The sequence below is a fragment of the Podarcis melisellensis genome (assembly GCF_964234715.1).
Source record: "Podarcis melisellensis genome assembly, chromosome: Z".
NCBI lineage: Eukaryota > Metazoa > Chordata > Lepidosauria > Squamata > Lacertidae > Podarcis > Podarcis melisellensis.
In genome coordinates, this window is record NC_138547.1 from 37,168,914 (window position 1) to 37,313,092 (window position 144,179).

Below are 144,179 nucleotides of genomic sequence, written 5' to 3' on the forward strand. Positions count from 1 at the left end.
GTGTGGGGAGAGAAGAAAGGATGAACAGTAAATGAACTTGTGTTGAGAGGGAACTGAGATGGGATGTCTGAAGGGGCTGAAAATAAAACTGTCAATATCCTCCCGCCTTTACATAAATCTATCATGCCACTGTACATAGGAGATCTGTTGGAATGTTGAGTACAGTTCTTCCCATCCCAACTCAAAATGGATAATGTAAAGCTTAGAAGGACAGGAGAGCACATTGAGACATTTTTTTTTTAGTTTAGAAAAAGGACAATCAAGAATGAGAATACCTTTTTCTTTTTAAGGCATGAATAGTTCTTTGTCCTGTAGTTTTTAAGGGTGCTGAGAGTTATTAGGAGACTATTGTTCCCCTCGCAGAGTTGTGATTCTCAGTGTGGTTTAGCAATCAATTCCTCTTCTGGAAATTGTAGCTGTGTGAGAGATATAGCAGTTTCCTAACAACTATTAACACCCATAAAGGACAACAGTTTCCAGAATTGTTTGGGAGAAGCCATGACTGTTCAGCAGAGACTGTGAGTGATAAAAACTCCACAGCTCTGTAGGGTCAGAGCGGGGGACAAAAAGAGAGAAAGTAAACTTTGGGAGTGCATAAGAATTAATTAAATAAGCTGCCCACGCAATATATTCTGCAACCTAGGTTGCTGACAATTCCTGCAGAGATAACACCCTTGCCAGCTCTCCTGTACAACCCTGAAGCAGGCTTGGGGTTCTGAAGGAACCTACATTGCTGAATGTTGGTGGACCTCCCTAAAAGAGAAAGGAAACTGCAACATTCTGTGTTGATGATAGCACAGGGCATAATGAAGAGAAGAATGGTGGCTGCAGGAAGCCCTTTCATTGACACCTGGAGAAGCAGCTTGTGGCTTGTGTGAATTGGATTGTAATGATCAGTTACAGTTTCTGGAGTTCAAAGGCTTTGTTCATGCAGAAGCAGGAACAATTCACAGGAGCAAAAGGACTGAAAGAGAGAAAAAACTGACATTTTGTCTGGAGAGAACAACAACAACAATAATAATAAATTTTATTTATATCCCGCCCTCCCCAGCCGAAGCCGGGCTCAGGGCGGCTAACAACAATCAAATAATCAAACAGTCAAATAATCACACATTCTAAAAATATTTCATTATAAAAATTAATTAAAATCAAATTGATGGCAACCGATTAAGCAAAATTCTGTGCAGGTTGCCAGAGGAGGGAGTCAGGCTGTGCCCTGACCAAAGGCCTGGTGGAACAACTCTGTCTTGCAGGCCCTGCGGAAAGATGTCAGGTCCCTCAGGGCCCTAGTCTCTTGTGACAGAGCCTTCCACCAGATTGGAGCCGCAGCCGAGAAGGCCCTGGCTCTAGTTGAGGCCAGCCTAACCTCTCTGAGGCCTGGGACCTTAAGGATGTTATTATTTGCAGACCGTAGGTTTCTCTGTGGGGCATACCAGGAGAGGCGGTCCCATAGGTATGAGGGTCCTAGGCCATATAGGGCTTTAAAGGTTAAAACCAGCACCTTAAACCTGTTCCTGTACTCCACCGGGAGCCAGTGCAGCTGGTATAGTACCAGATGAATGTGATCTCACAGCGAAGACCCCATAAGGAGTCTCGCCGCGGCATTCTGCACCCGCTGGAGTTTCTGGGTCAGTCTCAAGGGCAGCCCCACGTAGAGCGAGTTACAATAATCCAGTCTGGAGGTGACCGTCGCATGGATCACAGTGGCTAGGTCAGGGCGAGAGAGATAAGGGGCCAACTGCTTAGCTTGGCGGAGATGAAAAAATGCCGCCTTTGTTATAGCTGTAATCTGCGCCTTCATAGAGAGGGAGGTATCAAAGATTACACCCAAACTCTTAACGGACGGTGCTGGCACTAATTGCACCCCCACAAGAGATGGGAGTTGCCCCCTCAATCCCATATCGTCCCGCCCCAGCCAGAGGACCTCTGTCTTCGAAGGATTTAACTTCAACCGGCTCCCACGTAACCATCCAGCCACAGCTTCCAGACATCTGGTCAGTGTGTCTGGGGCCGAGTCAGGATGGCCATCCATCAACAGAGAGAGTTGGGTGTCATCAGCATACTGATGGCAACCCAGCCCAAAACTCCAGACAAGCTGGGTGAGGGGGCGCATAAACAAAATGGCTCAGCTTTTAGGGGTGGAGTAAACTTAGAGAAGCTACCAGTGAGTGCTGGCTAGATTGCTAGACACACAGTATCCCCTTGTGGCTTAAAGGAATACAAGCATTAAATAAAAGCATAAGAAAAGGAGTTGCAATTGCTTTTCTCCAACACAGGCAACTGCAAGGGGCATTTTCAGTGCAGCAGCAGAAACAGAAATAAGGTTTCAGGATGCCTCATGCAGATCTCTCTCTCTCTCTCTCTCTCTCTCTCTCTCTCTCTCTCTCTCTCTCTCTCTCTCTCTCTTTCTTAACATACCACTAGGAGGACTTTAGGGATGCAGGTGGCGCTGTGGATTAAACCACAGAGCCTAGGACTTGCCAATCAGAAGGTTGCGGTTCAAATCCCCACGACAGGGTGAGTTCCCATTGCTTGGCTCCTGCTCCTGCCAACCTAGCAGTTCGAAAGCACGTCAAAATGCAAGTAGATAAATAGGTAGCTCTCCGGCGGGAAGGTAAATGGTGTTTCCGTGCGCTGCTCTGGTTCTCCAGAAGCTGGCCACATGCTGGCCACATGACCCGGAAGCTGTACACCCTCAGCCAATAAAGTGAGATGAGCGCCACAACCCCAGAGTCGGTCACAACTGGACCTAATGGTCAGGGGTCCCTTTACCTTTACCTTTAGGAGAACTTTGTTACTGTGGCTTTAAAACAACCCTAGAGGTCTATAATTTGCTAGAAGCATTTTGCCATGCAGGGACAAGAAAAGTGTTCTATTGCACAAAAGGTGTGCACAAAAAGCCTCTCAGAATTCTGTATTCTACATTATTATCATCATTGTTATTGTTATTATTTATTGAATTTATATACCACCCTATACCCCGGGGTTTCAGGACAGTTATGTGTGAGCAGAGAAACTCGTGCAGGGGGAGGCAGCATACACATCAGCTGACTTGTGTCATGTGTTTCTAAATTATGCTTTGTATCGATTGTGTTTAAAACCTAAATGTTTGTATCTTTGAAGGCTATCTGTTTGAAGGGTGGAGCTACATGGGGGGTCACTCTTTTGTATTTTCTTAGCATACCAGGCTAAAATCTGTCCCCTCCCAACTCAACACAGTATGAATAATGCCCACCTTGTTGTCAGTTTCGGTCTCGAATTTGACATACTTTCCACTACAACAATTACCTTTTCTGTCTCTGGCTAATAGTTTTCATTCAGAATTGCTGCAATCTGGATAAAATTAGACTGGACAAGTGATTACCTTGAACAAATGGCTGAGACATTTGTCTCAGAGAGCCTAATATTCTCCATGACAGATGCCCCAGCCAACAAATAGGAGGATGATTTGAAGGTACGGCGAGAACAGGCTAAGATCTTTTCTTATTCTTACTCTACCAGACAGCCACTCCACTAACACAAATTAGCCCTTCCCTAGAGACAATGGTTTAGCAAGACAATAGTAGGAGAAGATAATTTATTTTGAACAGGAAGATGGATCATTTGTAAATGAGAGTTCTGTGTGGGAGAATACCATCTGAGGAATATTTCACCACTTAACTACATATAAAAGTTTTGTGCAGCGGGTATTGAAAGACTGATTCACAAACGATTTGGTTTAATTGGGTTATATTTTTAGCCCATCTGATGTCAGAGGTCCTGAGCCAGTAATAAGAGGCAAAAATATAGGTTAAAGGGAAAACAAAACAAATGTTAAGGTTCTCCACAGTCAACTTTGCCCCAATTAGAAAGATAACCCTACAATAAACTAAATTATAACATTTCAGGTTTTCTATGGGTTCACCAGCGTGCCCATTTTTGTCTCCTGAACAACTCTGGTGGCATTGGCAGGAGAAGTAGTAGCAGAAAGGCAAAGTAGGGAAGAAAATACATGTAACACAAAATACATATTTAAATATGGAATTTATCTCGATGCACATGTTTATAAATGTATTTTACCCTATGAATTTGGGCATGTATTTGAGCTGAAAACTTTATCACAAAAGAACTGGGAAATCTAAAAGGTAATTAAGTTTCAATCTTCACATTAGGCCAGAAGATGCAAATCAGGTCAGTTCACTGTGGGATTTATAGTTGAACTTCTCAGGCATTAAATCTAGAACATCCAGAGCCAAGTCATCCCCCATGGATGAGTGCCCAGCCACTCCACAAAGACCTCCAGTGACAGAAAGCCCACACTCCTCTGAATTATTTGTTCCATTGTTAATCTGTGCATTACCTACCCTGTCTACATCTAATATATGCAGATTGGTGCATATGTCCAAATTGCATATATTTAAATTGGCAAGGCACAGTCAATGAGAAAAATACCCGGTGTCCTCCTGGACATCAGTAAAAATTATGATTAAAACTAAAGGGGGCTGTCAGCACTGTGCTAGCAATTCCCTCCTTTGGTTGTCCCTCCAATGGGTTTGTGTAGTGCAGCCACATGCATTTTTTGATATGCAACAGCAGTACAACTCACCACCATCTCCACTGTGTCCCCAGATGCCCATTTGTGTGTGTGTGTGTGTGTGTGTGTGTGTGTGAGAGAGAGAGAGAGAGAGAGAGAGAGAGAGAGAGAGAGAGAGAGAGAGAGAAATTAGCTCCCATCTGTGGCGGCTGCCCACTAACTTTGTTTACCCAAAATGCAATGTCTCAGTCTATAGTTCTATGAAACTAGGTCGGGACATTGCATTTGGGGCTAGTTGGACCAGTGAGGGACCTTCTGAGTCCCTGCAATTCTCAGCCAGTGCATAGCTGAGCTGACTATGTTCTGTTCTCAGTGTTCTCAGTGTTCTGTTGCAGGAGGGACTAGATAATTGGAGCAGTGGAACATTTGGTTCCATTTGAATATAAAACCACATAATTTGGAGAAAGAGAAATCCTAATCCAGTCAAAAAATTCAGATGTGGAGACTTAGAAATATTCTTACAAAATTCATTGGAAATGGGGGGGGGGGTAACACTTTCCTAATCATGAATACACATTCTTGCACAATGAATTATGGAAGGATTTAACTTCTACTGGACCAACCTTGTCACTGATGCTGTGCTGTTGAGCAACTTACTGAATGCCATTTTGCGGCTTGGACGTCCAGGAATTCCTCAAATCTCTCCAGAACAAGGAGCAGCTTCAAATAAATGTGTTTCTCTCAGCAAGGAACCAAATGGGAGTCAGAGGTGAGAAAAGTGACTGGCAGTTTGAATTAGCTTTTTGGTCTTCCGGTTTTCCCAGTTCACAGAATCGTACTGCTATTAAGGGGGCTCAAAAGGGCCACTTGGGTTTAAGCTTCATACCAAGTGCAGGTTAATCACACCAATTTCAGCACTGACAAACCATCACCTATTCTCCCTTAGCCAACCTTGTTGTATGTGATTAAACCTCCACCTAAAATAAAATACCCAACCAACAGCAGCATCAGTGGAGAGAACCCATGTGAGTTTCATAACCGTATGTGTGGCAAAGATTTGTTTATAGCATTTAATGAACCAATTTGATTTGCATGTGCTCCAAAATGAATGCATCCCAACCAATAGGCAGTGGTGGCTGATGCCCATTTGGGGTGGAAAGCAGGGAGCACAACAGTAGGTGGTACCAGAACCAATGGCAGGCAGATATAACTAATTCTAATTTTGCCCCTCATCTTCCCTGCTGGGTTCCACATGGGGCGACACTGAGACTAAGGAGGAAGAACCTGCAAAACATGTCACCCCTTGGACTGGAAGTAAGAAAGCAGGCAGGCAGGTGGGGGCTGGCTGAGATTGGTGGGACAGTACCGCATTCTCTCTAAGAGACCAGACTCCAGTGTTGATGGGTGCAAATGAGTATTTGTTGTACTACTATCATGGCATTTGTAGTACAGTCATACCTCGTGTAACGTTTGCTTCATGTTGTGGCTTTTCAGGTTACAAACACAGCAAACCTGGAAGTGTTTACTTCCGGGTTCGCCGCATGCACGCAGAAGCAATCTGCGCACTTCATGCATGTGCAGAAGCACTCTTTCGCGCTTCGTGCACACGCAGTAGCGGCACTCTACTTACAAACTTTTCGGGGTGTGAACGGCACCCCGAAACGTATCGTGTTCATAAGTAGAGGTACCACTGCACTCATTCTGATTGCTCTCTTGCTCCAGAGTGGCCCAGACATCTTTTGATGCCCACTGTTTTGAGGGAGGTGGATCCTAAAAGGTTAATACATGGTGCAGTAGCAACTCTCAGGTCCCAGGTATAGAGACATAGGGACCAGTATTTGTATGTGATGGAACAGAGGAGAGGAGATATAAATTGCATTTTTCTGCAAATTAAAATACTAAGAATGGAAAGTTATAAATGGAAAGAAAGGATGAATGCAGAATAAGAGCTTTAGAAGATGTTGGAGAGAAATGTTTTGTTTTGTTTTTTGCCTTATGAATTCTGATCCTTCCCCAAGCCAGTGCTTAACAGGGAGAATGGGGTATTGAGGAATGTTGAACATGTGTGTGCCTCAACCCCCGCAAAGCATAAGGGAGATCTAAGCCGCATATACAACTGGTATGTAGAGTTAGGTCATCTCATATGCCAGGAATATATAACCTTAATGAATTTGGATGTGCATGCTTTGGTTTGTGTTATGTTGTGACCCCTGCAAAACAGCTGCCAGGCAGATTTTATCCATAAGGAGAAGGAAGGAAAACAATGGAATTTATTTCATACGCCAACAAAGATTTTAAAAATATAGGTTTCTCTTTGTCACACACTAATGTGACTATGAGACAAGACCTTTGATATCAGACCTGGTTCTCAGCACTTTCTACAGAACCTGACCATCTGCACTGTGGCCTCAAGGGTTATTCCCTGATGTGGGCAGATGAAAGGAGCAAAGCAGAATTCTGTCCCCCCACAGTAGCAGGGCAGGAAAATAGATTGAAAGCACAGCAACTGCAGAGCACTCTGAGGGACCAGTATAGTGAAAGGAGATTCCTTTGACCAGGGGTAGCTAATGTGGTACCCTCCAGATGTTGCCAGACTTCAACTTCCAGCATCACTGACCACTGGACATGAAGGCTGGGGCTGATGGGAATGATGTCTGGATGGCACCACATTGGCCATCCTTGCCCCAAAGTTGCCACTCAGGGCTGTGGAGCCTAGGAGTGAGGAAGACAGCCCCAGGGCAGCCCAGCTATTAGACTTGGTGAGGCAGGCACCTCCGATAGATGGCTAGGGACAGCTGGGGGAGCCACAAATCCAGGCCCTGTCAGGAGCTCGTCCTACATTCAAGTAGGACCCTTGCAGAGACACATGCCCAACTGGCATGTTCTCTCCCTCCTGGCCGATCGTTCAGGAGCTTCATTAGCTTTCTTCTGCCCGAACATCACAGCGACCAATACCAACAGACATCGGCACACTTAGGGATCTGCAGAGTCTTCGCAGTTCGTGCAACAGACCTCAGCAACTCAGCATTTTGGCTAATCTACTTTATTTACATATAAACACACATGGAGCACTGCAACATGGCTCCCTCTCTCTCTAGCATCAAACAGCAAAGAGAAAAAGAATAAAGGACAATAGTCCCACTTCATGGAACACAGTAATACAAACATCCTGTCTCCGTCACTTCCCACTCTGTGGAGTCAAAACATACACTGTCATGTGATAGACAAAAATCCCATGACTGCAATCACAGAGCAGGAATTCTAAGAGGTTCCACGAGGAACATACCACTTTCAACCTGGGAACAGTAGAGCCACTACTGCCACAGCTTGCTATTCACTGGCCTCCTTTTTTCTCCCCCACTACCTTCAGCGTATACTGAAGTTTCCCCAGGCTGTTTCTAGTGACCTCAGGCAGTTGGTGTAGGTGGGGTATTATTAATATATTGTCCACCCACTCAGAATATTGGGAATTTGGCAAGGATCGTGTGTCAAGAGAATTTCCATCCCCATAGGTGTGGCCAGCTGTGGCAGAAGCAGGTGAAAAACTGCTTCCAACTAAGGGAAGATTCATCTATAGCCATACTAGATCAGGCTGGAACTACTGTTAATGAGACTGAGGTGGCTGCCTCAGGCAGGTGGTTTGGGGTATGTCAATAGGGCAGCCAATTGTTAGTTACTTTTACTGCCAGGGAGGAAGAGGTGTGCTTTGGGGATTTTCTGCCTTGTGCCAAAATAAATTGATTGGCTTTCAATACTCTGCACCATGGCTCTGAGGGAGGGAGGGGCATCAAATGCTGTTCCTCCCTATCTTCAAAATACATTGCAGCAGAGGTCGCAGGGTCGCTCCTGTCTGCATTTCTGCATAGCCAACATACTGTCCTGCAGATCTCCTGCATTAATGTTAAAAGATGTGGCCTTAGATTGCTGAAGACATGCGTCTTGCCTCTTTATTCCAGGTGTGGGTGCAAACGGCAGGTTTGATTTACACCATTCAGAAACTGCATAATGAAAAGAAAAGAGAAATGTACAGCAGCATCAACTTCTCCCCCACCCTGCCAACTTTTCTAGTTTGCATATTACAAGCAAAATGTGTGCTTATTCAGGTACTAAAATTCATGCTGTATCCAGGGGGAAGAGTGATTTATAACCTTGCTAAGATCAGACAGGAAACAGAACTGCTTGACACTGAACATATTTTAATTTTTCAAAGACTTGCACTGAACTAACATCAAAACATTATGGGATTTTTTTTGGGGGGGGGAGTGAAGGAAACAGTAGATTCCAGACATAATAAAAATGGTGACTGTGGGGAGAAGCAATATGTTTGCTTCTCTTTTTCATGGAGAGAGAAAGAGAGGACAGGCTGCTTCAAATGCTGTTTTTCCTTAGAACCCAAGAAGACCCTTGGTGGATCAGGTCAGTGGCTTATCTAGTCCAGAATCCCATTCCCACAGTGGTCAACTGGATGCCTATGAGAAGCCAGTAAAGCAAGACCCAAGTGCAAGAGCAATCTCCACTGCTATGTTCTCCAACATCTAGTATTCCAAATCATACTGCATGCCACCGTGGAGGTAGAAAATAGCTATCAGCACTGGTGGCCATCACTATATTATCCTTACTATTCTCAAGAAACATGCAAGTTTACCCTTGCCCTATTCCTGCCTTCCAGAATCTATATGGTGGTGGGGAAATGACAGGAGAGAGACTGGGAGAATCCAGGTAGAAGATGGACTACCATCCATGTACTGATAAACTCTGTACTGGATTACATTACCATTTTGTGTGCATTTGATTGGCACGTGACCACCACCGAGTACACAATTTTTGGTCATGGAATGGGATGGAACAGTGGTGGAGCAGGGGCAGAATGAGGCGAGGTGGGCTTATGCATGCTCCACTGACATGCATGGTGCCGTGCATGATGATGCAACCCTCTCACAGACAGGGTCTATAGAATCTACCATACCTAGATGTGTAATGAAACAAGCTTATATATATATTCCTAGCTGGATAAGGAAATACATATACAAACATATTTTATGCATGGTTCATTCCATGATCAAGCTGCTTGAAAAGGTCCTAGCTCAATCGTAGAGCATCTGCCTTTCATGGAATCCTCATCATCTCCAGGTAGGACAGAGAAAGACCCCTGCTTCAAAGCCTGAAGAGTCACTGGCAGTCAGTGTAGATAATACCAAACTAGCTAGACTAATAATCTGACTCAGTATAAGGCAACTTCCATTGCACAGCCTCTGTGTAGAAAATCAACTGTATGGAAAGGTAAGTGGAGACTGTAATTAAGTTACCCATGTCCTCCTTTCCTTACCAAACAACCGATCAACATGATTGCTGTTCATTTGACATGCACATGTGCAGTTCAATCACCCAACATGTACGAAGTTCTGTTTTAGTTATTTGATTCTGTTCTCATCTCTCCTAAAGGTTTAAGTTACACCTCCCTTTCTGTAGTCAGAAACTCATAAGTTCTCAGTCTGTCCCTGGTGTCTAAGGACGAATAATTGATTCCCCTATTGGTTTTGTCATCTTTTTCAGATATTAGAAACTTGCCAACATATTTCCCCTTAATCATTTCCCCCGCAGTGAAATATTGCAGGGCCAACTTTCAGCACCCTTTTGTGGGTGAGATTGAACTCCTAGCTGTTTAATTCTTAACTGCTTCTCCTCTTGAGATTTTGCATTCATCTTCATAAGTACAATATTGAGAGGAAAGCGTTGTTTTAACTAAACATGAAACAAAACAGTATTCTGATTCTTATAACCACTCATTACATTTTCTCATTGATCTATTATTAACATTATTATTGTTATTGTTATTGTTGAGACATGTGGGCTTGAGAAAGCCAGATCTTCCCTTTTCAGTTTTACTCTTATTTGCCATTTCAGGGGCAAGAGTCCTGGATTTGGACGTATCTTTTCTTCTAAATCTTTCAGCTATCAATTTTTACATGGGTGGAGCATATGACAGAGTTGCTGCCAATCAGTACAGACAACACTGATCTATGTTGATCAATAAGGCAGCTTCGAATAAGGCAGTTTCCTATGTGAGTTTTGATTTCTTGTATTTCTTGCTTCTGATTTTATGCCTTTATGCTTTATTTTGTCCTTCCGTAAAATAAAATAAAGCACCGAAATAAAGGTAAAAATACACACAGCCCAGTGTTTTATTTACAGAAATATATAACGATGTGGAATCAATTATTTAAGAAACGATTTCACACACAGGGGTGGGGGAATACTCTCACAGCTTCTTGCAACATGGGTGTGCAGTGAGAAGAATAATGTGGTGGAATGAATTATTTACTAAGTATTATATGACCAGTTCAAAAAAGGAGTTCAACTAGCAAAGTACGGTGGCAACTTTATGCTTCTGTTCAGGTTGCTGTTCTATTTCTAACACTTGCTTTCAGGAGGATAGCACAAAAGGATCAATTGCCATTAGAAAGGTGTATTTTGCAATGTTTTGTACTCAGTTCTCCCAAGATGTTTGTGGCAATGACTCTTAGGAAGAGCCCTATTGGGTCCGACTTTGGATCCATTGAGTCCAGTGATTCTGTTCTTCAAAGTGGCCAACAACTTATCTCTGGGAAGCTTGAAGGCAACCAAGGCATGTTCCATGGTTTGAGGATCCTCTTGGCATACTGGCCTGCCTTTGACTACCACATGGGGCACGGGTGGCACTGTATCTAAACCACTGGGCTTGCTGATCAGAATGTTGGTGGTTCGAATCCATGTGATGGGGTGAGCTCCCATTGCTCTGTCCCAGCTCCTGCCAAACTAGTAGTTCAAAAGCACCTTAGTAGAAGTGCATAAATAGGTACCTCTGTGGTGGGAAGGTTAATGGCATTTCTGTGCACTCTGGCTTCCATCACGGTGTTCTGTTGTGCCAGAAGTGGTTTAGTCATGTTGGCCACATTTGTCTGTGGACAAATGCCAGCTCCCTCAGCCTGAAAAGTAAGATGAGCGCCACACTCCATAGTTGCCTTTGACTGGACTTAACCGTCCAGAGGTCCTTTATCTTACCTTTTACCTTTACTACAGTAATTTCCCACAATGACTGAATTATGCTGGTATGTTGGGGACATTGTGCAAAATTGAAATGGCCATTTACAGCAGCTGCCACTAGGTAGATCCTCAGCTGACAGAAACCCAGATTGTCAGAATAATAAAGTAATTCAATTCCTCACCCAACAAAATTATGAGATTTTAAAGAAAGGTTTAATTGCCCTGAAAAAGAGGGAGAAAAGCCTGAGAAACTTGTTTGTGGAGGGGGGGATCTATGAGGAATTAGGGGACAGGCTTCAGCACAGCAGTGCTATAGGCAGATGGCAGCTTCTTTTTGATAAGGTCATTTCTCTCCAGAAAACTTATTACAAGCGTTGAGCAATGAACAGAGATATTCAAACATCCCGAGCGATACAGCTCAACTTCCGAATTATAGCTGCGTCTGAAAGGCAATGACTCCACTAGATGTTTGCAAGTTATGGCTCTTAGTTAAAATGGTGGTAGAGGAGCCCAAGAAAATGACCCATCTTAATCACCATCAGGTAATTGGATGAACTACTGCCAAGGATCAGGGGGCTATAAAGCAGTCACCATTACTCTCATGCTTCCAAGACAAAGATAAGATTTTATCCATGACACATAATCAAAAGGGTATTACTTTTTAAAGATAAATACATCATGGTATGATGAGATGTACATCTAATGAACTGAGATGAAAACCTGACCCTTGACATCATGAGATGTTACTATTAGAAAAGAAGACATTGATTTTCTTCTTTTACTACATTTTCTGAAAATAATTGCCTTATGTATACCTTCAGCTGTTTATACTTTGAAGTTTCAGATACTAAAGTTATCATCCCCACCCTGCAATGTTTAGAAGGAACAGTAAGGTAGAAAAATGCTAGGCTTTGGCCTTTAATGAATTTCATAATAAATGCAAGGGGTCCATATTCTGTGGAAGATGGCATAGTGTGCTGGTTTTGTACATGAGGTCCCTGGTTTAAATCTAATCTCAAAACAGAACTCATTCAGTAGCCTTAGGGTACATTACTATGGGCATCTCAAGGGTCATAGAAAAGACTGAATCTGTGCCTCTGACACTAGGGACAGAACTTCAATGTCAGAGCATGTGGAGAGCAGGGAATTTCAGTGTCCTAACCTCCCTTTCACTGCTTGCTCCTCTAACACTCTGGCCCAAGTCACGCTGGACTTCAGATGCCAGTAGGGACAAAATCGGGTATCTGGAGAAGGAATGAGAGGGAAATTCAATTCATATTTACAGGCAAACTTTCTAAATTTACATATTCTAAAACAATACATAAACTGAAACAAAGTCATCCTTCAAAATTCACCCTTTTCCAAATTGTGCAATGCAGTCCTCCAGCCAAGTAATATGTACAAACATGCATATACCAGGGGAAAGTGTATAAATGTATATATTAGAAATCAATCAATCAATCATTTTATATTGGGGTAAATTGCTTTCCAAAAATGAAACCTGACTCTTCCTAGGGCTGAAGTTTGGGCAAGCTGTGAAGGGTGGTCTCTGTTGGGGGTGATCTCTATGGGGAGAGGGACATGGTTTGGGAAAGCTGAAAGGGGATGCAGTTTGGACAAGTTGTAAGGGGGCTTGGCCTGGGCAATGGGGTTCACAAAGTGTAAAGTGAGGAGGGTTTGGCAAAGTATAAAGAAATGTGTTATGTACTGAAGTTCTCACCCTGGGCCAGCAGGGGGATACTGTAGATAGTTCAGGTCCACATATGCAAATAAGGGATCGAAAGTGACGTTCAGTGATTGGATAGTTACAGAAAATGGTTACTGTTGCGTTCTAGTGGAGCCCTATATAAGCAGGCTGGCTGAACCCTTCAGTTCAGTTCTGTTCTGGCCTGTGAATAAACAAGAGCTGTTTGAAGTATCGCTGGGTTGTCTGATATGTTCACCCACAACTTAACAAAATGGGTTTGATGGAGAGTTGTAGGGCTGGAAAGACAGGGTAAGCAAGACTGGCAAGCAAAACAAGCAGGGGTACAGCTCCTAGTGCACATCACACAAACAAAAGTAGTGTTTCTCTCTCCCTCTTTCATGATGTTAGATTCCATTTAAAGTGAATGCTAGGAGATTTGGGTAAAAGGCAGTCCTTCCTCACACAGAACATGGTTAAACTATGGAATTTGCTTCTGTAAGGCATCCTTGTTAAACAAATTTATGGAAGATAAAGCTGTCAGTGACGCCTAGTAATCATGGCTAAATGCTACCTCCATTGAAAAGGGCAACATGTCTTTGAATATCTATTTCTGAGCAGCGGCAGGAGGTTGGGAAAGAGCATTTTTTTCTTCATGTCCTGCTTGTGGGCTCCCCATAGGTATCTGATTGGCTACTGCAGAAAACAGGATGCTAAACTGGAATGACTTTTGGTCTAATTCAGGTGGGATTTGCTTATGTTCTTATGAGTGCCTAACTAGATCTTGCCCATTGCACCATTTTTTCAATCTCAGTACCCCCACATCATCATTGTCATTACCACAATCATTGCTATATGACACAGAAGAGACAAAAAGGGCAATTTTATTAAGCTTGCTGAGTAACAATTAAAGCTTTCCAGTGTTTTTGATCTGGTTTAGTGTGTACTGCAACACACCACAGACCACTATATATTAATCCCAGATTAGAGCTGTGCTACTCAAATCAGGAGAATCGTGTAGTTCAGGGTTGTAGAACCTGTTATTTGGCTACAATTCCTGGCATCTCTAACCACTAACCAACAACATTTGGAGAAACACAGGTACCCCATGCCTTATCTGTATACAGTCATACCTCCCAGAAGAGAGTGTTCTGGTTTGCTTTTTACTCTTCTGGTTTACTCTTTGAAAGCTGAATGTCCTACAGGGCTTCCACGGCTTCTGATTGAGTGTAGGAAGCTCCTGGAGCCAACTGGAAGCCGTGTCTTGGTTGTCGAACGTTTTCGGAAGTTGAACAGGCTTCTGGAACAAATGTCATTCAACAACCAAGGTATGACTATAGTGCAACTCTGCCTGAATTGTACCACTGCCTATATTGTACCACAGGTTGGAAGCCTTCCTCAATCATTTACAGTGGTACCTTGTGTTACATACGCTTCAGGTTACATACACTTCAGGTTACAGTGTATGTAACCTGCTAACCCAGAAATAGTGCTTCAGGTTAAGAAGTTTGCTTCAGGATGAGAACAGAAATTGTGCTCCGGTGGCATGGCAGCAGCAGGAGGCCCCATTAGCTAAAGTGGTGCTTCAGGTTAAGAACAGTTTCAGGTTAAGTACGGACCTCTGGAACGAATGAAGTACTTAACCCAAGGTACCACTGTACTCTGAAAAATACAACTTTCTACAGATTGGGGGAGGAACCAAGGCAGGGTGTAGCATATACTGTATTAATTTTCCCTTTCCCAGGTTTGAATTGTTTGCCACATGCAGGAAAGTGTTCTGTTTGGATGGTGGGGCTGGGGGTGGTAGGGAAAGCCAGCATACCTGCTCCCTTTTCCAATCTGAAATGGAGCAATATAAGCAAGAAGTAAACCACAACATTCTGCTGTTGATAGATCCTAATTCTTCAGCTGTGCCTTGCACACTCCACGTTCCAAAATGGTGTTTCATTTATAGTACCAACCATCCTTGACATTTTAAACCCACTGCAGATGTATTTGGATTTACTTGCCTTCCACGAACCTTTGTTCCTCTACAAATCCCTGCCATTCTATTTTTCTTCTCTTTTCTTCTCTCTCTCTCTCTCTCTCTCTCTCTCTCTCTCTCTCTTTAAAAAAAACCAGTATAATTGTCCCAGAATAAATTCATGTTCATTAATGGTCAGAGTGAAAACATTTCAAACAAATTGTCATGGTAATGGAGTGAAGGACACTCAGTTTCTCAGCTATGATATACTTCACGTAGCCTTTGTTATCACTTTTATGTGTGCCTTATAGCAAGATTTATTGGACAAACACAACTGCTGTTTAACTTCTAAGTTTAAAGGGCAGACTCGTGGATACAATTGGATGATTGTTGATTACAAAAACGGAGTTTTATCACATTGTTATGGCAACCACAGCTCTCCTTGCTAACAACAATCAAAGCAAGGTTAAGATTCTAATAAATATGATCTCCATCTCCAATTCCCAGATTCCATCGCCAGAACTGTTATTTTATTTTTAATAAATGCTTGTTGATATTAAAATACTTTCTCCATTGGTTCTTTATTATTTAAAGATGCTCATCAAACTACAATTAATTTTACAGTCATTGTCTTGCTTTGCTGGTGTTGTTTTATTTGTAGAGTTAATATTGGCCTTTGGTTCAGCTTCTGAGTTTTGCCTTTAAATCCAGACCACATAGATGTTTGTCCTTAGCCCTTCTTCTGAATTAGGTCCTCTTCGCACAATGATCCATAGGGAAGTTGCTTCCTTGGGCTTCTGCCCCAGGTATCCTCAGGCTCCATATGAATATTCTGGTTACATTTGTGAGACTATTCACATGGGTGTTTCCCATAGGATTAGTACCAGTACAGGCTGATTTGTTAGTGTGAATTGAGCACCTCTCCTGCAATGCTAGCAGGGCCCACCTGCCTGCCTTCTTACTTGCATCCTATCCTCCTTGCCCTCCTTAGTCTTTAGTGGGCTGTGCCCTGATCCAAGGTGGTCACATCAGGAGCACTACTACCATGCAAATACAGTATGGTAAAATATTAACAAATGCATCCTAAAATGTCTCTTTGGGTTAAAATGGGGTATGGGGTCTAAAAAAGTTGAAGATACCTGGCCTTTGTAGAACTCAATGAAGTGGAAGATGGGGTCAAAGCTAGAATTAGTTGACTCAACCTGTTGGCTGCACCTGTTGGCTTCTATACCATCCATCTCATCAGTCACAATGGGCACCAGCTAGCACTGGTGTGCATTCTTGCTTCCCCGAGAATACAGATTGGATGGGAAAGTCCCAGTCAGGTCTTTCACATGGTTGTGGCTGCACTGTCGTTTAAGCACCCTGCACACATTCATGTGCATATACATACCCCTAGTACCTAGAAGCAATTTCCCCATGGTTTAACTGTTTTAAATGGGCACTTAGCCCATAGTACAGCAAGATTTGACTCTCCCAGAGAAGTACATCTGTATTTTGCAAAGATAAAGTATGCCAAAACAGTGTTTCTACTCCTCATGGTTCACATGCGAGGCTTGAGCATCAGGTGAGATAGACTGTTGGTCACGCAGGGGCGGGGGGAGCCTGAACCAGAGCAGGCAGCATTTGTACCTAGAATGGTCACCAGTGCATCAGGGGAGAGTAACATCAGTCAAACAGGTTTTCACAGAATCACAGAATCATTTAATTGTAGAATTAGTAGGGACTCAAAGGGTCATCTAGTCCAACTCCCTGCAATGCAGGAATCCACAGCCATTCCTGGGTGGGCTTGAACCAGCAACCTTCTGGTTAACAACCAGAAGCCCTGACCCATTATGTTTTAATCTTCACAGATGTGCCTGGCCAGGTCCACCCATGGCGCCATCAAACACATCAAGATGTTGAATCAATTGTTCCAGACAGTTGCTGGAACAACACGCCAGTTCCTCTGTTTCTTGGTATGCCTTGAATCTTGGTTAGGTCTTGATTTGAAACAATCACACAAGGAGCTAGCCATAGTCCTCAGCTGATGTAATGGAGCTTCGGCCCTTACCTCGCTTGGGCAATACATCCCTTCAGATTCCACATTGGATCGGAAGAATCTTGAAAGATGGCTTACCATTAGGGCTGTGCACAGCCTTCTGCTCTGCCCTATGGCCACCATATGGGGTACCTCAATCAGCCTGACCTACCCTGGGCCAACCCAGGGACAATTCATCCCACTCCATAAATGGTCCCACATCAGTTTGGGGCAGGGCTATATTTTATTACAGTTTTAATTAGGGCAAGGAGATGCTGCACCTTCTCCACACCCAATCAAGAACAGGGGGGGGGGGCGGTTAAAATTCTATGTGGTGCTCCTTCTCAAGCTGTTTCTCTGCAGGGAATCCTGAATCAGGTGACAGTGAGCTCCTACCATCTCCCCAAAAGACACAGTCAGTGGTTAGGTAGATCTCAGCCTTTTTTGTGGGTTTTCCCATCCAATGCCTGCCTCTCCTTGCTGCCTGATGCCCTGACAGTCCTGGATCACTCTGGACCATCTAACCTGACCTGCAACAATCCATGGCTGGCTCAACCAATGCCGTAATCCTTCCGAATTGGCTTGGGGCTCAGCCAGATCCAGTGCACAGCCATACCCCAGAATCAGGCCTAAAACTTGTACTCGTATTCATTTGATCTATTAGCATTGGCACTGTTTGGCCCAAGCCCTGAATATCAAGAGGGACTCCTCAAATGTGCAGTATCTTATTTCCTGATTCTCCCCACAGATACAACATTGAGAATAAATATCTTGCTATATGAAGTTTGCATAAAATACAGTTTCATTCTTAGTTGGGCATCTGCTTACTTCAACCTTGAAATCTCATTCTATATTGTCTACCTCAGGGGTTGTCAACCTGGTCCCTACCGCTCATTAGCAGACATTTCAGGATTCTAGGTGGGCGGTAGGGGGTTGTATGGCACAAGCTGAATCCTCCTTCCATTGAGCACTGGTGGGCGGTAAGGAAATTTTACCATCAAGAAAGATGCATTAGTGGGCGGTAGGTGTAAGAAGGTTGACTACCCCTGGTCTACTCCAACAAGAAGCGCTCTTCATTATCTTAAGATGAGGTCCATTGCAGCCCTGCAGACTGAGATTCTGTTACTGTCCATAACATTTCATCCTTTTCTGGTACATGCCAGAGGTTTTTAACATGAATCAGGTACTGTTTTTTCCTCTCCCAGGAAACATGCTTTTTGGAAACTTGATTTAGCTACATTTAAAAATCTCTCTCGAACAGTCTCTGTCTCTGTCTCTCTCTGTGCCTTTCACCCTTTGTAGCTTTTTTTTTCTATTTCTTTCTTCTCTCCATTCCTGTCATTGCATGGTATTGTTCTCTCTGGAATTGTAAAGCCCAGGTTAAATATTGTCTGGTTTTCTTTCTCCTCACTGCAGGGGTGTTAAAAAAAAAAAGTCCCATCAAGTCATAATTAAAAAAGCAATACATATGTAAAAGCTTCCCTGATTTCCACTGGGTTCCAATCACTCTTGAGATCTCAAGCATTTTATTTAAGATGGGGAGGGAAGCAGGGTGGGGTGGGGGTGGAGAGAAGCAAAGGCTCCACAGGATCTTTTGTGCAGGAAGAGGGCAGTAATATTTTCACAGCAGGGGGGAAAGGCCTGATAGATTTTGATAGTGCTGTATGAGAAGCAGTTACACATTATTTTTATATAATTGTATGGTATATTCCTTTGTGTGTAAAGTAAAATGTTGGCAGCATGCTGTGGCAGAAAAAAAATGACGACTCTCTCTTTTCCTATTTAATGCTTCATTAAAATAAAAAGAAAAGAACTTAAGGGCATTTATTGTAGACTCAAGTTGGGTGTCTGTCTTTGACTGGATATAATTTATGCTTCTTTCAAAATGCATTCTTTGCAAACAGCCTCCACAAATGGTAAACTAATTATTGAACAAACAGATCTACAGTGGATGGTCTGCTGCAGAAACATTAATCACTCTGTTCCGCATCTCAGAAAAGCTATCCTGCCAGCAAGAAGACAATTGGGAGCTTTCTTCAATTCACTCTGAAATCTACCAATGAAATGAAATGATGAAATAAAATAAAATAAAATAAAATAAAACATACACTAATGCAATATCGTGCATTGTCCGCACATCCTAGACAGAAGGCATGAGACTAGTATGGTGGGCCACAGCCTAAAGGAATAAATAGGTGGCTGTTCTGCAGCCCAAATAATGGTTTTAAAAGATTAGACAAACTTTTGTGTGTGTGTGTGTGTGAGAGAGAGAGAGAGAGAGGGAGGGAGGGAGGGAGGGAGAGAGAGAGAGAGAGAGGTTGCATAGTTATTTGGGTACTGGCTTTTTAACAAAGACTGTAAAGTGAAAGCCAAGTATATCAATTTAAGACAACATAAGACATTTCACAAACTTATTTGATAAACTTTCAGAATGTCTCCAATTATATGTATGGTTCAGCAATTTCTTGTGTTACATGACACCAATACATCTTAAAGGGACTCCATTTCTCAATGAGCTGGGTGCCAGGACTTTATCTTACTCTATGTTAGCTCTATCAGATTCATAGAAGAAAAGGCCATCAATAGCTGCTAGCCATGATAACTATGTTCTACCTACTTGAAACCCTGAAGTGCCACTGCTGGTCAACACTGCGCTAGATAGACCAATGGCCTTACGCAAAGTGAAAGAGCTTCCGTCACTGCTATGTTCTAGCATATTTCTCAGCTCCCAGTTTCATAACTGCAAAAAGTCTCTCTCTCTTTAAAGTGGTACAGTTGTGCTGGGGTGACAATTTTAAGCCACTTTAATTGCATGAGCCCAGCATGCCCTTGAATTCCTTCTGCAAAAATAGTAACAGTTTGGAGGCACCCGGAGTTTTTAGACAGCTTACAAAATCAAAACAAGAATAGTGTCTAAGCACTGGTTTGTTAAAACCCTTTATGGATTTAAAGGAGGGGGGAAATGCAAGTCAGTAGGGGCCAGTTTGGGATAATGCAGGATTTTGTTTCTGTTGTTGGTCAATAAGCACAGCCCTCCATCTTGCAGGGTTATTCACTTTTTCTAGGATAACAATGCCTCTCTTCCTTTGTGTTGCTAATATCTGACTTGCCCAGTAGTTGGAATCACTCTGTGCACCCCCACTACCTCCTGCTATTTATAATCCACTCTACCAAGTTACTTGTCAATTATTATTTTTAATTTTTTTTGCCACTCCATGCTATGCCATTGATAGGCAGTTTATCTTTATGCTGCATTCTCGCAGCCCGCGGACCGTTGCTTTGAAGAGCATCTTAAAAGCGTCACTACTTAAAGATACTAGCCAGGGCTTCATCTCTAATCCTTCACATTTCTCCCCACCAGCTCGCTCACTTTCTCTTCTTAACTGTGCTCTCTCCTGGGCTGCATATATAAAACATGGGATAAACCTTGCAGAGGTTTGAGATCTCATTTTTACCATTCTACTCAGAGCTATTGAAACATCGTTATACATATGGGAACACAGAAAGCTCCCTTGTACTGAGTTACAACATTGGTCCATCTGCCCCAGTATTGTCTGTTCTGATTGGCAGGAGCTCTCCGGGATTTCAGACAGGGTTCTCTCCCAGGCTTTCCTAGATATGCTGGAGATTAAACCTGGAACCTTCTGCATGCAAAGCAGATGCTCTATCACTGATCTGCAGTTCATTTACAGGATGCCTTTACCAAACACCTTTTCTGGATGCTTTTGCTGTATCAGAATAGGTGCCAGCTTAAGGTTGTTTTGTTTGCACAGGCTGAGTGACTCATGAGGTTGATTTTACAGTTGTTTTAGATTTTATCAGTAGGTAGTTTTATTGTTTTATCATTTGAAACTGAATTCTGTTTTTATTGGTTTGACTGAATTTGTAATGCCATGTCATTCTAATGTTTTACTCTGTTTTCTTTGGAAGCCATTTTGCAAAGGCTTTTCTTTTAAATGTACAAATGGTGTTTATTGGGTTAGTGGAAGTTAATGAACATGAATAACTTTGTGAAGCTCATGAATTTCAATGGTTCTACTCTGAGTAAAAAAATGCTGGCTGCAATCTATTTCTATTAGCAATTCTCTCTGCTTTTCACCTTCCTAAGGTGGCTACCAAAACTCCAGCAATTAAACATGTCTTTCAAATAATAAAATAAGGATCACAACAATAATACAAACAGCATTAAAAAACACAGACCTTGAAAAGTCATTCAGTCAGTAGTGCATGACAACTTAAACAGAAACAGAGTGAAAAGCTATCTGATTGGTTACAGAAAGTTTGGGAAACTTAGGAAAGAAAAGTTTCAACTCATCAACAAGCAGGTTGTTTTTTGTGTTTATCTACTACTGGAATTAAGAGAAAAAAATGGAAGAAAATACTATCCCCAAGCAATTTATTTTCTTTAGTCGAATTTATTTTATTCCCATATTCTTGTAAGCATTCATTTTACTCCAGGAACAATGAAGAGAAGCTGTGGATTGAACATGGGCGAAGAAGGAGAGGAAGGAGGAAAGGGGAAAATAAACAAAAAAAAAAAACCAATTACCATGGTACCTCGGTTTTCAAACACTTAGTTCTCAAACTACTTGGAACCCGAACACTTCAAACCCAGAAATGAGTGTTCTGGTTTTCAAACTTTTTTTTGGAAGCCGAACGTGCTCCGATTAGAGTGCACACTTCCATTTTGAGCAAGTGCCTTGTCCCCAGCCGTGACTGCTGCCGCTTCCTTCCCTTCCCTTTCCTCTGCTGAGAAGTGCCTCTTTCCTCAATACAAAGTGGAGTTGGGCAGATCCTCAGAATGTAAGTGACTCTGGAGTAGGGAGACTTTGAAGTTGGTGACTCTCCCCCAGCATGCAGAGAGGTGGTATTGGGGGGGCATGTGGTGGGGGAACTATGCTGGGCAGGTTGACCTTCCCTCCTTCCCCGCATCCCAATCCCGACCACAAGGAACCCCAAGCGAGGTCCAGGCAAGGCAGTGTGGGCGCTGCATTCCCAAGCTGGGGATCGGGGCACTTGCACTGTGCACAGGCTCCAGCCCTCCTCTCCACGTTCTGGTGCTGCTGCCTGTCCTGGTGCTGCCATGCCAGTTATGCTCAGGCAGGGGAAAGGGGGGGGGAGACAGGGAGAGGGAGAAAGGGTTGGCTTGGGCAGGGGCAGAGAACTTTTGCCTCCCTTTCCTTACCCCCCATTTAAACTCCCCCCTCCCGCATCCACTTAGCAACCTAGTTCCCCACACGCACTCCTCGTCCCTCCAGTCTGAGTGTTTTTCCTCCCCCCTTAAACTCCCCCGTCCCACCTCACCCTTCCAATGGCAATGGGTAAATCACAGCCAGTTTTTTTTTTTTATACTGGGTAGTAGTTTACACCCCGGTTTATTGCTTCCATTTTATGGATCAATGGTCTCATTAGATAGTAAAATTCATGTTCTTTTTAATTGGAATGGATTAATCCATTTTGCATTATTTTCTATGGGAAAGCGCACCTTGGTTTTGGAACGCTTTGGTTTTGGAACAGACTTCCGGAACAGATTAAGTTTGAGAACCAAGGTACCACTGTAATTAACTGCTAAATAAAATACATGGATGTGCATATATACTGTTTCAGATATTAATACTGCGCAGTTTGAAGCAACTGGCTCTTCTTGGAATGAAGCATTGTACAGGCCCATTAGATTGTTCAAAACTTTACTTGCAGAACTTTCTTCAAAACAGAACAAAAACATCAAAGATACATCCAAATAATTCCATACAATATCTTGTTCACGTCCATCACAGGTTCATCTTCTTAGAAATAAAAGATAATTCAACCTATTTATGCAAGCTCCATTTTGCTGTTTTCTTGGAGAGCTTTATTTATATGCTCACTCTCATAGAGCTTGGGAACAAAGACTGAAGGCAACTCCCTTTCAAAATGGAGATTTGCAACTCAATACCTTTGTCATCTGATGTAAGGTTAAACATTCATGTGCTAGCTAGCAGAAAACAACAATATTTAATTATCAATCCATCAAGGAGTTCAGAGATCAGATAGTATACTCCAGTGGAATATTCCAATGTTAAATCTTTCAGCAATACACACAGGCATTTTCCATTCCAGTGTCAATTAAACAATCCTACTTAACATAAACATATATACTCAAAGGCCAGTTTTGATATTGCAATAATAATCAACCTTAAGATAAGAACTTGAAATAAAAAAGAATCATTACTGAAATGATAGGAAATAGTAAATGAAAATGTAATACTGATTTAGGGAGAGTCCATTCAGAGGAATCTATTCAAGAAACAGAAGCTCTAAGACTATTTACCTCTTCGTCTATGGCCCTCTTCAGGTGCTCAAGCCTGATGCAATTATTGGGACTGTGGAACTGAGGCTCCTGCCTTCTGTGGGAGAGACATTCAGTTTGCGTTTAAGGCCAAACTTACCAAATTCACACTTTCTAAATCAATCTGACAATCAAAACCAAGCCAATTGCCACTTCTCTTATTCTTTTCCGTACATTTCTCCAGCCATTGCAACATGTACAAAAACACTTATGTTAATGAAAACAACAACAACAGAATTATATTAGAGGAATTTTATTGATTTTTTGCAAAATAAAAAGTATTTATGATAAATGCACACTAAAATGTGGATCAATTTCCATGGGGACTGTCAGAAACCATTGAGAGTCTTTTCCAGTCATGACAGGCAATTCTGAGCTAATGGTCTTACCAGTGCTGTAGCGTGGGTTGTCAGCACCCGGGGCAAGGCATTTGTGCCCCCTAACCCGTGGATTTGTGCCCCCTAACCCGTGGATTTGCGCCCCCTAACCCTAACCCCCAGATGTTGTGCCCGGTGCGGCTGCCCCCCCCCTGCACCCCCCACACTACGCCACTGGGTCTTACACTCTATAAGGCAGTTTCCCATGTTCCAAATTTTGTGTCTCTCTGGTGTACACAGCCTTGTTAACAGCTCTCTCAGGCTTTCATGCACTTGTCTTAGCTTCTTGTATGCTAAAACCTGTCTTCTCCTCAACATTCTATGCATCAGTGGCTCTCCTTCAAAGCTGAAGATTGGTATTATCTGGAACTCTGCTGTCTTCTTGGCTGTGTGACAGTGCTGTTTAATTTCCAACTAAAGATATTCTCATCAGCCGCAGCCTCTTGTTCTGCGTATCTGTGTGGCACGCGCATTAGAAATCATTTTGATGCTAGCAAACATAAGTAAAATGAAGCCAATAGATTTTTATCCACCCGTGGAAACGCCAGCTATCATGATTGCTCATCAGATCCACTCTCATTTATGCATGACATGGGCTCATTTGAACCAGCAAATAGAGAAATCCATAAACACTTAAGGAAGCTTACATGGCAGACAAATAATAACTATCTTCTTAACTATTGGGGGGATTGCTCCCCCTTTTGCATGATAACAGAAAACTGCAATGAGACTGAGCTGCTACTGGGAGATTGGCAGGGACCAGTTGATTCATGGTTCAGAACCACCGGTTCAGAGGAGGAGGACTTTGCCATTCAGTCAATGCAGGCAGTCCCTCAAGCATCTGGGCTTCAAAGTATGCACAGTATGGCTTGTATCTAATGCTAATCCTGTTCAGCATAGGTCCATTGAAAATAACGGACTTGAGTAACATAGGCCCATTATTTTAAGTGTGTCTCCTCTCACTTGGATACAACTCTATGCTCCTATAGGAGCAGACAGTAATTTTGATAGTGGTAGAAGTAGTAATTTCTTTTAAAAGTTGGGGATAATTGGGTGGGCCCAGAAATCTTTTGACATCACACTGTGGGAAACATAGAACCTGCAACATGCTTTTTTAAAAAAACAAACAAACATGTAGTAGTAATAAAATTGTATATTATTATCATTTTACAAAATAAGGATAAGAGGTCTTAATGGTCCACAGAAAAATGGCACTGGGTAGGCCATATATGGCTCATAGGTTGTAGATTATCCACCCCTGCCATAAGTACTCCACTGATTCTCCATATATTTTTCTCTGGGATTTAACAGGCTTCGGGAGAGCTGAGTGTGTTCTTCTGGGTCAGGTCAACCCAGGTTTAACACAATGACTGTAAGGAATGGGAAAAGGTACCATCTCAAAGCCTTAAACTTCTCCCTCCCTATTTCTTCTAGAAGAGGAGGAGGAGGAGGAGGAGGAGGAGGAGGAGGAGGAGGAGGAGGAGGAGGAGGAGGAGGAGTTTGGATTTGATAACCCACTTTATCACTACCCAAAGGAGTCTCAAAGCGGCTAACAATCTCCTTTCCCTTCCTCCCCCACAACAAACACTCTGTGAGGTGAGTGAAGCTGAGAGACTTCAGAGAAATGTGACTAGCCCAAGGTCTACAACGTTGAACTAGAACAATGCTAATCTTTTTGTTTTCTCTGTTTTGTAAAGATATTATTATTATTATTATTATTATTATTATTATTATTATTATTATTATTATTACATTTTTATACTGCCCTTCATCTCAAGATCCTGAAGATGGAGCTCATTTGTTGTGCCCCAAGAAGAGTGGGGCATCAGGCAGGTGGATTGTTCTCTTCGTTTTCCTGGTTATAATGCTAGCAGTTTCTAGTCCAGATTTTAACATTCACACTGCAGTATCTGTTAGCATTATGGAACAGCATACCCTCCACCGTGATAAGGGAGAAACCTTCTGGGGCTACATTCTCCCAGGTGAGTCACCTAACCCATTCAAGATTGCAGCCGTGAAAAAAACCCACATTTTTCAGGCACGGCACCAAGAAAAGAGAGGGGGGGAAGTGTGTTTTAGGGAATCATGCAAGATCACGGCCCCAAAAAAAGCACTTGTGGGGGAGGGGGCAAGTTCGCATCCTGAAATTGTGCAAGAGCATGACACCCAAAATAACTACCATGCTCTCACATGAAAAAAATCTGGATGTCCTGGGGGGGGGGGTTGGGGGCAGCTGAGGGGTATGGGACTGTGGCTTTTTCATTGATATAACACCATGTCACGCTATGTTTTAAATGGCAGGAAAGAACTGTTCACCATGAGACTGCCCCAGATTTACACAATTGAAAATCCAATGCAGAAGTCCAGTGATTTTCTAGGTTATCAGGGTGGCAAATAGATTCTGCCACTTCCCACCCCCACCCTGAAAGCAAACACTAACATGGAAATAAGCACTAAACTTCTGATAGATTTCACTTGCTTTCCCGAAGTGGTTTTTGCTTTCGTGTGAAACCACGTAAAATCTGGAAATTACATAAGGAAATGCGGGGGAAATGGAATAAATTGCTCTCTAAATGCAGCCCAAGGTTGTCACTTTATTGCACTTTCACAATTAGCTTTTACATGTGTATGTTTCACCTTTGGTCACTAGGTGGCAATGTTCCAGATCAATGATTTAAGAGTTATTTTGTCTGTTCCGTGTTTGGGGCTGATCACTTGGAAAGATTTTTTTATTATTATTTGAGAAAGAGAAAGATTTTTTTTTAAAAAAATACTGTTTTCATCCATTGTTAACTGTTATGATCGCTAAAATGAATTTAATTCAGTAGCACACATTCCCAATTTGTCACACATAATCATGGGATGTCACTGATCTGAGACAAAATAGCAGTGTCTAATTTATTTAATTATCAAAACCTAGTTTAAAACGTTCTTCTTTTTTCCGCTGGTTATTAAGGTGTTATTCACATCCAGTGTGCACCTCACAACTTGAAATATTGCAATGAATAGAGTAAGCTGTCAGTGTGACTGACTCTCTCTGGGTTTTAAGGCCTGTTCTTTGACAATCACTCTTTCTCAACCCGGAAGGGCACCAATTTGCTATCTGGCTCATTACTTTTTCAAAAAAAAGGGGCTGGGGAGAAGGACACTGGCTATAAAACTAATTAGGCCATTAGAAACCTGTTATCTTGCCTTGGAGGATTTGATTTTAAAAGTGAATGTTTTCCCAGAAGACTGTAGCTAGTTTCCACTAGTTTTTTTACAGTGCAATCTTAGCCATGTCCACTATATAGATGTAAGTCCCACTGAACTCAATGGGGTATGTTAGATTAGGACTCCCGTCTTATTTCCCTTGTATCTGGTTCCATATTGCCAGTTCTCACACCATTCAAAAATGCAGACAAGCATACACTCCAAATGTCCCAATTTCCAGGGACAGTTCTGGGGTGAGCTCCCGTTGCTCTGTCCCAGCTTCTGCTAACCTAGCAGTTCAAAAGCAAACCAGTTCAAGTAGATAAATAGGTAGCGCTGCAGCAGGAAGGTAAACGGCATTTCCGTGCACTCTGGTTTGTGTTGCACCAGAAGCAGTTTAGTCCTGCTGGCCACATGTCCCGGAAAGCTGTCTGTGGACAAACGCCAGCTCCCTCGGCCTGAAAAGCAAGATGAGTGCCACACCCCATAGTTGCCTTTGACTGGACTTAACCGTCCAGGGGTCCTTTACCTTTTTACCTACCAAAAGCCATCCCAGCTGCTGTTTTAATCCCAGAGTGTCCCTATTTTCCCCACCAGTGCTGCCGCCACTGAGCTCAGGGAAGAAGATGAGCTGCTGCTTGCCCTGAGTGATGGCATCTGCAGTGGAACATCTCATTGCCTTTCCATAGCCACCACTGCTAGCAGCTTGTAACAGCTGCTGGAGACAGCGGCGGAGGAATCCACTCAGGCGCCTGGGGCAGCGCACCCAGGGGTGGGGTGACCCATCCATAGGGGTGGGGGAGGGCAGGGCGAAGGCGGGGTGTACCGTGGGGCCTCCGGAGTCTGCCTGTCTCCTCCTACTCAGCCACCCTACAGCTGGGGGGAGGCAGCGGTGGACCGTTTGGGCAGCGCGGAGCCTGTGTGTGCTCAAGCCACTGTGTCTCTCTCAGGAGAAACGTGTGGCTCGGGCACACTGCAGGCCGCGCAGTGAGTACCGCCCAGCATTTTGTCACCCCCCCCCAGTGGTGACACCCAGGGCGGACTGCCCCCCCTTCCTCTGCCCTTGGTTGGAAAGTAGGCAAAGAGAAGAGGTTCTGGCCACTGAGGCCCAGCCCTGTGTGGTGCGATGTGCCAGCTCTGAAGGGGCAAGCAGAGGGCAGGGCCACCCTGGGCAAGAAGAAAGGAGGAGAGTGCAAGGAGTCTTGAATTTCTTATTTTTAAAAAAATGCTTTGTGTTTCCACATCTAATCTTGCCCCTTTCTTAAATTTATGTATTGGTGTGTGTTTTTCTTTTACCAAAGAATAAAATGAAATCAGGATTGAGGGTTTTATCAGGACTTGTGTCTTGTTGGTGCTGCATCTCACCGCCTTCTGCTAGAAAATGCTGTGCAGTGGGGGAGGGGAGAACAATGGCCGAGCGGGTTTTGTGTGAGAAATTTAGCTATTTTCATCTTGGGAATGTTGGTGGGTGTTGACACAATCCTAAATGTGGATTTGCTCTTAAGGTAGGTTGTTTCAGAAGTGATAGGGAGAAATTTTGACTTTATTGAGATCCTATCAAATCCGAACTTTCCAAAGTAATATGCAAACTGAAAACAGGGGCATGGGAAATGCCAAGGGGTTGTCCAGGTTGGCCCCCACAAAAGGCACAGTCCAGAGGGGCCCCACAAAAATCATGCCTGTGAGTGGCTAGAAACTTGCCACCTGTCTGTGTGCTCCCCAGGCCACTCCTCCGTGACTCTGCGTGTCTGGGTGGAGGAATCCAGCCACTGGCATGGGATGTTGCACAAGCCCAATGGGGGCCCCTTCCCAGTTGGTCAGTGGCACTATTAGTGTGATTGGAGCCCCCAGCGGGGCTTGGAGGGAAGGAAGATGGAGAAAAAAGGTGAGAGTTGCAAGAGGAAGAAAGAAGGAAAGAAGGAGGCAGAAGGGAAGGTGGCAAGTGGGTGGAGGAAGGAAGACAGACAGATGGACTGATGGAGGAGGAGGAAGAAGAAGAGGAGGAGGGGGGGAGAGCAGACCTGTTCCTGGTGGCAGTGGAGGAATTCACTGGTTCTTTTTTAGTTTCTGGTCCATGGTCTCTCCTGGCTTCAAGGGCATCCATACAGCACCATGCCAAGAAGACAAGGGAACTTAGGTAAGCCTCTCATGGAGGCAGCTGTCCATCAAATTCTGCCCTTCTCCAAATTTGACATGTATTAAAGTGCATATAAAAATGTATATTTGTAAGGGAAAGCATGTAACATGCATCATATCAGAGGAAACTGCTTCGCAAAAATTCCTTATAAAAATGTGTGAATTAGGAGAACATTGCATTAAAATGCTGATCGATTTTCATGTGGATTTTTTTTTTAAATGGCAAACTGATGTGGAATTGTGGTGAACTGATCTGAAGACTGGAATACTGAGAAACGGTTGGGGGGGAATAGATAGATATGTCAATCCATATAAGTGAGACAAATCAAAAGGTGCCTATATTCCTTGCTGATGAATAGCATGGGTTTCAGAGAGCATGGCAAGCTACGGTACCGTATTTTTCGCTCTATAAGACGCACCAGGCCACAAGACGCACCTAGTTTGGAGGAGGAAAACAAGAAAAAAAAATCTGAATCTCAGAAGCCAGAACAGCAAGAGGCATCGCTGCGCAGTGAAAGCAGCAATCCCTCTTGCTGTTCTGGCTTCTGGGATAGCTGCGCAGCCTGCATTCGCTCCATAAGACACACACACATTTCCCTTTACTTTTTAGGAGGGGAAAAGTGAGTCTTATAGAGCAAAAAATACGGTAATTCCCTAGGGCAATGCATGTATCCTGCTTTCCAATTTGGGGCTCAATTCAGTGCTTTGGAGTGACCCCAATCCTAGATCAGAGTCCTGCAACAATTCAGCGGTCTTGTACAGTTAGGTGGTCAGAGTTGGGGAAGGTAGGTCATATTCAGCCTGATTCAACTATGGATATGAGATTCAATCAGATCCGGTGCACTGCCCAACATTCCTGTTGCAGAGTGAAAATAGGATAATGGTATGTGAAGACCAAAAAAAGACTAGTACCTACTTCAGGCAATTAGCCACAACACGTGTAGACAAAAGTATCCAAAGTCTCTGAGTATGAATGACATTTCTGTTTCCACCCCAAATAACTGGGTAGGCCTTTTCCATCCTCAGCTTTTGTGTGCTTAGCACAAAGGTCCAAAAGAGCTCCTAAACATGAAAAGGTTGAGCAGAGGTTGCATTCAGCAGCAGTTTTACAAGAACAGTGTGTGTGTGTGTGTGTACCATAGCACTCACTCCCTACCATCACAGCCCAAATCCTGAAGAGAGTCTCTGATAGGTGTCATCTGCATTTTTAGGAAAGGCACTCTTCAGATCTCTTCAGATCATATAAATCTTTCACCTATTAAACCACATTTCTAATGCCATGTGTCATTTGGCCCTGAGTCTTCCTGAAAGGAGGTAGAGTTCCAGACCAAGCATCTCTTGCCAGAAGCTCCACTAGGAAGGAACCTCTCTAAGCTGTCCTGAGTCTATTCAAGAGGATACTTATTTGAATAAAGATACTTAGCCAGATGAAAATCTGCGGTTGCACAAACCTTGTTTACATGACAAATCAGATTCCTCCGATGCTTTGCAAACAAAACCATCAATTTAGTTTTGCAGAATAGTCAGAATGCCATTAATTAGCAAAAGAGCTGATGAAGCACAAAACATAGATCTCTCCACAATGTGAAGATGACAGTAAGCTGATCTTGCAGGTTTGCTGTGTTTTTAATTGTCGGCTGGTGGCAGGTTGGGCCAATATTGCTGCAGACGATACACATTGTGCAGAAGGCATTTGTTCTATTAATATATTAAGATGAAACTTGCCGGGAGAGGTGAGTATAACTATGGTGCAACTGGTACTGCAGACAAGCTGTTGCAAATCTCATTGGCTTGCTGTTCCTTTTGGGTAACCTTGGCAGAAGGTGTTAGACGGCTAGGAATTGATCAAGCAAATCCCATGCTGGGTGAATACCATTCCCTCCTGGTGTTGTACTTTCAAAAATCCACAGGTTTTTTTGCTGACTTGCTGCTGTGAAAAGCCTGCTATAATTTGGTGGCAAGCATTCAGATAATACCTTATTATGCAGTAGTTTGGAGTGTTTCATAAGTAAGCTGCTAAGCACAAAATAACAGGTAGCAGCTAAGCCAATAATGCAGGGCCACTCTAAGGCATACGCTCAAACTGACCCTTTTCCCCAGGAGCTGCCCTTGTTTTCTGGTACCTTCCCATGGAAAATTGCTGTCCCAGTGGTGCCTTCTTAAAGTTTTGCTGGAGCGAGAGATACTAAAGTCTTCATTCTTCAAAGTTTAGGTCCCTCCTCTGAGTTCTTAGAAATTTATGTTGCAAGCCTATATGCCCTTACAAAATAGGATTGAGTTAGGCAAGCATAGGATTGTGTAGGTTAAGTGTTTAATAGATGCATATGGGCTAGTAGCCATATTCGATTCTGATTCAGTTGTGTCCATTAATTTCAGTTGTTCTACTCTGAGCAGAATTAGTTTTGGATGCATGCAAATGCATGCTAAAAGATGATGCAGTACATTGCTGCCATTGCACAGAGTGCAGCTGTCAGGGGTGGGAAAACCTTTTTCAGCCCCAAGAGCCACACCCTCTGCTCAACAACCATCTGGGCCTCACATGACAGAAGTGAGTGGTGTTAGCTATGTTGTATTTATCTGTCTGAAACAGAGGTGAGGACCATTTTCCAGGGGCACATGAGAAATCATAGGTGAACAACTAAAACCTGTTAAAACAATTAAATCACAATTTCAGTTTCAATGTTTGCTAAACAGATGTTGTCTGCAGATGCTGGAGGAATGCCAACACTAAAGCAGCCCCTTGTATTCCAGCATTGAAGGCATTCCTCAACACAGGTGCCCTCAGTGAAAAAACTCACCTCTATGTTACAAGAAGCCAATCATTATCAGGCTGGGGCAAAACTAACTGAGTTTCATTAGCAAAGAGGAAGTTCCAGCAAGGGCAGGAAACCTGCAGTCTTCCAGATGTTGTTGGACTCCCAATAAACTCTGGACAGCACGGTAATAGGGGTAATGGGAGTTGAAGTCTAACACCTCTACCCTGATTTAGAGCCCTGACCTCCAAAGTGGAAAGCACCCAGGGATGCTGTCGCTTTCACACATGTCAATATTATAGGAATAGCAGTAACTCTTTATTAAAATGCAAGGATGGGATAATGGCCTTGCTCACATTCAGTCCATGTACCAATGGATTTGATGGATTGTATCATTATTCCTGGAAGGTACCTTAAAAAGTGACATTTAAGAAGCACTGGATTAGCTTTTATAGCATGGAAATGTCATTTGCAAAGGCACTATGTTTTATATGATGGACATGACTGTGTCTTTGAAGAAGATGCTGTCCAGGCATTGATGTGGGTTGCAAAATGCCACCAGGTTTTCCTGAATACTTGTAGCCCTTCAGTTGTTGATTGTGTTGCATTTGCTGAGTCAGCTGCTGACTGTGACACATTGGGGTGTCATATCACTAGCGCTTATCAATAGGAGGGGCGTCTTACCCATAGACGTGAGTGGCGTGGGGCACTAGATTTGGGAGGGTAGGGTGCAACAGGCTGAGTGTCCAGAGAGGAGAGTCAGGGTGTTCCCTCCCGCCAGGGCTGCCTGGATGCCTGCCTGGGGTGGGCGTGGGGCAGGCATGTCTGCCTGATCTGCTTGGTGGCCCTCCTGTTATGTGGACTTCCCTGGAAGGGGGCAGGTAAAGGGTGCCAGGCACTTAGAGAGAAGCTTCACGGGAGGATGCAGGAGGCTGTCTGGGCTGCGATCCGGGTGCCTCTTACATGCAGCGCCAAGTGCACGTTGGATCACGTGATGTAAACAAGCCGGACTGAAGTTCCGTCCCCCCCAAAAAAAGGTTGACAACTCGGGGGGGGGGTTTGCACCAGAGAGATATTTGCACCACGGTGTCTCATATGCTTAAAATGCCCCTGTTTTTTGTTTTTAATTTTTGTTATAATTTTAGATTGAAAATAATATGTATATATAAAAAGATTGCCCTGATCAATAGACATCCTTCAGCTTGTTCCAGTGCACATTCCCAAACCCTTCTGAGCCCCAAAGATTCTGATCTCAACATTTTATTTTATTTTGCAATCGTCAAGGCTAGCTTCTCTTAATATACAGATTTTTATTTGCAATTTCCACTAATATAATGAAATGTTCTGTAAGCTGTTTTCACAAATACAGTGGTATCTTTGGTGAAGAACTTAATTCGTTCCGGAGGTCCGTTCTTAACCTGAAACTGTTCTTAACCTGAGGTACCACTTTAGCTAATGACAAAGCCCCAAAACTAATTCTTTTTGGGGGAGATGTTCCCAAAGAAAGCCCAACAACTTTAACTGCCACCATGCGTGACTTTTTTGTCTCGCAGGGGATTGACCTGGCTTGCGTGACGGAGACCTGGGTACGAGAAGACGAAGTAGTCTCCCTACATGAGATAACACCCCCAGGTTTCTCTGTCCTCCATCAATCGCGGACTGTGGGTCGGGGGGGAGGAGTAGCGTTGTTATTCCGGGAGGATTGCTCTTTCACAGCTCTGCCATCATCGGCGATCTCCAGCATTGAATGTGTTGGTCTCGTGTGGGGCACCAAGGAGAGCTTGGCTGTCTGGCTGGTGTACCGACCACCCAGCACACCTGCAGCCACCCTGTCAGACCTGCTGGAGGTGGTGGCGGGCTGGGCCTTGGAGTTCCCAAACCTACTGATGCTGAATTCCCATCATACCTTTCTGTTGGCCATGCTGGTTTAGCAGTTGGGAGTCCAAAGTAATTTAAAGCAGCAGTTCCCCATTTTTTTCAGGCCATCTCTCCCTTTGCTCCATCATCTCATCCCAAGTGCCCCCTACCCTATAGAAAGCAACATTCTGAATAGCAGTGTCCATGATCCACTGACTGCATATTTATTCAAAATTCATTTAAAACTAGTTTAATTAATTCCACAAAATTGATTACCTGGATCAGTTGATACTATCTTTTCAAAGACTGATAGCCATATACACCTCTAGCATCTCCCAGGGGGAGGAACTACCCATGTTGGGAACCACTGATCTAGAGGGCAGAGTTTTCCATTTTCTAGTTTCATGGTGTAATCCTATCTACTCCAGACATAAACCCCACTGTTTTTCATTCTTCTTATTCCCTACTCCAAGTAAGGGTGTATAGGGCTGGAGGAATAGAACTACATAAGAGAGGGAGTATGCAGTTACACAACAAGCTTATACCATAGTAAATTAATGCTGCTAGTAATTTTAATCTATTCTTTTAGCATTCTTCTTCTTGTTTATTATTTTATTGGGTAAATTCCCCCCTGCTGCTGCCACACCACACCCACCCCACTCCTCATCCCTGGTGAGCTGTTCTGGAAACATTTAAGTTGAAGGGTGTTGCATAAATTCATTTTTAAATAAATTCATTTCCTTATGTCTCACTTATATTTGGAAAGATTTATGAACACGTTTTTTCCTTGGCTCAGAGGGAAATTGATGATGGTAAATATGTAGCATCCTTTTTCCTTTGTTTAAATAAGCAACCATCAGGATTTGCCAATACAGAATCCATTTGAGTGCAAACAACCCTTTTCTCTGTGTGTGTTGTGTGTGAGTGCATGTGCGCGCACACTAAAAGTAAGTAACATTGATTCAGGCTTATTTTAATACCACGACAGGGATGGGAATGGGGAAAGTCCATTTCAGGTGCCCATTCTATTGAAACTTGTGTGATTCAGTGCAAATAGAAACTTGCTTTATTGATTCGACATGTACTATCCGGTGGCAGATTCATTGCCAAGGTATTCAATACACAATGTTTTTAATTTGACATTTGCCTCTTGGAAGCACAGAAAAAGCACTGTTAACTGATTTGCACATTTCCAGACTAGACCTTCTGTGTACTGTTGCAAATGTAAGGTTGAAGTGGGGAAGGTAGGAAGAGAAAATGACTGGCTTTTGCACTGACTTTCAAACAAAGCTATGGATTCTTAAGTTCTGTTAAAAAGAGTGAGGAAATTTACCGTCCCTGCAAGCTCTTGCCTGGCATGATTGCTAGGCTGACTATGTATCCTTCTTTATAGACAAATGTTCTTTATCTGAAGAAATCCTCTGTTTGATGGACAATTCTGTCTGAGGCTGGATTGAAGAGTTGGAAAGGAAGAATAAGGAAGTGTTTGGTGCTAGCCATCAAATGTTAGCACCTAGCCAGCAGACTGAGCAATTACAGTGCACCTGGCCACAGACCTCCCCAACTCTGTGTTACAAAAATGGGCAAAAATATGGCATGAAGGCTGGCAACATCAACCCCACCGTGTGGGCAATCCCTTGCAGATGACCACAGTGCAGAGACAGTTAAGTCATGATGGCAGTGACCAGAGAAGGAATAACTGCTCAGATGAGTGCAGAGAGAAGAAATGCCATGGTGCATCTGCAGCACCACAACTGGATACCTTCATCTACCTCAGTTGCAACAAAATATGTCTCTCCTGTATCGGACTCTGAAGCCCCAACTGGCGCTGTAAGTTTACAACAGCTTTGTTTGTTTTTCAAGCTTACAACTGTTTAACTCCTCCATTGTCTCCAGAGATAGACAAATGTCAACAACAAGTGGTTCAGTGATCAGTAGTTGCAATTCCAGCAGCCAGGAGTGCCCATTACCAGTTGCAATTATCAGGAGTGAGCACATTTGGGCACCTGTTCTGTCTCATGCCCTAGCAAGAGACTACCTCTAGACTTGCTCCTTCTCTTCTTCATTGCTACTTGCTTGCTAACCTGCCCTCTTAGGAGAGGTGAGCAAATAATGAATGGCAGAGGTGAAAAAGAGGAGTTGCATTTTTCCTGCAAGTCTGTACCATGCCTTATTCCAAGTTGCCATTTTATGATCAAAATGTGTGTAGCAACAGAGGTGGATTTAGGGAAGCATGATGGCTTCCCTTGCACAGGATGCAAAGCTGAGTGGATGCCTTCCTGCACCCTTCCTAAAGCCCAGTTAGCACTTGCCCAACTTTGGAGGGAGGTAGGAGGGCTCCAGGACCCTGCCAGAGCTCTCCCGACTCCTTCCCAAAGCCTGGCATCTCACTTATCCAGCTTTGGGAATGCAGCACAAGGGCTGGGGAGGGTGTCTAATTTTGGCCTGGGGAGGGTGTCTAATTTTGGCCTCGCACAGAGTGCCATATTACCAGGGTCCTCCCCTGCTAGCAATAAAGTATGGATCTTTCAGATCCACTAGGCAGGGCTCAAGAAGGAATAATAACTGATCTGGTGTGGCTTTGCTCTGCTCACAAAAGACAGTCACATGGTAAGCAGCAAATGCATGAAATGAACCTTGTAACTCTCAAATAGGCAAGTGTTGTTTTGTGTACAATGCTGTCAAATGCACACTAGATGATTTAGAAAGTAACTCTTGGCAAAATGTGTGTGTAGCCAATATGAAGTACAATTGTAGCGTATTGATGATTAACCTTGAAAGACAAGTTGGTAGAATCCAAAGGATGTATTCATTTTCTGACCTGAAGCTTTCCTTCCACAATTGCACCCAAAGCAGAACCTTGCTCTCTTCAGACAAATAGACTACACTGCGTTGGACAAAAGGGAATGATAACCTTTGTGTGCTGCTTCTGAAGCATAGCAGGATTAATTCTCTCCAGCTTTCCTTTTGTGTGGCATACACTTTCCTGTTTTCCCCCCCACCTGAGAGCCACAGTAAATAGTTCCTTTATAACATTTGTGTGCTGTTCTTCATCAGCAGACAAAACTGTACAACAAGAATGACTTTTCATCCACTGAGGGGTGGGGGTGGGTTTAGGGGGGGTGCCGAAGTTTGACCTCTCTAGTTCTGGTCTGAATTTCCAACCATTTTGCCATAGGAACTCCCACTATTTACCAAAATAGTGTTATCAACTGGCTAGTATCTTATCATATAGCAACTGTGTCAATAAGCCCTATATTCTACCAAGCTGTCTGTGATCAATCAGAGATAGCCCACAATTGTCCTCCAGATATACCAGGTTCTCCCCTGGCAGATCAGTATTTCCAAAATCTAAAACATGCTATGATCTGCATAATAGTACACTTTACTGCACACTGGCAGGAGACACAGGAACAAATTCAAATCCCTCCCCCCGCAAATTGAATATGGCTGGTACTTTAGTACGCATGATCACTCAACAAAAGGGAACGGCAGGCTATGGCAAAAGCCGTAGTAGTGGAATTTAGCAAATTCTGGACATCCAAGCCAGAAGAAGAGCAGAAAGCAAAGGCAACCATGCCACCATATGTCCAGACCTCAGTGAGGGTGAGGCAGAGGCACTTACCTGACCTCTGGACAATGACATTGCTACTCCTTATCAGTGGGGGGAGGGCAAAATGGCAGAGAGGCCAATGCTGTGCTAACACACCAGTAAGAGTGCCATATTAGCTCCCCCCATGCATATACACACTGCTGACTTCCTCACTGCTTTACCACTCCTACTCTCCTGGTAATCACAGCAGCAGTGTCACTACTGAAGTCAGGTAAGTGCCACCATCCCACCCCATTGTCTGTTACTGTGCTCAGGACAAAGTAAATCTGAAAGGCTAAGTACAATGGGAATCACAGGGAGATTCGGAAGCATCCTTACATCAAGAACCAGGATGTGCAAAATCTAAAAGGATCTGTACAGTTCCTTGTTATTTTTTAAGACGGAAATGTGGCAGTGCATTAGTAATTACTGCTGGACTCCAGATAGGAGACATATAAATGAGAATGGGTAACAATTTGTGGAAACCATTTGGGCATTTTTCAGACAGCCAGTGAACCACACAGGCTTGACATCTATAATTGCAATGCACTGCTTTTCAACTCACAATGGGTAGGTGCGGCTACTTTGTGCTGCCTTATTGTATATCCAACAATAGATGGCATTTCTTGCACTTGACATATTATACCCTTAGGTCACTGACAGCAGACTTCTTGTAGATAATGTCTTTATGGCTTTCCCCCTACCTTTAATTATTTCAAATTTTTAACCTTTATATTCATTGTGGACTTTAAGTGAACTCTTCTTCTCTCCCCTGCCACTAGAGAAAAATATTCCAAGATAATAAGATCCTCCACAGTATAGTATAAACTTTATCCATTTAATGAATGACAGAAGTTATGCTTGTGGCAACCAGGGGTAGGAGGAACCCTGGTGTATAAATCGCTCTGCTAGGGATCCCTGTCAGGCACAATTAGTTGGGCTCCAACCCACTTGATGTGGTTGGTTATCTGTGGAGTTCTGTTATGGGTGTCCAGTTTGACTACCTGATGCTGTTTACAAGTTCATTTCTGCCCCATTCCTATAATGCAGATTTTTATAAACTCTCCATGTATAGGTGACATATAATAAGATATGACTATGCATTTGTGAAACACTGAACCATTAACACATCTTTAACTCTACATATTTTCATCCCTTTTGCACTCTGGCCTCTTCTATCAATTCATATGAACTAAGACTTGATCTCACCTCTTCTCCCCAATATCAAATCCCAGGGCTGAACTAATAGCCAAATAGGAGGCCCCCTGTCAAAACTGCTGCATGAATTCATGAAATTTAGCCCCTGGGAATTTAGGCAAGGTTTTCAGCCAAGAGGCTCAATTCCCACATTCAACATTGCTATAAAGTCAGTTGATGAGGGGGAGGGGAGTCTCTCCACCAAATGGCAGTAGAATTTGATTGATAGCGGTTTCCTTTCCCTTTGACGTTGTTAACAGGGTCTCATTAGGCCTGCAATGAAACTGAATTGCCATCGTAATATTACATCATAAAGGCATATTAACAAGATCTCTGTAGCTTTCTACTGGAATTGTTACACACATGCAGATACCTCCTATAACCTTGAGACTGGTCATGTTATCTATAGCTAGAAAAGCTCTCTCTCTATCTATATATGCAACTCAATCAAAGGCTGTAATTCCCATTTGCAAAAGATGAACTGGATAAATCACAAAGCACAACCTTATTGGAAATGGACAACAGTGATTTTCAGTGGCCATTTCAGTGCTCCATTTATGGTCGCTACTAGAGATGGGGCAGAATTTTGTTCGAATCACATTTTAATGTGAACTTTCCTAATCTGCACTTTCTCAACCAATATATGAACCAAAATGCAGTTATCTGTGGAAATGTACTCTTCTCTGAGTTTTGCAGTGCAGTTCCGCAACAAAAGAAGAAAAGCTTTAAAAAAATGTATATTAGGGAACCATTGGTGCAAAAATGTTTGTAAGTGGACAGGATGTACAAAAATTACAACCTATTAGATTAAATTGCTTGCAAAAATGCATACATTAGCAAAATTAGATACAAAATATGTATCTTTATTAAAGTACATATGAAAATTTGTATACAATTTCATGAGGAGAGAACTTTTTAAAAAATCACAAACTGATGTAGGAATGTGGAGAACTCAAGTGAAAATTAGGGAGGGTATGAGCAATCACTGGCGGAGGAAGAGGAGTGCAGGGGGAGCGCATGGCCCCCGGCAGCGCGATCCCGGCGGGGTGCCATCGTGGTTGCCCCCCGCCCCCTCAGGGGAACCCCACCCCCAGGACACATGCTACGTCCCTGCGGGCAGTGCAGTCCGTCCCTGGAACGCGCACCAGCTCCGCCCCCACCTGCTCTCCACCCCCCGGTGTTGGAGCAGGAAGCTTCGCCACTGTGAGCAATTGAGAGAAATCAAAATGGATAGATTTGCCATTTTTGTTCTAATGGCAGCCTTTCATCCCATCCCTTTGAGACTGCAGAGAACTAGGAGTGGTGGTGATATTTTCTGACTGGTCTTGAAGACACCCATTTTTGCCTACCCTCGATTGCAAGTGTATGGGACTTAATTGATCTGGTTTAATTGGCTGCCCAAATCCACAAGTGCTGTGGGCAAGGATGGACTTAGGTTAGCTGTCCTGGTGAATTCTCACAGGCACGGTGAAGGGATCCTATCTGTCTATCTGTCATTATGATTATAATTTGATTGATTGATGACTGATTGGATTTCTATACCACCTTTCAGCCAAGTAACCCAAGGCTTTTTACAATTTCAAAACACTAAAATAATTACAATATATAAGATGTGAAGTGTCAAGAATTCTCTTAGGCCAACTGAGGGCCTGTGGTGTGTATGTGTGCTCCCTGGCCTTTATACCTTCCCTCAGGACACACAGGACTTCAAAAGCCCCAGGGAAGGTGAAGGAAGAGATGTGCCAACATCTCTCTTAGACTACTGATGATTCTGTCAGGAGCCAATGCTATGTATGGTTGCTGGCCTGGACTCACCTGCTTCTGCCTGTTTTAGATTGTTGCAGCCCAACCTGTATCCTTATGATGATGGGTTTATGTGTAAGAAATCATCATCATCATTCCTTGCATGGTATGGTGAAAAGACCTTCCTTCCTTCCTTCCTTCCTTCCTTCCTTCCTTCCTTCCTTCCTTCCTTCCTTCCTTTTTTTCCCTAATAAAAACACCTTCCCATCCTAGTTTAATCAACCATGACAAATGCTTCTGAGCATTTCAATGAAGTTACCTGCCTGACAAGTTTCATTTATTTTATATTTTAAACACACACATGAACCTCTGCCATTCTTTCCAAAATGGGCATCCTTTTGTATTTATAGAACTGCTTTTCTTTGATCCATTAATCAGTGTTAATTGTGATCATTCAGGGAGGGGTAGCTTCTTAAAATATGAATCAATTTCCTGCTCCTGCTGAAACATTTCAACTTGACAAAAATATGCTATTCAAGGGCAGAGGGTAACTTCATGTTAAAGTTAAATGTGTAACAGAAGAAACTTCCCTCTTTTTTGCACATTAAAACGCTGTTTGCATGGTCACAGCAGGAGGTTTGCCTGTGTTTGGGCTGCTGACAATAAATAAGAAGAAGCTTAGAGGCAGCTCGGGAGTTATGATGGGCTTCATCCCTTTTTCTGTTACTTATCCATTACTCCTTTCTCCACTCTCTTCCTCTCTCCTTCCCTTCCTTCTCTACTGGACAATCCCTTCAAATCCACGAACAGCAAAGCAACATTAATTTATGGGGAGTCTGGAAACGCTTTATAACAAGAGCTGCAAGTGAATAAAACATGTAATTATGATATTGTTATGTTGTCGTTGGGAGTGCAGCAAAAACACTTTGTGTGCTCTTCTTTGGAAGTATTTTTAATGAATATATTCCACACGCCCTAGCTAAATATCAGTAGCATTGTGTGTGTTCTTTGGGCTGCAGTGTTTTGATATGTTTTCCTATGCCCAAAGCACCACAGCAGTAGTGGGGGAACAGTGGCACTCCAGGTGCTATTGAGTTGCAGCTTCCCATCATCAGCGGCCACCAGCCATGCTGGTTGGGATGGATTTGGGTATTGGAGGTCAACAACATTAGTAAGAACTGCAGGTTCCTCAGCAGTGCACAAGAAGGAGTTGGAGCATTCAATTGTCATTCATTTAAATGGGGTATACCCTAATGATGTTTACCAGATCTAACCAAAACCTGAATCCCATACCAAACTGGGCCAAATCAGGGGGATCTGGGTCTCAGCCAACTCTGGGGGAGATAGCCCCAGATTGCCCAAAGTGATAAAGTGCTGAAAGTACTGCTTCATGCTCTCTGCACTTCCCATAGTGCATTGCGATCAAACTGGGGCTCAAGAGAAAGAATAACCTCATCTATTTACATAGAAACAACAATTCAGTTGGGGGTAAGAATTAATACGTGCCCTTGGACACAGCTTCTCCTCTAAGTGAAGACAGTGTAAGATGGTGGACTTCGGACAAGGAGAATTTGTTTCAAGTGTCTGCTGAGCTCTGGAGCTTGTTAAATTACTTTCCTTCTGCTTAACCTATTTCACAAAGCTGCCATGAGAACGTAAATAGCAACTTCATGTAGGTGCTTCTAATAATCTTGAGGATGGTTGAGAGACAAATGTGATTAACAAATGCCCATTGGCTAGATTCTTGGTTCATCAGCTAAAAGCTCAGCTCAAAATCCAACTCCCTTCTGGGCAATAGGAGTCCTTGCAAATTCACATACACTGTGGATGAGTGAAGGAATCAATATAACTCATATTTGAAGTTGGCGTATTGAGGATCTTGACACAAGCCAGGGGTCTGGAATGAGCCTTGAAAGCATGTAGGCTGTTTGGTGTTTTGAAGCAGTTGAGGGCAGCCCTGGAAAGGACTTCTCCTGGTCCCCAAATGTTCCTAATTTCATTAAGCTATTAAACCTGCCATCTGTTGAGCAGCCCTGCAGGATGAGACTCATCTGCTGCACACAGATTTTCATTTTCATGCCTTTATGTCTCTGGGCTCTCAAAATTGATCCAAAGTAGGCTTTCTAAGCAGTAAATGAAAGTTAGGATAAAAGACAGCACCAAACAACCAGTATAGATTTCAATCTTATGGACATGTAATCCTCATCTCTTAACTTTGAACAGCAACCATTCTTTGTTGTCTCTTGTTAGAAATACAAAAGCACATTCATAATAAATAACCCAGTTCATGTTTTCATGTAGCGGACACTGGTAGTAAAAAATAAAATAAAATAAAAGACTCCTTTGACTTCTCTCATCATTTCCAAGACATTTTGCCTGAGGACAATCCCTTAGTTTTAATGTGAAACTTGTTGTAAGACTGGTTTATGTAGAGGTTCTAGTGAAGGTTTTTTTTGGGGGGGGGGTCTATGGCCTCCCAAATGTTGTTCAGCTCCATCACCTAACAGTCCTGTCAGCAAGGTCGGTGATCAGGTATGATGGGAGTTGTAGTCCAGCAACATTTGGAGATGAGGCAGCTGCCTCAGGTGGCAATTGCTGAGGGACAGGGAAAGGGCAGAACTGTGAGTATCATGTGACCTGCCCTGTACTCCTATGGTAGCTGGCCACCCTCAAATACAGTGGAATATACTTTTCTTTCACTGGTACTGGAGTAAGATTCAACTGCCAACCCAGTTGCCTTCGGTATGTACCTGCAGGAATGGCACCAACTTGTCCTTCGCCAAATGGCAAAATGTCTTGAGCCAGCCGTAGTGGAAGGTAATTAAATAATAATGACAATAATGATAATAACAATATATTCTGAATAAACCATCATTTCCCATATATGTTTTTATCCAGCTATGCATCCAGATTATGCACATGCCTAGTCAGTAAGTTTTTTAACTGCTCCTTTAAAAAGTCAGCTATTTTAAATCCAAGTCATAATGGCTAATTTTGAAGGAGCTGTCACTCACTCATGAAGTTGTGATTGTGGTGCATTGGTTGCACATGGTTTCTTAGTGGCACCAACAAAACACATGTCACAATGGGTTAAACAATGGTTAGCTTGGAACTTGATTGTTGAAAAAGCATCATGGCGAGTGGTGCTTCCACAAAAAAGCCCCAGGTTATTTTTGAACTACCCTCCTAGCTTTTTCACTCATCTGTCTAACAGAGGCTGGAATTGTCTCTCCTATTCCTTCAGCAGATTCTGCCGTCTGTGATGTTAATTAGATTTCCCCCCCTCTTTGCCTTTAGCTACTCAATATCATTCTGCCACACCTGTGATAGTTCCTCCCTGGAGACAAGTGTGTTCTGAAATGTGCGTGTTGGTTTTGTAATATAAGCATCTGTCTACCAGGGCATAGTTTGAAACACTTGGAGGCCATTGACTTGAAAGAACTGCTTAATGTGTTTTCAGAATGTGACTTTTCTCTTTTTAAAAATGCCAACTGGTTTCACTGCCATCTCCTATAGTACATGAAAATGAGAGTCCTTTTTAACATTTCCCATCTCCTACACATAAGATTGGCAAATCTGTCAATTTTATTTATTTCTCTTTCTCCCCTCCCCCTCTCTAATCTTAAATTTGGTTTGCCTGATTTCCATGTCCACTTTTGTCTTGTGTATTTTCCCTATAAACATTTTTTTTGTATGCCGTTTTGCCAGTATACACATTTTTGCAAGTAGCTTCCCCATATATAATACGTTTTCATATTATTCCCCCAAAATTATTTCCACATCTCTTGATATCCGGTTACTAGCCATGTTCTACCTCCACTGTTAGAGGCTGTATGCTTAGGAATACCAGTTGCTAGAAACTGTAGGAGGGAAGAGTGCTGTTGTGGTCATGTTCAGTTTGTGGACTTCCCACAGATATCTGGCTGGCCACTGTGGGGAAAGGATGACAAACTAGATGGACCATTGACCTGATCCATGAGGGCAATTCTTAAGCTCTTATGATGTGCTATCAAATTTACATCTTTCACCACAATGATCAAATTTTATTTTATTCAGGAGGGTGGTATTATTCAGGAGGTGGTGAATGTCCTGTCTAAGTGTTTGTAGGCAGTTGGAGGATTGATGGCAGGTTGAGGTTGAACCCCAATAAGACAGAACTACTGCTTCTGGGGGACAGGGGTAGGCAAGTTGTGGGGACTCCCTGGTCCTGAATGGGGTAACTGTGTCATATCTGTGTCCCGAAAGGACCAGGTGCACAGCATCAGGGTGTTTTTGGACTCACAACTGTCAATGGGGGGACAGGTCAACTCTGTGTCCAGGGTAGCTGTCTTCCAGCTCTATCTGGTATGTTGGTTGAGACACTGCCTACCAGCCCACTGTCTTGCCAGAGTGGTACATGTTCTGGTTATCTTCTACTTTGGACTACTGCAGTGCACTCTGTGTGAGGCTGCCTTTGAAGGTGATTCAGAAATGTGTAATCCAGAAATGTAAGGTTATCAAGAGTATGACTCCTCCTACTTCCTGCTGGCATCTATAAGAGGCAATAATATGACTGAGGAGGAAGGTTACAGGCAGTGTCATATCTTTAACCAACTGCTAAATAGAAAGGTAGACAGATCAGGGGCTGGCTGAAGGTAGAATGAGATTGGTGGGGCAGTGCTTCATTTGTCCTATTGGAACAGCCTACAGTGTTGAGAACAACCATTTGACAAATAGTGGAAATTGCTGAGGAACAGAACTAATTCATTCCTGAGCAACCTTCTCAGTTGTCATAAAAAAAGGCTAGTCCCAAACACCTCGTTTAGATGGCTGCTTCACTAATGAAGGATTATTGGCATTTGTGTTTTATGATAATTAATTTAGGAGTTACTGGATGTGGGTGTAAAGAGCTTCACCTGAGAAAAGCGTTAGGGAATGCCAAATAGTAACAGGTGGTGATACAGAAACTGTTGCCTGTTTGCTGAAATCTAATGTTCTTGCAAGAAAGACTTGTTTTAACAATTTTCTGCAAATGTTTTTATTTCAGGACATCTGGTAGTTAGATGGTAAGATACTATTTTTTATTTTATTTTTTATTTTTTACATTCTCTTTTTAGAATAGATGAGTGCATTTCATGACTTGGGCCTTTACATTTTCTTTCCAGCTAGGACAACTGTAGGATAAAAATGTTTTAGCTGCCTACATTTAGCAGCTTTGGGGAAGCTAAACATGTGAAGCATCCTCCTAGAAAGAGGAATACAATTGGCAGACCCACCTCTTCAGATTCTACTACTCTCTTTCTGTCTGCCAGAGTAAATTTAATCAGTGTAACTGCAATCTGATTTAATAGTTATTGGACAAGGCAATCATGGTATACACATAACAGTATTGTCCTGGTGAGCTTGGATTTTGCCCCCCCCCTTAAAAAAAAAGAAAGAAATCTTACAGGAAAATAACACAATTTCGTCAAATTATGTGGTTCTATTTGGTATACCAGTAAATTAAGAAGAGTTAGAAAACTCTGAACAGAACATTTAATGGTGCTGCCTTGTGCCCATTGGGAGTGGTGAGGCAGAAGGAAGGAAGAGCAACAATAAGGGGAACCAATGACAGGCAGAGCCAGCTAATTCTAGCTTTGTCTCTATTCTGCTCCCTGTTGAGTTGTGCAAAGGCAAAACTGAAGCTGGTGCTTCCTTCCCTTGAGTGATTTTGAGTAGGAAGAAAAACAGGAAGGGGTAGAATTAGGATGGTGGGGCACTGCCCAGATAGGCCAGCCTCCATTAGCATTTCACTGGCTTGAATATTACTTTATGAGTGCCCAGAGAGAGGTTCATATGACTGATTTCAAGGGAAACCAAGAAAATGTATTGCTGAGTGTCATAACCCCGGGCTCGGATTATGCTTATTCAGGGGATGAGATTGGGGACCCTGTGAGTCATATTAAGATACTCACACCATACATTTAGACTCATAGAATCGTAGAATTGTAGAGTTGGAAGGGATCCTGAGGGTCATCTAGTCCGAACCCCTGCAATGCAGGAATCTCATTGAGATCATCCATGACAGATGGCCATCCAACCTCTGCTTAAAAGCTCCAAGGAAGGAGAGTCCACCACCTCCCAAGAGAGTCCATTCCACTGTCTAAAAGCTCTTACTATCAGACAAGCTGGAACATGTACAGTGCAGGGTGATCAAGGGTATGGAAACCAAGTCTTACAAGGAACAGTTGAGGGAGCTTGGTATGTTTGGCATGGGAAAGAGGAGACTGAGAGGAGATATGATAACCATCTTCAAATATCTAAAGGGACATCACATGGAAAATGGAGTAGCCTTGTTTTTCTCCTGCTCTGGAGAATAGCACCCGAACAAATGGCTTCAAGTTACAAGAAAGGAGTTTCCGACCAACATCAGGAAAACGCTATCCATATTTGAACATAAAATGAGAAGCAATTGTGTGCAGCTCCAAGGGATCATACCACATAGAATAGCACCCTACTGATGAAAAATGCAGACTTATTTACCATGCACAATGACAGCTAATCAATGGAGCTTTATCCTGTTCACCTGTGCTATCAGACTTTTGGGGTGGATGTTTGCAGGGGAATTAACTTTTCTACAAAACAAGGGGGGAAGAGAGGGAAATGTCTGAAAATTTCAGGAAGGATTTGCTGCTTACAAGGTGGCCAACAGCTTTATATTTTTCTTGCTTTTTAACTTGAAAAGAGAGAGAAGGTTTTCAGGAAATGGAGTGGTGGTGACTTCGGCCCAGCCTTAACATCGAGGGATGGAACATTTGCTTTCAGAGTGGCTATGGAGGAAGACCAATAGGACATCGTGAACTCTCTCTTCTCCAGGGCCCCAATCTTCACACAAGATTTATAGCTCATAGATTCTTTTGCAAGAAACACAAGTGTATGCCAGAGTCTCCTGCCTTCAGTTGTGAACAAATGCAATATCAATGCCAAAGTTTTCTTTTTTATATTTCTCTGCCTTCAAGAAAGCATCTATTTCTCTGCAAGCAACAAAAAAGAACAGCTACATCTTCACAACAAAACAAGGGAAACTGTCCACTAGGTATTGATTGTTGGAGAAAGGAGAAAGGGGAGGAAAAGATACATAGCAAGTTCATCATTGCGGGGCCTGAAAGTCTTGCAAGCTGGATACTTTGGAGAAACTAAATAAAGAAATTGCACGCCCTTGCATGATTGTATATTGGGTATTTGTGTGGTGGAATCAGTTATAATCGCTCATTATGTTGTTGCCATTTATCTTGCATTTATTTTTTATTTTTTTTTAAAAAAAAAAAAAGAGAGAGAATGAATCCCACCCTTCTCCTAGCCAGGGGCTTAAAGGTGGCTTAGGAGTAACTACAGGAATCCGTTTAAGAGAAAAGGTTTGCAATAAGAATGTCAAAGTTACTTAACTATCATTATGTAGGGTTGCCATACGTCCGGGAAAACTCAGACATGTCCTCTTTTTGGGGGGGCGGGCAACGTGCACATCTAGGCAAATTTTTACATTTTAAAGAAAATGTCTGGGTTTGGGGGGGTAGGGGGGTACATGCATGCCCAGGAGGGCATTGTGCCCCCAAAGCAGAAAAACTGGAGTAGAGTGAGGCCCTCACAGTGAAGATAAGGTAGGAACTGGGATACTGCCTCCACTTGGGCTGGCAGCGACTTGGGCTTGGGCTGCTCTGCATGCTGCACCTGCTGCCAGCCCAAGCTGGGGAAAGAGGCCTGTGGGCATTCTGCATGCTGTGGCCACTGCCAGCCTCAACCATGGAAAGAGATGCTTGTGCTTGGTGGCTGTGGCCCCATGCACCCGGATTCATGCGCCCCTTTCCCCAGCTTGGGCTGGCAGCAGCTCAGGCTGTCCACCTCATATGTTTGGCTATATATTTTGTTCTGTAACTTCCTAGACAAGTGGATGAAAATATAGCATCTTTAGATTTAGTCTTGCTTTCCTTATGTGAACAACAGTGTGGCATTTACACCCCTGAACACCTGAACCAGGCATCAATTTGTTCTCCTTCCTAAACAAGACCTGAGTAGGCAACAGTTACATGAGATAAGGAGTCTGTCTAGGGAAGTGGAGAAATTCATACCAAAATGCTGATTGCTATTAAAATATGGATGACTAAATTTAAATGAGAAACTGAGATCGTTCCTTTGTTCTAGGATAAAAGAGCTACACAAGATCCCTTCAATGACTGTAAACAGTTCTAAGGAAACACAAGTGGAACTGTCAACTAATTGTAACTTTTATCCTCACCTTCCAGCAAGAGTGTTCCTCTCTGGCCAACCATCCATGCCTGCTATCAGGGAACTGCCATTGGAGCCGAGTGGAGAGGTAAGGCTCCCCAATGATGCCGGAGAGGGAACTAGCAAGGAGAGAGAGAGAGCTTCCGCTGGGGAAGGAAACCAAGGTGACACCAGGAAGAAAGGAGAGGCTGAGAGTACTTCGGAGGGGAGGCTCCGAGACTCTTCCAGTGAGATCAGTGGGGAGAGCACAGGACCACCGCTTGGCACGCCCACTCTGCGCAGAAGGCTTCCGCGCAGAGAAGCGAGGCGGAGACTTGCTGTCAAGGAATTCTTATGTTGGAAGAAGTTCAGGAAACGCCCACTGACGGATTCTGCCAGTGACTGAGACAGTCGCGCTGTTAGGGCTGTCAAACTGGGGAAAGGTTCAGCCATACAACCAGCTTGGAGCAGTTTGGAATTTACGCACAAGCAACCCCAATTCCCATTACACCTGCTATATGATACAATGAGTTGTAAGGCATTCAAGAAGGCTGTTCTGCATACCCCTTAAATTTTCTACCACCACCACCCCAAATGACTTTCAAAAGACTGCAGCTGCCAAAAGACCTTTGTAAGTGGGGATTTTTCAGCTTTTAAAATATTCCTGAAAACTGCAAGTGTTCCCTCAAGCTTGCTGATTTCTCCCTCTTGTTTCTTAGGTCCTATTTTGGTTCCAGTGCTGTGGGCACCCATCACCAGAGTTTTCAATTAAAGGAAGTTGTGTTCATAAGCCAACATGCATTACGCAGACCAGTATCTGTGAGTGAAAGCTGTTCTCCAAATGGGAAAGGCTAACTTTGGTCACCTGGAGTTTTAGAGTACATTGGCAGCAATATGCTGATGACACACAACTCTACTTCTCCTTTACATCTGCAGCTGTGGCAGTGGATGTGCTGGACCATTTTCTAGCCTTGATAATGGACTGGATGAGAGCTATCAAATTAATCTCAATCCAGATAAGACTGAGGCACTGTTAGCGGGCGGTTCCCTTGATTGATTGGAGGTTGCCTGCTCTCATTGGGGTTATATTCCCTCTGAAGGAGTGGGCATGAAGCTTAGGGGTACTCCTGGATCCTTTGAGGCTGAGAGGGCCTCAGTGGTGTGGAGTGTTTCCATCAGATTCAGGTTGTAGCCCAGTTGCATTCTTATCTGGACAGGGATAGCTTAATTTATGTTGTTTATGCTCTGGTGACCTCTGTGTTACATTATTGCAATACATTATACATAGATGGTTTGGAAACTTCAGCTGATGCTGAATTCAGCAGCCAGGATGCTCACCGGGATAAGATGGTTTGAGCATGTAAAGTCAATCCTGACCTGAGTGCACTGGTTGCCTATTAGATTCTGGGTCCAATTCAAAGTGCTGGTTTTGACCTATAAAGCCTGGAATGACCCAGGACCATGTTTCTGAAGGACCACCTCTCCCCATATGAACAGACCCAGACCCTGTGATCATTATCTGAGGCCCTCTTCTATGAGATGTCTGGAGGCTGGCAACACCGGAACAGGCCTTTTCTGTATTGGCTCTCCACTTGTGGAATACTCTCCCCAGGGAGGCTTGCCTTATGCCTTTGTTACATATCTTTAGGCACCAAGCAAAAACATTCCTCTTCCTCCAAGCCTTTGACTAATTAAACAACCCACAGCCTTTTAAACTGTGTGTGTGTGTGTGTGTTATGGGGGGGGGCTCCTTGTTTACTATGGTATATTTTTTTGTGTTTTTATATTGCAAACTGCCTTGTGATCCTTGGGTGAAGGGAGGCGCAGAAATATAATAGACAACAATAACAACAACTTTTGATCCAACCCACTGTGACCCAGAATCTAGTAGCAAAGTATAAAATGACTTTGTTTGACTTTGAAACATGCATCCATCTGTGGCACATTCGGCCTCCTTAGCCCTGTCCATGGGCGGATGCTTTCTTAATGGGATTATTCTTGTACCGGAAGATTAAGACCCTTGAAGAGAACAGCTGAAGAGTGAAAATGCATCAGCTTCATCATTCATGGGAACCATTAAGGATGGTTTTTACAGACCAGTGGCACAGTGGGGATATAAATGGCACTTATCATGCCAAAATGTTACATGTGTCGCACTGCTTGTACAATCTTTAATGGTTTCCTGTAATTATGTGGGCACAATTACATATTCCATTTTCAATACATAAGGCTCTAAACAACTTGGGATGCACTTCTCTGTAATGCAACCTTTTTCACCTGTATCTGAGCACGATCTTATACAGTGATTGATACATTTCACTGCATGTCAGTTCACTGCAAATCTTCACAAATTATTTACTGGTTATAACATTCTGTAGGGATACTTTAGGCAACATTTTGATGGTAACTTTGCTGGTCCATTCATGTATCAAGTGCATTCGAAGAGTTGTTCTGGAGTTGTTAATTATTGTTGACAATAATTAAGCAAAGTAGGCCCAAGGACTTTGTGGTGATGCCTGAATGTCACCACTGCCACTCACCTCTCTGCCTGCAATCCTGAGGATTCAGCCAGACTTGTTGCCAATCCCTGCAACTCCAGAAGTCATGCTTGCATCCTAGTGAGAGGCTGTACCCACATGGCAAGATAGTGTAGTGGGTGATGCTCCCATTTGTCACCCCAGAAGGGAGGGAAAAAGAGTCCATTTTGTCCTGAATGCTAGTTAATCTTCTATCTAATGAAACAAAACCCTGATATTGAGATATATATATATATATATATATATATATATATATATATATATATATAAAACATCTGCATTGCCTCAGAACATCAGAAGTATGAAATCCAGTGGGTACTTTAGGACACTGTCCTTCCGTTTCATTGATTGAATCCATATAACTATTCCTGCTTTCTTTAAAGCAGGAATTTGGAGGGAGGGCATACATACACGCACACACTTTGAAAAGTGTTGCATCTGTCCAATGAGCTATGAACATTGCAATTATCTCTTTCCAGCTTATACCTACATCATATTCAGGTTCCACTGTTTATTCCCTACCAAGATGTGAACCAATCTTCATACACGATTCGTGCCTGATAACATTTTATCAGCATTTATAATGTGCTTATTATCTTTAGGGATACTATGTGACTGCCTAAGCCGTTGTCTAAAGGATTAAAAGCCTAGCAAAATGTTGAAACTTTTTTTTAAAGCTGAGATCTAATAGCTTTAGAGATTAGTATTAATTGAATTAGACTTTGATCTTTGGTGTTAGCTTAAAATAAAATAAGACAAGCTTGGTGTAAAAATAAGAGAGTGTATCTAAAGAATGATTATCTTCTCTAAATGGAAAGTGTTATGACAACATCATTTCAGAATATACTGCAGAAGTAACAATAAAGTTTTCTAACAACTCCAAGTCCTGTGTGTGTGTGTGTGTGTGTGTGTGTGTGTGTGTGTGTGTGTGTAGAAAAGAAGGGGTTCAATACAGACAAAAAAACATCAAGAAACAAACATCATCTTGCTTCATATTGGGACTTAAGGTCTATGAACTGAACAGGTTTTCCACTCATGGCTCATACACACCTCCATTTGCCCCAAGGGAAAGTGGATCTTTAGTGTGGAATCAGAACAAATGACAACTGGGTTTTCCACAGCGTTCCATTGGTTCCAATTTAGTGCTAAAGAGTGTGTTTTCTGTGGGAAAGTAGTGGGGCAAAGGCAAAACCACTGAGAGCCATGCCTAGAAAGCATGGAACCGCGACTGAAAAAGTTCTCTTTCCAATCATTACCCTCTGCACTTCTGATGGAGAGTCATTCTGATGAGCTTCTTAATGCATTATCTTAAGATCCTAGTAGGTTCATATGGGAAGAGACATTCTTTCAGGCACAGAAACCCTAGTTCCAAGTCCTGTAAAGTCTTAAAGGTTACCACTAGCAACCCAAATTCAGCAAAGAAATGCATGGCAGTTTTTCTAGAGTGCAAGTCCAAACTGGGTGTCATCCTCACCCAGGCATGAAGGTGCTTTATCAGCCCAAGGACAACATTCTCTTCTAAACAATGTTCTGTGGGTCGCATGGCAGTGAAGGGTTGGACTAAAGGCAAACTGGGTGAAGCAATATGAACTCTCTCTTCAGACAGTAGGCTAATTTCTTCATGCATGATCAGGCACTACTCTCCCACCTCCATTCAGACAAGAAACAATTCAAGGACACATTTTAGCCAGACAGATATGTTTGGGGTGTGTGAAGCAAGGACAGTGAGGGGTGTGAATTGGAGCAGTGAGTTGCTTCCAAGGGCCAGGTAGAGAGGCTTGGCTCCTGGGCCCCGGGCCAGCCCAATCATAAGACAAGGTGAGGTGACCGTCTCAAGTGGCAGGATTCACAGTGATTCCCCTTGCTCCTGACGTAGATATTCACGTACCCCTTCTCTCTTAGCAGGCAGGGAGGACTATTTCGTGGTTATCCTCAGGTGCCAAAATGTATTGGGCTGGCCCTGCCTGGGCTTGAGATTCCCCCTCTCAATAGCTGTCAACTTACAGATTTGAAAATAAGGGACCAGCAGCCTCGAAAATAAGGGATCAGCAGCCAAAATAAGGGATTTTGCTTAGCTTATACAGAAATCCGGCACTGATGAAGCCATGCTGCTTTTGCTGTGACTTGACAGTGTTTTGCAGGGGGTTGGACTAGATGACCCTAAGGGTCTACAACTCCGACCAAAGAAGAGTGGCAGACAAAACTGATGAACGACATCCAGATGGCAAAGCTTACAGGCAGAATTAGAAACCAGGAAGAGGACCTATTTAATAAAGAATGGGGAAAGTTTATAATTTATTTGAAAAGCTATTGTCAAGACTTACATACATTGGTAGGATTGACAGAAAACTTGTAGTAAAAATTTGAACTATGGGTGGACAAATGATTTATAAAAATAGAGTTATGAAAGGGATGCAGAGGGGGAAATCACTACATTAAGATGCTGCACTGGTTGGAGGGTATGCTAAGCAGCACGTCGGGGCTGCTGTCGTCCTGGCACAAGGAGTTCCATCGGCCCTTCTCCGCCCGATAGGGAGGGAGGGAGAGAGACTCTCGCCCATGCCGCCCGCAAGCCCAGCATGAGGCAGTTGTGGTGCCGCGGCAGCCCTGAAGTGCCACTCTTCTGCATCCCTCCCCATCTCCTCCTCTTCCTCCTCCCTTAGGCCACCTCCTCAGCCACCGCCGCTGCCGCCTCCGGCTTCCCCTGGCAGTGCGGTGGAAGTCTCGCAAGAGAGGGGCTATCTGCCTGCCTGCCACCACCCGTCTCCTCACAACGCGCCCCTGAGGGGGAAAGGGAAGAGATGAAGACGTGGCAGCTCATGCGCATGCTCTCTCTCACGACGGAGGACCCCGAGCCGCTGCTTCCCTCCTGAGCCGGGCAAGCATGAAACACGGGAAATTTAAGGGACATCATCCATAAGGGACAGCAGCGGGACACGGCGCTGGGATAAGGGAGTTTCCCGCCAAATAAGGGACGGTTGACAGCTATGCTCCTCTGTACGCTTGACTTTTTCTATCTCTGTGGAGGAGAGGAAAGTTTCTTACATACGAAGATTAACTTGCCAGGCAAATTACAGCCACATTTCACAATACATTTTCTGAAGCCCTCACACAATGTCTTTACTGTGCCATTTCTAATTGGAGAGATGTTTGCCTAACATTTTCCCTGTATGAAAATCTCTGGATTCTGTATGCTAGAGAAATCACAAGGTCTGTGATACCTCAGACATTAATGTATGAATGCATCATATATAGAAACTAACAAAATATATTATGTGGTGGGCAGAATCATATGTTTCTGTTCCAAGTTAATTGTGAATGTGTTCCTTCTTCCCATTTCTGCATTATGTGATGGCTTTTTAAAAACACAAAATCCATATGAAAGTTCATATTCTAATATCTATTTTCTTACAAAATACCTATTTAAATACATATCTTATCTCAATGTACACATTTCTAAATGCATTTCATTCCAAAATACACCTTTTTTTTAAAAAAAGGTCCACATTTGAGCCGAGACTTGCATCACATAACTTGCAGAAGTCCAAGTCAGAATTTCTTTTGGTAACCTGTGAGGAGACTCTTGAGAGTCTCAAGGACTGCAAGAAGATCAAACCTATCCATTCTTAGGGAAATCAGCCCTGAGTGCTCACTGGAAGGACAGATCCTGAAGCTGAGGCTCCAATACCTTGGCCACCTCATGAGAAGAGAAGACTCCCTGGAAAAGACCCTGAGGTTGGGAAAGATGGAGGGTACAAGGAGAAGGGGACAACAGAGGATGAGATGGTTGGACAGTGTTCTCAAAGCTACCAGCATGAGTTTGACCAAACTGCGGGAGGCAGTGGAAGACAGGAGTGCCTGGCATGCTCTGGTCCATGGGGCCACGAAGAGTTGGACACGACTAAACAACTAAACAACAACAACAAACCTGTGAGTTACTGTAGGAGGTTTAAACTAGGCCAATCCATTTGCAAGTGTAGACTGTACTAACTTCTCCTCCATCCCTGTATGATACTCATCTCTGTCAACACTTGAAACACTGAGCTTATATTCAGCTATTTATAAATGAACTGTTTTGCTTCATCTTCATTCCTCCTCCTCCTCACTCTAAACCAAGATAGTTTGAAAGCATAACACTTAATTGCTGAGTGGAGCCAGGGAAAGTAAAGAATCAAGCTGTGAATGCCACTGCTATCCTTAGCACTCAAAAGATAATCAACATGCCATGGGGTCTTCTTGACTGCCTGTTTTGCTACAAGGTATGTTCTTGATGAAAACTTTGTTCTTACAATTTGGTTGCATTTTATTATTCAGAAAGGCAAAAAAAAGAGTGGAAGAAAATGCAAAAATAGCTAATTATCGGGTGTTATAAGAATGCAAATTCCTAATCAAACACCCTTGACTGTCATTGGTGGCGGTATTCTGTCTGCAAAGGGTTACAATTACTGACACACACAAGACAAATATATTTAAAGATTGTGTTCAGGTATTTGTGGCTAGCCAAGAGCTACCTGCTGGTATCTTAGCAACTCCTACAATTTATTAAGGCAACTTTAATTATAGTTCTCAATCACTGATGTCTGCTCAAAAAGAAGAGGTTCTTCAAACATCGCTTTGGACTCATAGGGTACTTTACTCACTGCTGTTTGTTAAATCATCTGCCATTTTGATTGTGATAGAACTATTCACTCATTACTTCTAATTATTAAGTAGCACTCCCAAATTTAGTCTCTGTCATTAAGACACAGTCAAAAACAGAACAAGTTGAAATGAAAGTGTGTAGCCAACAGGTGGATATCATAAATTTATTTTTATCTAGACAACAACTTTTCTTCCATAGGCTTCAAAGCAGTTGTATAAATGCCCATTTTAACCATGCTCTGAGACCTGAAATAGAGCATCCATTAAGAAGCCATCAACTTTTTCTTGGGAGCATTATCTATGCATTACCTGGTTTGGAATGTCATAGCATGTATATGAACATCCTAAGTACTTTTGAGACCTTCCATCAGTAGAACACTGGCACACAATGAAACGAAATTCACTAAACAATTGGTTGTTAGCAGGGAGTGGCAGTCACAAACGTTTACTCAGAATTGACATAAGATTGAGATAGTAGCCTGGTTTGTGCCACATGCAGTGAAGATTAGTGAATGCTATACAACAGTATTTTAATTGTTAGATGCAGATTCTGCTGAGCAATTTTATTGTACTGAATCTTTCAGTATTTTGTCTGCATGCTAATAAAAGTTTGAGATTGATTGAGATTGATTTATTGTGTTGAATAAGAGAAATTTACACTCAAATGCCACCTTCCCCATACATGTCCATTACAGATGTTCTGAATGTTTGAAAAGAGCTGGTGTGTTCCCTGTTTGAGTCTTGTTCTCCTTTTTTTAAAAAACCAAAACAAAAAATCCTGGGCACCTAGAGTTCCCACTGGGTAACAGGCACACCAGTATGTTAATACCATTAATTTCCAGTCAGAATAGAACAGATCTTTCAAACTTCAGATCAGATTAAGTCAGTCTGGGAAGTTGGGTGTAGATTTGCTCATTAGGGAGTAAAATGTGAAGACTCTGTTATCCTTTTTCCCCCCTTCAAGATAAGAAAGTGAGATTAGAGGGCCTGACCTAAGGATGCCTTTGATCATAAAATGACTTATTCTTCAATTGATAGAGGTGAAAGGCTCAACGCTGGCAAACTTCCTTCACTGATTGGCAAATATAATAGAATACACTGCAGAAAGATTGAGGTCAGCCATTGATGGATGTCCCTTCAAGGTCTCATAACAAGACATGCACTTAAGGCCCAAAAGAAAAAAGCCATAGATATCTGCAGTATACCCACTGTTATCTATTATGCTAACATTAAAGATCATAGAAGGTATATAAGAAAAGTACATGATGCTAAAACACTCTTATTTCAACCTTCACCATAGTTTTCCTCCTTTTGGTCTTGTAAAAACTTGCCATAGTTAGATGTAGAAAGTTTTGAACCAAACAATATCCAAACAAAAAATACACCAATTATGGTTTTAAGAGTTGCAGATTGTTATACCACGGGGGAATGTTGGTCCTTGCCAACGAAGTTGCGCTAATAACACACTTTATGGTATTTTGTTTTGTTTATTTATGTTGGTACTTGGATAGGGTCTAAAGTGAAACCCTAGGATTCAAGGAAAGGGGGTGGAACCAGAAGGTGTAGGTCATTGATTTTGGCAGGTCAGGGTACAAAGCCTAGTGGGTTCTTAAAAATAGGTACAGTGATGGATCCCTGGCCTAAGGTTCTAGCATGGAGAAGGACCATAGTTCAATGGATAGAGCGCATGATTTCCATGCAGAAGTTCCCAGGCTCAATCTCTGAGCAGGAATTCTGCTTGGCCTGCCATACCTCCATGTTTGATACACATGGATGTGCCAGGCAAGGCATGCCACCTGCTCTGCACCTGACATCATATTTGACATCAGATGTGCAGAGCTCAACTGAAAGGGGCTTTGCAAGCACCACCAGCATATAGCTCCTTACGCAGTGCTTCTCAAGCACCCAAGATCCAGCTGACTGTCATGTGGTTTAGAAACTTCCTAAGCACCAAACAGAGGGTTTGCAAACCCTGTGAGCAGCACCTCTCAAGTGCCCTGCAATCAGTATGCAGTGCTGAGCAAAGCCAGCAATTACATTGTATATTTATGATGTCACAAGATTGACAGGTAGGTGGTCCTGGCCATCTGCCAAAGATGCCTTGCAGAGATGAGGGGAGATAAAAAATCTGGCCCCAACCCTGAAGCAGAAGGTGATTGCAATGATGTTTTTCTTTCTGGGACTGTGGAAAGCTTCTGCCAGTCATAACAAGCAGCCGTAGGCCAGTTGGATCAGGTATAAGGCAGATTTCTGCATTTGATTCAAAGCTTCATGCACTGGAACTTACCGTATACTGAAGAATGGGCTGGGCTAGATGGGTACTACATTCAATTCAAGGAATGGCTGTGATAGTGTCTCCGGAGCTCTGTTCAGGAGATAGATGGAACTTGACCCTGAAGACCTGCAACGTTCCTTCTCTCCAGCAGCATGCTTTACTCAGCCTGATAAATGTAGGCCAGAACTACCATGTCCCAGAAAGGCATTACAAGTACAAAAGAAGGACAAAAATTAACAAGCTGAAAAACAGAGACTTAGGCCACATTCACACCATATATTTACAGTACTACGATATCACTTTAAACAGTCATGGCTTCTCCCAAAGTATGCTGGAAGCTGCCGTTTAAGGGTGCCAAGAGTTGTTAGAAGATTCCTGTCCCCAAACTACAATTCCCAGAGCTGTTTAAAAAATAAATATTGTTAGCAACTTAAGTGATTTAAATTGAAGTAATTACTTACAATTTCTGGAGTTCAAAGGATTTATTCATGCAGGAACTATTTACATGTGAGTGAAGATAGAGAAATAGCAGCCATATTGTCTAGAGAACACAGCAAACAAAATGTCAAAGTTTTTAGGGGTGGAGTTAACTTAGAGAAGCTACAAACAGGGGATAACTAGATCACTAGTCAAACAGATCACTAGTCAAACAGTGCCCTCTTCTGATTTAAAGTAATAGAAGTAGATGTTCAGGAGAAGGAATGACTCCCTGTCTGAAACAATGGAATACTAAGCTAGATGGACCAATGGTTTGCTTATGCATAAGGCATAAGGCAGCATCCTATATGGTGGCGCGTGTAGATGCAGCGGCTGGTTGCTCCTCATTCTGGAGCAGTCAAGTAATTTCGTTGTCCCTGAGAGGGGGCAATGACAATAAAGATATTATTATTATTATTATTATTATTATTATTATTATTATTATTATTATATGCTTATGTCCCTAATTTGACACAGTTTGAATTCACCAACTCAAGTGTTTGTTTGTTTGTTTTGGCAGGTGGGGGTTGAACTTGTCTTGTACCACTGAACTTGTACCTCATAAAATTATAGCTTACATTAGAAGTGTATTAATTAGTCCCCAAATTCCTGACGAACATCTTACATCTTGCAGAATGCTTATAGCAGAGGGAAAGTTAATAAATTTAATAGTCCCAATCAGCTCACATGATGCTACTTTAGAATGCTAATGTTAATGCTACCTTTTTAAAAGTGCAAATCACCTTTCCTCCAAAAGTGGGAAGAAGAAGAAGAGTTGTCATTTAGTTTGGGTAAGTCTATTGCTTGAGGCAGTTTGCTTAAACCAGAGAATCTCAATTTTCCACATGATGGGCTACTTTCTAATTTATAATGATGTTTTAATCAAGAGACGTCCATCCATTTTGCAAGGAAAAGGAAGGCAAATAAAATATATTTTTAAACAAATGAAATGGAAAAAATCATTTCTGATGAACAAGACCTGTTCAAAACAAGGGTGCTATTTCTCTGCCCCTTTGACAGGAAGTTCTATTTGGCTGCAAAGTTTCATTTGAGAGAAAGTTTATGATAAACGTTTTCAATGTGAACCAGTAAATGATAGTCAGTTGTGATTATACTTAAGGATGTTACAATCATATTTCTGGCTTACATTACTGGCATTCCACCCCCGCCCCCCTGCCCCCTTTTAAAAGGCTTTCAGCTGATTACTTTGTTCTTTTCTTCTTCTTCTTTTTGATTGGAAAGGCCACATCAAATGAAACACCTTGGAGAGATACTGTGTAAAAATAAACATCATGGATTTTGATTAACGTTAACATGGGGCAAACACTTCAGAAACATAAAAGACATCTGTAATATTGCAAAGTATCCTACTGTCTATAGAGCAGGTTAAAAACAATCCTCTACATGTGTTCAGAATATATTCTCAAAACTGGATGGTAAGGGAGGTGAAGGGAGTTCACCACCAACCTGTTTGTATTGTTTAGTGTCGCTGAATGTCTTCAGCTATGGAACCTTTCTGAGCCTAAGAGCTTCATTCCCTGATTGTCAGCTTGCTGATGACCAGTAGTGGGGAGCTTCAGAAGCAAAAATGGACAGAGCAATTGATGTAGCTCTTAGGGCTTGCCCACACTTCATGCCTAGAAAGCACATCTCAGAGTGGTTTTCCCTTTACCCCGCTTCTTTCCCATGGAAAACCCGCTAACATCAATCCATAGAAAACCTGAATTGCCATTTGCTCTAACTGAGTGCTAAAGTGTGGTTTAAAAGGTAAAGGGACCCCTGACCATTAGGTCCAGTCGTGACCAACTCTGGGGTTGCGGCGCTCATCTCGCTTTATTGGCCGAGGGAGCCGGCATACAGCTTCCGGGTCATGTGTCCAGCATGACTAAGCCACTTCTTGCAAACCAGAGCAGTGCATGGAAATGTCGTTTACCTTCCCGCCGGAGCGGTACCTATTTATCTACTTGCACTTTGATGTGTTTTCAAACTGCTAGGTTGGCAGGAGCAGGGACCGAGCAACGGGAGCTCACCCCTTCGCGGGGTTTCGAACTGCCAGCCTTCTGATTGGCAAGTCCTAGGCTCTGTGGTTTAACCCACAGTGCCTCCCGTGTTCCATAAAATGTGGTTTACCCTGGGGAAAAGCATCAGGACAAGAAGAAGTGTGGATAAATCCTTAAAGGCAGTTTCATTCCATCCATGGCAAAAGACATTATCAGACACACTTCAGCCAGTAAAAATCATTCATTGTGGATGTGGAACAAAACTGGTGATCTGGGGAGGGTGGGTGTGACTGGGAAGAATCCTGAGAGTGGACAGAGAAAACTGGAGGGCTGTGTACTCAGCCTGAGGGCTGGATATTCCTTATTTGTGGTCTTGGGGTTGTGTGCTATGTGCCAGGTTGATGAAAAAAGAAATGAGAGGCAAATATAATGATGGCTCTGTATCAACTGCAGCTGATAGATAACTTAGAGAGGATCACCTTGGTTGAAAAGTGGAGATCTGGAATGAAAGCTGAAGCTTAGAACCGAAGAAGAAAGCAGTGGAGTATTTCCTCTACTTGGGTTGTTCCTTTCCCAGATTTTCCTGCCATGATAAATCTTACAACAGCATGTGTAGGAGGAGTGAGATCTAATGAACCAGGGGCACCGACTTGCCTCACATGACCCCTCTGCCATCCTGCCCCTGTATGGCGCATGAGTGCTCACCTGGCAGCAGCAGTGGGGGATGGGGAACATGGAGGATGACCTTCACCATCCCTGTGTTCTGCTCCTGCCCACCACACAAGCACTGCTTGGTAGCAGTGGGCTGTGGAGGATGGAGGCCCCCTCAGCATGGGGGGGGGCTCAGTCCCCTACTCACAAATATTGAGGTGGCTGAAGCCCCTTCCACCCCTTTAGTTGGTGCCCCTTTAATGAGGGATTCCTAGGGATAAGGGCCAAGTTTGTTTTAGTTCACACATGAAGGTAAATCTGCATAATTTGAACTTTTAGAACCAATACACGAGCTGAAAAACAGCCATCCTTCGAAATTCATAGGATTTTGAAATGTCAGGTGCAGTTTACAAAAATGATATACTGTACTAGATCAGAATGTTTATAAATTTCGGTATGCATTTCATGCATTAAAACAGGGTCAATTGCAAAGGTGTGTATATGATTAGGCAACGTTTCACACAAAATGTATATTGTTGCACGTCACCCCAATCTCTAAGCGGTGCAAGATTCAAGGGGTTCAAAGCACTTGTCCAGAGTTCGTGCTCCTTTCGGAATGAGGGACAGTGGGGATTGTGGTATCTTTATTATATATGGTTTATTTCTACATATATACAACCTGAGCCCATGATGGAGGAGCTCACAGCATTAACACCCCAAGAGGGTCTATCTCACATAGCCACAGCCTTGGATTGCAGGAAAAATCAGGCATGTCTCTCCCTCACAGGTTTTAGCCTGCTGCTTTATCAAGCTTCTATTTTCTAGCTTACACACACACACACACACACCCTCAGCTCGAGCCTTTGTCCAACAAGTGAGTGAGTGGGGGACCACCCTTTTGCCACCTGGCACACATCCACTTCCTTTCTTCCTTTAATGGCCCATTACCTAGGTTATCACCTTATCAGGAAGGTAGCTAAACTACTCTAGGATTTTTAATCCTTGCTTAAATTTTAACCCTTGCTGGATGAAGGAATGTTCCTTCGCAGCCCATAAAGTGAGCATAGTAGATGAACAACATCTAGGGCAGGCATAGGCAAACTCGGCCCTCCAGATGTTTTGGGACTACAACTCCCATCATCCCTAGCTAACAGGACCAGTGGTCAGGGATGATGGGGGTTGTAGTCCCAAAAAATCTGGAGGGCCGAGTTTGCCTATGCCTGATCTAGGGGATCACGGTTACCTTTTGCATTAGTCTTCAGGGCTGCCACCTCAAATTAGGTCATTAAGGTATAAAGGTTGTGGCTCCATGGTAGAGCGTCTACTCTGCTTGCCAAAGGCCCCGGTTCAACCCCCAGTATCTCTAGGAAAGACTGAAAATTTTCCATCTGAAACTTTGGAGAGCTGCTGCAAAGCAGCATAGACAATACTGAATTAGATGGACCAATGGTCTGATTTAGTATAAAGCAGCTTCCTTTGTTCCTGAAACATGTTTAGTTGGTTACAGCAAATCATCCATTCCCAATAACTGAACTGTACACTTTTCACTTGTAAAAATTCTTCTGCTTACTTTGTTTTAGCCACACACTGAATCCACTATTTCAAAAATTTATATGGTTTGAAAAATAAGCTGAATTTTCTGCGCTTCAATATTTCATGAATAAACCCAATTAGCTGAAGACATTGTATATTCAAACTCATTCTCACATTGTCCCCTAATTAGTTTTATTCATGAAATATTGACAAAGAGGAAATCCAAATTATTTTTTCACCATGCATTAAATTTTTGGAGCGAATTCACTGGTTAAAAGAAAAAGAAACACACCCTACACAAGACAAAATAATTAATCAATTTTTACTCTTAATGCTCACAAAAGTTACTTTCCTGCCCCACTCCAAGAGCATTGTTATTGGCAGGGAGCCAATGAAAATCAGGGACACTCAGCAGCAGAGTTATGCTGGGTATTTGTGATGTCATGAATCAGAAATGCAAGGCAGGAGTAGATTTTCTTTAAAAAGAAAAAAAAATGAGCAGTTTGGGTGGTTCTCATCTTTATAGGAAGGAATTCAATGAGAATGCTGAGGAAGTCCTCTTGAGCTCTGCTACAAATAAGGATGAGGGAGAAGTTTGATTCCGTTTGCCTATCTACCTAATTTGTGCTTTCTGAAGGAATATGTGAACTGAAACAACTTAATTCCCTTACAAATTCAGAAATACCAGGTTTAGAAATGCATTCAAAAGAATTTGGGTATGAAACTGCTTAGCAGTGGTCACAATCTGAAAACCTTTCAGTGGTGGCTCTCCTCACTTGTGGGAAAGACTTGTGGCTCTCCTGTTTTGGTGGCTGTGCCCCAGTAATGGAACTTCTTCTCTTGGGAGATCCATACAAAAGAATCCATGCTGATCCTTCTCCAGCCAAAGAGGGCCTATAGGACAAAGCAGAAAATGTGGCCTCAAATCAACACTGCCAGAACAATCATACCTGAACTTTATAAATGCTTCTCTGATTCTGTCAAACAAGTGCTACTGGACTGCTTTAGAAACTGCATTGAACAGCAACCTACAACAAAAGGCAAAAGTAAACAGCAATTCCCCAACTGGTTTGAGGCTGACATTAAGGACATGGAACCTTTTATCACTACAAAGGGTTAGGCTCTTGTGAACTATAAGCATGTGTCTTGTGAGAAAACGCTTGCTGCACTGAGAAAGGCAAGGAGTAATGCCCAGTGGATTGCCAGGCAATGTGCCAATGACTACTGGCTAAAGCTGTGTCAGAGCATTCAACTTGCTGCTGACAGCTACACATGTAGGGAGGTGTGATGGGCACAGCGCTATCAAGAACTGAACTCATGGGAAAACATGGACTTCAGCTCAACAGTTAGCAACTCTGGTTATCTTGGGAGAGCTGGATGTCCCTCTATCAATGAGCTGAAGAATGCCATCAACTCTCAAGTATGTGGTAAATCCCCAGGACAAAGGTTGAATCCCAATAGAAGTGCTGAATGCCAGTCTCAACACCTCCCTCATGATGCACCTCCACAGCCTAATAATAATAATAATAATAATAATAATAATAATAATAATAATAATAATTTTTATACCCCGCCCTCCCCAGCCAAGGCCGGGCTCAGAGTGGCTTACAAGCAATAATAAAAACAAGATGAATGATTACAACTTAAAAACAAAAATAAAATACAACATTAAAATATTGGAACATTAAAATATTAAAATGTAGCCTCATCGCAGGAGGAGAAGGAAAAGAGAAAAGAAAGAGAGGGAGGGAGGGAATCAAATTGGCTCCAAGCCAAAGGCCAGGCGGAACAACTCTGTCTTACAGGCCCTGTGGAAAGAAATCAGATCCTGCAGGGCCCTGGTCTCATGAGGCAGAGCGTTCCACCAGGTCGGAGCCAGAGTTGAAAAGGCCCTGGCTCTGGTTGAAGCCAATCTAACTTCCTTAGGGCCTGGGACCACTAGGGTGTTGTTATTTATGGACCTTGAGGCTTTCCGAAGGGGAAAACCAGGAGAGGCGGTCCCGTAGGTACGAGGGTCCTAGGCCATGAAGGGCTTTAAAGGTCAAAAGCAGCACCTTAAATCTGACCGTGTACTCCACCGGGAGCCAGTGCAGCTTGAAAAGCACTGGGTGAATATGCTCCCATGGCAGAGACCCCGTGAGGAGCCTCACTGCAGCATTCTGTACCTGCTGGAGTTTCTGGGACAGCTTCAAGGGCAGCCCCGCGTAGAGCGAATTACAGTAGTCAAGCCTGGAGATGACCGTGGCATGGATCACTGTGGCCAGGTCAGGGCAGGAAAGGTAAGGGACCAACTGCTTGATGCAGCGAAGGTAGAAAAATGTCGCCTTGGCTGTTGCTGTAACTTGCACCTCCATGGAAAGGGAGGCGTCAAGGATTACACCCAAACTCTTAACGGAAGGCAATGGCACTAATTGGGCCCCCGCAAGAGAAGGGAGTTGGTCCCTCATCCCCATGCCATCCAGACCTATCCATAGGACCTCTGTCTTTGAAGGATTTAGTTTCAATCGGCTCCCACGAAACCATCCAGCCTCCAAGCATCTGGTCGGTGTGTTCGGGGCTGAGTCGATGTGGCCATCCATCAGCAGATAGAGCAGCATATTGGTGACAGCCCAGCCCAAAGCTGAGAAACAGAGAGCATACAGATCTCCTCTACCTTTGCACAATTCCAAATTTTGCATTGTGTCTATGTTTTAATTGTCTCTTCAGGGTGAACAGAAAGAACCCCCAAGTTTCAACATTTAGGCTATGCATGATATTTGTCAGAAAGCTCCTTTTCCTTCCCCCTTCCTAATAATTTATATTTTTTAAAGGAAGTGTTGATTAATGATCCTTGATTTATTGGAGTACTGCATGAAAAACCCATCTTGTTAGTCCTTTCAAGAGATGGTGCCACATGGGATGTGAAATTGTTAGCATTTGATGTCCCTCTGGTTCTAGCAGGCATGATAGTTTTATTAGAAATGTGCCGATTAGTGGTTTTATTTTCTGCCATTTCAGAGTTCTTTCTTCAGTGACCTTTTAACAGAAAAGAGCTGTGGGTCTGCTGGGGATGAGCAGCCTGTTACCTAGGGAAGGTGAATAAATCGTCATAAATCTTTATAGGTTATTATAAACCAGAGTTATCTTATCTCTAGCCAATCTGATCCTAAATTGTAATGACTCGGATTAGTTTTGATACAGCTGCTGCTAAGGTAGTGCAGGAAGCCTCCTGAGACATAAGAAAGACTTTGAAAGAGCCTTGATTCAGACTACCTTCTAGCTTAATGTATTTGCCAAATGAAGGAACTGAAGGAAACACAACCCTTAAGAACAAAGGACAGGAACAGCAGCAAGGGCTAATGTGAGCCAGGGTTAAGCACTGGACTGAATTTTAAATGTCAAGATACAAACCCAGAACATTTAAAGCCATAGTAAATTCCTTTGAGCATGCACAGAGTGACATACAATCACCCAACATCCATTCCAAAAATTGTCCAAGGACTTTGGTTTGCATTCTGCTACTTAATGCTCAGCACAGACTCTCTGACACAATGTGATGCAGCTTTTCCTTGACTGTAAGGCTTTAGAAGAGAGTTAGGGAAGCCAAAGCCCAGGAAGGCAAATGTGGCCCTTCAGTCCTCCCTAACTCGCTCCTGAGGCTCACCAGACCATAATTCCCCCTCAACCACATTCCCTCCCTAGCCCTGCTTTGCACCATCCATGAGTGTCCTTACCTGGCTGAAATGCTCCCTTGAACTCTTGCTTACCTGGATGGAGGAGAGAGAGAGGCATGAGTATGTGTGAATTAACTAGCCTGTTGTACATAAGAAAAAATTCTATTAATTGCCCCACCCATATTTGGTTTCTGGCTCCTCCAGCCACTGACATGTGGCCCTCAGAAGGTTGCTCAGAAAGGAATGTGGCCCCACCACTGCTTTAGAATTCCATTGCTGCAGAATTGCATGTTTGCATACTCCTTCCATTTAAAATCCATTGTATTGAAAATAAGAATGGCACAGGGAAGGATTGTCACCTAATTTTACAATTACCATGCTATGGTTTTTTTTCTGTTTAGTTCAACCTTTCAAATAAGTTGGCTCCCTCCACCCTCCTCCTAACATGCACATTTTGGAGTGGTAGAATCCAGCAAGAGCTGCTGGACCACATGCCTCTGTTGATCACACAGCTCACAATAGGTCTCAAATCTTCTTAATGCAGCTCTTGCTTTCTGTTCAAGTCGTGCCGTCAGCATCAAATTGTGAATTGCAGGTTGCTAAATGAGGCATACTCACTCAGAACCTAGTGTCTTCCAAGTATGAAGGGAAAATGAAGGCATGGTAGTTTATCACAAATTTGATTCTTCACTTGGTTCACTCTACATTTGACTAATGTCCTTGTTTCCTCATTTTGAGGGCATCAGCACGGGACCCCAACATTTGAAATCAAAATAAATAAATGAGGATTGGATGTTTTGATTCTTTGGAAAGGAAGGGGATGCCTTATCACCCCCCCCACCCATTCTGGGGAAGAAAATAAATCTTTGCTTCTATTGCTAAGAATTCTAGCTTCAAATGTGCATAGAAGTCCCATGAGCTTAGACCTGGAGAGTCTAAATTGTAAGGAGAACATTATTTACTAGAGAGCAACTGTGAAAAAATTAATGTACCAGGACCTTTTTCGCCCCCCATTCCAGCTTTTCTGGATGGATTGCAGCTGTAATGAACCTTATCTGATTTCTATTCATCTGTCTCAGAATGGCTGGAATTGGAAATGAAAATTTAAAAGATTGCCCTTTGTGTTGTCCTTTTGCACCCCCTTACATTTTTAGTGGATTTTTTAAAATCCAATTTTAATTCTAATTTAGCTAGATCATCTGTGCATCACAGTTTCCCATGCAACAGAAACAACATTGCAATGCAGTACAAAGATAAACGAGGTTAACCCCCCCACTCCACTTAATCTCCATTAATAATCATGATGTAGCACCTTACCTGTTCACCTCCGATTTACATACTATTAATAATTAATATTTTTGTTCCACCCTTTTCACCAAAGAGCTCATCACAGCAGCAGCAACCCTATGGGGTAGTTTATGCTGAGAGACAGTGGCTGCCTGAAGCACACCCAACAGACTTTGTGCAGTGTAGGCTGGCCCATTAAGGCTGATGTGATACTGCCACATCAAGCTTAGTCTGCCCTAACCTGCCTGCCTTCTTACTTACATCCAGTCCAGGGCATGGGACTGACTACCAGCTTGCTTCTCATTAATTTCAATGTTGCCCTTGAATAATTCAGCAGGGAGGAGGATGGGAACAAATCTAGAAATAGTTGGCTCTCTGCTTGTCACCGGCACTGACTCCACCTGCTGTTGGGCTCCCTATCTTCCATCCAAATGAGCACCAGCCACCACTGACTTTGTGGTTGGGTGGAGATTTGAACTTGTTCCTCAACCAAACAACTTAACCACTGTGCCACACCACATTTCCCCTTGTATTTTGTTAAGGGAAACATAACCCTGATATTTACAAAAATGACAAGTAAATAGGGTTGTTTGATGCCAGGTAAATGCTGCAGAAGGAAGGTAGATTTTTGGCCTGATAACAATGATTTCTTGTGTGCACAGAACTCATGCATATGTGGATGCCCCAACTAACTTTAATGGAGGGAGCAACTGCACAGATACATTTCTTGTTTGGGGAACTGACCAAAGCTGAATGGCATGCTTTGAATGTAGAAGGTATTGGATAAGGGTGTGCAAAAGATTTGGACAAACCCTGAAGCAAGGATGGGAGCAAGTCTGAGATGCACAGATTTAGAGGTTTGGGGTTCTTCAGAAACTCAGAAGTTAAAACAACAACAACAACAACAACAACAAAAAAGCCAAACCCAGCAACAACCCTACAGTCAGTGGGCACCCCTATTGCGGGATCAGCACCCAACATGCAAAATAAATAAATAAATAGATAAATAAAAAATGCAGTGTCTGCACAACTCACAATACCAGTTTGTATTTCCCCCACTAATCCATATTTATGTTTTACATGGGAAATTTGAGAAGTAAAGATAACAAAAAAAAACATGTTGCCAATGACTCATTAGCAATATCTGAACCACCCATTTGCAGTATTAGCACACACAGCCTGTCTGGAACCCTTCCCCGTGTCTCCAGCAAATGGGCTGGAGCCGGATAGCCATTAGGACCAATGCCTATGCCAATGCCTCTCATTCCTGAATTCAATAAAGTTGTGGCCTAATTCGCCCAATTAACCTTACATACAGCGTCTGGTGTCTTTATTTATCCTGGGGGGCGGGAACTCGCCACGCAACCCCGGGTGGGGGGGGGATTGACTCTTTTCTGATGGACATATCTAGCTTCTAAACAGACAGAATGGTTTCACCAGAACAATCACAGTGCTTGGGAGAAGGAAGTTGGAGTAATGCATCACCTTGTTCTTGTCTGCCCTGTGCTCTTTGCTTGCTCTTCTAGTGGCTGCCCAGCCCCTGCTTGCAGACCTCCAAAGAGGATAAGCCTATCAGCCCCAACATAATTGGTTCCATTATTAAATGTCTCTTACTGTTTAGATATTCCTTCTAATGTTCAAGACTTAATTCACAAACCCTTAGGTAAGGGAATGGGGAAGGGTCACAAATCACTTGAGAGAGTAAGCATGTCACGCACAACATGTGGGATGTTTGCTTCTTTAAAAAAAGTATTAAAAAATCTACCACAGCAGTTCCATTTTAACCCCCAAACCAAGAATCGATCTACATTTGCTATTTTAATGTTATTAGAATGTCACAGGGCACAATGGTAAAATAAAAATGTTCCTTACCTTGTTTCCTCCATAACAATGCAGCTTCCTTTTCTGCCAGTTCCTGGTTGCTCTGCAGTGCCCTCTGGTGTCACATTTTAATAACACAAATTTAAATGTTACAATCAAAACATAATGCAGCCAAATGCGTTATGATAACTGTTCCTTAAAAAGGTAAAGGATAAAGGGACCCCTGACCATTAGGTCCAGTCGTGACTGACTCTGGGGTTGTGGCGCTCATCTCGCTTTATTGGCCAAGGGAGCCGGCGTACAGCTTCCGGGTCATGTGGCCAGCATGCCTAAGCTGCTTCTGACAAACCAGAGCAGTGCACAGAAACACCATTTACCTTACCGCCAGAGCGGTACCTATTTAGGCTTTTGGACTGCTAGGTTGGCAGGAGCAGGGACCGAGCAATGGGAGCTCACCCCGTCGTGGGGATTCGAACCACCAACCTTCTGATCGGCAAGTCCTAGGCTCTGTGGTTTAACCCACAGCGCCACCTGCGTCCCTTAGAACTGTACATTAATCCTTCCTTAATGTTATAAATCATGAGTGTAGATCAAGTAATTCAGAATTTCAAAATTCAGGCAGAAGTTCAGATGATGAAAAAGTCAGAAGCACCCATAATTGCAGCCCATGGAGATAAATTACATAAGCAGGTCATCTACCCTGCATAATAAATGTCACACATCCCAGTTTACATGACTCCATGATCTACTTACACAACACAACAATTCAACATACCCAGTATCATACTTCTCAAGCCATTATAATGCAATGGTGTCAGCCACAACTATATCTTAGTTACGGAGAACCTTTCTGGTCCATCTGCATTCTCTCAGATTTGGGAAATGTGACCTTAAGTCTAATATGGATCAATCAGTATCTTTCTGCCTTTGTTTCTTGTCTGTAAAATAAGAATAACTGTATCCATACTTGCAAGAAAGTTAAGTGGGCATCCCTGCCAGAGACTAGTTAACACAGAGGCAGCTAACCTGTGACCTTCCAGATGTTGCTGGAATAAAAATTCCACCACCCCTAGTAATGGGCTGATGGGAGCAAACGTATGGCAACACCTGGAGGCCCAAAGCCTAGACACCTTGGCTGCAACACATTAAAAAAAAGAAAAGTGGCTACCTGCAATAACATATGGTGCCAGACCAGGCTGAATTAATTTGGAATACTCTGCTTTGCATATTCAAATGCAGTGTTTTACATATGCTCACATTCAAACCATAATGCACAAAATGTGATGACACTGGAGCATAATTAACCAATGACTTTGAAAATATGGAAGCAGGGGTCCTCATTTAGGTAGACAGCAAAAGAAATGCAGAACCCTTGCTAAGCGTTCCATGCGCCTCCTTATCATTTGGAAACAAAGCTTCAATTTGCTTTGTTCTCGGCGGCATTATTTCATGACAGAGTTTGTGATCTATAGTTATCTTGCATTACAACAACACTGAAATTCTTCACCCTTTAGTACACGCTTCCGGACTAATTGTTTGGAAGCTCCCAGATGAATTACGCCAAAGCAAAATAAATGGCATGAGCAACGTCAGGAGCAAGTGGGCGGCAGGGTACAAATGCTGAAGGCAACTAAGACTTGCTTAGATGAATATCTTTGTCGTTACTTCCCCAAAGAAGACTTGAGACACAACAATTATGGTACAAGCAGGTTATATTTATTGGAATGTAACAAATTAGAGAATCTGCAGAAACCAAATAAACAGATTAGACAAATCAATGTAATCTGGGCAGCTGCATTCTATGGCCTCACAGCAAGGACTTGGAAAGAATTCTCCTTCCTTGCTACATGTACTTTGGCATGTGAACATGACATGCACAGTGAATGTTAAGGAGCATCCCCAAGGCTCCCCCACCCACCCACAATGCCAAGTCAATGAAAGGCAACTCAAGAGTACCCTAACTCAATACTGCCTTAGGTATATAAGCAATCCATATTAAATACTCTCATGTGCTTGGATTCAATTCCACAGGAAGCAATCAGCTCCAGCTAATTCACTTCCACCCACTCAGACACAAGCTGAGTTCTCTGCAGATCCTAAAAAAACAAGCAAAAGTCACAACCCAAAACAGTAAGATCCCCAGTGTTCTACCATGGGGGAATATATGTGCCCCCATGGGCCAGAATACTTAAAAAAGAATACCAGTCTGTTTACTTTATTCTGTGTCCTATAAACTTACTATGGTGCACAGCCTCCCTCCAGTTGTTGTGCTGCTCTAACAGCTCAGACCATACCAACAACATCTTCAGAGTCCTTGTTTGGAGTCAACAGATATCCTTGGTAATCCCAGCCAAAACTTCCAGAGCCATCCATTGAACAAAGCCATTCTCACCAGGGTGCATACCAGATAATAGGAAACAGCTCCTCCCCACAGCACACCCCACCACGACTCTTCTGAATGTATGCCTTTGAATGCCAAGATGGGGGGGGGGTACCACTCATGCCCTATTTATTTGGCCTCTGTGGTAACAGGATACTAGATTAGATGGGTCTATGGCCTGAAGCAACAGGGAATGTATTATGCTTTCAATTTATTTATTAAATTTATAACCCCTCCTTCCTCCCAATGGAAAAATAAATGTGCGAGACTATATCCAATGCTTGGAGATTGTTGTTCTTTGTCCAGAGAGAGTGGGAGTGGGGTGGGGGGAGAGAGAATATAATCACCCAACTGTATAATACAATTACATCAACAATGTGATGGGTTAGTCCTTGTGGACAGGAGTAGATAACAGGCATGAATTAGGTACCCATTCTGAATTGTGTTGCTATGCCATGCCTAATGTGCCCAGATCTCTGAAACAGACATTGAAAGGGGTTCCTAAGAATGTATGCATCTTTTGCTGCTATAATCTAGATACAAATATGGGGCTTTTCTTTTGATGTCAGTTTAAATGTACTTACACAAATGAGAAGGATATGTGTCATGCTAAGCCCAACAGAGAGATCAGGCGCAGTCTTCATTAAAAGAGGTACAAAAGGAAACACCATCTGCTTCAACCAATCCCAGCTCTCAGTGGGTTTGTTTGCTCGGTCGCTCGTACTAGTTGGAGCCACCTGTTCACTTTAATTATAAACACTTTCTTAAAACCTTGCCTTTTATGATCTCTGCATCTCACCATAAGTGAAGAAGCGGAGTGGCGAAGATGGGAAAAGGAGCCTTCATCGCAGAAAGGAGCAAAAAAGAAGAAGAGATGTTTCAGTCGCATGGACTTGGAGGACAAAATAAAAATGGAAGAATCCAGAGTAAATGTGCAATGCTAGAGCACATCAAAGTTCACATCATGTTTCTTCAATCACAAAGATAAATGGCCCAATTCACTTCTCATTAACAGAAGATTTAGCTTGGTCAAGCGTCATTAACTTTAGTGGGCTTAGTTGTGACTTACTCCAGAATAAATAGGAGAGAAAAGAAGGGAATTGTGTTTTGAGATCTGATCATGAGCAGATCTTTATTTCTGAGAGGCAGCATTTATATTAATGCTTGGAGAATTGACATTTACGTGGGGAGGCTCATTGAGGTTGCTATCACCCATCTGTGACATAAGAAGACATATTTCTTGAAAGCTTAAGTAAGAGGTGCCAAGGTTCCCACTTGACCTCTGATCAGGATGCTCTTTTCTATATTCTTAGATGCTTGGTAACTGTGGATCATCAAGTCAATTTCCAAGGGAAAGAAAGTGGCCACGTGTTCAGTTATGGAAAACTTAATAAATATTTCATACAAAAATAAATAAATAAAATAAATACTCAATGACCTGCCTTTCAAGTAAGTGGAAATGAAGCAGCTGGTTGCCATGGTGAAATTATGATGACACTGTCACTCTGTTGTCTCACTGCTGAAGTCATAAGTCAGATTCAAGGGGGGATTTGCCCCCAAGGCCCTGCCTACCAGTTAACAGTCACCTAAAGTTTTCCAGTAAAACATGAAATGGTGCACAGGCTACATCTTGTTCGTGCGCTTATCAGGAATGTCCAAAGTCCATTTTGGGGGCCTAATCCAGCCCACCGGTCAGTTTAATCCGGCCCCTGTGGCAGTTTATTTATTTCCTGGGGTAAAATCCTAAAAAAAAATCCTCAACAAATCCAACCCTAAAAAAAGGTTAACAACTTGGGTTGGCTGTTTCGGCGGCTCTCACGGCCCTTCACTTCATCAAATCTGGCCCTCTTTGAAAAAAGCTTGTACAGGGTTACAGTCAAAGAGTTCAAGAGAAGCAGAGAAGGGGGAGCTGGATGTCCGGAGTTTCATTCTCTCCCGTGCTGCAGAGTGTGTGTGACTACTGGATCACATGCTTTGTGTGTTGACATTCCATTCTTTGGAAGAGGGAATAGAAGGAACTGTGCGCCACTTCCATCTTCTTTGTCTGTTCTGTTGTTCTCTCTCGGAGGGCCCACCCCCCATGGTGCTTCCGTTAGAAAAGGGGTGTGGTTTAAGCAGCCCGGTTGCCCCACCCTTTCCCATTGTGCCCTGTCCCTTTCCCTTCAAGGGTTCAGGTGAGTGCAAAATGCCTACTATAAACGCATGCAGAAAGACAAACGTATTTTACCACCCTACTTCCCATGTTAATCACAACACTATACAACACAATACAATAAAAATACCTTTATTGGCATTTCAAGTTAAGACCTTCCAAAATGGCTTGAGATACAAAGTCTTTCTTCTTTCTGTTTCCTGTTTCCGAGAGATTTGAATTGGGAAATCCTTTCGATTCTTCATGAATAAGAGGCAATGGGGTGAGGGAGGCCACGGCCACATCCACACCATTTAACGTGCTATGAAGCCGCTTTAAACACTCATGGCTTAAACACCCCCAAAGACTCTGGGAGCTATAGTTGGGAAAGGGTGCCAAGAGTTGTTAGGGGACCCCCTGTTCCCTGGCAAGAAGGGAACCCTACCTCTACCCCCACCCCTACCCCTGACGCTAACCCTAACTCTAACCCTAACGCTAATCCTTAAGCCTTAACTAGAGCTACAATTCCCAGAGTTCCCCGGCAAGAAGGGAACCGTAACCCTGCCCCCTATCTACAGCTACAATTCCCAGAGTTCCCTGGCAAAAAGGGAACCCTAACCCCAACCCTTCCCCCTATCTACAGCTACAATTCCCAGAGTTCCCTGCCAAAGGAACCCCAACCCTATCCCTGCCCCTGACGCTAACCCCAACTCTAACCCTTAACCCTTAACTAGAGCTACAATTCCCAGAGTTCCCTGCCAAGAAGGGAACCCTACCCCTAATCCTACCCCTAATCCTAATTCTAATACTTAAGCACCGTAACAAGCCTCCGTCCCCTTAACCACCTACAGTTCCCAGAATCCCTGAGGGGAAGCCATGCCTGTTTAAAGTGACTTCATAGCAGTTCCAGTGGTGCACCTAATGTGGCCTAATGTTCCCTCCCTCATTTTCTTCTCTCCCCACTGCCCCATCACTTGCAGTGCAGCAGATGTCTGCCTGCAGTCTCCCTTCAAAGCTCCTTCTCTCAAGTATGGCCAAGGCCTTGCCCATTCCTCACTGCCAGTATTTCATGTTCACTTCTCCGATGTAAATAGGGATGTTCTGCGGTTCTCTTGATGACTTTGAAGACTGGACTTGGGGAAAACCTCACCGGCTCCAGACATCCCTGTAAGGCAAAGGCAAACAGGTGAGTGGGATGGCCAACACCCGACAGCGTCCCCCCAGATTCCTCCTCTGTTTGGCTGCCTGTTAACAAACAAGGCTTCCAAACCACTTTGCACCCATCTCAGCCAGCGTAGCCTCACAACATCCACTAGCCTGAATGCAAATTCTTCCGACAACCATCCACCAGCTGCAACCTCATCAGGTCCATTGCCAGACATCAACCAGCTTCAGAGCTGAGTGTCAGTGACCTTCAAGTAGCGATCCCACCAGCAAGTAATCTTTGGACTTGCCTTCTCCTTGCTCCACAGCATCCCAGCGCCGGGCCTCCTTCCGCTTCCCAGCTTGCCGCCACGGGACAGGAGACCGCCTAGGCTGAGTGTCTTCTTTCTGTTTCTTGTTTCTGAGAGATTTGAATTGGGAAATACTTTTGATTCTTCATGAATAAGAGGCAATGGGGACAGAGCATTTCAAGTTAAGACCTTCCAAAATGGCTTGAGAGACAAAGTCTTTCTTCTTTCTGTTTCCTGTTTCCGAGAGATTTGAATTGGGAAATCCTTTCGATTCTTCATGAATAAGAGGCAATGGGGTGAGGGAGGCCACGGCCACATCCACACCATTTAACGTGCTATGAAGCCGCTTTAAACACTCATGGCTTAAACACCCCCAAAGACTCTGGGAGCTATAGTTGGAAAAGGGTGCCAAGAGTTGTTAGGGGACCCCCTGTTCCCTGGCAAGAAGGGAACCCTACCTCTACCCCCACCCCTACCCCTGACGCTAACCCTAACTCTAACCCTAACGCTAACCCTTAAGCCTTAACTAGAGCTACAATTCCCAGAGTTCCCCGGCAAGAAGGGAACCCTAACCCTGCCCCCTATCTACAGCTACAATTCCCAGAGTTCCCTGGCAAAAAGGGACCCTAACCCCAACCCTTCCCCCTATCTACAGCTACAATTCCCAGAGTTCCCTGCCAAGGGAACCCCAACCCTATCCCTGCCCCTGACGCTAACCCTAACCCTTAACCCTTAACAAGAGCTACAATTCCCAGAGTTCCCTGCCAAGGGAACCCCAACCCTATCCCTGCCCCTGACGCTAACCCTAACCCTTAACTAGAGCTACAATTCCCAGAGATCCCTGGCAAGAAGGGAACCCTACCCCTACCCCTAATCCTACCCCTAATCCTAATCCTAATACAGTGGTACCCCACAAGACGAACACCTCGGAAGACGAAAAACTCGCTAGACGAAGGACTTTTTCGTTTTCTTAGCCGCTTCGCAAGACGCATTTCCCTATGGGCTTGCTTCGCAAAAAGAAGCTTGCCCTGCAAGCTCCAGGGATAGCGGGGAAGTGCAGCGCGCCTTCCCCTCTGTCCCCGGACCCCTTTTGAACCAAGGGGCGGCAACAGAGAGAAGCGATCTTCTCCCCTCCGCCCTTGCTTTAAACAGGTCCGGGGCAGGCAATGGGGAGAAGCAATCTTCTCCCCGCTGCCCCTTGCTTTAAACAGGTCCGGGGAAAGAGGGGAAGGCGCGCGGCGCTTCCCCTCTGTCCCTGGACGGTCTCCATAGGAACGCATTGATTGATTTTCAATGCATTCCTATGGGAAACCGTGCTTCGTAGGCCGAAAAACTCACAAGAAAAAAAACTTGTGGAACGAATTAATTTCGTCTTGCGAGGCACCACTGTACTTAAGCACCATAACAAGTCTCCGTCCCCTTAACACCTACAGTTCCCAGAATCCCAGAGGGGAAGCCATGCCTGTTTAAAGTGACTTCATAGCAGTTCCAGTGGTGCACCTAATGTGGCCTAATGTTCCCTCCCTCATTTTCTTCTCTCCCCACTGCCCCATCACTTGCAGTGCAGCAGATATCTGCCTGCAGTCTCCCTTCAAAGCTCCTTCTCTCAAGTATGGCCAAGGCCTTGCCCATTCCTCACTGCCAGTATTTCATGTTCACTTCTCCGATGTAAATAGGGATGTTCTGCGGTTCTCTTGATGACTTTTAAGACTGGACTTGGGGAAAACCTCACCGGCTCCAGACATCCCTGTAAGGCAAAGGCAAACAGGTGAGTGGGATGGCCAACACCCGACAGCGTCCCCCCAGATTCCTCCTCTGTTTGGCTGCCTGTTAGCAAACAAGGCTTCCAAGCCACTTTGCACCCATCTCAGCCAGCGTAGCCTCACAACATCCACTAGCCTGAATGCAAATTCTTCCGACAACCATCCACCAGCTGCAACCTCATCAGGTCCATTGCCAGACATCAACCAGCTTCAGAGCTGAGTGTCAGTGACCTTCAAGTAGCGATCCCACCAGCAAGTAATCTTTGGACTTGCCTTCTCCTTGCTCCACAGCATCCCAGCGCCGGGCCTCCTTCCGCTTCCCAGCTTGCCGCCACGGGACAGGAGACCGCCTAGGCTGAGTGTCTTCTTTCTGTTTCTTGTTTCTGAGAGATTTGAATTGGGAAATACTTTTGATTCTTCATGAATAAGAGGCAATAGGGACAGAGCATTTCAAGTTAAGACCTTCCAAAATGGCTTGAGAGACAAAGTCTTTCTTCTTTCTGTTTCCTGTTTCCGAGAGATTTGAATTGGGAAATCCTTTCGATTCTTCATGAATAAGAGGCAATGGGGTGAGGGAGGCCACGGCCACATCCACACCATTTAACGTGCTATGAAGCCGCTTTAAACACTCATGGCTTAAACACCCCCAAAGACTCTGGGAGCTATAGTTGGAAAAGGGTGCCAAGAGTTGTTAGGGGACCCCCTGTTCCCTGGCAAGAAGGGAACCCTACCTCTACCCCCACCCCTACCCCTGACGCTAACCCTAACTCTAACCCTAACGCTAACCCTTAAGCCTTAACTAGAGCTACAATTCCCAGAGTTCCCCGGCAAGAAGGGAACCCTAACCCTGCCCCCTATCTACAGCTACAATTCCCAGAGTTCCCTGGCAAAAAGGGACCCTAACCCCAACCCTTCCCCCTATCTACAGCTACAATTCCCAGAGTTCCCTGCCAAGGGAACCCCAACCCTATCCCTGCCCCTGACGCTAACCCTAACCCTTAACCCTTAACAAGAGCTACAATTCCCAGAGTTCCCTGGCAAGAAGGGAACCCTACCCCTAATCCTACCCCTAATCCTACCCCTAATCCTAATCCTAATACAGTGGTACCCCGCAAGACGAACACCTCGGAAGACGAAAAACTCGCTAGACGAAGGAGTTTTTCATTTTCTTAGCCGCTTCGCAAGACGCATTTCCCTATGGGCTTGCTTCGCAAAATGAAGCTTGCCCTGCAAGCTCCAGGGATAGCGGGGAAGTGCAGCGCGCCTTCCCCTCTGTCCCCGGACCCCATTTGAACCAAGGGGCGGCAACAGGGAGAAGCGATCTTCTCCCCTCCGCCCCTTGCTTTAAACAGGTCCGGGGAAGGCAACGGGGAGAAGCAATATTCTCCCCGCCACCCTTTGCTTTAAGCAGGTCCGGGGACAGAGGGGAAGGCGCACGGCGCTTCCCCTCTGTCCCTGGACGGTCTCCATAGGAACGCATTGATTGATTTTCAATGCATTCCTATGGGAAACCATGCTTCGCAAGACGAAAAACTCACAAGAAGAAAAAACTTGTGGAACGAATTAATTTCGTCTTGCGAGGCACCACTGTACTTAAGCACCGTAACAAGTCTCCGTCCCCTTAACCACCTACAGTTCCCAGAATCCCTGAGGGGAAGCCATGCCTGTTTAAAGTGACTTCATAGCAGTTCCAGTGGTGCACCTAATGTGGCCTAATGTTCCCTCCCTCATTTTCTTCTCTCCCCACTGCCCCATCACTTGCAGTGCAGCAGATGTCTGCCTGCAGTCTCCCTTCAAAGCTCCTTCTCTCAAGTATGGCCAAGGCCTTGCCCATTCCTCACTGCCAGTATTTCACGTTCACTTCTCCGATGTAAATAGGGATGTTCTGCGGTTCTCTTGATGACTTTGAAGACTGGACTTGGGGAAAACCTCACCGGCTCCAGACATCCCTGTAAGGCAAAGGCAAACAGGTGAGTGGGATGGCCAACACCCGACAGCGTCCCCCCAGATTCCTCCTCTGTTTGGCTGCCTGTTAACAAACAAGGCTTCCAAACCACTTTGCACCCATCTCAGCCAGCGTAGCCTCACAACATCCACTAGTCTGAATGCAAATTCTTCTGACAACCATCCACCAGCTGCAACCTCATCAGGTCCATTGCCAGACATCAACCAGCTTCAGAGCTGAGTGTCAGTGACCTTCAAGTAGCGATCCCACCAGCAAGTAATCTTTGGACTTGCCTTCTCCTTGCTCCACAGCATCCCAGCACCGGGTGATTGCTTCCTTCCGCTTGCCGGCTTGCCGCCACGGGACAGGAGGCTGCCTGGGCTGAGTGCCACCGAGCTGCCCATTTCTCTCTGGGGAGGGCAACTGCTGAGGCTTGCGCCTGGGCCCACATTTATACCCGCTCAGCTGACAAATGTTTTTGTCACATCACAGTCAACCCACAGACAATGGCAGCAGCTGGGGAGGCATCACCATCACCCCCTCAGCCCTCACAATGGTGAGCACAGCTCAGCAGCCAAAACACCCCCCTCCCCAAGTTGTGCCAATATCTATGAAGGCCACACTGGAAACCCAAGGGGACAGGAGGGAGACATTTTTCAGCCCAGTGGTTACATTTCCTTCCACACAACACTAGTCCAACACACAAATGAACACAGCAATGAAAGCAAACCTTATCTTTGCACAGGAAGCTGTTGAAGGAATGACATGCAGAGAGAAAGTTAGCATCTCAGGAAAAAAACACTTTTTCATCAGTCAATCAATCAATCATTTATTGTATTTGACTAAAACCCATTATAAATCCAGTTACAAAAGCACCAAACCCAAGGACCCAAACTATGGCTCCCAGATTCTTGGGGTGGGGGTGGGGAAGAAGCCAGGTGGATGCCATGAGAACTCAGCAATGTGTCAAGTGATGGCAACCTACTACCTCCAGGTTCAGAGGTGACATATTTCTGCATATCAGTTCCTGAGAATCATCAGGGCTGTTGTGGTCAGATTCTGCTTGCAGTTTTTGCACAGGCATCTGTGAGAATGGGATGCTGAACTTGGGCCAGTGGCCTGATCCAGGCAGCTTTCTTATGTTACAAAAGAAGACTTCCAAGAGAATACTTTTAATGCAGCACTCCAAGAAATGCTGCACGTTTCAGAAAGTCACATAATGCACTCCAAAAACAGAAATTTTGAAACCATTTCAGCACTGTGTCATTTTTCTATTTTTCTGCATCTCTTATCTGAACTATGTACTTGCAGTTTCTTTGAGTATGTTTTTTCCAATTTATTTTTATTTGGTAGCCATTTCTCCCTTTCAGAGGAAGGAAAAAAAGCATTTGAAGTTCTCAGTGTCCCTGACTTAAGGGTCTGACTCCTCTGCCCTGCCGACCAAGCGCTCACTGGCTGGTGTGCCTTTCACTGTAGGGAGATCAGAAGAGGACCGCTACATTGGCAGAAGCCTAAGCAGCCACGAGCTTGCTATTCAGACACAAGGATATTGTTTTAGTCATTTATTCTTATTTTTAATTACTTGGCACCACAGGCAGCTCTCTCCAAAAATGGCAAAGGCTACAATCCCACCTACATGGGAGGAAGCCCCACTGAATTCAGTAGGACTTACTTCCAAGTAAGCAGCAGTGCTGCAAGGATCTCTCTTGGAAGTCCAAGTAAATAAACTGCCACAGCGGCCGGATTAAACCGACCTGTGCAAAAACTGCAAGGTTAGGATTAGGGGTAGGATTAGGGGTAGGGGTAGGGGTAGGTTTTTTAGGGTTGAATTTGTTGAGGGTTTGTTTTTTTAGGATTTTACGCCAGGAAATAAACTGCCACAGGGGCCGGATTAAACTGACCGGTGGGCTGGATTAGGCCCCCAAAATGGACTTTGGACATGCCTGATAAGTGCTTGGTCAAGCGTTATTAACTTTAGTGGGCTTAATTGTGACTTACTCCAGAATAAATAGGAGAGAAAAGAAGGGAATTGTGTTTTGAGATCTGATCATGAGCAGATCTTTATTTCTGAGAGGCAGCATTTATATTAATGCTTGGAGAGTTGACATTTACGTGGGGAGACTCATTGAGGTTGCTATCACCCATCTGTGACATAAGAAGACATATTTCTTGAAAGCTTGAAAGCTTAAGTAAGAGGTGCCAAGGTTCCCACTTGACCTCTGATCAGGATGCTCTTTTCTATATTCTTAGATGCTTGGTAACTGTGGATCATCAAGTCAATTTCCAAGGGAAAGAAAGTGGCCACGTGTTCAGTTATGGAAAACTTAATAAATATTTCATACAAAAATAAATAAATAAAATAAATACTCAATGGCCTGCCTTTCAAGTAAGTGGAAATGAAGCAGTTGGTTGCCATGGTGAAATTATGATGACACTGTCACTCTGTTGTCTCACTGCTGAAGTCGTAAGTCAGATTCAAGGGGGGATTTGCCCCCAAGGCCCTGCCTACCTAAAGTTTTCCAGTAAAACATGAAATGGTGCACAGGCTACATCTTGTTTGTGCGCTTATCAGGCATGTCCAAAGTCCATTTTGGGGGCCTAATCCAGCCCACCGGTCAGTTTAATCCGGCCCCTGTGGCAGTTTATTTATTTCCTGGGGTAAAATCCTAAAAAAACAAACCCTCAACAAATTCTTTTTTTTAAAGAATATTTATTAGAGTTTACAATAATAATAGAATTAAAGGAAAAAAGAGAAGAAGAAAAAAGAAAAAAAGAAGTAACAAAAATACAAAAATGAAAATATTTAAAAAACACATAAGGTTTCCAATGCTTATTTTTCATTAACTTATTTCCCAGACCTCCTCATACCTCTCTTTTTTGTATTCCAGTTCAGATTGTTAGTTCAGCAAATCCTTATCAATAAATTTTCACCTGTTTCTAAACCTTTTTTTCCATATTCTCTTAAAGCATTACAGCTGGAAACCACTTAAATTCTATCCAACATCATTCTAACATTCATTAATTTTGCAATATTTCTGTAAATAGTCTTTAAATTTCTTCCAATCTTCTTCCGCCGACTCTTCTCCCTGGTCTCGGATTCTGCCAGTCATTTCTGCCAGTCCCATATAGTCAATCATCTTCATCAACAACAAATGTTTATTCGTCTTTACACCCATCATGAAACACAACACAACAAAACAAATCAAATAAAACAGCGGACTCGTACAAACCACAAGTAATATAACACAGTTCACAACTCACAAGGACGGATATTTGCCATTCATAAAAAAGTTTAAGATTAGGACTAAAAAATTTTGGCATTACACTAAAATCAATATCTGATGTCATTTTAGAAAATTCTTATAACTATCAATAATCAGCTAACATTCCGTTCCGTCTCTTGTACGAGAGGACGGCTGTTAGGAATTTAGCAATTCTAGGCAATACATTCATCTTTATAGATGCAATTCGACCCAACAAGGAAAGCTTCAAATTTGACCAAATTTCTAAATCTTTTTTCACTTCCGTCCAACATTTTTCATAATTATCTTTAAATAAATTCCCATTTTTGGCTGTCATATTAATCCCCAGGTATTTCACTTTTTAACCACAGTCAAACCTACTTCATTCTGAAAGCTCTCTCTTTCAATAGCTGTTTAGTTTTTCTCTAAAACCTTAGTTTTTAACTTGTTCAATTTGAATCCTGCCACTTGACCAAACTCTTGAATTAGTTCCAAAACCCTTTTAGTACTAGATTCTGGCTCCTGTAACGTCAAAACTAAGTCATCTGCAAATGCTCTCAATTTGTACTGTTTGGCTCCGACCTGTATACCTTTAACCAACCGGTCCCTTCTAATCATGTTCAGCAGGACCTCCAGGGCCGATATAAAAAGCAATGGGGAAATTGGGCACCACTGTCGTGTCCCTTTTTCTATCTTAAATTCTTCCGTAACCACATTATTTACAATTAATTTGGCCTTTTGTTCAGAGTATATTGCACCTATACCATTTTCAAAACCTTGGCCTGCCCCCATACCCTGTAGGTTCTTTTTCATAAAACTCCAAGAAATGTTGTCAAAACTTTCTCCGCATCCACAAATATCAGAACTGCTTTAGTGTTTATATTCAATTCTAACTTTTCCAGAATGGCCCGCTTGGTCCTTGTGAATCTCATCCATCAATACTTTTTTCAATCTTTTGGCCAAAATGTCAGCAAAAATTTTGTAATCCACATTTAATAGGGATATGGGACGGTAGTTCTTAAATTGAGTCTTTTCAGTCTCTGTTTTCAGTATAAGCGTGATATACGCCTCTTTCCACGACTCTGGTGCCCTTTTCCCTTCCAAAATTTCACTGCAGACTTCCTTGAAAGGTTGTAATAACCACTCCTTCAGAGATCTCCTTCAGAGAAATTTTTGCTGACATTTTAAAGAGGCGTATATTTGTAATGTGGATTACAAAATTTTTGCTGACAGAGACTGAAAAGAGGACTGAAAGGAGATCACTGAAGGAGTGGTTATTACAACCTTTGAAGGAAGTCTGCTTCAGAGATCTCCTTTCAGTCCTCTTTTCAGTCTCTGTCAGCAAAAATTGCAGCTATAAAGATGAATGTATTGTCTAGAATGTTTTTTTTTGTTTCAAACATTGCAAATTGTGGACAAGATGGACTGTTTCAAGAAGCGGCAGAAAGATATTTCTAGATTTGTCTGGCAGGGCAGGAAGCCCAGAATAAAATTTAAGATATTAACTGATGTAAAGGAAAGGGGTGGATTTGCCCTGCCAGACTTTAAACTTTACTATGAATCAGCAGCATTCTGCTGGTTGAAAGACTGGCTGCTTCTTGAGAACACAGACATTTTGGATTTAGAAGGTTTTAACAACGTTTTTGGGTGGCATGCATATTTGTGGTACGACAAGGTTAAAGCACATAAAGCATTCAAAAACCATATTGTCAGGAAAGCATTGTTTAATGTTTGGATAAGATATAAGGATTTATTGGAAAATAAAACACCAAGGTGGTTGTCACCAATGGAAGCAAAAGCTCAGAAAAAGCTCAATATGGAGGCCAAATGGCCGAAATATTGGGAAATTTTGGAACAAGAAGGAGATAGATTGAAACTGCAGAGTTTTGAGAAATTAAAAAACAAAGTGCGAGATTGGCTTCATGATTTCCAGATAATGGAGGCATATAATTTGGACAAGAAAATTGGCTTCCAGGTGGAAAAATCAAAATTAGAAACAGAGCTGTTAGAACCTAAAACTAAGATTTTGTCAAAGATGTATAACTTGCTGTTGAAATGGAACACTCAGGATGAAACGGTGAAATCTGCTATGATTAAATGGGCACAAGATGTTGGACATAACATTATGTTTGCTGACTGGGAATAGTTATGGACCACAGGTATGAAGTTTACGGCATGTAATGCCCTAAGAGAGAATATTATGAAAATGATTTACAGGTGGTACATGACCCCACTCAAGCGTGCAAAAATTTATCATTTGCCCGATAATAAATGTTGGAAATGTAAAGAAAATGAAGGTACATTCTATCACCTTTGGGGGACGTGCCCAAGGATTAAGGTTTTCTGGGAAATGATTTATAATGAAATGAAAAAGGTATTTAAATATACCTTCCTGAAGAAACCAGAGGCCTTTCTCCTGGGCATGATCGGCCAATTGGTGCCAAAGAAGGATAGAACTTTCTTTATGTATGCCACAACAGCAGCAAGAATACTTATTGCAAAGTACTGGAAGACACAAGATCTACCCACTCTGGAAGAATGGCAGATGAAGATGATTGACTATATGGGACTGGCAGAAATGACTGGCAGAATCCGAGACCAGGGAGAAGAGTCGGCGGAAGAAGATTGGAAGAAATTTAAAGACTATTTACAGAAATATTGCAAAATTAATGAATGTTAGAATGATGTTGGATAGAAATTAAGTGGTTTCCAGCTGTAATGCTTTAAGAGAATATGGAAAAAAAGGTTTAGAAACAGGTGAAAATTTATTGATAAGGATTTGCTGAACTAACAATTTGAACTGGAATACAAAAAAGAGAGGTATGAGGAGGTCTGGGAAATAAGTTAATGAAAAATAAGCATTGGAAACCTTATGTGTTTTTTAAATATTTTCATTTTTGTATTTTTGTTACTTCTTTTTTCTTTTTTCTTCTTCTCTTTTTTCCTTTAATTCTATTATTATTGTAAACTCTAATAAATATTCTTTAAAAAAAAGAATTTGTTGAGGGTTTGTTTTTTTAGGATTTTACCCCAGGAAATAAATAAACTGCCACAGGGGCTGGATTAAACTGACCGGTGGGCTGGATTAGGCCCCCAAAATAGACTTTGGACATGCCTGATAAGCGCACAAACAAGATGTAGCCTGTGCACCATTTCATGTTTTACTGGAAAACTTTAGGTGACTGTTATCTGGTAGGCAGGGCCTTGGGGGCAAATCCCCCCTTGAATCTGACTTACGACTTCAGCAGTGAGACAACAGAGTGACAGTGTCATCATAATTTCACCATGGCAACCAACTGCTTCATTTCCACTTACTTGAAAGGCAGGTCATTGAGTATTTATTTTATTTATTTATTTTTGTATGAAATATTTATTAAGTTTTCCATAACTGAACACGTGGCCACTTTCTTTCCCTTGGAAATTGACTTGATGATCCACAGTTACCAAGCATCTAAGAATATAGAAAAGAGCATCCTGATCAGAGGTCAAGTGGGAACCTTGGCACCTCTTACTTAAGCTTTCAAGCTTTCAAGAAATATGTCTTCTTATGTCACAGATGGGTGATAGCAACCTCAATGAGCCTCCCCACGTAAATGTCAACTCTCCAAGCATTAATATAAATGCTGCCTCTCAGAAATAAAGATCTGCTCATGATCAGATCTCAAAACACAATTCCCTTCTTTTCTCTCCTATTTATTCTGGAGTAAGTCACAATTAAGCCCACTAAAGTTAATAACGCTTCACCAAGCACTTATCAGGCATGTCCAAAGTCCATTTTGGGGGCCTAATCCAGCCCACCGGTCAGTTTAATCCGGCCCCTGTGGCAGTTTATTTCCTGGCGTAAAATCCTAAAAAAACAAACCCTCAACAAATTCAACCCTAAAAAACCTACCCCTACCCCTACCCCTAATCCTACCCCTAATCCTAACCTTGCAGTTTTTGCACAGGTCGGTTTAATCCGGCCGCTGTGGCAGTTTATTTACTTGGACTTCCAAGAGAGATCCTTGCAGCACTGCTGCTTACTTGGAAGTAAGTCCTACTGAATTCAGTGGGGCTTCCTCCCATGTAGGTGGGATTGTAGCCTTTGCCATTTTTGGAGAGAGCTGCCTGTGGTGCCAAGTAATTAAAAATAAGAATAAATGACTAAAACAATATCCTTGTGTCTGAATAGCAAGCTCGTGGCTGCTTAGGCTTCTGCCAATGTAGCGGTCCTCTTCTGATCTCCCTACAGTGAAAGGCACACCAGCCAGTGAGCGCTTGGTCGGCAGGGCAGAGGAGTCAGACCCTTAAGTCAGGGACACTGAGAACTTCAAATGCTTTTTTTCCTTCCTCGGAAAGGGAGAAATGGCTACCAAATAAAAATAAATTGGAAAAAACATACTCAAAGAAACTGCAAGTACATAGTTCAGATAAGAGATGCAGAAAAATAGAAAAATGACACAGTGCTGAAATGGTTTCAAAATTTCTGTTTTTGGAGTGCATTATGTGACTTTCTGAAACGTGCAGCATTTCTTGGAGTGCTGCATTAAAAGTATTCTCTTGGAAGTCTTCTTTTGTAACATAAGAAAGCTGCCTGGATCAGGCCACTGGCCCAAGTTCAGCATCCCATTCTCACAGATGCCTGTGCAAAAACTGCAAGCAGAATCTGACCACAACAGCCCTGATGATTCTCAGGAACTGATATGCAGAAATATGTCACCTCTGAACCTGGAGGTAGTAGGTTGCCATCACTTGACACATTGCTGAGTTCTCATGGCATCCACCTGGCTTCTTCCCCACCCCCACCCCAAGAATCTGGGAGCCATAGTTTGGGTCCTTGGGTTTGGTGCTTTTGTAACTGGATTTATAATGGGTTTTAGTCAAATACAATAAATGATTGATTGATTGACTGATGAAAAAGTGTTTTTTTCCTGAGATGCTAACTTTCTCTCTGCATGTCATTCCTTCAACAGCTTCCTGTGCAAAGATAAGGTTTGCTTTCATTGCTGTGTTCATTTGTGTGTTGGACTAGTGTTGTGTGGAAGGAAATGTAACCACTGGGCTGAAAAATGTCTCCCTCCTGTCCCCTTGGGTTTCCAGTGTGGCCTTCATAGATATTGGCACAACTTGGGGAGGGGGGTGTTTTGGCTGCTGAGCTGTGCTCACCATTGTGAGGGCTGAGGGGGTGATGGTGATGCCTCCCCAGCTGCTGCCATTGTCTGTGGGTTGACTGTGATGTGACAAAAACATTTGTCAGCTGAGCGGGTATAAATGTGGGCCCAGGCGCAAGCCTCAGCAGTTGCCCTCCCCAGAGAGAAATGGGCAGCTCGGTGGCACTCAGCCCAGGCAGCCTCCTGTCCCGTGGCGGCAAGCCGGCAAGCGGAAGGAAGCAATCACCCGGTGCTGGGATGCTGTGGAGCAAGGAGAAGGCAAGTCCAAAGATTACTTGCTGGTGGGATCGCTACTTGAAGGTCACTGACACTCAGCTCTGAAGCTGGTTGATGTCTGGCAATGGACCTGATGAGGTTGCAGCTGGTGGATGGTTGTCAGAAGAATTTGCATTCAGACTAGTGGATGTTGTGAGGCTACGCTGGCTGAGATGGGTGCAAAGTGGTTTGGAAGCCTTGTTTGTTAACAGGCAGCCAAACAGAGGAGGAATCTGGGGGGACGCTGTCGGGTGTTGGCCATCCCACTCACCTGTTTGCCTTTGCCTTACAGGGATGTCTGGAGCCGGTGAGGTTTTCCCCAAGTCCAGCCTTCAAAGTCATCAAGAGAACCGCAGAACATCCCTATTTACATCGGAGAAGTGAACGTGAAATACTGGCAGTGAGGAATGGGCAAGGCCTTGGCCATACTTGAGAGAAGGAGCTTTGAAGGGAGACTGCAGGCAGACATCTGCTGCACTGCAAGTGATGGGGCAGTGGGGAGAGAAGAAAATGAGGGAGGGAACATTAGGCCACATTAGGTGCACCACTGGAACTGCTATGAAGTCACTTTAAACAGGCATGGCTTCCCCTCAGGGATTCTGGGAACTGTAGGTGGTTAAGGGGACGGAGACTTGTTACGGTGCTTAAGTACAGTGGTGCCTCGCAAGACGAAATTAATTCGTTCCACAAGTTTTTTCTTCTTGTGAGTTTTTCGTCTTGCGAAGCACGGTTTCCCATAGGAATGCATTGAAAATCAATCAATGCGTTCCTATGGAGACCGTCCAGGGACAGAGGGGAAGCGCCGCGCGCCTTCCCCTCTGTCCCCAGACCTGTTTAAAGCAAGGGGCGGCGGGGAGAAGATTGCTTCTCCCCGTTGCCTTCCCCAGACCTGTTTAAAGCAAGGGGCGGAGGGGAGAAGATCGCTTCTCTCTGTTGCCGCCCCTTGGTTCAAAAGGGGTCCGGGGACAGAGGGGAAGGCGTGCTGCGCTTCCCCGCTATCCCTGGAGCTTGCGGGGCAAACTTGGTTTTGCGAAGCAAGCCCATAGGGAAATGCGTCTTGCGAAGCGGCTAAGAAAACGAAAAAGTCCTTCGTCTAGCGAGTTTTTCGTCTTCCGAGGTGTTCGTCTTGTGGGGTACCACTGTATTAGGATTAGGATTAGGGGTAGGATTAGGGGTTGGCGTAGGGTTCCCTTCTTGCCAGGGAACTCTGGGAATTGTAGCTCTAGTTAAGGGTTAAGGGTTAGGGTTAGCGTCAGGGGCAGGGATAGGGTTGGGGTTCCCTTGGCAGGGAACTCTGGGAATTGTAGCTCTAGTTAAGGGTTAAGGGTTAGGGTTAGCGTCAGGGGCAGGGATAGGGTTGGGGTTCCCTTGGCAGGGAACTCTGGGAATTGTAGCTGTAGATAGGGGGAAGGGTTGGGGTTAGGGTTCCCTTTTTGCCAGGGAACTCTGGGAATTGTAGCTGTAGATAGGGGGCAGGGTTAGGGTTCCCTTCTTGCCGGGGAACTCTGGGAATTGTAGCTCTAGTTAAGGCTTAAGGGTTAGCGTTAGGGTTAGAGTTAGGGTTAGCGTCAGGGGTAGGGGTGGGGGTTGAGGTAAGGTTCCCTTCTTGCCAGGGAACAGGGGGTCCCCTAACAACTCTTGGCACCCTTTTCCAACTATAGCTCCCAGAGTCTTTGGGGGTGTTTAAGCCATGAGTGTTTAAAGCGGCTTCATAGCACGTTAAATGGTGTGGATGTGGCCGTGGCCTCCCTCACCCCATTGCCTCTTATTCATGAAGAATTGAAAGGATTTCCCAATTCAAATCTCTCGGAAACAGGAAACAGAAAGAAGAAAGACTTTGTCTCTCAAGCCATTTTGGAAGGTCTTAACTTGAAATGCTCTGTCCCCATTGCCTCTTATTCATGAAGAATCAAAAGTATTTCCCAATTCAAATCTCTCAGAAACAAGAAACAGAAAGAAGACACTCAGCCTAGGCGGTCTCCTGTCCCGTGGCGGCAAGCTGGGAAGCGGAAGGAGGCCTGGTGCTGGGATGCTGTGGAGCAAGGAGAAGGCAAGTCCAAAGATTACTTGCTGGTGGGATCGCTACTTGAAGGTCACTGACACTCAGCTCTGAAGCTGGTTGATGTCTGGCAATGGACCTGATGAGGTTGCAGCTGGTGGATGGTTGTCGGAAGAATTTGCATTCAGGCTAGTGGATGTTGTGAGGCTACGCTGGCTGAGATGGGTGCAAAGTGGTTTGGAAGCCTTGTTTGTTAACAGGCAGCCAAACAGAGGAGGAATCTGGGGGGACGCTGTCGGGTGTTGGCCATCCCACTCACCTGTTTGCCTTTGCCTTACAGGGATGTCTGGAGCCGGTGAGGTTTTCCCCAAGTCCAGTCTTCAAAGTCATCAAGAGAACCGCAGAACATCCCTATTTACATCGGAGAAGTGAACATGAAATACTGGCAGTGAGGAATGGGCAAGGCCTTGGCCATACCTGAGAGAAGGAGCCTTGAAGGGAGACTGCAGGCAGATATCTGCTGCACTGCAAGTGATGGGGCAGTGGGGAGAGAAGAAAATGAGGGAGGGAACATTAGGCCACATTAGGTGCACCACTGGAACTGCTATGAAGTCACTTTAAACAGGCATGGCTTCCCCTCAGGGATTCTGGGAACTGTAGGTGGTTAAGGGGACGGAGACTTGTTACGGTGCGTAAGTACAGTGGTGCCTCGCAAGACGAAATTAATTCGTTCCACAAGTTTTTTTTTCTTGTGAGTTTTTCGTCTTGCGAAGCACGGTTTCCCATAGGAATGCATTGAAAATCAATCAATGCGTTCCTATGGAGACCGTCCGGGGACAGAGGGGAAGCGCCGCGCGCCTTCCCCTCTGTCCCCGGACCTGTTTAAAGCAAGGGGCAGCGGGGAGAAGATTGCTTCTCCCCATTGCCTGCCCCGGACCTGTTTAAAGCAAGGTCGGAGGGGAGAAGATCGCTTCTCCCTGTTGCTGCCCCTTGGTTCAAATGGGGTCCGGGGACAGAGGGGAAGGCGCGCTGCGCTTCCCCGCTATCCCCGGAGCTTGCGGGGCAAGCTTCGTTTTGCGAAGCAAGCCCATAGCTCTAGTTAAGGGTTAAGGTTTAGGTTTAGCGTCAGGGGCAGGGATAGGGTTGGGGTTCCCTTGGCAGGGAACTCTGGGAATTGTAGCTGTAGATAGGGGGAAGGGTTGGGGTTAGGGTTCCCTTTTTGCCAGGGAACTCTGGGAATTGTAGCTGTAGATAGGGGGCAGGGTTAGGGTTCCCTTCTTGCTGGGGAACTCTGGGAATTGTAGCTCTAGTTAAGGCTTAAGGGTTAGCGTTAGGGTTAGAGTTAGGGTTAGCGTCAGGGGTAGGGGTGGGGGTAGAGGTAGGGTTCCCTTCTTGCCAGGGAACAGGGGGTCCCCTAACAACTCTTGGCACCCTTTTCCAACTATAGCTCCCAGAGTCTTTGGGGGTGTTTAAGCCATGAGTGTTTAAAGCGGCTTCATAGCACGTTAAATGGTGTGGATGTGGCCGTGGCCTCCCTCACCCCATTGCCTCTTATTCATGAAGAATCGAAAGGATTTCCCAATTCAAATCTCTCGGAAACAGGAAACAGAAAGAAGAAAGACTTTGTATCTCAAGCCATTTTGGAAGGTCTTAACTTGAAATGCCAATAAAGGTATTTTTATTGTATTGTGTTGTATAGTGTTGTGATTAACATGGGAAGTAGGGTGGTAAAATACGTTTGTCTTTCTGCATGCGTTTATAGTAGGCATTTTGCACTCACCTGAACCCTTGAAGGGAAAGGGACAGGGCACAATGGGAAAGGGTGGGGCAACCGGGCTGCTTAAACCACACCCCTTTTCTAACGGAAGCACCATGGGGGGTGGGCCCTCCGAGAGAGAACAACAGAACAGACAAAGAAGACGGAAGTGGCGCACAGTTCCTTCTGTTCCCTCTTCCAAAGAATGGAATGTCAACACACAAAGCATGTGATCCAGTAGTCACACACACTCTGCAGCACGGGAGAGAATGAAACTCCGGACATCCAGCTCCCCCTTCTCTGCTTCTCTTGAACTCTTTGACTGTAACCCTGTACAAGCTTTTTTCAAAGAGGGCCAGATTTGATGAAGTGAAGGGCCGTGAGAGCCGCCGAAACAGCCAACCCAAGTTGTTAACCTTTTTTTAGGGTTGGATTTGTTGAGGATTTTTTTTTTAGGATTTTACCCCAGGAAATAAATAAACTGCCACAGGGGCCGGATTAAACTGACCGGTGGGCTGGATTAGGCCCCCAAAATGGACTTTGGACATGCCTGATAAGCGCACGAACAAGGTGTAGCGTGTGCACCATTTCATGTTTTACTGGAAAACTTTAGGTGACTGTTATCTGGTAGGCAGGGCCTTGGGGGCAAATCCCCCCTTGAATCTGACTTATGACTTCAGCAGTGAGACTACAGAGTGACAGTGTCATCATAATTTCACCATGGCAACCAGCTGCTTCATTTCCACTTACTTGAAAGGCAGGTCATTGAGTATTTATTTTATTTATTTATTTTTGTATGAAATATTTATTAAGTTTTCCATAACTGAACACGTGACTACTTTCTTTCCCTAGGAATTGCATCCCTAGTATTGCATCCTCCCCCCCCAGCCCCTCCCCAAAGCTTGCTGCACCCCAAGGCGTTTTGCACTCACCTGAACCCTTGCGGGGAAAGGAGCAGGGGACAATGGGAAGGGGCGTGGTGACCAGTCTGTTTAAACCACACCCCTTTTCCAACAGAAGCGGCAAGGGGGGTCAGTATCCAGCACCCCCTTCTCTGCTTCTCTTGAATTCTTTGACTTTATGGGGACAAGCACAATTACTGGAAAGAGATTGTTGGTAAGACATGGCTCAAAGTAAAGCAATGGGCTGGCACTGAAGCCAGTTAGGCTGCTTTACACTGACATAATGCACACTTTAGAGAGTTCCAACAACAGTTTCCCTATTCTCATGAAGAAAAGATGCCCAAAGAGTTCAAATGATGCTTCGCCATAACAGGGTTGCGCATTGTTGGTTACATTTTGACAGCAATAATATGAAGATTTACAAAACATAAGAAAAGATCCCTGCCTGATCAGACTAGAGACCGATCTGGTTCAGCGTTCTGTTTCAACAACGGCCACCTAGATGCCTATGGGAAGCCCACAAGTTGGGCGTGAGCACAATAGTGCTCATTTCAATGCAGCCACTACATATGACTCCTCCACAGTATGTTAAAATTGTTACTAAAATCACCCCCTTACTGTACCTAAAGCAAATTTGTGGAGGTGCACTTGTAAGTTCTGTGGGAGCGATTCCATTATCAAAGGAATATATGTTCCTGAGTATGTTTGCCTGACTGAAAGGTGTCCTGGAAGTCTGATTTAGGCCTCTTACTTGTCTGGATGGAGGATAGAGAAGGGTGAGTAAGCATGTGCAGAAATTAGCCACCAATACACATTAAGATCTATATTAGTAGTTCCACCCCCTTTGCCTCGGCCCCACCCACTACTGTACAGGCATTTATTTTGTGTTTTTATCTCTTTTTTATATGCTATGAACCACCCTCCCTACAGATGAATGCCTACAGATGAACTACAGATGAATACAGGTACACAAATTTATTTGCTTGTTTGTTTGGTGGCTGTTTGAAGACTGCCTGAAAGGGAATGTGGCCCTAGTTAAAAACCAAAATAATATCAGGAGCTACAGTTAAAACAGAGGCAAATGTGGTCATTCGCTTGAGTAAAATAATCAAGGAACTTCAAACAATACCCCCTCCCTCTGAAATATTTCCATCTGTGCACTCTCTCTCTCTCTCTCTCATATGCACACACAAAGAAAGAGAGAGCGAGAGAGATGGATGGAAGGAAGGAAGGAAGGAAGGAAGGAAGGAAGGAAGGAAGGAAGGAAGGAAGGAAGGAAGGAAGGAAGGAAGGACCTACTCAGAAAGGTACCATCAAGCATATGAAAGCTCTGAGTAACATTCAGTTAATGGAGAAATAACTTCTCCCAGGAAGCAAAGACTTCTTCGCTGCTCTTATCCAAAACTAGCCAAGCCTCCCAGCAGCTGTCCTTGCTGCATTTGCAGTTTGCACATCTGATTCACACTCCCAGAAGGCAAGATACACTATTGATTAAAGATTAAAACATGATCTGGGGTTCTACTGGGCAAACTCGAAGAAACCCAGATGGAACTTTTTTTTTTTTTTTTTTTTGCTGGGAGATATGGGAATTTCAAGAGCAGATGTGACAAGAAACAGATTCTGCAAAGGCCTCCAGGTAATTCTAGCCTGTGTGTCATCGTCCCCCGCCCCCACATTTTTCACTGAGATCAACCCATTATGTGCAACCCTTTCAAAAACTCCACTTTTCTTCAACACACATGCACACAAATATTGAGACATTCCTAGACTTTCAAAAGGTATCTCTACTATTATGTCTAATATCTGGCTTCCTCTAATAGCAGACTATACCTTCAAATCACTCTTCAGGGACTTGCTTTCACTTAAGACTTGACATTCTCTTATTGCTTATTTCAGAAGCGGCTCAATTTAGACCTAGTAAGAAAAGCAGAACAGTTACTCACCATTGTGTTTTAGTCAAGTTCACAATAAGGGAAAGTGGCTTTCAGCAAAGCCACGATGCTGCCCAAAAGCATACATTTAGCTTTGAGTTAAGTCTCTCTCTCTTTCTCTCTTTGGCATCATTGAGTAAAAGAGATGAAATTATGAAAGAATTGTGCGCTAAGAGGTCCAATAATAACCATTCCATTATGGCTTTATATTCCTAATCAGCACCTTTTAAAAAAGCTTTTTATGGTTGTTGCAGTGGGGAGCAGAGAAAAGAGAAGATGCCCCCGAGAGATATTCAGGAAAACTAAGACCTTCCGTGTACCTCACTATCATGCTCTACTTTGAGCTCTATTGCAATTATCTCTGTAAATCAGCTGGTAGCAGCTTTTGCCCGGCTCCTTCAAAGTGGCACTCTTTTTGCCTTCACTCTTATGTACCTTCATTTCCCCCTTCTGTGACATCGTCACATAGCCAGACCTCATTTTGCGACCTCCTTTGGAATTCTCTTTTTACTTCAACTCAGTTTTTACTTCAAACCATCATTCTTCTTGCCCCTGCTCTCAATTCACTTTGCTTTTTACAATGTGACATCATCACATGGCCAAAAGTTATTTCATGCGACAATGTCGTTGTTTCTACAAAGAGGATTGAAGTTAAAATTTTAAAATACGGCATGGAAGCATTTAGCTGAGAAAGCTGTAAACATTAGTGAACAGTCATGAAAGTGTACACTTTTTATTATCTTTGAAGAAACACTTTGCCCTCACCCAAGTCCATAAAAACTATTTTCCCCGCCCTACACTGAAAATGTTCCCCAGAAAATACTTTACAAGTTCGGACTATCTTGTTCCTGTGCAGCTGCTCAAACTCTGTGCTGAAATAATGTAAGAAAATGGTTTGACTTCACAATAATTTACTTAGGAGCATCCCAACATACTACATAGTGAGATCACCCATGTGGAGGCAGACCAATGGAAATGGCCATTTCTGTTATTTATTTATTGAATCATGACAACACTTCACCCTACAGAAAGCCCACCATTTATTGAAGGTTTTTTTTCTCAAGGGTTGTGCTAAAATCACTGCAAATGACAAGGACATAAGTTACATTTCAGAGGTGGAATCCAATGAAGCACTCATTTAAGTCACAGAGTGGTAAACTGACCCTGCTAGTGAAATGTTTTGCACAAGTAGAACGTCATTGTTGCACACACACACACACAAATGCATAAGCAGGTTGCTGGTTACCTTGTTGCACAATAGATTGTGCAATCTGTTGCTCAACAGGTTTCTGCTTGTGCGACCATTGCATTTGATTCCTCTGTTGTGCAACATTTAAACATCAAAATTTACCATCACTAGCACAAGATCCCTTGCACTAGTAGGCAATGTTGCATAAAGCCCACTTTGTAGAAAGGAGAGGATAAGTGATGTCATTATACACAATAATTACTCCAAAGCGCCACACCACTGGCTAGAGCAAGATGAATTATTCAGTATAATTTTTTCCCATTCTAGATAATGTGCAAATTTGCTTCAATAATATTCCTGGCATGTGTCAGGCTGTTATCACTGTTGTTGTGGAAAAATAAACACTGCCTATAAATACTTAAGTAGACAGTCCTTTTTACCCACCTTCATCTTTGAGTGAAAGGAAAATGACAGGAACCATCTTATATCCCAATCACACGGATAGTGGAGTATCATTACCAGCACATGGACTTCTTCACTACTACTGGAATTCTGTCATTAAGCAGAGGAAGAAGGATGGACAACAAAAAGAAATATTGCAATATGAAGGTGCTGGTGACAAGTTACCATAAATATTTCACTATAGATTCATATAGCCTTTTCAAGATAATCGGCTTTGAAGGCTCCTACTGGATCCAAAAAGAGAATATTTAAGTGTAGGCCTTGTTAAAAGACTTTTAAGAGGAATGAATAGTGTGCATGTGGATGGGGGAGACTGGGGCATATGCTCATACTGCTGGGTTTAACTGGAGAAGGAATGTCAGGCTGGCTGATTGAAAAAGCAAATGAAGTTTGGTTCTAAATATAAGGGTGGGGGAGCACACATTCCATGTTCTTTTGATACTGCATCACAACATTTTGAAATTACATTCTTTGAAGTCATTCAAGAGACTCATCAGATTACTTGCACTCTCTGATCAAAAGTGATATTTTTGTGTCGTGTGTTCCAGGACCAGCAAAGGGAATTTAATACATTGGAGTGTTCTCATGTGTTAAAGTATATTTTGGACTTCTACCACTTTACCTGCTCGTCAGTGGCTACTAGTGATGATGGCTATATTACCTTCAGTATCAAAGGCAGTGTCACTCTGAATACCAGTTGTAAAGGATCACAAGAGGGCTATTGTGCTCATGTCCTCTATGTAGACAGAAGTATACCTAGTGTCCTTGCACCCTTCACAGGGAGCTGTATTGGTTGGGCTTCCACCCAGGAAAAAAAATTATTTACTCCAATAGCCACATTACAAACTACTATATTTTATGCAACCCAAGTACTTGAAACATCTGGAGTAAGGGCAAGGCAAGAAAGAAGGGCATTTTTATTTATTTTTTTGCAAGCCTTTGTGCCACGGTGCGAGATGGGAAGCTTCTCTCATAGTGCCAGCAGCAGCACATACTCTCCATTGTCTGAGATGTGGGGTCATTTTTGTTTGTGTGTGTGCACGCGTGTGCACACACACGCACACACACACTGGGCCTCTGCCACCAGTGGGGTCCAGTTCCACCAACCCCTAGTTACACATCTGAATGTGAGATTCCCATGATCGGTCTGCTTGAAGAAAGGATGCTGGGCTTTGCAGACTTTGGTCTGAGGTACCAGGGATCTTCTTATGTTCCTTTGCCTTTGCATTGATGATATCCCCATTGCTCTATATACCATGGGTAGAAAAACATGTGCTTCAACAGATGATGTGGGGCTCCACCTCTCATCAGCCCCAGCCAATGCTATCAAAGGCCATGGATGATAGGAGCGGTAGTCCAGCGGCCACATGGGTGTCCCATTTCTGCTCTACTGTACGTCATTACTGTGCTTATTGATGTCAAATGCAGATATATATTTTCAATTATAGTTGCTACATTTACTTCAGTTATAGTTCTTACATTTACATTTTCCTTAACTGATCATCATGTTGGACTGACTGGACAAGGTCCCATCCTTGTGTACTTTGGACAAGGTCTAGAAAGTATGAAGTGCCTATGCATCTTCTACTGATCTGAGGCTCAAACCTATGCATAGTGGACATACTGTGAGTTTTATCAGAATTCAAGATAACCACCAATTCAAGTGGCATGCATAGCAAGATCTGTGTGCTTCACATTCACTGAAATAATAGTGTACACTGGAAAGGCAGGTATAATTATGTTTTTAAAGGTTACTGAACAGCTTTGTGTGAAGTCATTCATAGGTCAGCCATGTCATGGAACCCATTATTAGCTGTCATTATTGCGTAAAGTAGGCTGAAGGAAGGTTTCTCAGGTAATTGCTAATGAGGGCATGTGTAATTTGTTCCACATTGTTTGATGAATGATGTACTGTAGTTTCCTGCTTAGTCTTCAGCCGTGGGAGGTTGTTTAAAAAAAAAGGGACTCCTTTGAAAACCCTGCAACAATGGATTTTTGAGTTCTGTTCATGAAAAGCATACATATTCAACTCAAATCAAGCTAATTTTCAAAGGAGAGTGCATTCCAGAGGATTGCCATGCTTAACCTCTATCTGAGGGCCCTAACTTTCCCCTGGGTAAATGGCCATACAGCCTAAATGTTGTTGTGCTTTATAGTGACAGACACACTAAACACAATCTCAAATTAACAAGAAGCTTGGTAAAACAAAGTACTAGAATCACGTCATGTCATGGATGTTCTCAAACATGCCTCCTTTTCTAAGGCAAGTTCAACCTTAGTTGCCTATGTATGCTTTTCATGCAAGCAGATCGATAGTCCGTTGTGGCAGGTTTCCAACAAATGCATTTTAAAACTCCAGGTGATCTTGATGGTAAATGTATCATTGTGTTTCTTTGTTTTTGTTTTGCCCAGAAATATTTTGACAACTTACCCCAACGAAACACATTTGTTTGGAATTGGGATGCAGGAATATTGACAGCCCAGGAAACTAGCAAGGATGCATACCAGAGGGCATGAATCCATGGCACCAGGGCCTGAAGGGAGTCTACCAAGCAGCTACCTTATTCCAAATTCGACCATTGGTTCATCAAGCTCAGTCTATACTGTGTCTGACTGGCTGAGGCTCTCCAGCATTTCAGAGAGAGGACAATCCTAGCTCTACCTGGAGATGCCAGGGTTTGAATCTTCTGCACGCAAAGCTGATGTTCTATTAATATCTTACTATCCTTCCTCAATGTTGTTGGACTCCTCAGGTAGCATGGCCATCCGTCAGAAATGATGGGGATTGTAGTCCAAAAACATAGCCCTTTGATCTGTATCTCTGAGTAGCTCACTACAGGAAGTAGCAGAGTTCAAACCTGTAAGTTCCCCACTTGTAGCCCCAGCAGCTGCTAGCAACAAGTGGTGGTCCTTTCTGACTACATACTCCAAGGTATACCTAGTGAATTATGTCAGTTTCTATTTGTCTCATATCCTCACTGTCTGATCTTTGTGTATATCTTTTGGTGTACCTTCACCCATATCAATACTGTCATAATTTTATTGTTAAGTGAAATAAACTATAGCAACTTAACAGCTAAAATATTCCTGTCGTTTACCTTCCTGCCACAGCGGTACCTATTTATCTACTTGCACTGGCATGCTTTCAAGCTGCTAGGTTGGCAGGAGCTGGGGCAGAGCAACAGGAGCTCACCCCGTTGCATGCATTTGAACCGCCAACCCTCCGATTGGCAAGCCCAAGAGGCTCAGTGGTTTGGACCATGGCGCCACCAGTGTCCCAGTATAAATTCAGTATTCTCAGTAAGAATGTTGTGGCATCAATATTTGATTTGTAAAGATGATTTTCCAGTCAATAGCCAATAGTATAATCTAATCTCAGTATAGATGGTACTATTGGCTATTGACTGGAAAATCATCTTTACAAATCAAACATTGATGCCACAACATTCTTCCAGTCACAAATGCAAATGCTGACACTTTCTGATATATCTTAATTACTACTAAAAGTAATCGTATCAGTATGACTACTAGTCATGGCAAAGCATCTTACATGACTTATCAATAATAACAATCTGTCTGAAAACTGATGTTCAGATATCTCTTCTTAGAACTTGATATAGTGGACTGGAAAGACTTCAATATTCCTACAGCCACAAGTAGAGAATATTTATACAGAAATAGCAACTTTCTAGTGCTTTACAACCTATCTCCGGGAATCTCCTAGACATCTGAAATCACAGGAAGTTTCTAACAGATAGTGAATATGGTTTAGAAATTTAAACTTGACCTCCTAGATTCCAAGGTATTGACACTGATTCAACTTGTTACTCATGGCTCCCATTTTAAAAGGTGGTGGCTGAACTACAGGATGAATCCATATCATGCATGAGATGAAATAGGCTGATGCTTATGCCATGCCACTATCTATGAAATGGTTAAAATGTCACAGAACCTTTTTTGAATAATTGGGATACTGGTTGAACTTTCACACTAGCAATTCCCAGGCTAAATTGATTTATTCATCCCTCCACCCCTTATTTTCGTGCCATTTCTACAGCATCTTTTAAATGAATGGTCTACAGCAACCTGTAAACATCAAACACAGCTCTATCCAACTTGCTGCAACAATATATTATTTCATTTTTGGTCAAGCCAAGTTAATGACGCCTTTCCATCATGATCATTTCATCCAGGTTGCACAGAATGAATTATAATGCATGCAGGCCTTAAGGTATTGCTTTTCGCAGCTTAAAGATTATACCACAGGATAATTTATTATTTCAGCTCTCTTTTGCTTATTCCTCTTCCCCTCCCCCAAAATTGAATGGGGACATCAATATGATGAATGTCTTGAATGGATCAGAAACTGTCCACATCACACATATTTTAAACAATGTCGGATGGAAATGCAAACAACTTACCTCTTGGACGATTAACAAGCAGTTCTTAAAAAGTAAAATGCAAAATAGTTTGCAATATCAGAGTATTTGAAGATGACTTATGCTTGTTATTGAAACCTGAATCTATACATAATCTAATCTAATTTGTTAGACAACTTGGTTAAGACAATGCTTGACATTAACGTTCATGCTGAAAATATTAACATATTAAATTGCTGTTGACTTGTTGATAACTGAGGCTATGAAAACAAATCAATTAATGTAGTTCAATCTGGCATACCATATTTTTTCATGTATTGGGATACCGTATAAGACACCCCCTATTTCTGGGGACTCCAAATTAAGAAAACACCCCTCAGCACTACCCATGTATAAGACGAGCCCCCATTTTAAACTCTTTTTTTTTTTTGTAAAAAAAACCCTAGTCTTATACACGGGAAAATATGGTAATCACAATGAGGTGCAATAGATTTTATCAGAACCTTAATTCTGATAAACCTTAATTCAAACCAGGAAACCTCCATTATTCAAAGGAGTCCACTGGCTGCTCTTGTTTCCTTTTCTCCAGAGGTGTTTCTCCTTAGGTGGCTCTCATAAGGAGCTTGCACTCAGAAGGAAGCAATGGTGAAAATACATTGTAATTGGTATCTCAACAAGAAAAGACAGCAATGTGTGGACAAGGATGGAGGAATCTGTTAGTTTTGTGTTTTTCATTTCCCCAGTATTCAGTTCTCTCTATTTCCTTATCAGTTTACATTTCAATTAATATGTGCAATTTCTCCGATATAATGCATTTTGCACACTAACTTTGCAAAAGTGCTTGTTTATTTACTTATTTAATAAATTTGTATACCGCCTTTCAGCCAAAGATCACAGGGCAGTTCACAGCATAAAAATACAAAATGAAAAGTACGCACTGAAGCAAAAACAAAATAAACCATTAACCCCCACTCCCACAGACACATTTAAAGGTTAGAAATGTGTGGTTGATGAGAAACATTTTTGCTTGGCAACTAAATATATGTAATGAAGGCACCAGGCAAGCCTCCATGGGGAGAGCATTCCACAAGTGAGTAGCCACCACAGAAAAGGCCCATTCTCACTTTGTCATGCTCCAGATCTCTCATGGAGGAGGTGCATGAAGAAGAGCCTCAGATGATGATCGTAGGATCTGGGTCAGTTCATATAAGAAGAAGCAGTCCTTGAGGTAATGAGGTCCTGAGCCATTTAAGATGTTATAGGTCAGCACCAGCAAAATGAATTGGGCCTGGAAACTTACTGGTAGTCAGTGTTTTTGGGCCAGGAGTGGTGTAATATGCTCAAATCATCATGTCCCAGTGAGTAAGCTGGCTGCCAAATTCTATACCAGCTGGAGCTTCTGAACCATCTTTAGTGGCATCCCTATCTATAATACATCAAAGTAATCTAACCTAAGAGTTACAAGAGCATAAACAACAGAAATCAGGCTATCTCCGTCCAGATGTAGGCACAACTGGGACACCAGCCCAAGCTGATGGAAGGCACTCCAAGCCAGTGAGGCCATATGAGCCTTGAGCAACTGCAAAGGATCCAGGAGTGCCCCCAAGATGTGTAACCCTATCAAGAACAGGCAACCTCCCATTTTTATTTGCTTTTCATTTAAAAAGGGGACAGGAAGCACTGCCTTCATTTTAATTTTGGTCTTACAGTTTGGGCAGATCTGATTGGCTTTGCAAACTGTGATGTCATAACAGCGGCTAGATGAACCATTATTGGCTGGATCATATAGCTAACCATTGGAAATATGTGTGTGTGTGTGTGTGTGTGCAGTCAAAGCAACTGCTAAAAGCTGTAGTGAAGTGGAGCAAAATGGTATAAAAATAGCAATATGTTTGGGGATCTGAAACTCCCCTTTTCACTCTGGAAATATATGCCCACATAAATTCAACCCAGCCCTTAAAAATATTCAACATCACTTTAGGAGAGTATATTGTGCCTAGCACTGTTTTGTGAGACTCTTTTTTTTTGCGGCAATTCTAACTGCGGTGTGGATATATTTTTTGAAAGCTGAGCCCACATAAATGTAGTTTGTGAAAGTGGTAGTCCCCCCCCCCACACCTCCAACTCCGCCGCACACACAGCTGAGATATTCCTTCTTTATCACTGTGAGTGACATTTCTTTAGAAACCTCTCCCTTGGGGAATCATTGCAGGAAGTGCATTTTTCAGCCTATTGTAGAGTGTTTCGGGGGGGGGGGGATATATAGAAATATTGCCGTGCTGGGTTGAAATGATGGGTTAGCTGTAACACTGTTTTCATTCTGCTAACCATATTGCAGAACAATGGGAGTTACATATTTTGGAATGTTGGGTCCCCCTTCCAATCCTAGTCTCTTACTCTTAAAAACAATGAAGCTGGAGAGGAGAGGGCAATAACTGCTGATGACCTGGGATAAATGATGCCTGGAGCACCCCCAATCTGTTCCTTTATGTCAGGGATGGAAAATCCATGGCACTCCAGATATTTCCTTGGAAAATGCTCCTGGCTTATCTCCTTGGTAGAGCACATCTAAATGCTGCAGATTTAATCATTGGCACCTATAGGTAGGGGTGGGAATTTCCAGTCATTGAAGGCCAGTGTGGGGACCTGTGCCTATTCACATATTGCTGGATTTCAACTCTCATCCAACCCAGCCACCATGACCAGTGGTCAGGGATGATGAGGATAACACATTGGCTGCCAGGAACGTGGCTCCCCAGGATGCAGCAGAAGAGTCAGCCCCAGAAACTGAACTAAGCGAGCAAGGGGCCGACTCTGCAGAGGAGAGCTGTCTGGCAGAGTTTAGAGAAGACAGCCCAATCCCCCCTCCTTCCCATGGAAGACACTGCCAGCTCCCTGAGAGAGGAGGAGTTGGAAGTCAGCCAGAGCATTGCCAGGCAACCAGCAGATAAACCAGAGTCAGGGGTTGTGTCTTCTGGGAGTGGGGAAGAGACAGGCCAGCAATTCAGTCCCCGCACTAGGAGATTAGAGAAGCTCAGAGAGCAGTGGAAGGGAAGGAGGAGAAAGGTGAGACTTTGGCGTTCTTTCTTCTGGGGGAGGGAGGGACAACGAGTCAGATTGAACAACTACTGTTAATGAGAGCACCCTGTTCACCATGCTCTGGGTGTGTTTTCCTTGTAAATAAACTTATATAAAATTGCTGGAGAGTCCTTGCTGCTTATCAGGATGCTTGCCTGCCAGTGATTGTTGGATTGGTCACCTTTGCTTTATATGAAAGCTGTAATATACCAGGTCAGACTGTGTGTCCATTGAGTCTAGTACTCAGTTGGTTAGAACATTCTGCTAATGCCAAGGTTGCAGGTTCAATCCCGATATGGGATAGCTGCACATTCCAGCATTGCAGGGGATTGAACTCAGCATCCCCCTTAACTCTATGATTCTATGATTCTACTTGTGTCTTCCAGTTGTTGAGAAACCCCCATCTAAGACAGCCAGCAAGGATAGTTGATGGTCAATGACTGCCAATGGCTGGAGCGATACAGCTTTCCCATCCCTGCATTATTTGTGTGGATGTTTACTCTCCATTGTATCCCACTCCTCGATTCTGTTTCAGCTTTCAACTAGAGGGGTTCTGTTCACATGTTACATTCAATGAGTGTACAATCTCTATACATGTGTACACAAATAGTTGAGCAGTACACTGAAATGTTATCCAGTTTGTTTGGTTATTGCATTTGTATCCCACCCTTTTCTCCAAGGAACTTAAGGCGGTGTACATGGTTGTCCCATTCCTCATTTGAACCCCAGAATAGCCGAGTGATATAGGTTAGGCTGGGGTAGCGACTGGCTCAAGGTCTCACAGTGAACTTCGTGGCTGAGTGGCTATTTGAACTCTACTCTCTCAGGTACTAGTCCAACACTCTAACCTCCTCCCCACATTAGCTCTCATTGTGTAACGTTCAAGGGATGTACAGTTGTTGATCTGTACAAATTAAGAAGCACACACTCTTTCAAACGAGCACTTTTAACAGTGTGGAATCAGCTTATACTTTTGTCAGAATGACATGTGAAAAAGTATTGGCATAATTTCTAATATTAATCCGGGAACTGAAGTAAGTTCCATTTTGTGCAGTTTCCAGTTCCTTCATTTTATTTACACTTTCCAAAACAATATGTAAACCCAAACACAGCCATTCCTCCAAATTTGTACCTCTCCAGTTTTTACAATGCAGTTGTTTGACCAGCTGTTGTTGTTGCTTGGGGTAAATGTGCATATATATGTGCATATATTAGTGAAAATATACAGAAATGCATTATATATTGGGGAAATTGCTTTGGAGAAGCAAAATTGCATACAAATATTTGGTAGATTGGTAGAAATTCCCGCAAAAATGCTGATGTGCAAATGTAGGAAACTGAACTTAGAACTGGGGGTGGGGAGAAACTGAAAGAAACCAAAATTAACAGATCTGACCTTCCCTATTCCCACCCATACATGTACAGTAGTGAAATATCTCCCCCTAGAAATATTAATAATAAAGCAACCTGGATGTGGGCCTCGATATGACCCTTCCTCACTGGGATAGCAGTGGGAATGCTCTGTTGCTCATTGAGCACGGTCCATCTCTTACGTGTTTTGTTTTTGTTACCCCACAAATGTCTCCTTATCTGCCTCTATTGGTTCCTCTGCTCCCAGCCCTTCCAGTCTGTTAAGAGGAGGGTCAACAATGAGCAGAAAGGATGGATGAATCAATCAATCAATCAATCAATCAATCAATCAATCATGCCAGCGTTAAAAATCTTTGATTCTTCTTGGAACATGCCTCTTTGTAGCCTGGCCCTTGGCGTGAAGAAGATCAGAGCATCATAAAAATACAGCATCACTTTTGGGTAGTGTAAATTATTGCTGTTGCTAGAATAATCCTCAAATTATTCAGTGCCTTAAAGTTTTATGCCCTTTATACACGTCGCCGTGTTTATTTGATCAATTATTTTTTATCCTGTTTGGGATTTCTTTATGAAAAAGAATAAAAGATGTGAAGCTGATATGTCATGTCAAGTTTTTTTTTGTTTTTTTATCAGCATGTCCAAACAATTTTATATTGGTGATTTTTTTTTTTAGATCAAAGGATGCCAAGTTATTTCTTACTTGTTTGATTTGAAAAATCTGACCAAGAATAACAGTGCATCACAGAAGAATAACTAGAAGAGAGCAAAGAGGGAAATTAGATGCTTGTTCTAACATGTATTGAATGATTTATTTCAACAGGAGGATTTGTATCATCATCATCATCATCATCATCATCATCAATTCATTTATTTACTGCATTTCCCGCCTCCTTTTGACCTCACTGTTTACCACCCGTGTGTGTGTGTGTGTCATTTCCACACTTAGCATTTAAAATGGTATTGTCAGGGACTGGGCAAAGGAGGAATGGTGGAGACCGTCTCCCCATCATGACCCTTCCAGGGAGGAAGAGGAAGACAGTATAGATTTACAACAGGGGTTTGAGGGAGGTCGCAGCTCAGAGGCAGATGAAGGGGGAAGCTGGGAAATCATGGGAGAGCTGAAACAACACCCAGCTGACATGTTGTCATTAGAAATCGCTCCAGAGCCTCCATTTCTCAGAACCCAGCAAGCCTTAAAAGTAGGAGAGGAAAGAGCTTGAAGACAGAGGGCACGTAGCAGCACCCGTAGAGGAGGTGATGAGAATGACGAATGAGAAAGTGAGAGAGACGGGGTGGAGATTCATTTGAGACAATACCATTATCCAAGAGGCTGGGTTCTATAGCCTCCCTCTGTAAAGACTGAAATAAAAAAGATGGTAAGAAACTTTTCCTTGTCTTTATTCTTTCCTGGGCAACCAGCCACTGACAACATCCTGGCAGGTATGTAGTTCCTGGTTTTTCGGATATGTTTGGCATGCTGCCACAGAGTGTTATCATTATTTAGCTAGTATTCCAGAATAATGTAATAAAAGAAAAACCCCTGCTTTTTCTTATACTATAAAGATAAATAAAAATCCAGCTTTTTCAGAAGACCCAGAATGGATCCTCAATGTTTTCATATGTTGGGCATGTATACAACCATCATACTGGTGGGGTTTTTTTTTGGGGGGGGCGAGATTGGGGTTGGTGGACGTGGCTTGGGATACATCTGTTTCATGCCTGTGAGCTGTCAGTTTGTGAGCTCAGTTCAGAGGAGAGATGTGGCAGACGGAGATGATGGTACTAAGTCCAAGTGCTGTGAAAGAGAGCAACCATTAGCTGCTGAAAAAGTTTCATCATAATAGCCAGGTTTGCTCAGGCAGACATTTAGTTCCTCTTCTAATCTCCTATACTCCTGCAAGATTAGAATTTTTGAATACTAGGCATTTGCCAACATACCCAAAAAAGGCACCGGAGGGAGACCACAGCCAAGCAAGCAAAGAGCAGGGTGAGTCCCCCTGGCCTGGCAGTGCTGTGCGGCCTTACACCCTCACCCAGCACTTCTGAGGACTGGACCGCCAGGCAGCACAGCACAGCCTTGGGTGGGGCTGGCACTGAGAGGCTGAGCTGAGGGGCTTGCTGAGGGACAATATGCATTGCCCATCCTCTCCCCACCTGGATGCCAGCAAGCAGCAGCCAAGTCCCCTCTCTGGTGGGGGACTTGAAGTGTGTTGGGTCTGTGCTAAAACACCAGAAGGGAGGAGATGAGAGTGGGCACTCCAGGAGAGAGAGAAGTGGGTAAGCAATTAGCCACCTCACCTGCACTCTCACACGGTGGCTGCAGTGGAGGCTGGGGCAGCTTGGCCCAGTCAATTTTGGGAGTGCCCGTCCCCTCCAAAAAAATTTTTGTGTGGGAGTAGAAAGGGTCTGAGTCCCTTTAGGATCGTGAGCCTATCTCTACATAACTCCCTCCCACGTTAAGCAGGTACTGTCCTTACTGCCTGCCAGGCTGTTTCATTTTGGGAGGCCTTTGCACCCTGAAGACTTCTCAGATGTTTTACTTTTTGGGGAAAGGGGATTTAGATTCATGAGGTTTTTAGCTCGAGGGGATTTGATTTACAAATTTATTTATTTATTGTATATTGCAATTTTTATTGTTGTAAGCTGCTTTGAGAGCCAAATGGTGAAATATGGGACAAATTTTAAAAATAAATAAATGAATGGGCCATTGACCAGAACCAACAGGCTCTTTTTACTTAATGCATCTGGTCAAATGGACAACAGTCCCCAAAGGCTTATCCCCATAATTAATGTGTTAGGTCTAAAGTGCCTCAAGACTCTGTTATATTTCAATGCCATTTTAAAAATACAGATTTTCTTTGCATATTAAATTCAGATTAATGGGGAAATGGGGAAGTATGAGTTCATGAATTAAGACATGAAAAAGTGACACCAACCAGAAATAGATTGATAGGCCCAAATGATATGGTCGTTTTCTTTCCTCAAACTGAGGAATCAGCTGCATGATTTGGGCTTTCGTCCATTGGGGCTAATATGAGTGCACTTTTTTCAAATATTACGCCACACATTTGTAGGCATTTGAGCTTGGAGAAGCAGGATATTGTAGGATTAAAATAATGTGCATATATCATATACTGATATATCATATCATGTATTGATTGATTAAAGGAAAATCAATGGGGTTCAAGATTATGGGGACATGGAATCCTAAGACTGACACTCTGTTAAAAGGTGAGATTAGTTAGGACTTCATGACATAAGCAGAAGTTACCAATGCTTATTTCAAATATAGAAACTGATTAGCATAGTATTGCAATAGTGAATATGCTTACATTACAGAGAAAAAAGCTTAGCGGATGAGATTTTAGAGGTATAGCAGTTTAATGAACGTTTCAGAACCAGGCCAGATAGACTGTGACAGTAAAAGGAAAAGGGCCGACCTGTGGAAAACCAGCAAGCAGAACCCAGTCACAAACGTACTCTCCTCTCCTCTGGTTTCTAGCAACTGGCAGCCAGAAGCACACTGTCTCCAACCATGGAGGCATAGCATAGCTATGCTATTGATTTGTCTAATCCTCTTTTAAAGCCGTCCAAGTTGGTAGCCATCACTGCCTCCTTTGGGAGTGAGTGTCATAGTTTTAACTATGTGGTGCAGAAATAAGTACTTTCTTTTATCTGTCCTGAGTCATCCAACATTCAGTTTTACTGGATGCTCTTGAGTCCTATTGTTACCAGAGAGGGAGAAGAACTTCTACCTACTTTCTCCATGCAGTGCATAATCTTATAATCCATCAGGTAACCAATTTCTCACTCATATTTTCTCTAAAGTGTTAAGTCCCAAATGCTTCAATGCTGCAATCTTTTCTAATTTTCATCATTTTGGCTGCCCTTTCCTGAGCCTTTTGCAACCCTACAACACACTTTTTGAAGTGAGGGGACCAGAACCGTACACAGTATTCAAATGTGGTCACACCATAGATTTGTACAACAGCATTATGGTATTGGCAATTTTATTTTCAATTCCTTTTCTAATGATCGCTAGCATGGAATTTGCCTTTTTTACAGCTTCCACACACTAGGTCAACATATTCATTAAACTACCACTACAACCCCAAGCTCATTCCTGGTCTATCACTACCAGTTAAAAGCCCATAAACATATTTGTGAAATTAACACACACACACATACATATATATATATGCCCCTACATGCATTTCTTTACACTTGTTTACACTGAATTTCATTTGCCATTCACTCAGTTTGGGCAGGTCTTGTTGGAGCTCTTTGCAATCTCTTTTTGTTCAAACAACCCTGAACAATTTAGCATTATCAGCAAACTTGGCCACCTCACTGTGCACACATAATTCCAGATTGTTTATGAACAACTTTAAAAAGCACAAGTCCTAATGCTGAACCTTTCTGTCTCTCAGTTTATAGAACTGTCCATTTCTGTGTACTCTCTGCTTCTTTAAACTTAACTAATTCCTGATCTGCAAGACGATCTCTCCTGTTATCACATGATTGTCGAGCTTGCTCAGGAGTCTTTGCTGAAAGCTTTTTGAAGGTTCAATAACATTATGTTAGCCAGATCACCAATGTCTAGCAGTCCATGGACCAGGGGAACTAGGATAGTCCCCTAAATGTTTCCAGTAAATTAAAGTATTAAAGCCTGGCCCTTCCTTCCCAAAGCCCAGGAAGCTTCTTCCCAGCTTAGGGAAAGAAGCATGATGCTCATGCTTTCGACGTCACATGCATGACATTGTCACACGGACGACATCACCCTCACAAGCTGGTCCTCTAGCCCAAACTGCCATTCCCCTACACAAAATTTCACTGCACACCAGTGCACATCACCTCTTTTTGCTTGTTGAAGAATTTGCTTGTTGAAGAATTTTGGAGTCACATTCTCAAATATCTCATAAAATAAAATTCATTAAGTGCAGTATCACACACCTACACACCCCTTGAGATGGTATCATCTGAGCCAAGCCATTGTGCAGGGCTTCCTAGCCTCTGGCCCTCTAGATGTTGTTGGAGAGGCCCAGCCAGCATGGCCAATATACAGGGTTGATTTAAGTTGTAATCCAGCAAAATGTGGAGGGCCATGGGTGTCCCCCCCACATCCCTACAACAAAGAATCACAGGAGACTGCTGCCATATCATTTTTCTGTTGGTGCCTGCTGCATGCTTGCTGCAAAAAGAATCCAAATTTCTGTAGCAGGCTCTCATTGCCTCATAGTTTCAAACCCATTTGTTTGTTCTTTTAGAAAACTAACACTATTCAATATTTAAAAGATGTATATTGACATTTTAGAAAGTTAGCTTGAACTCATTCAAAGAAAATTGGATCAAATTGAAAATGGTAATTAAGCCAATTAAAAGGGGAAGTAAAATAAAACACTGTGTACCTCTTAGAAAGCATTCACATCTAGATAGTCTAATTTACATACAAGTGACATCATCATTAAAGAGAGTGACTTTTTTTTTTTAAAAAAGGGGGGTTCTTTTTGCTACATGATTTACTGCTAAGGAGGGGCTGATTTCCACGAGATTGATGGTGCCCTTGATGCAAGTTGATATGGTTTTGTTTAGCAGTCAGCAAATGGCATGTGATTGTATGAGGTTTCGTTGAGATGAATTGAACTGCAGCAGGATTGCCATTTGGTTTGAATTATCATGGAGTGTTCTTTTTCAGTGTACTATCATTTAATGCACATTATGCTTTCCCTGCAAGGAATAACTGTCCTTCTTTGGGATAAAGGTTTATTCAAGGAGGGATAGATATTTCCTAAATAGATAGAATCAAGCAGGGGCAGTCAAGCCATTGAGCTTGTGGGGCCAGTCTCCTTAGAGATGTGGAGCCAGTTGCTTTGGGAGCAACTACAGCTAACCCACCACTACAATAAGCCAGCAGCCTATGGAATTGGGTTGATATTTTCCTGGGATTCAGCCAAGTAAATCACATTCATTAGAACCTTGGGTTCACTAGGGTTGTGTGCATAATTAGAGAAGCTCTCAAGTTCCAATGTGGGAAGCAGTTTAGGAATCCTTTGGGAGAATGTATCCAGCAGTAACAAACTCTTCCTACAAAATTCTGAATATAGGACCCTGCTAATTCAAGTTTAGGGTCTAATTAGGCCTGATTTAATCTGGGATTGCCCACACCTATATGATGCATTTTTTAATGTGATCTTAATTAATATATGCATTTTACACAAACTTTGTCCTAGGTCATAGGACATGACTTGGCTGAAGAACAGAATTTCCAACTCAGCTTTACTCAGGGTAGACCCATTGAAATTGATGGGCATGACTAATTTAGACACAATAATTTTAATAGGTCAAATCTAAGGTAGTTACATACAACCCAAAGTATATATGCTCTACTGGTGAGATATGAATTCAACCATGGTGCATTGCTCTATTGCCAGTAGATTGATTTCAGATATTTTGATGAACTTCAATTTTATATGCAATAAGAAAGTTCCCTTTAACAACAGAAAGGGTCACCAAGAAACGTCTTTCAATGTAATATACTTGGCTCGGATAATGTGTTGCATTGGGACTCTTAACACTGTATATCTGCCTTGTTAAATTCCTGTTACAAGCTTTCAACAGCTGTCTTAATTAGGTGCCCCATAATTAAGAAGATTATTACACTGATTGAATCGAACTCCATGTTTTTTGAACTGGCAAAGATTTGCCATGGATTTGCACACAAAATCTGCATTTTCTGTTTATAAAGAAACTGTTTCAGTTTGAAGTCAGACAAACGAGAATGCAAGGTGGAGAAGGAAGCTTGTCATGTTCTAACTGAACCACAGTTCAAAGCTTGTTACTGAGTCAGTCCTGTGATGGTGGCATAGAAATAGTTTTTCCCACTGCTGTTGCATCTTCCCAGGGCTGTTCAGTGGAGCTTTTTCAAGTAGGTAGAGGCCTTTTGCAATCTGGCCCTAAGAGAAATGTAACTCTCAGTAGCATGCTGTGACATATTTTCAAGGTGCTTTGAAGACTCCACCATTACTGAAGTTCCATTGGTGGAGGTGCTCAGTGCACTGTCAGGTCCTCTTTTATTGAATGAGTTTCATTGATTGCAGTGTAAGATGGGATGGGCTAAGTAAGTAGTTTGGTCCTGTTTTGGTCTTGCTAGCACTCAATCATATGTCTGCTCCATCCCATTGTGTGCTGTTGTGTCTCATTTCCACTGTGTTGCATGCAGTTCTTTGCCATTCTGTCCCTTTGTGTGCACCCTGTATGCAACTTGTACATACATTTAAAATAAAATGTGAATTTTTTATGTAAAATAGGTGTGGCCATATATCAGCAGCCATGTGAACAGCCGCATGATGACAATTTTTCTCCCAAAAATGTAGTACAGAGAAAAATTACATGAATAAAACTTGCATTTTTATACATTTAAAAACATAAAATACATATTTTTGTGCAAACATTTTGTTCACTGAAAATGCAACCAGGCCCTCAGGACTCTCCCCAAGCCACTCCACTGACCAGACCTGTTCCATGTCCACCTTAAGTGCTTTTCCCTGGCTAGACTATGCTGTTGAACACCTATTGCTTTGGAAGGGGATAGAGAGGTATATCTGTGTGTTTAGAAACCTCTGACCTCTCTCTGTGTCTAGAATGTATAAATGCAAGGATTGCATCCATTGCTCTCCCTGCTTTTGCCACAAACCTTTGCCTCTAATACCACCCACTTTTACCTCTGACTCTGCCAACCATGGGCTTGAGACGCCAAAGTTTTTGTATAAGTCAACAACATTACCCTATGATTGAAGATTGGAACTCAATCTTTTTCCTCAGGCCACATTATGCAAGACACACTATTCCATCCTAATACTGAGACTTTAAAAAAAAAAATTGTGTGTGCTTTATGGAAGACGTTAGGAGCACTAGCAAAGCTGCATATAAATGATTTAAATACATTTTTAAAAATGAAACTCTCCTTCTGTTGCTTTTACTACAGCACAGCACTTTTTAATTATTATTATTTTTTGCAGAAGTGTATCCTTATTCCATGAAACAGCTTACCGTCTATTGAGCTTTATAATAACTGAGTTATTCTGATGCACACCCTATTAAAAACAGCATTAAAATCAGAAAATGGAGTGTTTCACAATATGTCACCTTTATCATGAAGACATAATAATTACACACATACCCTTGGAATGTAGAAAGCTGGCCACAAAGCAACAAACATTTACTGAAGCAAATGTGGTGATAATGAGAATTATTACCCTATTCGTTGCAGAAAAGAGTTGCTGTTACTCCCACTCTCGACACTCACAACTTTGTTATAAGAGTATATGGTGGTGATAGCATCCATCTTTTTTAAAAGCGCCACCAAAAGCAAATATCATTCAGCTTCTTAAAGTGTTGTAGCTCATCTCAAACAACCTGTGTACAAATTTGGCTCCTAACAAAACAGGTGGTGCATAGAAGACGTTTTGAATGTGATACTTTAGTTTCTGGTAAGCATTCTCACACACACTGATTTCCAGTGGCAGCTGGTACCCATTGGGACTGCTAGGGCAGAAGGCAGTTAAAAAACAAACAAACTGGGTGACACCAGAGCCCATGATGGGCAGAGCCAGAGCCAGGACCAATGACAGATGGAACCAACTATCCTTACCCCTACCTTTCTCTCTGCACTGATACCCCCCAGGCTGCACTGATACCCCCAGACAAAAGCAAGGAGAAAGGCAGATAGGGGCTGACTGACAGCAGGCTGAGGTTGCTCACTATGGATCGAAAACCACAAGAAGAACTTAAGTGTCACTTCACACACATTGATTGATTTATGTATTCATACACCCACACACCCCTCACTTTTTCTGTCCATATAGGTGTTTCTTATATTGACTTGCAAATAAAAAAGTTATGTTTGTGGCAACCTAAGATGACACAGAGAACCTGAGATAGGTGTATGTGTGTGAGTGTGTTACTAGACATGGGGGTGGGGGAATCTAAGGATGGTGGAAAGTTTTATTCGTTGCACATTTTAAAATAAACCAATACAATTCACAGCTGTGCACAAATTGGAACACACACAGTTAAGAAATTGATTGTGCGCTTATCAGAAAATTGTACTGCAGTTTCAGTTCTTAAAATGCATGCAAAATGAGAATTTTATGTGGAAAAGGCATACAAATGTGTGTATAATTTAAATGTGAAGTTTGTGGGTGGGTGTTGTGGGTGGGGATAATTAGCAGACAATGGGATGGAATACACTTATGACTGAAGACGTGCAAAACTGACATGGAATGTATGTCAGTCTGATTCACCCAATCCTAAAAGGAACTGCTGAGAGGAGGGAGGAGGGAAAGAAAGGTCATGTATGGAAAAAAAGAAGCATGCAGACGAAAGACAAGATAAGACAGGAGAAAAAGAGTTGAGCAACACTGAGATCACATATTAGAAGAAGGGAGGCTCAAGAGAAAAAGATATATTCTTGCACAGTCCACTGATTAGGTGGCTAAGGGGAAGGGTATTGTGTGGGAATTTACTAGCCAAAACATTGGCTGCAGGCCTCCAGTTATTTTTAATGGAGCTGAATTACACCAGCACTTTATAGGATGTATGCACAGTCACCTGTGAGTTATGGAGGTATGAGGTATTGAGGGATGTGTTTCTGAGTGATATACAGGCATGTGTACATCATCCATAAATCCATGTCAGTGTCGTTTTGTAACAGCTATTGATGGGTCTGGCCTTCTTCAGATGGAGACAAATTCTTATACAAGAAGCACTTGTTCCCTGCAAGAACTAATACAGAATGCAACCTGTTTGTAGCTTGTCAACTACAGTGGACCAACATGTGTTTGCTTTTTGTGTAGATTTGTGTGTGTGGTGGGAACCAACAGCCAGTCACAGCTTCCCAGGATATGTATCTTGCATATGTATACTTTGGTGGTATACAAATTTGTGATTCTATATAATGATCACCACACAGGTTGAATGCAGCTCTTACCATAGAGAAGTAATTCCCATGTGCAGCTTCAGAACTTGTTCACACATGCATATATATTCCTTCATTTCTCATTGTTCAGTTAAGGAACATGCATTGTCAGCTGAATGTCAGAACCAAATCCATGGGAGGAACTAAATCTTAATATGAAAATTATTTTAGTTTTGATCGGTATGTGATGGATGATCCTCATGTGCAAGTTGTCACTTGATGGTTGAAACCATCAAGTGACAAATATGAACAACATCTTTTAAAAGCCCTGTTTATCAAGTAATTTATAAAGCAAGGTTCACACATATATTTGTTTGCCATCACTTTGGAGAAAGAGCAATGCTGAACTTACAAATGGATTCCACACATTACCTGATCAAAATGTGCAAAGTCTTCAAGTGATGTTAGAGGGTATGCACAAGTAAGCAGTGACTCTTGCATTCTGTGTGCATTAACCCATCAATGCACTTTTCTACCTTTCCACATTTGGGGGCTATGCATTATGGGCAATGCATAAAAAATGTCATGGAGGTTGTGCATCTCTGACCAAATCACATCTTTATTCACTGTTAATTATCTGTAGTGACAGATTAACATGGAAAATCCCATCAATGGTCATTGGTCACACTTCCCACACTTGCACACATTCACTTGTCGAATCACACTAGCCCCAGTATGCAACCAGCATATATGAGCTCCATTCTTTCCCACAAAGTCCTCAACCCATACCAGATAATCATATATATAAGCGCTTCGGCACTTATTAGACAAAATCAGCCTAAGTCTATTTTGCTTATAATAATTTGCAGAGACACACCAGACAAAGACAATTCCTGTTCTACTGCATTGCCAAGACAGCAGATTGAGTTAAGCATAGAATTAGACCTGCATTGTCAGCATTTGATAAATATGTAATATGTGTTGCTGGCAGCTCTGTACAAGTTGAACAATGACACAAAATGTCTGCAGTGTCGGGGCTGACTATATCGGAGTGACGGATGAGAGATCATTGGAAACATCTCGTCTATAAAATTTTAAAATTCCATTCAATTTGAGGAAGCAAGCAGCCGAAATACCATTCTTTTCCCATCTTACTTTTTTCACTCTGGTATAATTCACTGGTGGTGATACAGACCTATGAATCTCACCCCATCCTTAACATGCTTAAATCAAATGGTTACAAAATGAATCCCTCTCTCTCTTCCCCCATACACATGTTCAATCTGTCTTCACACCTTCTGAATCCAGTTCTCTGAATGTATTAGCACATTTCAGTGCTAAGCCTCTGCATTAGCACTAACTCACTCATTTAATAAATGAAAGTACATTCTACCTCTCCAGAGTGTCATTCCTGTAATTTATCTAAGCAAAATCACTTTCATTATCCATCACCGTTTGATGGCAGTTTTTAAAATGAGTACCATTAGGATATCTTACAAGCTTCCTTTTATACACCCCCTTTTCTATTCGGTCATCTGTCTGTCTTCACATCCCCGGGAAATTAAATGTTCAACAGTTTTGTCATAGGCTTATCACTGAACGTGATCATCTGCTGCGAAAAATAATTTAATAATCCCTTCACAATTGCCCCCTTCTGTAGGAGTGAATCTGTGCTTGTTTGTCAAAGCTTTTTTTTGAAGCAGGCAATGGTAATGAGAAGGAAGAATTGGTGGAGTTGTGCATCCTCCTCTGTTTGGTGTGCAGATTTTAGAAGAAGAAGAAGAAGAAGAAGAAGAAGAAGAAGAAGAAGAAGAAGAAGAAGAAGAAGAGTAGTAGTAGTAGTTTGGATTTGATATCCCGCCTTTCACTCCCTTTAAGGAGTCTCAAAGCGGCTAACATTCTCCTTTCCCTTCCTCCCCCACAACAAACACTCTGTGAGGTGAGTGGGGCTGAGAGACTTCAAAGAAGTGTGACTGGCCCAAGGTCACCCAGCAGCTGCATGTGGAGGAGCAGAGACGCGAACCCAGTTCCCCAGTTTACGAGACTACCGCTCTTAACCACTACACCACACTGGGAAGTCATAGACTAATGGAAGCTGGCACTCATTAGAGGTGGTAGCACAGAAGACAGGGAGGCCAGTATTTCATGGAGACATAACAAAGGAAAGCATAGCCACTAATTGTTTGCCTGTTTGTTTGAAAATGTCTGTACAGGGGGAGAGAAAGGGTTAATAGGAAAGTCAGAGGCAGAGCCTACCTGTTCATAAAAGGGCTTCACCCGAGGTTTGTGTTAGGTGGGTTGGTTGGTTGGGAAAGGCAGTTGGGAAAGCAGTTGGCAGAGAGTTGGAATTAGAGAGACAGTTAGTGCAGTTGGTTCTTGCATGAGGGGAGGTTGATGAGTTAGAGACCGGATAAAAATAAGACTAAGAAGGCAAAGAGTAACAACATTTTGAATGCAGTTAAAGTTTATTTGTGTCTGCAATAAACTACACTCTTCTTTGTTAACTTAAGAACCTGACTGAGACTAAGTGATTTACCGGGAAGGACCTGGTTGGTGGCAGTGGATTAGTGGTGTAAGGCTCAATAATCCGTGAGATGACCAGGGGCTCCGTACGAATGCCACAGTCATCCTCCTACTTCTTGAGCTCTACCAAAGCAACACTGACTCTAAGGAGGAGTAAGCTGACAGTCAGGACCAGCATCCTCTGGACTAAGTTGACCTTCACAGTCTAGGACCCTCTTACCTATGGGCCCGCCTCTCCAGGTATGCCCCAAGGAGAGCCTCAAGGTCCATAAATAGCAACACCCTAGTGGTCCCGGGCCCTAAGGAAGTTAGATTAGCTTCAACCAGAGCCAGGGCCTTTTCAACACTGGCTCCGGCCTGGTGGAACGCTCTGCCTCATGAGACCAGGGCCCTGCAGGATCTGATTTCTTTCCGCAGGGCCTGTAAGACAGAGTTGTTCCGCCTGGCCTTTGGCTTGGTGCCAATTTGATTCCCTCCCCCTCTTTCTTTTTTCTTTTTCCTTTCTCCTCCTGTGATGAGGCTGCATTTTAATATTTTAATGTTTCAATATTTTAATTGTATTTTAATCTTGTTTTTAAGTTGTATTCATTCAACTTGTTTTTATTATTGCTTGTTAGCCGCCCTGAGCTTGGCCTTGGCTGGGGAGGGCGGGATATAAATAAAAAAATATTATTATTATATTATTATAAGTAAGGAGGTAGGCAGCTGGCAGCTGGCTGCAGACTGAGCTTGTGGAATAGTGTCTCACTTGCCGTAAGGGAGCAGTTTCCATGGTCAGTGATAGGCTCTGAAAATTCAGATTCATCTAGTTCATCCCCTCACTGCAGGATGCAGCTTCAGAATCTCTGAAAGGTTGCCAAACCAGTTTGGCTGGTGGTGGGCGGAGGACATAGCTCATTAGTAGAGCAACTGCCTTGCATGCAGAAGGCCCCAGATTCAATTTGCTGAGGTAGGGCTCTGAGAGACTCATTGTCTGAAATCCTAGAGAGCCACCATTCACTACCACCATTCAGGGTACACACTCACTCGCTGGATCATCACCTTGTTGTGGTGACTGGGCTTGCATGTTCCTATGATCCTTATGAGCGAAGCCATCGGGAGTCTTGTACTCCCAGTAGAGACACCCAAGGAGGTAAGGTCAAGGGGGAGAAGTTAGACAAAGAATGATCCAATAAATCCTCAATGGCAGAACAGGTGGAAAATTACACGCATTATGTTACAACGACTGTGAAGGTGGATGAAGGCTGCAGCAGATTAAAAAACTACTGTAGTGATACTCATGCCATTGGAATAGACCCTTACTGCAAAGACTGTGTGTTAATCAGCGTGCATTGATCTCCACACATAAAACAAATTCACACACAGGCATATTCAAGGTAGACGCCACTGAGCTAGATAAACCCAATGGTAGAACACACTGTAAAGCAGTTTCCCAGGTTCCTATAACATTGCTGAGCATCCCAACTTCGCTCCTAGGAGCACAACACAATTCCTTCCTCTACCCTTTCTCTGATTGTGACAGCAACCCAAGGCCACTTTTGGGTTGCATTTACATTTGGCCAGGCTGATGACATTTCAGCTCTAACAAAGGACATTTGGTCACCCTCACTGTGCATTTCAAGGACTACATCATGATCTCCTAGTTCAGGGGATGAGTTGGAAATTTGGAGTGGGGGCCCCAGAGCCAGCCTCAAAGGCACTTGTCTGACAGGAGCCTATCATTCCACATTACCTGCCTCTGCCTCTGACTCTGAGAGTTCCAACTCAGAAGTCCTAGCAGAACTGCATTCTCCCCTGCTCTGTCAGAATCAAAAATTGCTAAAGGTGGCTATGCCCCAGCAAATGAAGAGACTCTTCTAACAGAAGGCATGACTTGCTTTTCAGACAGAGCTACAGTTCCTATTTAAGGCTTAGCCTGAGAATAGCCCTATCCACATGTGATGTGTAGGACATTTCTATGGTAACTGTGGTGTGGGGATGCACTTTTAGCCTCATGTGCAAATGCTTTCTGCAACAATTATGTGTTGCATGTGGTTGTCTGTAGAGAAATCTCTATATGTGACCACCTATTCCTGTAAAGCAGTTTCATGTGACCAGGGCAATCCTAATGTTCAGGTGTCATAGTCACTTGGAGCCCCTACACCTGTGTAGCTGCTTGAACATTGGGATTTCTTTGCAGACAATTATCATTCTACTGCTCCCACCCAATGGCAGGTTAGATATCTATTCCCTGTACTCACTAGACAATGGGAAATGCAGTCTGGAAAAGACAACTTGAAGGAACAGGAAGTTAGGGTTAGCCAAAAGGCTCCTGCCTAATAATAATAACTTTGTAACACAGGGAGTGACCCTCTATGTACTGGTTGCAAAGAAAAAAACAGCAAAAGGAATTAGCTAAAATCTCTGAAAATTGTTGTGGTGATTCAGAGGTTTAACCTGAAATCAAGCTAGATTTAAGTTTGTTAGTGTCTCTGGTATCTTCTGTCTCTTACATCATGGATGTTGGCTTGTGTTGTGGATGGATGATCTGTATTATTTTGTTGATGCTATTCTTGTAGGTTTTTCCTGGTCTCTTGCTAAAACAAGATACTTATGAACTATAGATGGACATATGGGTGCATATGTGTTAACATATGCATCAGGATTTCTCTTCAGAGAACTGTATGCAATATGCAGTTGTCTCGGAAGGCAATTCTAATGTTGGTGACAGAGCTAAAAGTGCAGCCCTATTCTGTAGTCAAAGCTGAATTTCCCTACACATAAGAAACATTTGAGTGGGACTACAGACTGCTACTGAAACAACACCTGAGCTCTGTCTCCAGCCTCAACCTTGCACAGAACTGTTCAGAGTACTACTAATGGTTCATCATGCCTCACCTTTGCACTGCTGAGGCCATCACTCAAAACAGAACAGCGTAAACTGTCTCATGGAAATCATAATTATAGGCATGCATCTCATTATTCCATCAGCAAAAGTGTGCTTGCAGTCCCACAACAGACTCCACAGCTACAGATGTTTCGCTGAGATCAGAATTTGGATTAATTGTCTGCCACAATTTGAAATATGCACCAATTAATATAAATGATTATTAGCCTCTTCAGCAACAGTTTTGGGGTAATGAAATGTCACAGATTCATTTTAATGAAATTATTTTTATATTTGGCTTGCAAGAGAAATAGAGCTGACAATCAGCGAAAGAATGAGTTCTAATTTTTTTGTGTAAAAAAAAAAAAAAAGCTCACGATTATGACAGCTGCACCAAATTAGCCAAGGCATATGTGACGCTGGGTTAGAACAAAATCCATTTGTCAGCTAAATCTGATAAAGTATGTATTATCCCTCTTCATATTTGGATTTTTTTATGATAAGGTTTAACAGAATAGTCACAAACATCAATTTATTGCTATTAAGACAGGTCCCCCCCCAAGTGCTTTTGCTTTAGGGATAGGCAAGTAACTTTCATGTGACATTGGTTGCTTCTAGACAGTTGCCTCTTTTCAACTGCTGATAAATCCAGGTTGCACAGGTAAAACTGATTTGGAGCTTTTGTGCAACTAATTTGTTCCCCCCCCCCAAAAAAAATGACTTTTAGTGATAAGAAAAGCAGTGGGGAAATGCATTGGAGTGTGTGAGATAACAATTATTTGGTGCACCTTCATATAACCTCCCACACAACCCCTCCCACCCCCAAAGAATGCTCTACAGATTTGTTGCTTAGTCATTTAGTCGTGTCCGACTCTTCGTGACCCCATGGACCAGAGCATGCCAGGCACTCCTGTCTCCCTCACGCAGTTTGGTCAAACTCATGCTGGTAGCTTTGAGAACACTGTCCAACCGACTTGTCCTCTGTCGTCCCCTTCTCCTTGTGCCCTCCATCTTTCCCAACATCAGGGTCTTTTCCAGGGAGTCTTCTCTCCTCATGAGGTTGCCGAAGTATTGGAGCCTCAGCTTCAGGATCTGTCCTTCCAGTGAGCACTCAGGGCTGATTTCCTTCAAAATGGATAGGTTTTATCTTCTTGCAGTCCTTGGGACTCTCAAGAGTCTCCTCCAGCACCATAATTCAAAAGCATCAATTATTCGGCGATCAGCCTTCTTTATGGCCCAGCTCTACAAATAGTCAACATCATATAGCCTAACCATCCCCTGACTGGTTTTCTTTTCTGTCTTAAACTATCCTGTGACATTGTTCTGTCTGAATTATAAGGACCCCAGTGTCAGAGTTGGAGTCAGTACTGAAAGTCTGGATAGAAAAGTAATAATTGTAGGGCTATGTCATGAGCTTGACAAGCCACAAGCCTCACTAACTTTAGCTAAGTCGTGACCTCTGTACCCTTCTGAATATAGTATATAGAATGAAATTAATAGCTATTGGCTCCCCACTTGTGGAATGCTCTCCCTAGAGAGGCTCTCCTGGCAACTTCATTACATATCTTTAGGTGCCAGGCAAAAACATATTCCAGGCCTTTGGTTAATTAAGCAATCTATTGCCTTTTAAACTGGGGGAGCATTGTTTTTGTTTGTTACTACATTGTGTATTTTTATATTTTTATATTGTAAACCACCCTGAGATCGTTGGATGAAGGGCAGTATAGAAATTTAATTAATACTACTACTACTACTACTAATAATAATGTGTGTGTGTGTGAGTGAGAGTGAGAGAGAGCGCAGATGGAATAGAGAATTGTCTGCCTGCCTATCCATTATCCATGCATTCAGAAACATCTGAAGATACTGTTGCCAATATTGGCACAATGATTCCTAAGATGGAGAGTACAGTTTCCATCTATACTTGAATACCACACTGGACACCATTTTGAATCCTTGAATATCATTGGACACCATTCTGAATCAAGATGGTGGACCAAACCATCTGATTTGGGCACCTTTTAAAGATATCAATACCAAATGTGGCATGATGGCCCCTGTGATTCAGTTGCAAGTTTTGGTCTATGTTTAGATACCATGAGATGCCCCTTTGGACCAAGATGATGGACATAGCCTATCACAACTGCACTGATTTTGGACACCTATTATAACTGTCATCCCCTGCTGGAGGAATTCTAATCACAGGAGGATCGGGCATTTCTGAAAGCAAATGTTACAGAGAAGCAAAACAGAGAGGTAAACCGGGGGAATCTGGGGCCTTCGTGGGTCACAGCAGCCCAACTTTCTCCACAAGACACAAGGCATCCCTACACCGCATTAGAGGCAGAGGTTGAACCACTACCAAGTTTTGGGAGGAACCAACACCTAAAGGCGTAGATCCAGTCAGCTGCCTGCCTGAAGAACGACTCCTCAGAAGTATGTGGCTACTTGTGAGGACCAAACTCTACAGATGGCCCAGAGGTGGTTAAAAGCTTATAGTTTCTAGCAGAGAATTCTCAAATAACATTAACCCTCTAGTGTGTATTGTGGTTTGGACTTCCTTGTGTTTTGATATTTGGATATTGGGCAGTCACATGTTTTGGGTTGCTCCTGTGGGTTGACTTTGGATCACTGGATTTGATTTTATATGAAGTAGGATAGTAAACAAGCTTTGCATTATGGCCCATGAAATTTAAGAGGAGCTTTGTCCCAATGTTTGGATACAATTGGATTGTGTTTTGAATCAAGATGACAAACTGAATCTTTCAAAAATGCAATGATTTTAACCAAAATTGGCAGGGTTATATATATTATAGTTCACCCTCCAGTGCATAAGAATGAAAATACTGGGTTTGGCTGTATCCTGAAAAGGACTAGGTGGATTGTGGTGGACTGGAGCTTCAGCAGAGTTGTCTGAGATTGCCCTGGATTGTCCATGTGATGTGACCTAGGACTGTCAAGGGGTGGCAGTGTGTGCCAGTTTGCAACAGGACTTTCAAACAGCCCTGCACTGTGTTTTGGCTATGCATGACTTTTGTAGCACTTTTGCTCATGTAAGGCTGGACATATCACCTGTCTGAAACCCTTAATATCTGTTGCTAAGCAGTGTGGACAATACTAAGCTAGATGGACGAGGCTCTGACTTTGGTATAAGGCTGCTTCCTATGTTCCTATTTAAATCTGAGCTAGCAAAGAATTCTTTTCACCCACTCATTTTGATTGCCCTGCCTTCCCATCCACCCACACCTTCTTGCATCTTAGCCCATGAAGCCCCACTTACCTGGATGGAAAAGCTTAAAAATAGGGAGCAGAGAGAAGGAAGAAATCTTCTCTAATGAGCTCTCTCTCTCTCTCTCTCTCTCTCTCTCTCTCTCTCTCTCTCTCTCTCTCTCTCTCTCCTTTCTCTGTGTTTTGTAGCCTTTTTATCCTTATGGGATAAAGCCACTGACCTTGCAATAGCCCTTGGGAAAATTAATTTCTCAAGATACTTGGGGAAGGTGTCCTTGAGGCCTGGCCTTCACACAATTGTGAGCACTGGGCAGGGACCCATGGATACACAGCTTGGGATTCCCTTACCCAGGTAAAAAGGTAAAAGGTAAAGGACCCCTGGACAGTTAAGTCAAAGGTGACTATGGGGTTGTGGCACTCACCTCGCTTTCAGGCTGAGGGAGCCGGTGTTTGTCCACAGACAGCTTTCTGGGTCATGTGGCCAGCATGACTAAATTGCTTCTGGCGCAATAGAACACCGTGACGGAAGCCAGAGTGCATGGAAACGCTGGTACCTTCCCACTGCAGTGGTACCTATTTATCTACTTGCGCTGGCATGCTTTCGAATTGCTAGGTTGGCAGGAGCTGGGACAGAGCAATGGGAGCTCACCCCGTTGCAGGGAATCGAACCGCTGACCTTATGATTGGCATGCCGAAGAGACTCAGTGGTTTAGAACACAGCGCCACCTGCATCCCTTTACCGAAGGCTCACTTAGCAAGGATGGAGACACTTCTCACAATCCTTGAATGAGATGCAAATTAGATGATGGTTCACCTGGCCAGGGTGGGTGGGGGGGGGAGGAGCGGATGTAATAATTGATTCTCCTGCCCACACTTGAGCATTTGGCTAATTGTCAGATCCTCTGATTCAATATATTTTAATAAACACAGCCTTTTCCCAATGTTGTCTTCAGTCTTCTTTCTAGTTATGAGGGGAAAACTATATTCCAGAAATCCTGTATCTTCTTACAATCCCACCACATTCAGAAATATGTTCCAAGTGAGATACAGCTGACCCATCATTTTACAGCATATGTTCCATTAATGTATGAAATCTTCTTGAGTGTGAGGTGTTATCAGTGTGCAAATTCTCCTAATATACTGATGTTTGACTTCAGTTTTGAGTTTTCTACATTTTTGGGCAAGCAGGCTTCTAAAACATAATTCACTTTCTATTATTTTCATATCTGTTTCTTAACTTCTGTTTCTGCCCTGGCAAGTCTGTGCAAAGGTGATATGGTAATGCCACTCAGCAAGTAACTTCCAAACCTTAATATGACTGAGGGTGCACCTGAGAAATCATACCAAAATACCAGCCCTCAAAACACCAAATTCAGAGGGCTGTGACTGTCACCAATTATACTGGTTATGTCTTGTGGATGTCACGTCCCTGCACAGAATGTCCTGGTGATCAGTCTTTTATTTTAAGTCTGAGTGCTCAAAGCCCTTGTCAAAGGTTCAGGCCTTTTGTCATTTACTTTGGGTTGAGATGCTTGGGAGATTTATTAAGGGCCATGTTTAATGATGCATGCCCAGCTCTTTACAAGAGAGTCACTCAAATGTCAAAAACAAATGCTAGAGCAGAGCTGTAAAAACCAATGGGCTGAGCGCTCCCTTTCCCTCCCTCCCCCCTTCTCCTTTTCTATTATGGAGAACTGCTCGCTTCACACTTGAGTAAAGATTGGTTAAGCCCTTTCTAGCTTCAATCAAAGTGTCTTTCATTTGTATCTATTTGGAGAATAAGATACTGCTAATTAGGCACTAACAACACGGTCAGGACAAATTAAAGCTACTATAATGAAGGCAGTTGGTGATGTAGACATCCCACATTTTGTCTGTCTGTGTATTTGTGTGTGCTTCTTGTAGCAATAGGTCAAAGCAGTCAAATCTATCTATCATCTATCATCCATCCATCTATCTATCTATCTATCTATCTATCTATCTCTATCTATCTATCTATCTATCTATCTATCTATCTATCATCATCTATCTATCTATCTATCTATCTATCATCTATCATCTATCTATCTATCATCATCTATCTTCTATCTATCTGTCTATCTGTCTATCTGTCTATCTGTCTATCTGTCTATCTGTCTATCTGTCTATCTATCTATCTATCATCTATCTATCTATCTATCTAACCATCCATCCATCTATCTTTGATCTATCATAGTTTTATCGGGCCTTTCAGATAACCTGCTCCCCCACCCTGCAACAATGGCTGTCCATAAAAGAAATTGCAAACAGTTCGGTAAAGAGACAAGAATAAAGAGGGAAGACATCAAATATGGGTTGTAAACTAGGGCTACTGTAATGAATACAATTTATTACCTACTTGAGGAACCAATGTGCAAGAAAATACTTCAACAAGCTTTGAGTGAATGATATAGGTTAGCCCAACAGTGACCTGTAAGCCCCTAACAGAGTCCCACAAGCCCTGTGTGCATGCCTTGGGAATCACAATTTACCAGAAAAGTGTCTCAGGGCATTTGCCATTTGTGCCAGCCTGTTCCTTTTCCTGCATATACCTGCTAAGTTAGCAAGGCAATTAACATACTTACTGAATAGACCTTACTCCTGTAAATGATGCAACCCAACTAAGAGCTTCATTTATAGATATAGATATATTAAAATACATAAAATGTGCATATGAAACCAACCTTTATCATCTTTAAATACTTCCCTTCCTCAACTGTATCTGAGAAATCTACCTCCAGCATCACTGAAATTGAAGTAAATAATTTTCATTAAACAAAGGCTTATTCTCTGGAAAGTGATAAACAAGTAACCTTATTGATTTTCTTTTCATTTCTTTTCTTTTCTTTTCTTTTCAAGGTCTTCAGACAGAGGAATTTGAGAAAACAGCAATTTCTGTTCCAAACTGTCTTTATCACACTCAGCACTGTTTCTGTTCCACTGCAATTTAGCTATGTAATTTAGCTTTGGAACAAAGTTGAAATGTTGTTGTGGCTGCTGGGGATGTGAGAAAGTTCCAATGAATTCCCCCCCCCCCAAAAAAAAAGGTTCTGAATTGAACAAAATGACATAATTATTTCCACACTATTCATTTCAATGCAAAGGAAGCACAACCGAAAGGGGGATAAGAGAGTAAACAAATATGTATCATTTGCAGGCGAAAAACAACAATGGTGAATACCATTTGGCATTTGTTGGATTGATTTCTACTCAATGCATGGGATAAAAAAGCTCAGAACAGCAATTTCTGCTTCTATTTCCATTTTCTTTGGAATTTTCTGGCATCCCTAACAGTCATAAGAATGTTTCAACTTGGTTTCATAGCTCAATTAAATAGGCAAATAGGCCTTTTCCTGGCAGCAGTCATTCCATGAGCCTAAAGCCAAAAACAGTTGCATAGCTAGGGGGTGGGGGGGTGGGGTGCGCTGCAAGGCACTTACCTTGGGGACGGCATGCTGGAGCCCAAGGTGCCACCCAAGTTCCAAAGCAGCGTGGTGTGGGGTTGGGCTCACAGGGTGCTGGGCTGCTGCATCTCCCCCACAGCTGCCAGAGGGCAGATGAGAAGGACACAACTGTCATGCACTGGCCCCATGAGTGGCACTGGGCCCGCAGCACACCTGAGCCATGGTGTGTCTCTTGGGAGTGACATGGTGGCTCGGGCACCTGCAGGCACCATGCCACCCGAAAAAGCAGCAAAGGGCTGGCCTCCGCCCACCGCCTCCCCCTCAGCCGCCCTCCAGCTGAGGGCCTGCAGCACACCCGAGCAGTACCCGGCGGCTTGGGTGCTGGGATTCTGGCAGTGCACACTGCCCCATGCTGCCCCCAGGTGGCTCACCCTGCCCCCAGGCACAGTGTGTGCATGCAGGGCACACACACCACCCTAGGTGCCCAAGGGGCTAGCTACACCGCTGGCCAAAAAGGAAGAGAAGAGAGGAGGGGTCAGTCTGTTAGTGCTGTTAATAGACTAGCAATGTCTCCTTATCTCTTTGTAATGATTCTATCTCACTTGGCCAGCAGAAGGACCTGCAGTTAAGAACTGGTACCTGAGATTTATTTCCTCCTTCCTCCAACTCATTTTCCTTTCATGCCATGTATTTTATGTTGCAAGGCTGATGGCAGGGAATGTTGTTGCTTTTCCCGTAGCATTTTGTAAGTCAAACCATTTTTGTGGTGGGAATAGGGCTAAGCTAAAGACCAGAGAAAATATTACAGTATTTCAATCTATCTATCTATCTTTTCTCTGCTCATCTGACAATGTAATTGGCATGACTGTCTTTCTGCACCGATACCCAGGTTCTCAATCCCAACATTCTTCATCTTTCAGGAGAGATATGTTTTGTCCACTCCTTCTTTAAGTTGGCTTTCCTTGTGAGATCAGAGAAGTTGGGGTTGTGGGCAAAAAGCAAAATCTGTCCTATGAGTGCTGAGCATCTGTGACTCTTGGGGGCAGGGATAGAATGGAATGTCCTGTAAGAGAGGCTGCAGAAAACAACACACCTCGCCACAGTGTTTTTATGTTGGTTTTGCTTGCAAGCTCTGTTGGAAGAGCCTCAGCAGGAGGGGCTCTATTGAATGGACAGGCGGAGTCCAACTAACCCCAAGCGACCCCCGAGTGGAATAACGACTCAAGACAATGTGCTATGGGATTAAAATTGGCCACGACTTCATTAAGTTTCAGATGTAGGGAGACCTTGGCTCAGGCATTGGGCATTTATACTTCTCAGTCCCCAGACGGGGATCTGGGAGACTTCAGGGTTACCCAGAATGTGTGGGGATTGGGCTGGCTCTGGAGAACATATGTTCAAGCAGAGAGCCTCCCCCCCCCCCGTTTTGCCACCATTGGAGGGGAGAGCAATGACAACCTCTTGGCGTATGGCCAACACCTTCCCTCAAGACCCCTTTAATGGGGAACTCTGGTATCACCGCTGCAAGGGGGGCGTGGGTCACCGCTTCAGCCCCCCCCCCCATTTAGGAAGGTAGACTAAAGGATTCCTCCCAAGGCCTGAAACCGCCAAAGTTGTGATGTTTTGCTACGGGAAAGGCAAAACCTGCCAATGCAAGAAAATTCCTTTCCACTCCTTCAACAGCGACCCTGACATAGCCGCACCTGCATTCTTGTGGAGAAGAGGTTAACCTGCAATAGAAGGCATAACTGAGGGAGGGGAGGGTGGGAGAAACTCTGAAGCCGACTGCAGCTTTGCAGGTAAGATTCGCCTTTTGTGTGGCAGAACGGCCCCTCCCCTTACCTGGTCAATCCCCTGGCAATGCCTCCCCAGGCGGGATTGGGCAATTGGCTGAGGTAGGTGGAGACTTCCAGGTATCCAGCCTGGGGAGGATGAAGGCAGCCTGAACTACCAGGAGTTGCACTGGGGTTGGGGGGGGCTGTGCGCGACCATGCAAAAAGTGCCCCCATCTGATGTGGGGAGCGGTCATTCCCAAAGCACCTCAGTATTAGCACACTGCAGTGCCATCATTTCCTCCAACTCCTGTTTGAAAGGTGAAAGATTGGGATGTCTGTCCCTTTAGGAAACACAAAACTGTAATCTGGAGACTGCAAATCAATCAATAGTGTGTATTTCTGAACTGTGAATCCCGCTAAGATGAAAATCACAAAGATCTCTTTGAATACCATGCTAGTGCCAGATGTAAATTTTATGTAAATGTTATGGATTTGGAGCAGTCTTAGGGAGTATAACAAATAGGTCTGATAACAAAACTGTATCCGGCAAAGATTGGTTTATCTCTTGTCTCTAGTTGATTGCTAATAGAAGTCTTTTATGTTCTGAATTCACATCACAAAGCTATTATTTCGACAGGTCCTCCGTGAAATACACTCCAAATATTTTTGTTCCTTAAAGAAAGTAACTTATTGGTGGGGGGGGGGAGAGAGATTTATCCTTTGACGTCCTCATAAGTTTCCAACCTATCAAAAGAATGGGGGAAAGCAAAATCAAAAAGACAGCTTTTATCTGATTTTGGATTGTGTTGGCTGTCAGTCACTTTTACAGGGTTTTGTTGCTGTTATTGCTGCTAGTATATTTACCTGTCAACACATACATTTCAGAAGGGAGAGAGAAGGAAACATTAAAAGGATTTCAGATATTTTAAGGTTTACACAACTACATAGTGCAAAAATAGAACTTTTTTGTTGTTTACTCTCTAGTTGCAAATAGCAGCAAGGTGTCGTTTGCATCTTTCTGAAATTAAAAATTAGGTTTTATGGAGAAGATTCCATGAACCACCTAGTCCAACAATATGCCAACAATTGCCATACACATAGTGCTGGGAACTCTGTAAGCAAGACATGGAGATATTTATTTATTTAGGTACCCCTGCCCGTATGGGCCAGTCGTGACCGACTCTAGGGTTGTACGCTCATCTCGCTCTAGAGGCTGGGAGCCGGTGCTGTCCGAAGACACTTCCAGGTCACGTGGCCAGTGTGACGAAGCTGCACTGGTGAGCCAGCACCAGCATCGCACACGGAAACGCTGTTTACCTTCCCTCTATAAAGCAGTCCCTATTTATCTACTTGCACTTAGGGGTGTTTTCGAACTGCTAGGTGGGCAGGAGCTGGGACCAAACGGTGGGAGCTCATCCCGCTGCGGGGATTCGAACCGCCGACCTTACGATCAGCAAGTCCTAGGCACTGAGGTTTTACCCACAGCGCCACCTGCGTCCCCAATTTATTTATTTAGCTGCTATCTATTTAGCTCCTATACATACCACCCCAAAGAATGCATAAAATCCATGAAGACACACAACTAGTCACAACAAATCACTAAATAGCAACGACAAATAGCAGGAACAACTAAACAAGTCAGCTAAGAGGCAGTATGCCTATGAATACCAGTTGCTGGGAATCACAAATGGGGAGTTCACTGTTGAGCTCTGGTTCTGCTGCCAAGCTTCCCATAGGCATAAGACTATTTGCTATGAGAAAAGTTTGATGGACTGGAATTGCCCATTGGCCTGATTCAGCAGGCTATTCTTATGTCCCTCCTCCTTCAAATAACCACCAAAAGAGGTGTGTCTTAACTAGCAGCTTAAAACTGTAATGACTGCTGCAGTGTGAATTTTAAAGCATATACAGTATGGCTATTCTGCATGCAACTGCTGTAGCAAATGTATTCTTGCTGAGCAGAACCAAGTATCCAAAAGGGCAGTTCAGAGCAAGCTATTGAACGGAACAAACAGATGAGCTGCCCTTTGATCTGCAATACAGATACCACATTTCTTTACCAGACAGAAGAGCATTAAATAATCCTGGAGAAGTAAAATATAACTTCTTCTTTGTCAAATAAAGGCACTGGAATTTGCTTACCTTCATCCAAGTCGGACATGCAGCACAAAGCAATAACAATGGTTTGTGTCACCGATAAAGAACAGATGCAGTCACAGACTGTTGGTTCAGACATGCATGCCTATTGCTGGATGAATGCAGCTGGCCTGGTCTACATGTACATGAATTGGAGATTATAGAGGGGATTTCAATTTGTGGAAGGATGAACCCCAAGCTTTCCTCTTGATGTGCTTGCTTTCTGTTTGCAGAGTGTTTGAAAATGCGTTTGGAGGGGCACCATTGTAGATCTGTGATAGAGCACATGCTCTGAATTCAGAAAGTGCTAGTAACATAGGAGGCAGCCTAAAATCAGATCAGATTCCTTCACATCATCTAGCATAGTATTGTCTACCCTTGGGTCACCAATGTACTGCCTGTGGGCAGAATGGTACCCTTAAGGGAATCCCATGTCATCTGAAAAATCTAAAGTCTTTGAGCCACTCCATCTCCACTATTCCCTTCATCATGAGGTGTTGATGGTGATTGCCCCTCACCCTTAAAATGCGAGTAGAGTTGAATGAGGAAGTTGGAAGAGTGACTTTATCACTGCTCTCTTTAGCTCTATATGCTTTTCGGAACTCAAATCAGCAACTGTACATACTTTGGAATGATCAACAGGAGGGAAAGGGAGTGCTATGGGAGTGTGTGTGTGCATGGAATGACTGGTGGGAAGAAAATGGGGTGCCCCAGGAGAGAATGATACAATACTCTTGGAATTATGCTCTGCTCCCCACCCCCCACTGGTTCCACCAAAATAAACCATAATCAAATCACAGATCACATCTATCTCCATGGGACAGAACCATAGAAAAGCACATCATAGCTATTGATATAAATTAGTATAAAAGCCACATTCCCACTGCCATATCAAGATAATTGCAATAGAGAGTAGCCACTGCCTGTAAGGAGCATTGTAACCATAGCCTTGCCCAGCTATGGGTCTCTGGAAGGCTTGCAAGTGAGGAATGAAGGTGACAGCTCCTACCCTGTTTTTGAGAAAGTGACAAAGTTCAGTGATAGAAAGCATGTGCTTTTTATGCAAAAGGTCCCAAATTGAATATTTATATCTACATGTAGGATTCAGAAACTTTGTCTGAAACCTTGGAGAGTTGTTGTCAGTCAGTGTAGACAATACTGACCTAGATAGACCAGGGGTCAGCAAACTTTTTCAGCAGGGGGCTAGTCAACTGTCCCTCAGACCTTATGGGGGCCGGACTATATTTTGGGGGGGAAATATGAATGTATTCCTATGCCCCACAAATAACCCAGAGATGCATTTTAAATAAAAGGACACATTCTACTCATGTAAAAACACGCTGATTCCCAGACTGACAGTGGGCTGGATTTAGAAGGTGATTGGGCCGTAATTGGGATTAGTCTGCCTACCCATGAGATAAACTAATGCTGTGTTCTTGTGTTCCTGTGTTCACAGGCAGTTTCTTATTCTCCTAAGAATAAACACCAACATCTTCATGGTATGGGGGAAATTGCAAATACGATTAAACCTTCCCACAATGGTGAAGACTTTTTAGGTGTTCTAACCTTTCCCCCTGCCTTTTCTCTGAAGTTTCACCCCAGATTAAAAGGTCTGAATGACTAAAGACACCAGAGGCTGGCACTTTGGCTGACTTAGTTGTTAGGTTGCAAACTTTTAAAAGCCCATTATATTTATGTCAACATCGCTCAACATTCAATGTCATCCAATGCTCCAGTATGGCTGCAGTAATTAGGGAGGAAGAAATAATCTGTGGCAAGCTGTAATGGAGAAACAGCAGTAAAGGGAAAATAAACTTTAATTCCACTGGTAAAAAGGAATTGCTAGCTGGTAGTCCCAGGAAGCAAAGGTTAAAAGCACCCTTCCTCCACCTCACTGCTAAATGAAAAACCGAAGTTGGTGTAAAGCAACAGTGTTCTTTTGCCATGGAAAAGATCCCACCAAGTTTTTTTTAAGTGACAATGTATGATCATGGTTTCTTTTGTTCTTGTTTTTGTTTTCTGCTCCTCTGCAGACAAGATAAGTATCTTTAAAATGTACTGAAGTAATAAGGTACATGATAATGCAAACCTAATTGTGTTCCTTAAAATTTTGCGTGATTACTTTATCATAATTTATTATGTTTGACTTTGGTACAGAAGTACGTACCTCATCTGTTTAGTTCTAGGTATCCCTCTTGACGCGGATGGTCTAAACCACTGAGCCTCTTGGGCTTGCCAATCAGAAGGTGGCCGGTTTGAATCCCTGTACGGGCTGAGCTCCTGTTGCTCGGTCCCAACTCCTGCCAACCTAGCAGCTCGAAAGCATGCCAGTGCAAGTAGATAAATAGGTTCCGCTCTAGTGGGAAGGTAAATGGCATTTATGTACGCTGCCCTGGTTTTGGTGTTCCGTTGTGCCAGAAGTGGCTTAGTCATGCTGGCCACATGACCCAGAAAAACTGTCTGCGGACAAAAACCCGCTCCCTTGGCCAGTAAAGCAAGATGAGTGCCGCAACCCCAGAGTCGTCTGCGACTGGACTTAACTGTCAGGGGTCCTTTACCTTTACCTTTTATGTTCTAAATAAAAACAGGTAAATAAATAAATATCACAAAAGAAAAGAAAATAAAAGAAAGGAAGGAAGATAATCATGATTCCTTAATTGCATTTATATTCCTTCTTTTCTCCAAGGAGTGAAAGGCAGCATGCTCCACTCATATTTTATCTCACAAAAATAATTAGGGTGACTTAAAAGATGGTGACTGGTCCAAGTTCATCACAGCGTTATGTACACATTCTAGTACTTTAACTCATGGGCTGCCAATACATGGTCCTCCGGATCATATTAGACTACAGGATGGAAGTTTAAGCCTTCCAAATTTCAGTTTGTCTCAATTTCTCAATTGAAAATCTTGAGTTTAGTTCATCATCTTTCCACATCAGCTTAAAAGTATTTTTTTTAAAAAAAACCATCCTCATGAAAATTCCTTAGCATTTTAGTGCACATTTCTTCTAATGTACATATTTTTATATGGAATTTTGTCTGCTATACACGTTTTTCAAGTAATTTTCCTGAATATAATGCATTAGACTATATCATTTTAACTCCTATGTGAATTTTAATGCACCATTACTTTATTATATGCATTTCCTATTGAGGAGAACTGCAGAACTGGGAAAAGTGCAGATTTCAAAGGATAGTTGCAGCCCCCCCCCCCACATTTCATTTTGTTAATTCAAACTAGCTAAGTTCACATTAAAATGCAAACCAAACCAAAAAATTTCCCGATCCCTGATAGCCATTGATCAAGATGTCTGAATACAAATTTTGCAAGCAGAGACACAAGAATGAAAGAAACGGGGTCTGTAAAATGCACATGTACAGTCGGTCTTCCTTCGTTACACATGCTGTCTGCCATGTAAATGAACTGATAAGATTGTTGTATTAACATTTTACAAGACAATTTGATTACTCAAGGGACCCCAGGAGACCAGCGAGAAGCACAATTTCATATTGGATGCCCCGGGAAAATACTAGCACACCTGCACGGAAATTAATGTGTTGCGGTTTTTTTGCTCCATCTTTATTTCCCCATTTATTTTTACAACTAATATCCTATGAAAATAGAGTCAGTTCTTTCAAGGCACTTTGGGACAGTATTAACAAAAAGAACAAAAATGAATAACCTTAAACGAGAATCAAATATAATCAGAATCTCAACCAAGTGGGCTTGTTGCAAGTAAAGCGGTAATATTTATAACTCAGTGTAAAAAACAATGGGTGGGAGGGGAGGGCAATGCATTCTGGTGAGGTTTGTGTCACATTGGTACAAACTTAAAATGGAATTCTGCAAAATTAAGCTAGCACAACATTGTTGGTTCTGACTTTTGATGCAAAAGGACAGGTTAATCTTTGAACTTACATTGTAACTAGATTGGCAATGGTTTCAGTTCTGGCTGAATGTTTCGAAATCTTTGCGTGGTGTGGCCAGTTCAGTGTATAGAACAGCAGATTTGAAGCTAGGAGAACTATGTTGAAATCCTTGTACAGGTCTTGAAGTACACTCAACATACAGGGAGGCCCTGTTTTTAAACAGCTAGCCCATTTCTTTCCAGACCCAATTTAATGCATTCACATTGATGTGTCCTAAATGGCAGCCAGGAGTGAGCCAGCAGTAAATCACATCAGGCAAGTTTTGGGTGTCTTTATTAGCAAAAACACATCTGCACAAACCTGGTGGAGTGCCAGGCCTAATGAGCACAGCAACTCATCTCTAATAGATCTTACCCCCATGAAGCAGTTGCTGAAGGTCCCCACCACCCCAGAGCAGCCTCTCCAGAGTCCCATCCTCTCCAGGGTTTTTCCCAAGCAATTGGAGACTGTGTATGTTGCAGCCAATCTCTCTTCTGCCCTTTTCATGCCTCTTCTGGTTCTGGGAGACAAGGCGGAAGAGGAGCTTGTCAAAGCAGGAGAGGGAGATACCTGTGACTCTTCGCCACTCTAGCTTATCCTCCTTGTCCTTCCTCCTTCCCTGCTACAGCTTCTAATTTTGGACTATTCTCTGCCAGAGATTTTCTCAGCTCACTAAACCCTGTTATTCCTTCATCTTCTCACAAGTCCTCTTCACAGTTTTCCCCCTCATCTCCCAGTGACCACTCATCATTGTGTTGCCACTCTGGGCTCTGAGCCTTCTTCCCTTGGTGGTTTCCCATTTGATTCCTCTGTGACCAACCAGTCTATGACAATGACTTAGGTGCCAAATATCTGAAAGACAGCTTGAGATTCATAGAATCATAGAGTTGAAAGGGACCCTGAAGGACATCAAGTGCAGAAACAACCCAGAGGCTATTAAGAAGAAAAATGATAACAACAAGAAGACTGGAAGATGGGATTTGTGAACATCAAAAGCAGTAGAAATATGAGATGATTGGACCCTTACTGAGCTCGGATTATGGGAACCCCCAACAAAAAAAAATTAAAATTTGGCAAAATATTCGGATTCTGTAATATGTATTGGTATAATTTGGAATAATTAATGTGATTTGATTGGATTGTTAAATGGAAAATTTAATAAAAATTATTATAAAAAAAGAAGGACATCAAGTGCAACTAAAACACCCATGGCAGATGGCCATCTAACCTCTGCTTAAAAACCTGCCATGAAGGGAGTCCACCACCTCCAAAAGAAGTCCGTTCCACTGGTGAACAGCTCTTATAATCAGAAAGGTCTTCCATTTGTTTAGTCAGAATCTCCTGTCTTATAACTTGAAGCCATTTTTAGGTTCCTACCCTTCAGAGCAGGAGAAAACAATCTTGCTCCTTCATCCATGTGGCATCCCTTTAGATATTTGAAGATGACTATCATATCTTCTCTTAGTTTCTTCTTTTCCAGGCTAAATATACGAAATCCCTCATCTTGAATCCCAGTTTAGTCTTCTGTGGCATTAGCCACCCCTCCCACTTTAGTGTCATCTGCAAATTTGATGAGCATCCCTTCAATTACTTCATCCAAATTGTTCCATTGTCTTGGGTATTAAAATCAGCTGAGGAGGCCCTCCAAAGCACAAGAAATGATGACCCTGAAGAGAACATTCTCTGTAGCATCCTTTGAAATGCAGATTTCTCTCACTGATCTGCTGCGTGCAGGGTTGGCTGGAATAAATAGCTGGCAAGCGGACCTAAGTGAAGCCTGCTTCATCTAGGGCTGCTCCTCAATCCATGCCCCCTAGGCCATTGCAGATGGGCTTGTATGAATTAGAGAAGTTGGCAGAACCCGTGAGCCCCCTCAGCAGCTGAGGGGGATGCAGAAACAGCCAGAAAATGGTGCAGTGCAGTGAAGCAACCTGGAAGAGGCACTGTGGCAGGCCTTCAACCGCCTCTCACTGCAAAGCATGGTAAGTGGCTATTGTCAGTGTATAATTTCTACGTCATGCTGAAGATGTAAATTTTTGGGTTGGATATTCAGACTTGAGAGAGATATTTTTAGGACCTGCCCTATTCTTAATGATTTTAATATAATTTTTCTTATTTATATTGTTGTAACCTTCCCTCAAACCTTATGATGAACTCTTGGCAAAAAATTAAGTAAACAACAACCTACCGCACCAGTGTTGAAATTGCTCCACACTTTTTGTTTCCATTTCATAGTACAGTTCAAATTGCTAATTTTAGCCTTTAAAGTGCTATATGAAGCTTTTGACTTTCAGGGCTCTCTTGAAGATGTATTTATACTGACAGGCCTGTGTAGCTTTTTTTTCCATTTAAATGTTTATTTGTATTGTTTTTAATTGTGTTTTATGTTTTAGTATTGCGGTTCACCCTGATATTTTATGATACAGCAGCACAGAATTACTTTAATAAAAATAAATACTACTGGAGAAAATTGCTTGCAAAATCATGCAAATTAGGAGAAATATGCATTAAAATACTGACAAATTTTCATGAGGCCTTTCTCTGTCTCTTTGCAAAACTAATGCGGAAATGTAGCAAACTGAATGTAGGACTGGAATAATGAGAATCTGAGAGAAACGGAGACTGACAGATTGGCCATCCCTAGTCAGGACCAAAGAATAACCAAAAACAGAGGAAGCAAACCAGAGTTCAGGGAAACCCTTTTGCTTCAAGCAAGCCTTCTGCAGAACAGAAAGCCCTTTCATACTGCTTACACTTTTTCCTGCTCAGAAGGATCACATCATCAGCCTGGCTGAGCAAAACCAGTCTAGGGCCTGAAGATACATCACTGAAAAGCTGTGTCTTGCAGTTCAAATGTTCCCCATGCAGTACAGCTGTCCAGAGATGCCAGGAGTTCCTGAGAGGTGACCTCTGAAAAAAAATTAGCTTCTCTCTCTGCCTTCTGCCCTACCAGTCCCAATGGACACCAGCCACCATTGTGTAAGTAGCTTGCCTCACAAAAGGAGGAGGGAGTTTTCAGTCTCTTTCTCTTTCTGGAACAGCATATCTATGTATCTGTGGAGCAAACTTGTCAAATCAGTTTGGCATGGCAAATCAAGAGATGGAAAGCATATGTGCACTCAGGGAGTCCAAGGGAGAACATTATTCAAAGGAATTGTTATTGATAACAAACATGCAAGGAAATCTTTGAACATCAAACATCACAGCCTTGCATTTGGTTGTGGTTTCTTTCCTCCCCCCCCCTTTTTTTTAAAAAAAGTCTGAATATATTGAAGGAAAGGTTAGTGCTATGCTCTCTGTCGCAGTTAATATGTTTCTCATAACCATGACTCCATAGATAAATTTTACAAAGTGCAACAACAAGAAAACCCAGTCCTTTCAAATAAACAGTTTTCATTTTTTGCTGCATGATTAGATTTACAAAATATGCATCTCCTTTGTTGCATTCCAAAACAATAAAGAAGGTGTATATTTTGTAAGTGTGTGTGTGTGTGTTTTTCAGTCACATACAAATGATTTCAAAGCATTCTTATCCACTTTGGCACAGCTTTAGTTTATTTTTGCATCACATCAAACAATATTATCTTCCCTTTTAGATACAAAAGTCAGTGTGGATGTTGAGGGAAATGGTATGCAAGGGGGAGGAAGGAGAAGGCGCTGAAAACATATCACCTGCTTACCATTCTTGAAAGCAATAGATCTGGACGGCAAAGAAAGACAGCGCATGATGGAACCAGAAAGTCATAAGTGTTCTTATTTCACTCTATGGAAATTGGATGAAATCTATTTCTGGTGCATGGACATTGGTGGTTTAATGCTGATTTAATGCTCTTTCCACGTATGTCACAAAGTGATGTATTAAAGATTATTATTATATTAACATTATTTACCTACCCTTCACCTTAAGGTCCCAGATTGCAACATTAAGACACCATATTAAAAACAGCTTAAAGTGATTTAGAATCACAAAAATAAGATGAGTCCTATCTATATCTATATCATCTATATCTATATCATCTATATCTATATCTATATCTATATCTATATCTATATCTATATCTATATCATCTATTTCTATTTCTATATCTATACCTCGTGTCAAAAACCAGGATAAGGAGATGCATCTTTTCATGGAGGCGCAAGTTACAGCAACAGCCAAGGCGACATTTTTCCACCTTCGCCGCATCAAGCAGTTGGTCCCTTACCTTTCCCGCCCTGACCTGGCCACAGTGATCCATGTGACGGTCATCTCCAGGCTTGACTACTGTAATTCGCTCTACGCGGGGCTGCCCTTGAAGCTGTCCCAGAAACTCCAGCGGGTGCAGAATGCTGCAGTGAGGCTCCTCACAGGGTCTCTGCCATGGGAGCATATTCACCCAGTGCTTTTCCAGCTGCACTGGCTCCCGGTGGAGTACAGGGTCAGATTTAAGGTGCTCCTTTTGACCTTTAAACCCTTCACGGCCTAGGACCCTCATACCTACGGGACCGCCTCTCCTGGTATGCCCCATGGAGAGCCTCAAGGTCCATAAATAGCAACACCCTAGAGGTCCCGGGCCCTAAGGAAGTTAGATTAGCTTCAACCAGAGCCAGGGCCTTTTCAACACTGGCTCCGGCCTGGTGGAACGCTCCGCCTCATGAGACCAGGGCCCTGCAGGATCTGATTTCTTTCCGCAGGGCCTTTAAGACAGAGTTGTTCCGCCTGGCCTTTGGCTTGGAGCCAACTTGATTCCCTCCCTCTTTTTTTTTCTTTTCTTTCTTTTCCTTCTCCTCCTGCGATGAGGCTACATTTTAATATTTTAATGTTCCATTATTTTAATGTTGTATTTTATTTTTGTTTTTAAGTTGTAATCATTCATCTTGTTTTTATTATTGCTTGTAAGCCGCTCTGAGCCCGGCCTTGGCTGGGGAGGGCGGGGTATAAATAAATAAAAATTATTATTATTATTATCTTTAGCACACACCGGAAGATGTATAATGAATGGACAAGGCACATAAAATAAAAACAGGGTGTGGCTTTTTTTTAAAAAAAAAACAGTTTTAAAGAGCAAGTTTGCAGAAGATTTTTTTTTTTAAAAAAACAGTACTAAATGGAAATTCAAGAGCCTACAATGCATATTGTAGTGGGTGGTGGTTTGTATTTTCTGTTGTTTATATTCAATAAAAGTTTATTCTTTTTTTAAAAGATGAATACTTGTGAAAAGGCTGTTCTGAATCCTAAAAGGTGTCTCAAGGTGATTATTTGTGGTGGAGAGCCTGGTATACTGGTGTTCCAAATTATACAGGGTTCCAAATTATGTGAGGAAAATCCATGGGTACTGATGTCTTCCCCATTGCAGGCAGACAATTTGAACATGTGGATGATAATGAGGGTGGAGATGGAAGTCAGGAGAGAGAAGGACATGATACTCTTGAAATTGCACTTCTTTTTTCATTGTTTCCACAAAAAATAAACCATCATCAAATCGCAGAGGTTCCTGCATTGCAGGCGGTAGATGAAACTTGAGGTCCCTTCTAACTCTTCAATTCTATGGTTCCATCTATTTTCATAAAACAATAATAACCACTCATAGAAATTAACAATCCCTCACTTTTTAAAGCCAAGTAAGTCCATTGCTAATCACCATATAGAGAGAATTGGAACAGAAAACAGCCATTGCCTGTAAGAAGGATGAAGTTGTTTTGGGGAAAGCTGTGCCTTCTCCAGCCAGGTTCTTCTGGAAAGCTTACAAGCAAGATATGAAGGTAACAACTCCCCGCTTCTTGGGGAAGGGACATCGTTTGGTGGCAGAATGCATGCTATTAATGCCAAAGGTCCCAAATTCAATCCCTACATCTCCAGCTAAGGCTCAGAAAATGTTGTATCTGAAACCTTGGGAAGTTACTGTCAGTCAGTTCAGACAATGCTGGCCTAGATAAACCAATGACTTCCTTAATTCCTGTGTTCATAGGCAGCTTCATATTTTCCTAAGAAGATATGGTTAAACCTGCCCACACTGGTGAAGACATTTTAGACATTCTAACCTTTCCACCTGCCTTTTCCTTGAGGTTTAGCCCCAGATTAAAAGGTCTGTGTGACTAAAAGACTCCAGAGGCTGGCACTTTGGCTGACATAGTTGTTGGGTTGTAAACTTTTAAAAGCCCATTATATTTATGTCAATGTCGCTCAACATTCAATGTCATCCAATACAGCAGTATGGCTACAGTAATTAGGGAGAAAGAAATAATACGTGGCAAGCTGTAATGGAGAAACAGCAGTTGAAAAAAAACCCCAGAAGTTTATTTCCACTGTTGAAAAGGAATTACTTGCTCTAAGTCCCAAGAAGAAAAGGTTAAAGCTATCTTTCCATTACTCCACTGCTAAATGAACAGCTGAAATTGGTGCAAAGCAAGGGTATTTGTTCACCATGGAAAAAGATGTTGTTGTGTTGGTTCTCAGTGACAAAATATGATCATGATTTCTTAATTGCATTTATATTCCACCTTTCCTTCAAGGAGTGAAAGGCAATATATGCCACCCATGCTTTATATTCAAAGCAATGCTTAGGTTAGCTTAAGAAATGGTGTCTGGTCCAAGTTCATTATGGAGTGAGATTGTGAACTCTGGACTTCCCAGTCATATTGCAGTACTTTTACTTCAGGGGCAGTCAGTGTGGCAGTGTCCAGATCACATTAGGCTATATTGTCCATGATGGCAATATCATCACATACTCAGAAATACTTAAAGAGAAGAGAGCCCAGGATGGATGAGAGTTTTTTTAAAAGGTGAACTACTGAAGGCACAAAGGAAGACAACTCCCAACAAGAAAGAAAAGTGACAGGCATCTAAAGAAACTGGTGTGGCTGCCTCTTGTCTTCACCCAAAAGAAAAGCAGTGCACAACTGGTGATAATGGTGGAGTGGGGGGAGAGATGCAAGGAGGGAGTTATATTCCAAACTAAGAAAAGAGGTGGTAAGGGAACACCTAGCTACTTTAAATGCATTCAAATCTCCAGGTTCTAATGAGCTGCACTCAAGGGTACTAAAGGAGCTTGCAGATGTAGTCTCAGTACCCCTGTCTATAATCTTTGAGAATTTTTGGAGAACAGATCACAGAGAACAGATTTGGAGAATTTTTGGAGAACAGATTAGAGTTGCTAACTGTCCTGTACAATACAAGATTGTCCCATTGTAAAATGCTATACTCAATACAGGATGCAGTTTGTCCTGTATTTCTGCTCTGCTGCTTTTGCTGCTTCTCTGCACCCTCCTCTCTGCCAGGTTAGGGATCCTCTCCAAATACCCACCCCCCATTCCTACAGGGAAGGCTGGCTTGGCTGGAGAAACTTGCCTCTTGCTTCTTTCCTTTCTTTTCCCCCTCTTTCCTTACTCCCTCTCCTCATCCTGCCCCCAAAGAGGAGCAAACCAGGGCAAGGCTTTCATGATGTTGCTTCCAGCTGCATGCAGCTTCGGCAGGGGTAAGACAGCCAACCACAGAGCTGCTGCCTGAGATTGCCAGGCCCCATCCCACATTGGTTTCTCAATTAATTGCTTCTAAGTTTCCATTTATTTGTTTGGCATCTTTTGGAAAGTAATAGTCTATGCCACCACTGTCTTATTATCAGGTTCTTAGAAATAGGCAGGTAGGAGATAGCTAAATAGATCTGATTGCATGTTTGCATGCAACTAATTATTTTCGAAGACTCTGCATACTTTGCAGGTGTCCTTGAGAAATGAAAATAAATATCTGAACTATTAATATTTTTCTTTTAAAAAACCCCAAAAACTTTCTTCTGAGTTCTCCTTTGAATAACTGGGGGGAGGGGGAGACTTCCATTCTACTTCAACCCCTCCATCCAAAATACACCTTGTGCTTGCACAATGCCTTTCGATCAAACTCATTTGTAATGAGCCCACCTGCTCATTCTGTTTCATTAAATCACAGAATAATCTATTCACAGGAGTTGTATTATTCCCAAAATAGAAAGAGTTATTAAAAGTGGGGAGAGAACATAATTGCAGGTTCTTAATTGGTATTGCTATTGGTTATTGTTATTGGGATGTAGTGGGAAGTAGAATACAATGACTTAGTTTGACATTTTTTTTGAAAGTTGATCGTTTTGAACATTATTTCTTTTATGAAAAATAATAGCCAAAATAATTCTGACTCTCTCAAGCTCTCTGGGGGCACAATCATATTGTGATGGAGCCCTGTTGCACTTACTGACAGGAGAGAAAACCCTTGTAAAAGATTTTCAAGACATCCAAGGACAAAGTACACATTATGATAAATGTGTTTTTGGAAAGCTTGCTTAAACTGGATTATTGTAATGTACTTTGTGTAGGGCAGCCCTTGAAGACAAACCAGAAATCTTGACTGATCCAAAACACAGCAGCTAGGTTATTGTCTAGACTAGAATTCTATTTAGAGCTCACAAAATTCCTGTTTTCAATCAACTGAATTTGCTGCTAATTTGTTCCAGACTCCAATTTAAGGTATTAGTGTTTAAAGCCCTCAATGACTTCAGTTCTAAATATCTGAATGATATCTCCTTGCAGACCCTCTTGAATGTTAAGATCAATGGAGACAGCCCTCTTGATAACTCCACTGTCCTAAAAATTTGGGTGGTGTTAGCCCAGGAGAGGACATACTCTGTGGCAGCTAAGAAATTCCCTCCCCACAGAGGTGTCTCCAGCATCTTTCTAAGTTATCCTCACAACAACTGTGTAAGGTGAGAAATTGTCAGTGGCCCAAGGTCACCTACTGAGTTTCATGACTGAGTGAGGATGTAATCCCCTGTCTCCTAGGTTCTACTCAAGCACTCTAACACACCAAACAGGCTTTCAATTTGTTTTTAAATCATTTTGTTGAATGGTTAACACAAAACAAAACTTTAGACATAGCTCAAGCTACATTTGCCACAATTAAAAATAACTTCTAAAGAAAGTTCTACATTTTATCCTAGAATTTCAAAGAAAGGTTCCCCAAAGTGCTTTGTTTTTCTACTGAAAATCAATAAATCCATATCCTACTCACGTTGGCTAAACTTGTCAAACCTTTTCTCCTCCTTCCCTTGGAAAAACTGTATTTACAGAGAGAAAAATGGGAAGATTTGCCTTTTGACAAATGCATCTTTAATACCTTTTTTGACTTGCAAAATGAAACCAAACACCTTGGCTCCCATGTATCTTGTGAAGTTCTCTGACACTTTGAAGTCCTTTGATCATTTCCTTTCGTTTGTCACACTCAGGTCTAAAGAGCAGACAGGCAGACTATGTTGTAGGGTTTGATGATAGAAATGCAGATTTGACCCAAGGGGTTCTCTCTCTCTCTCTCTCTCTCTCTCTCTCTCTCTCTCTCTCTCTCTCTCTCACACACACACACACACACACACACACACGACTTGGATCAGGTCCTGTATGCCATAGGAACATGGGAAGTTACTTTATACTGACTCAAACCACTGGTTCATGTGACTCACTTTGGTTTACTCTTAATTGCCAGACCTATCTGGATTTGTTTGGGGTTGAATCTGGGATCTTCTGCATGTGAGACACATGCTGTACCA

General features: G+C 42.9%; 7 long non-coding RNA genes across 9 annotated transcripts; 2 read left to right on the forward strand and 5 right to left on the reverse strand.

The window, feature by feature from the left end:
- Positions 1-45,457: 45,457 nt before the first annotated feature.
- On the reverse strand, positions 45,458-117,075 carry LOC309362164. 3 transcript variants are annotated; one of them, XR_014164814.1, is made up of 10 exons: positions 117,033-117,075; positions 94,281-94,364; positions 92,481-92,647; positions 69,525-69,588; positions 66,773-66,997; positions 66,426-66,458; positions 59,735-59,801; positions 58,513-58,592; positions 51,139-51,330; positions 45,458-47,370 (listed from the first exon to the last, which is right to left on the reverse strand). It is a non-coding gene; the product is annotated as an uncharacterized lncRNA (long non-coding RNA). The 3 variants fall into 3 exon arrangements; XR_014164816.1 differs by lacking the exons at positions 45,458-47,370; positions 51,139-51,330; positions 58,513-58,592; ... (2 more) ...; positions 66,773-66,997; positions 69,525-69,588 and adding exons at positions 89,816-90,203; positions 96,015-96,122; XR_014164815.1 differs by lacking the exons at positions 45,458-47,370; positions 51,139-51,330; positions 58,513-58,592; ... (2 more) ...; positions 66,773-66,997; positions 69,525-69,588 and adding an exon at positions 89,816-90,203.
- LOC309362169 lies at positions 74,122-75,472 on the reverse strand. The gene is made up of 2 exons (XR_014164822.1): positions 75,439-75,472; positions 74,122-75,149 (listed from the first exon to the last, which is right to left on the reverse strand). It is a non-coding gene; the product is annotated as an uncharacterized lncRNA (long non-coding RNA).
- On the reverse strand, positions 77,114-77,508 carry LOC309362167. Its single transcript, XR_014164819.1, has 2 exons — positions 77,475-77,508; positions 77,114-77,185 (listed from the first exon to the last, which is right to left on the reverse strand). It is a non-coding gene; the product is annotated as an uncharacterized lncRNA (long non-coding RNA).
- Positions 77,951-79,590, reverse strand: LOC309362160. The gene is made up of 4 exons (XR_014164809.1): positions 79,440-79,590; positions 78,795-79,150; positions 78,112-78,205; positions 77,951-78,059 (listed from the first exon to the last, which is right to left on the reverse strand). It is a non-coding gene; the product is annotated as an uncharacterized lncRNA (long non-coding RNA).
- LOC309362208 lies at positions 85,762-88,156 on the reverse strand. Its single transcript, XR_014164877.1, has 2 exons — positions 88,065-88,156; positions 85,762-85,839 (listed from the first exon to the last, which is right to left on the reverse strand). It is a non-coding gene; the product is annotated as an uncharacterized lncRNA (long non-coding RNA).
- LOC309362161 lies at positions 87,193-89,618 on the forward strand. The gene is made up of 4 exons (XR_014164810.1): positions 87,193-87,796; positions 88,086-88,441; positions 89,025-89,119; positions 89,259-89,618. It is a non-coding gene; the product is annotated as an uncharacterized lncRNA (long non-coding RNA).
- LOC309362162 lies at positions 90,201-91,478 on the forward strand. The gene is made up of 2 exons (XR_014164811.1): positions 90,201-90,488; positions 90,897-91,478. It is a non-coding gene; the product is annotated as an uncharacterized lncRNA (long non-coding RNA).
- Positions 117,076-144,179: the final 27,104 nt, after the last annotated feature.